This window comes from Acomys russatus, chromosome 19 (genome assembly GCF_903995435.1).
Source record: "Acomys russatus chromosome 19, mAcoRus1.1, whole genome shotgun sequence".
Lineage (NCBI taxonomy): Eukaryota > Metazoa > Chordata > Mammalia > Rodentia > Muridae > Acomys > Acomys russatus.
In genome coordinates, this window is record NC_067155.1 from 44,131,087 (window position 1) to 44,275,265 (window position 144,179).

General features: G+C 45.2%; 1 protein-coding gene and 1 long non-coding RNA gene across 5 annotated transcripts in view; one reads left to right on the forward strand and one right to left on the reverse strand.

Annotated features, from left to right (window-relative positions):
• Positions 1 to 33,633: 33,633 nt before the first annotated feature.
• On the reverse strand, positions 33,634 to 91,141 carry LOC127202663 (uncharacterized). The gene is made up of 3 exons (XR_007832352.1): positions 90,916 to 91,141; positions 90,708 to 90,811; positions 33,634 to 33,710 (listed from the first exon to the last, which is right to left on the reverse strand). It is a non-coding gene; the product is annotated as an uncharacterized LOC127202663 (long non-coding RNA).
• A 46,355-nt stretch (positions 91,142 to 137,496) lies between these two features.
• Positions 137,497 to 144,179, forward strand: part of Auts2 (activator of transcription and developmental regulator AUTS2) — a 1,105,889-nt gene continuing 1,099,206 nt past the window's right edge. For all 4 annotated transcript variants that reach the window (XM_051161360.1, XM_051161363.1, XM_051161362.1 and 1 more), the window contains exon 1: positions 137,497 to 138,416. In XM_051161360.1, coding sequence (XP_051017317.1) covers positions 138,108 to 138,416 — 309 coding nt within the window. In that variant the 5' untranslated portion in view covers positions 137,497 to 138,107. The remainder of the gene's footprint in view (positions 138,417 to 144,179) is intronic.

Genomic DNA, 144,179 nt, shown 5'->3' on the forward strand with positions numbered 1-144,179 from the left:
ATGTATGTATGTACACATATGTGTGTGTGTGTGTGTCTTTGTGTGTGTGAGACAATAGGTTGGAAAATTGTCTCAGTGTTGCCACAGAAGCATGAGGGCCTGAATTCAATGCCTAGATCCCATATTTTTAAAAAACAAGTAAATAAAGCTAAGCATGATTGTGTAAAGACAGGCAGATCTCTGAATCTTACCAGCCAGTATGTCTAACCTACTTGTTAAGTTTTAGGCAGGTGAGAGACTATGTATTTTAAGAATAAGGTGGACAACACCCCCCAAAACAACAGTAAAGTTTGTCCTCTGCACACACGGACACACACACACACACACACACACACACACACACACACACACACACAATGGGGCAGGTCATGACTTCACATCATCCTTGCACAGGGACCACTGTGCTGCTGATGTGAGAACAGTCTGCACAATATGAAAGTAAATAGCTACTTGACACAGCTGCTCTGCCTCACTAGAAATCAAAGAGGAGCGATCCAGAGAAAACACTCACAGCAGATGAAACTAAGTGCTCATGTCAATGACATATAAGCAACCAACACGCACGAATGCAAAACAAGTAAGCCTCTAATGCGTAAGCTGAGAAAGAAAAAAAAAACTAACAATTCAGAGAGAGAGAGAGAGAGAGAGAGAGAGAGAGAGAGAGAGAATATCAGTAAAATTGTTCAGTTTTAGCTGGGCACGGTGGCACACACCTGTAATCCCAAATTAAGCAGGAGGATATAGAGTTCAAGGCAATCTTTGCCTGCTACACATCAAGTTCAAAGTCAAGCTCCACTACAGAAGAGCCTGTCTCGGGGGAACGGGGGGGGGGGGGAGACAACAAGAAGTTTTTCTTGTGACCCAAGAAATGTCCATTCAAAGAGCATTGTAACTCCAGATGCCAGGAGTCTTTCACAAGGTGAAAAGTTGCTAACATATGAAGAGAAACTAGAGCATCACTAGTTGTGTTTTATCATATTTTTTCCATTTATTTCATGTCTGGGGACACATCGTGGTGCACCAGCACTGGTAGAAGTCAAATAAATACTCACGGGAAACAGTTCTCTGCTGCTGCCATGTGGGTCCCTGGGTTCAAACTCAGGGCATCAGCTTTGGCAGAAAGGCACCTTCACCAGCCAAGCCATCTTGCTGGCCCAATTACTAGTGTTTTAGAAAGTGTCTGGTATTACAACATTGTGTATTGAATGCGACTCAGACTGTCCTTGAACTTACTGTTTGCTCAGACCACACTCCAACTCTCAGTCCTCCTTCCTTTGTGCCCCAAATTCTGGCGTTGCTGGTATATAACCACACACCTGGCACCCCTAAGGAATATTTAGAGATTAAAGAAATAATAAAGCTGCAGACACTATTAATTGTGAAATTCTTCTGACAGTCTGAATAAATAAAAATACTTCAACTCCACAACAGTGGAGTTAAGGAAAGATTATAAATTACTGTTTATACTCATAATAAAAATGACATTTTATTAAGCATGCTTACATACATTACTTCCTTTTAAGCGCCATCAGTAAGATAAAATGGGCAAGAATCACTGAGCCTCAGACAAATTAAACGACTTGAAGAAAGAGCACAACCAGAGCTTCAGGCTCTTTACCTGCTAGAAGGGATGATGATGAACATCTGTTTTGAGCCTCTGTTTTCCTCATCTGCAAACTGGAGCTACTTATAGCACCCCAAGAGTGGTTTTAAAGGTCATACGAGTCTTTCAAATGCTGCTATGAAACTGGGCTGGGGAGATGGCTCAGTTGGTAATGTGCTTGTCATGCAAGCATAAGGACCTGAGTTCTATCCCAAGAGCCTACGATAAAAATGCAGGGCATCTCCAGCTATAATAGGAGAGGAGGTACCTGGTCTCACTGCAACTTGATATGCCACAGCTCGTTTATAACCATGGGAGAACTGCGTACTGAAGAGAAACACAGGAAAAGTGGATGCAGGGGTGAGGGATGAGGAGGGAGTGGAAGGAAAACTGTGGTTGGAGAAGGGGGGGAGAATATGGATGCAGGGCATGATAATGTACATTCATAATCCAAACACTTGGAAGGCAGAGGCAAGTGGGTCTCTGAGACTAGCTCAACAACCAGTCTTGCCCACTTGGCAAGGTCCAGGCATGACCATGTCTCAAAGTGCAAAGCAGACAACACCTGAGGAATAACACCTAAGGTTGACTCCTGGCCTCCATATACATGTGTGTGCGCGTGAGCGCGCGCACACACATACACACACACACACACACACACACACACACACACACACACACACGGAAAACAATAGCTATAAAACTTCTAGCAAAGGATGTGGCACAAAGCCAGCCTTGAGTAAATTGTTAAGAAGGAAAATAATACAGTCAAGCTGAACCCCAGTGCGTGCATGGCTGAGGCAGGAGTTGGAAATTTGATGCCACCTTGGGCGACATACTGAAACCTCATCTCAACCAAACAAATGACAGCACAGAAGAGCTAAGTGTAATGGTGCATGACTACAGTTCCTACACTTGGGCAAACTGAATTGGAAGGATCAGAGGTTCAAGGCCAGCTTGAGCCATATACCAAGTTTAAGAATAGCTTGAGACACATAGTGAGGCAGCATCTCAAGAAGAAGCAAGAGAAGAAGAAAGAGGAGAAGGGGGGCTGCAGAAAAGGAAGGGGGGAGGAGGACAAGGAAGATGGGAGAAAGGGGAAGGGAGAAGAGAGGAGGACTGTGTTCCCAGAGACGATTAATTAAGAACACTGGACCCATCCTGACTATGTGTCCTACCATCCAGTAAGCTGGAATCAAGATGGAAGCAAGAAGACACGAATTTACTCTCTGTGCTTCCTGGTTGCCATGAAGTGAGCAGCTTCCATTACACATTTGTACAGATTCAAGGCAAAATGGTGGCCAGATGGCCATGGATTGAGAACTCTAGAACCCTGACCCAAAATAAATCCTGCCTCTTTAAGTTGTTTTTCTCAGGTATTTTTGTCACGCTAGCAAAAGCAAACCAACACAGTCATACTTGGCATCTTCCTTCCCAAGAATCAATGGAACTTTACATTCTCCACCATGACAACGTCATAGTTGGGAAGCTACTCCATGCTCAGCCCTTGTTCTCTGAAGAATAAACGAAAGTACATATAGCCAAGAGAGAGGGAGAGATGCAGCTGATCCAAGTGGCGCGTGACACATGAGCAACCACCTACCTGACTCTCAGATAAGTGCAATAAGAGAAATAGCAAGAGATGGCACATGACCTAGCATGACTGAAGGCTGAATCACAAGCTTAGGCTCATGTGTCCAGATACGTGTTCCAGCTGAGATGTCAAAAAGACATCTCAGACGTAACGTGTCAAATACTGGGTTGGGGGGGTGGTACTTGCTCTAACTGTTCTACCTGTCTTTCCACTAAGGTAAGAGGTTGCCCATCCTTCCAAGCTGTCATAGTCCTGTCTTCCTGTCTTCTTCCTCCTCCTCTTTTATCTCATTGGCACCGTGTTCTAACGTAGAGGAACAGAACTAATAGAATAAACATACAACGAAGAAGATTTACTAGACCGGCTTACACAGTAGGGGCCAGGGGTACCCCAACAGTGGTTGTTGGCACAGTGACAGGCTGAGAACTTGATAGCTGTTCAGTCCATGAAGCTGGATGCAGCAGCAGCTCCAACCTGGTGCCGAAGGCCAGGAGGACTCCTGCAGAGCTGTTGGTCTTTGGTCTGCATTGGGAGGTCAAAGAAGCTGGGGTCCCATGTCAATGAAAGATGGTAGCAGTAGGACAGAGTCCCCAGCAGAAAGTAAAGATGAGCAGCTGAAAGCAACACTGCTTTCCCTTGGGCCTCTATAAATCTAAACCATTCCCTGAGTGGCTTCCTTATGAGCACAAGGGTGTGAGTTAAATGTTCAGAACTCACGTGAAAAAGGTCAAGGGGCCCAGGGGCGTCTGCTCAAACTATTGCACTAAACAAGGACAATACAAGTAGTAAACATCAAACCCCCTACTCTGATCTAGAAAATGGACAGGACATTCTCCACAGGTATGTGGAGAGTTAGGACTAACTCTGACATGAACTCTGGTGCCCCATATTTGACCACCTCCCTTTGGTGGGGAGGCCTGGTGGCACTCAAAAAAAGAATAATCAGGCTTCCAAGATGAGACTTGATAGCCTATGACCACATAGTGGAGGAGGCCCCCCTTGGTCATAGATATAGGGGAGGAAATTGGGTGAAAGTGGGAGGGACGGAAGAACAGGAAGATACAAGTGATGGAATAACAATTGAGTTGTAATCTGAATAAATTAATAAAAAATTAAATTAAAAGAAAAGGTCAAGGGCTATGGCTTGAGCTTGTAATACGAGTGATGGGAGACAATGACAGGTGGATCCTTGGAGTTCACTGACCAACCAGCCTAGCCTACTTGCTAAGCTCTAGACTGGTGATAGATTCTTTCTCAGAAAAAAGTAGATGGTGCCAGAGAAACAAAACCTGAGGCTGTCCTTGGACCTCCACGCACATCTGCACATGCACACATGCATCTGAATGCATACACATGCATGCACAGAGAGAGACAGAGAGGCAGAGACAGACAGACAGACAGACAGAGAGAATGACACACTCTGGTTCCTGGCCCTGCCCTCTCACTATTTCTCAGTGACACTGGTACACTCCAGGGATATTCACATATACAGACCTTCTCTGGGGACATCACACACACACACACACACACACACACACACACACACACACACACACACACACGTGTGCCCCAGAGACATCTGTGCACACTGGAGGGACATCTACACATTCAATTCCCTTCTGCCTGGGAAGCCTCCTCCCAGGTAACTTCATGGTTCACGTCCTCACCTTTTCAAGCCTCTACTAGAATGTCATCCTCTCAATGGGGACTTCCTTGATGTGGTATTTAAAACGGAGACACTGAACTTCCTACATCTCCATCCCACCTCCTTCCTTCCTCTGCGTGGCACCTGACATCATCTGATGTGCCACGTTTCACCTATAGCTCTTTTTTTTTTTCTTTTTTAACCAGAAGTCAGCTCAGAAAGATGACGGGTACTCAACTCTTTTTTTTTCCATTGATTATTTCACCACCATTTAAGAATGTCTAGCACAAGGCGGGGTCTTAATTTGTAAATATGTGTTGAATAAATGGATAAGGAAGGAAGAGGGAAGGAGGGAGAAAAGGATAAGGAAGGGGAAGAGATGGGGTGGGGGAGGAGAGAAGAAGGGAGAGACTGATTCTCTAGCTTTAATAACCAAGCATCTGGGTCTTTCTTGAAGGCACCCCCAAGTTAGTTTACACAGCCGGAACCTGGGTATTGTGTTTCATTTGAGATAGGCTCTCTCATGCTGTAGCCCAGGCTGTCCTGGAACACACAGGATCCCAAGCACTGAGATGACAGGCAGCTGCCACCATGCCTGGCTTCTCACAGCCAGACTTTGTACCAAGCTTTAAGCTGTAAAGAGTGCTTAGCACACATTTAATCCTTTACAATTTCACACCAGTGCTCCAATACAATGTCATTATAAATTCCCTTCCTCTGTACAAGTGGAGGCTCAAAGAGGTCCACTTAAGATCATGCTGGCTGCAAAATGGCAGAGACAGTGCGTAAGCCAATAATTTTCCATCAGCCACCAACTCTCACTGTGCCACCTGGGGCACCTAAATTCTCCAACTTTCATTTTTTATTTTGCTCATGACAGCATTGTCGACAGATCTGAACAGGTCAGCAGCTAACCTTCTTGCTATAAATTTCCATTTTTCACAACCAAAACTTGCCGTTTTGGAAAGCTATCTTTCTGGGGTTTTGCTTTTGGATTAGAGGGCAGAATGTTTTGCCTTTGTTTGTTTGTTTGAGACAGGTTCTCAAAGAGCTTGGTCTGGCTTTGAACTTGCTATGTAGAGGGAGATGATCTAGAAGTTGGGATCCTCCTGCTTTCCCCCTCCTAAGTGCTTGAGTTTCAAGCTCATGCCACTGTGCCCAGTTTATTTTATGCTGTCAATGAAACCCAGGACTCCCTGCATGCTAGGCAAGTACTCTACCAAACAAGCCATGCCCCCAGCCCTACCCTTCCAGCTCCTAAGTGGACATGGATGACAGTCACATCAAGGACCACGGTTCTCTCTTCTTATTCTCTCCATTTGTCCAAAAGCAAAAGGAGAGAATCCAGGAGCCCTCCTTGTGAGCACAGGCAACAGAAAGATATTAACCCAGAGCAACCATGTCAAGCGGCCCCTACACTTAGGGAGTCCGCTGTACAAAGGAAACCATGCAGCTGGAGTCACCCACGCATGGAGAGCATCACCCCCTTAGAACTGGAGGAGGCCTGGTGCCTCCAAGCACCCAGAAAAGAATACAAACAAACAGGTTTTTATGAGGACTGTAACCCAACTGACAGAGGCAAACTCTCTATGTCTGGAAACGTCCCTGCTCTGAACCAGTTGCCGTGCCAACAAGCCGCACACGTTTCCACTCCACAGAATCCAATTTCTGAGCAGCGTGGCAGCGACAGGTCCAAGAGGCACAATATGCAGCTCCAAGGTGCCTTTGAACACTTGAATGAATTGCAAAGAACAGTGTGGGTCCCTGGATGTCCTTAGCAACCTGGGGAACTGAGCCAGGCAACGCATCTGGGACGAATGTAGCCTCAATCCACCTACTTCTCGGGTACCTGAGAAATGACCACGGAAGGCCCAGCTGCATCCTTTATCACCACCTTTATCAGCTGGAGCCACAGGCATAGACTCTGTCAGGATCTCACTGTACAGTCCAGAACATCCTCAAACTCATCATATAGCTCAGGCTAGCCTCAACGCGCTCTGTAGCCCAGGATGGCCTCAAATGTACCAGATAGCTCATGTTGATCTGAAACTCGTTATGTAGACCAAATCAGCCTAGAACTCATGGTCCTCCACCCCAGTGGTTCTCAACCCTCCTAATGCTGTGACCCTTTTAATACATGCTGCAGTGACCCACAACCATAAGGTTATTTATTTACTACTTCAGAATTGGGAGTTTGCTACTGTTATGAAATGCAAATCTCTCTGTTTTTCAATGATCTTAGGCAGCCCCCACAAAGAGGTTGTGACCTACAGGTTGAGAACTGCTGCTCCAAGTACTGAGACTTATATGTTCATGCCACCACTGCAGGCTACATGGTTCTACTCTTTAAATGTGTTTTTGCTTAACTCTCACAACCTTGCCCCATTAGGTAAATGTTGTTAAGGTTCCACTTCAGGCAAGCATGGAGACACACACAGATAATCCCAGTACTTGGGGCGGAGGTGGGGGGTGGTGAAGGCAGGAGGATCAGAATTTTAAGGTCACAGCATCATGGAAAGTAGAGGCCTTCAGCTGGAGTTCCCCATCTAGCATTCTCCCCGTGGCTGAACTTCCAGCTTCTTTCTCCCACTTCAAACGCTGTTATACCATGCAGTGGGTACTACTGTGTTGGAAACAGGTCACCTTCCAGCTGTTCTTAAGGACCCAGTGTTTCACCTTTGGGCTGTTTGCCTACTCTGTTTCTTGCCTGTCACAGAGTTAGTGGGCATCCCACCCATCCCCAAACAAGGAGCTTTGTCAGGATCTGGGAAACCAAAGTACACTTGGGTTTGAAAAGGGGTTAGAGAGCAACCTCCTTTCCAGAGCCAGTTTTTTCAGTTTGCTTGAACAGTATATGACAACTTGCTGACACAGCGTACATTACAGGGTCCCTCACAGACATAGACTTAAAGAACATGATGTTTTACCCAACCTGCTTCAGCTCCTTGAATGACCACTAACATCAGCCATGTGCACCCTATAGCTTCAAGTATATTTTTCTTCTTCTTCTTACTGGGTGTATTTATACCCTTTTCATTGCTATAACAAAATTCCTGAGGCCCAGTACTTTTTCTTTTTAAAGAGGAGTCTAATGTAACTCATGGTTCTGAGTATTTAAAGATATGCTACTGTCATCAGCTCAGCTCTAATGAAGACCTCGAGGAGAATGTGACAATAGCAGGACAGTAGGGAACATATAGCAAGACACCAAGATAGTTAATCATAATGTCAGCTTGAATGGGTGAAGAGGCACCCAGAAGATCAGTAAAGCACACTTGTGGGTGTATCTGTGAAGGAGTTTCTAGAGACAATTAAATTAGGAAGGCTCTGACCTAACCAATCAATTCATCCATTGATGGATTCTAAATAGGAACAGACTATTAGGAGAAGGAGTTGAGGAAGGCCACGTCTGACTGGAGGAAGTAGGTCACTGAAGGCATGTCCTTGGAAGCTATAGCTTTCCCCGGCTCCTCACCATATTCCATATCTTGCTTGCTGTTGGCCTTTGCCAGAATGAGAATTGATCTGCTTCCCATCCACCACAATGCGGACGGATTGAACTGATCTGCCTCCTGTCTGCCATGATGTGTGCTGATCTGCAGCCCTTCCAGCGTGATGTGAGTTAATTCACTTTCCGTCTGCCACGACGTAAACTGATCTACTTCTGGCCCCACTTCCTGTCCACTGTGATATGAACTGAGATGCTTCCCATCTTCCAAGATAAAAGCCAGTCTGCTTCCTGTCCACCATGATGAGAGCTGATCTGCTTCCTGTCCACCATGATGAGAACTGATCTGCTTCCTGTCCACCACGATGAGAACTGATCTGCCTCCTGTCCACCATGATGAGTGCTGATCTGCTTCCTGTCCACCATGATGAGAGCTAATCTGCTTCCTGTCCACCATGATGAGAACTGATCTCCTTCCTGTTCACCATGTTGAGCTGATCTGTTTCCTGCCCACCATGTTGAGAACTGATCTGCTTCCTGTCCACCATGATGTGAGCTGATCTGCTTCCTGTCCACCACAATGTAAGCTGAGCAGCTTCCTGCCCACCATGATGTGAGCCTCTCCACTACAACCTTCCTACCAAGATGAACTATAACTTAAGAAGCAATGAGCGCAATAATTTCTTCTTTTTAACTTGTTTTGTTAGGCATATTTGTCACAAAGACAATAAATAATAGAGTCAGGAAGTCAAAGAGTGGGGGCAGGCCAGCCTTACTGTTTTAACAACTCACTATCAGAAAATAACTGGGGTTCCACATGAACAGCTTAATTTTTTTTCCTGTCAGTAAGTGTGTCTGGCAACAGGTGGCCTGGGCCCCACCTCCTGAGGGCTGGTCCATGTGTTGCTTGCTTCCAGATGAGAATGGGTGGACTTGAGATCAAGGGTCCCCAGGTCCTGTTTCTTGCTCAGTAGTAAATTAGAGTGCTCAGGGTGAGGCTCGCGGCCTGGGCAGCTGGCCAAGTTCCTGGTCTTACTGGGGAAGAAAATGAGTTTTCACCAGGTGTTACAGTTTAGCTCTTTTAGGATGAGATTGCTGGCATCAGAAGGTCACAGAGATTCAGGAGCTCCAGAATCCCGTGATGACACCAAAAGCGTTACAGTTCCTTGTTTGAGCTGATGTGCCAAGCACAGCAGAAGCAGGCAGATATGTGAAACCCACCGACAGGCGGGTACAGTGAGATGCAGACCCAGAGGTGCTGCACTGGGTGTCAGCACCAAGGCAGGGGTAGTGGAGCAGCTGCCAAGGCTGCCTTGACCGCCTTAATCATCAGTCAAGCCCCAGACGTTCAGTGGCAATTCTTCTACCAAATAAATGGAGTCGCAAACAGTCATGGTGGAGGAATGGTGAGCAAGACAGAGAGAGAGAGAGAGAGAGAGAGAGAGAGAGAGAGAGAGAGAGAGAGAGAGGGAGGGAGGGAGGGAGGGAGGGAGGGAGGGAGGGAGGGAGGGAGGGAGGGAGAGGGAGGGAGGGAGGGAGGGAGAACACCAGCAAGCTTTTATTTATAAACCTTAGGCAGTGGAGGCGGGGTGGGGGGGGGGGTTGAGGGTGAGTGTGCCTGATTCACTAGGGTTAAGGGTACCAGGATATTTAATCTACATACAGCAATACAGTACCTCATTTACATGCAGTAACATGGGGCCCTATGTCAAGAAGGAGAAAATTGCATTAATTATCCTATGGGTACAATTAGAGGCCAGCTGCTGGAGACTAGGATCTCCTTAGCATAGTGTGGGATGCTTCCAGGAATTCCCTGTGTTTGCTGACCAAGTTCCTTATCAGGAAAGGGTCCAGCCTGTAATCTCCCCTGAGGGTTATGTGATGTTCCTTACAAGATCTGGTGGAGTGAGAACCCCACAAAGGAAAGAGAGCTTGCCATCATAGACCGTGCACAAAAATGGCTATCTGGAGATGTTAGACTTCAACCTCATCCAGCAGAGCCCCACACTTTCCAAGGGTAGTATCCAAAATAATAGCCCAATAGCTTCCCTTCTAAGTGTTCCATGTTGCCTTCTAATACCACCACACTGAGGACAAACACATAAGCCCATGGGGAAAACACTCAAACCATACACAACCCATAGCCCTGAGAGGCAGAGCACTAGTGTGAATGGGGGTGGAGGATTCCTGTCTAAACCTTGCTTTAAGATGGATGCAGTGGCACATATCTGCAATCCCAGCACTTGGGAGGCCAAGGCAGAAGAATCCAGATTGGAACAGCCTGGGCTACGTAGTGAGACTTTGTCTAAAAAAAAAAAAAAAAAAAAAAGAAAGAAAGAAAAGAAAAAGAAACAGTCTTTTAATAGGTTGATTATATGGGATCTTGGGTCAATGAGATAAAGTCAATAGCCCATGGGTGTAATAATTTCACTGAATAAGTGCCCAGGTGTACCATCTGCCATGCTTCCCCCATGAACTGCTCAAAAAAAAAAAAAAAAAAAAAAAAATCATAGACCTGGGCAAGTACCATTAGTATGTTGTATTGCCTTAGATTCAAATTCTCAGGAAGGCAAAAATAAATAATGAATTAAACTAAACAAATAGGGAAAGAAATGGCATGACATTGCTATGCTGCTGGAGTTACCCTTGTTTATTAGGTTAGAAGATCTTTACAGTCTTATCATGTGTACATATCTCCTGAGACTCGTTTTATAGCATATATTCATTCTATACTTTACACAAAAATGGAGCCTTTCTGCACTTCCTAGGTGATTATCATAAATGTTCCAAAGGAGAGGTATTTAAAGGAACTCTTTATCAAGGTTCATTATACTTTCTCTCCCTCTGAATATGTTTGAAAATTTCCATAAGGTTAAGAAAGAGAAATGAGAAAAGAAAGGATGGAAAGAAAGGAGGAACAGGGGGCGAGAGGGAGGAAAGGGTGGGGGCATGCTGGTAGCCTCAGTAGATTCTATGGTATTCTTATATCGAGGTTTTTTTTGTTTTTGTTTTTGTTTTTGTTTTTTCACTATAAGTGTGTACAAGCAACATCCCTTTTGAATGTAAAGGGAAAAGGCAAATTTAGCTTTTGTATTCTCATTCAACAATGTGCAAACCAAAAGACTCCTGTCACTCCAAAATATTACTTATATAATTTAAAGACTTTGTTGCTAGGTATGGAGATGCACACGTATAATCACAGCATCGTAGAGAGGAACAGGAGGATCATCAGTAGTTCAAGGCCAGCCTGGTCTACATAGAACATTTCAGGACAGGCAGATCTACCTAGTGAGACCCTTTGAAAAACAGACAGCATAAGAGGGAAGAGGAGAGAAGGAGAAATGGGGGGGGAGGGGAAGGAGGAGGAGAAAGCTGCAGAGGCAATGGCAGTGGAGGAGAAAGAGACAAAGTTTGAGGAAATAATTTTGCAGGTAGACACAGCCATGTTCCATGCAACCTAGAAGCACTCCTCCAATTCCTGTCCTTTGTCTTTATTTTCCCATTGGGGAGGGGGACCTTCTGAGGCGTGCCTGAGCTGTGATCCTGCAATCCTCCTGCCTCAGCATCCCAAACGTTAGAAAGAAAGACAGACATGCACTGTGCTACTGGGCTCACCTTGCTGGCCACTGGGAGAAGTTGTAAGAAACCTGTTGCTAGATGGCCTCACTGTTGTGTAAATAGCACAGGCATACTTTAACTTAGCTGGTATAGGACAACCTTTCCAAAGCCTTTTAACCCAACTCAGCAACACAATAAATATATATTTGAAGCCACTGCCAGCATAATGTAGCACACTGCTTTACAGAAAAACCTGTTTTTATAAGTGGCAGGAAGGTAAGCGATGTAGTCAGTTGGTAGATCCCTTTCCCACCATGCAAGAATCACTGGGTTTTATCCTCCAAACAGTATAAATGAAGCATGGTGGTTGTTGGGTAGCAATTTGCTCCAAGTCAAAATATTCCATCCTGGAAGGAAGCTAGTTAAGACTGAAGGAGTTCTAAAGGTGTCTCATTAAGACTTAGAAAATAAACAACTCACAAGTCTCAGGAAGTTCCTGAAACTGACCAGAGGCCCGAGGCAGACAGTAATTCCTCCAAGGTTATATAAGAAGTAAGGTGATCAGCCAAGTTGCCTGAAAGAGATTTTTCTGGCCTGTTAAGCGTTGTGCAAGCCATGCAGACAGTTCCAATTTCCCATCATTTGTTCATTCTCGGGTGGGATTTTTCAACAATGCAGATGCCCTTCCGTCTTCTTTGCTCCTATAAGTAAACCCTCATCCGTACTTCTGTCAGTAACCTCAATAAACTCACTTCTTTACCAAACTGAGCTTTGTTGGCATCATTACTTTGATCTGGAGTTGGTTTTCTATCTAGAAGAAGTAGACATCTGTGCCCCATTTTTTCTTTTGTTTTTTGTTTTTCATTTTTCGTTTTTCTTTGCTTTTTTTCTTTTTTTTTTTTTTCCTGTTTTTCATTTTTTGAGACAGGGTTTCTCTGTGTAGCCTTGGCTGTCCTGGACTCACTTTGTAGACCAGGCTGGCCTCGAACTCTTAGCAATCCACCTGCCTCTGCCTCCTGATTGCTGGAATTAAAGGCGTGTGCCACCACGCCCAGCTCTGTGCCCTATCTTGACAGAAAAATATGCCCTACAACAGTGACTCACGCATATAATTCAAGCACTTGGAGGTAGAGGCAAGAAGACCAGAAATCAAAGTGATCCTCAGCTACATGAGACCTTGTCTCAAAAAAAAAAAAAAAATCAACTTTATTTCACATTATACATCTGCCATAGTTAAGGGAAGTTTATAGCATCAAGAACTAACACACAGGCTTGTGGGTAGGGAGTTATCATTATTCCAAACCAAAGTAGTTTGTTTAAAAAGTGACATTTGGCTTATCCAAGATCTCATAGCCTTGAGGTAGAAGAAGTAAAAATGGAAGGCCAAGTATTTAAACCCAAGACGGGCACTGACTCAGTGGCACTCCCACTGAGCCATCTTGTGGAAGCCCTTGCTTCCAAGCCTGACAATCTGAGTTTGATCCCTTGTACTCAAATGATGGAAAAAAGAACTGATTTGCTCAAGATGTCTTCTGATCTCCACATGGGCACATGAATACAATAAATGTAAACCCGAGATCCTAATAGTACTAGTTAGCTTTCCTCATCAGCCTCCCTACTAAGTGCTTTACCAGCCTATAATTGATTAGGTACTTTCTATAGTAGAGGCGCTCACACACACCCACAATATAAGGTGCATTAATTACTCTTTACATTGTTGTGAGCAAATGCTTGGTCTTGAGAAACAATCTCAAGAGATGGAGAAGAATTTATTTCAGCTCACTAACCAAAATGTTTCAAACCACAATCTTTGGCTCCGTGGTCTCTGGACCCACAGAGAGACAAAACAGTATGGCGGCGGTGGCAGCGTAGGGAAGAAAAGGCTGTTCACTTCGTGGCAGACAATAGGCAAAGAGGGAGGAAGGGATGAGAGCCAGGACCTGACCTATTCCCTGCAGCTAGGCCCCACATCACGATGTTTCCACTACCTCCCAAAATAGTACCACCATCCTGAGACCAAAGCATTCAGTACATGAGCCTGTGAGGGACATTTCACAATGAATCCACAGCACAAGCCTAATAACCCACTTCCCAGCAGCTCTATCAGCGGCATGCTTAAACTTTTGTTCTTCTGGGCTCAGGCTCCATGTTATGCCCCATCTGTTGGTAGCACTGCTCTGAGGGGCCACCAGGAATGTACGTGCTGTCTCTTAAACAACACAGTCCTTGAATCTTCAAAGACTCTATGACGTAGTCCCCAGCAAGTCCTCTCTCATCCAGGCTGAAATGTCCCCACGGTCTTCAGCCATTCCTCCTCTAAGGCTCAGTTTCAAATCCCTTTCCCAGTATGCCTTCCTTCTTGCCTCCAGGCTTAACAAGAGACATGTACTACTGATGAGCAAGGAAACGTTCACAGTGCCCCTGGAGGCTTGTGATACATGTATGCTTTCTTGGGATGACACATGTTCTGTGAGTACTAAGGCATGCTGTTAGTCTCATTGGCATTGAGGGGGACTTTGATATTTTATAATATAATCATTTTTCTTCCCATCCCTAAGGGCTGTCTGCTTGAGGAAACGATCATATCCTCCGGTCAAGGGGATGTCAAGGGTTTTGAGGTGGGTAAACATTACTCTGCAGAATCCGTTGTTTTTCTTGTTGCTGTGATGAAATGCATTAGAAAGGCAATGCAAGGAAGGTGGGCTTTAAGGTCGGAAGTCAGTTTTTGATGATGCAGCCCATCATGGCAGGAAATTTTAGGGCAGCAGGGACGTGAAACCATCACGACACTTGCACAAAGCAGAGAGGCAAGAGCCCTGGACCCCGGTCTGTGGAATGGCATCACCCACATTTAAGGGGCCTCTTCCCTCACCAGAGGCTGAACAGATGGTATTATACAATCTCAGACTTTAGCCTCCAAGTCTGTAAGCTAAAAATAAGTTGCCCCCATCCCATTTGAAACTGCTGAAGAGGGCCATTCCTTTGTATACAGAATACATATACTTTTGTTGTTGTTGTTGCTGTTGTTGTTGTTTTGAGACAGGGTTTCTCTGTGTAGCCTTGGCTGTCCTGGATTCACTCTGTAGGCCAGGCTGGTCTCGAACTCACAGAGATCCACCTGCCTCTGCTTCCCGGGAGCTGGGATTACAGCTGTATGCCACTGCACCTGGCTTAGCATACATATTTTTAATCCAGAAACAGAAAACACATGGAAAAATAATACAGTTCCCAGCCTGGGCAGGAGGGTTTGAAAAGAGAGCAGTGAACTCCCTGAAATTTTCCCAGCATCCTGCAGACTAGACCTTCCAGGGGTAGCACTTTGACTTTCTGAATCTTTCTAAAGTAAGACTCTGCCTCATTCATAAAATCCTAGAGGGATGAACTGAAAGAAAATAAACGAGTGTTTGATTAGGCCGGTATTGAGCTTTGTCATTCTCCAGTTCTGAACAGAGAGGTTGCATGTCCTGAAATAAAAGGAAGGTCTGCATGAAAGCCCTGAGTATTCTGAGGAGGGAAGCGGGTAGGGGAAAGATTATAAACTTTCCAACAAGCCTTCAGCGCTGTAACTAAACGCTAATGTTTAAAGATATCCCCGGTATTTTAGGAAGCAGTTGGTAGTGGCCTCGCTAAAGCTCATTCTACTTTTAAAGAGAAATATTTGACTTGGAGGAACAGACCCCATGCTGGCTCCAAGATAAACTCTCCTAGCTCACTCAGGCCAATTTTAATGCTAAGAGCAGCTCCGTCTAAGTGAAAGTTCATTTTCAAGAGCCAAGCTGTGAATTATGCTACAGGCTGAGCCGAGCAGTTGGTCTTTTGCTGATGAAGGGAAGACGCTTGAATGTGATACAGGAGTTGGAAGGAGGGAGCCAGGGACATCCAAGGGGGATTAGCACAGAAGGTCAGGCTAATTAAATGGCGAGAAGTCACCAGAGAGCTGGAGCTCCCACACATACCATCTTCAAATACTGGCGCATTGCAAGGAGTGATAAGAAAAATATAAACTAAAAAAAAAAATGGCTGAATCGCCACTTCCATCTGCCTGGAAGGACACCCGTCAATCAAATAACACTTCTCACTATTGGTTTAAGGCCAGATAGGGAGGGAAGAATCAAAATCGCTGCCAATTCCTGACCATTCAAGAAACCAGAGGAAGGAAGAGTGAGGAAAAGAGAAGCCCGGTTGTTTCTGGAGTTAGCCACTAAAGGCATGGCGTTGTATATCTACTATTTGCTAGACCTCGCTGGGACACCAAGGATAAAACAAACAAGATAAACCCCATGTGCTGGAGAAGACCATCGTGGATAAACACGTATGCAGAATCAGTACCTGATTATGGCCAATACGCTCACGGAGCTTTAACGACTGTAGGGAGTGGGCCCAGACCAGTGGTTCTCAACCTTCCTAATGCTGCGACCCTTTAATATAGCTCCTCACGTTGTGATGATGCAAACCATGACACTATTTCACTTCTGCCTCATAACCGTAATTTTTCTATGGCTATGAATCATAATGCAGGATATCTGATATGTGAGCCCTCCCCCACAAAAAATGATGACCCACAGGATGAGAACCACTGCTCTGAAAGGTGGAATGATCCAAAGCATATCTGAGACAGATCACTTAGCCATAGATGGAAGACAGAGTCTTTGGTTTGAAGGGTCTAACTACTGTACAGCCCCCCGCCCTGGAGTGGTAGATCCAAGCACAATCTCCCGCTGGCCTTCCGTTTCCCATTTGGTCTCAGAGTGGGGATGCTGAGGAACAAACAGTTCCTGGGGACCTACTGTGTGCACCCAGCACGTGTGCCTGCATCCAGATGCACAGAACCACAGAATAAGCCGAAGGCCATTCCCACAAGCCAGGCTTACGCATCTTACTTCAGCTTCTGTGGTGCCCCCTTGGTAGCCTGATATTAGCTACCGTGGGAGGCTTTACACCACAGAAATCTGCAAACGGTATAAGCCAGGGTGGTTCATCTTTTCTAGGAAGCCATTTATTAAACATCCTACCAGCACAGCACTTGAAAAGAGCCCACCCTAGCCCTGCATGACAGTACTTACTTAGAAAGCACATTCTGGGGCTGAGGCAGTCAGTCAGTAGGTAAAAGGTTTGCCTTGCAAGCATGAGGCCCTGTGTTTCATCCCAAAAAGCCATTTTCATAAGGTAAGTGTAGTAGTGGCCAGCTAACAAGTTGTAGGCCAATTAGAGATCCTGTCTCAAAGGAGGTGGATGGTGTCTGAGGAATGACATCTGAGGTTGTCCTTTGACTTCTACACACACACACACACAGAGAGAGAGAGAGAGAGAGAGAGAGAGAGAGAGAGAGAGAGAGAGAGAGAGACATACCACATGCATACACATATAAGTTCATGCCTGTGAAATAATGACAAAACAATGACTTTAGGACACAGCACCCACTGAAGGAGAAGCCAGAAAGCCTTGGCGGTGGCAGGAGAGGTAGCAGAGAAGCAGAAAAGCCTTGACAGTGATGGTCCAGTTTTTCCCACCCTCAGACTCAGCTGCTGTACTGTAGCTGCGGTTTCATAGTAAGTAAGGCTCCATCTAAGCTCCAGGTACCATGACCAGTGAGCAGCAGCCACACTTCTCAGTTGAGCTAGAGACCTCAAAACAAGCATGGGTGTTAGCGACCTGTAGGCATAGGAACTCAGAGAGAGAATACAAGCAGGGGATGGCAAGATGGCTTAGTGGATAAAGGTGCTTGCCACCGAGCTTGACAACCTGAGTGCTATACACAGAACCCACACAGCGGAAAGAGAACTCACTCCCAAAATTTCTCTCTCTCTCTCTGTCTCTCTCTCTCTCTGTCTCTCTCTCTCTCTCTCTCTCTCTCTCTCTCTCTCTCTCTGTCTCTCTCTGTCTCTGTCTCTGTCTCTGTCTCTCTCTGTCTCTGTCTCTCTCTGTCTCTCTCTCTTTGTCTCTCTGTCTGTCTCTGTCTCTCTCTCTGTCTCTCTCTGTCTCTGTCTCTCTCTGTCTCTGTCTCTCTCTCTCTGTGTCTCTGTCTCTCTCTCTGTCTCTCTCTCTCTGTCTCTGTCTCTCTTTCTCTCTCTCTCTCTCTCTCTCTCTCACACACACACACATACCATGAACACATACATACACATGTCCTATTTGTTATTATTATTGTTTCAAATAAACAATGCAATGTCTTAAAAGAATCCAGCCCAAATCTTTTACTCCAACACAGCCATTCATGCTCGCCCAACCAGCTGCACATAAGCCTGCCTTCCTTGTGAGTGGTCTAGGGAGGCACTAACTCCTATAGGAGGCCAAGGTTAGCTAAAGGCAGACCTCCACCTATGCAGCTTTCTGAAGGTTGCCACCATGCTGAGGTGGGACTTCTCAGTGACACTGTGGTCACTGGTACTCCTGTGAGTGACCCCTCAGCCACACTCCTGTGAGTGACCCCTCACATATGCTCCTAAAAGCAGCGCCAATGAACTCTTCAGTTCGCTAACCTGGATCCGGGTAGAATCATTTCCTCGATCTGTCATTGGTGCCCTCTCTAGGTAAACAAATGTTTGTTTAAGTCTCCCCAGGAAAAGCCTGAACTTGTTCATACCAGCAGCCTTTTCACAACCCGTGCCTATACAGTGGGGTCTCTATAGGCCTTTCAAGTCTCCTCTGAAGTATTTATCTTGATCTTATTCCCATAGGCTTAATGCTGCAATTTCAATTTTTATTTTATTTCTTTTTATTCACTCAAATGTTATTTGAGAGACATTTACTTATATATGCATTTACTTTGATTTTTGAGACCAGGTCTCAAGTATCTCAGGAAGGCCCCAAACTCCAGCCAAGGGTAACCTTGAACACCTGATCTTGTGGCCATCATCTAAGTGCTAGGATTACAGGCATGTACCACCCATGCCTGTCTTCTGGTTTTAATCATCATCAGCAGAATTCTTAGATGGGGTGAAATCCACCATCAGGCTCCCAAAATAAAACAGCGAAGAGCCAGCACTGTCAGGATGGGAAGCGCTCTCTCCCCTGCCCCCTCCCTCTCTTTCATTGTATTAACCAACACCCCCCCCACCCCCCGCGCAGTTCCCCAAAGCCCACTGGATGTCACAGGAGCTTCCCACCCATGCTTCTGTCTCCGTTATCTTTTCCTCCAGCCCAACCCACACTCTGCCAACAGTCTCATAATAACACTGCTCCAATCTTAACACCCTTGCAGCCTGTCACGCCCCCGTGCCTTCAAACCACCCAACCATTTCCTGCTGCAAGACGTGGATGAATCAATCTATCACACCCATCTATCGCACATCCAACCTGTGCACACATGGGCCTCTGTCACTTTGGCTGCTGAGAGCTCTCACAGCCACACCACACTCCTGCCCAGCACTTTACTCATAGCACTCATGAGCTTAGGACATTCTCCTGGAACCTCCTGTGTACCCCAATGCCTCCCTCCACCCCACTTTACTTGCTCTATTATGTACCCTACCTCCTACTTTTCCCCTGGGTTTGGTGGCCTGACATCACGCAGCAAATCACCTCCTCCTGTGCCTTATACTTGTAACCTGTAATCAAGCCTCGCTCCTAGGATGCGACCCTGTGAACAGATCATAAGCCCCTCCCGCTTTCCTGCCACAATCTTGGGGGGCGGGGAGAGGGGGACAAAGGGGTTGAGAGGGCTGTTTTTTGAGACAGGGTCCAACTAGTATAGCCACTCCAGGCTGTCCTAGGACTCACCCTGTAGCCAAGAGTACTGGCAAACTTCTGGTGAACCTCCTGCCCCAGTCTCCTGCGTGCTGAGATTACAAGCACGAGACACTATGCTTGGCAATCTGCCTCAAGGGTTGTTAGGGAAGCCATCAGAAGGGCCCCACTGTTGGACCAATCTACCTTGACCAGAGGGGCAGGACCAACTACCCAGAATACAAATCTTTCCTGCTGCTATCGTTGCTTAAAATCTTTCAAGAAGCTAGCTACATATCAAGACTTCCTTAGAGAAGAGGAAGAAGCGGGAATGAGAAGGAAGAAAAGAAAAATCAAGGCATACCTGTTATCCTAGCACTTGGGAGATAGAGGCAGGAAGATTGGGAGTTCAAGGTCATTCTTCTCGGACACATAGGGAGTTAAAGGCCAGCCTGGACTACACAGGAACCTCTGTCTCAGGAAAAAATATCCTCAAATAACAATCACATGTTTGCATTGAGTTCCGGTTCCTCTACTGAGGATAAAAGGCTGTTTATGCTTTGACTCTCACCTACATACTGGACATCACACACACACAGACACACATATACACATACTCACACATATGCACACATATGCATGCACACATGTGAGCACACATACATACACACATATGCAGTCACATACATATGCACATGTGCACACACATACAGACACACACATATATGTGCATGTGCACACACATACAGACACACACATATACATGCACAGCTCCCCCAAGAGCAGCCAACAGCAGTTCAGCTACCTCCAATTGACACACCTTTCTTTGACACAGCACATAGCTACTTCCTGTTGTGGCATGTGGTTCTGAGTCCTGGCAACACCTGCTGAGATCTTCAAGTTCATGTGTCATGGGACAAAGAATTAGATAGTGGTAGCAGTTTGTTAAGATAGAAGAAGTCACTCCTGAAAATGTAGGTAAGCTAGAGAGCTGGGAAAGGTCTGAACCTCAAAATCTTGGGACCCCAGGTCTGTCTGCCTCTGCTTCCTGAGTGCTAGGATTAAAGGTGTGGGCCACCAGGCCCATCCTACCTGTTCCTCTTGATGCCTAAAGCTTTCTCTGTGCTCTACACTCCACAAGAAAAGCCGCCCAGTGAGTGTGAGGTCATTTCTCAGCTCACAGCAAGGTGACATCCACTGACAACCATATGCCCTAATCAGTTGGTAAGTCGCCACCAACTGGTTCTGAGAATCTCCTCTACCCATGCTCTTTCTCCGACTTCCAGCTCCAGGAACTGTAGGGAGCCTGTCTGGCCTCGCTCGACCCCTGAGTAATTGCGTTGTTGTTCAGTATCCCACTGTACCTGTGCTCTGCTCTGACCCTCTCCCTGAATTGCCCTTCTCCCCAGCCCCTGACACTTCTGACTTCTTTCCATGGATGGCCCCAGCCCTGGAGAGCAGGGATTTCAGCTTCACTCAATAGTAGTTGCCCTGGGACCTCCTTCATGATCATCTAACTTGTCAGTTCTTTTGTTGTCATTGTTTTGTTTTTCAAGACAGGTGTGTGTGTGTGTGTGTGTGTGTGTGTGTGTGCGCGCGCGCGCGCGTGCGCACGGGCGCGCACGCACGTGCGTGTTATAGTCCTGGCTGTCCCGGAACTCCCTCTGTAGACCAGGCTGGCCTCAAATTCATAGATCCCCCTGCCTCTGCCTCCAAGGTGCTGAGACTAAAGGTGTGTGCCACCACAGCCTGGCGTATTGTGATTTCTTATCTCCTATTCAGCCAAGAGTTCCCTGGGAGCTGGAGTTCAAGGCTTCTTCACCTGGCAGATGCTCAGGTAGGGCCAGATGAACTTAATCTTTTTATCTATTTGCAAAAGTCCTCCTTAAATTACTTTAAATCCCTTATGACCTCTCTTCTCCCTTTAGCGGTTCTCATATCTCAAACCTTCACAAGGCTTGCTTTGTATAGACTGAGCATAAGATAGACACTCAGGAAATGGCCTAGCATTCTCTATGTAACCCAGGTTGGCCTTGAACTTGAATCCTCCTGATTCCACTCCAATAATTCTGGGGTTGGTTCTAATCATATACCAGTGGGCCTGGCAGTTAAAAGAAAAGAGAAAAGCAAAGCAAATGTGTATTTATTCCCTCTCCCCACAGTGGGAAGGCATAACAGCCCCTGTTAACTGAAATGCAGGGATCCAGCTGAGGCCAAATAAATCCGGAAAGAACTGCCAAACCCAGCTAAGCACATTCATCTGGCAGCCAGAGCCAAGCACCACCTCCCCATCCTGCCTTCCCCAACCCTCCCACCAGTGCTCTTCTCCTACCTGGAAATCTCAAATCAGACATCCTAGAGCCCCATAAAGGGTTAAGCAACACTCCTCCTTTAGTTGGATGATGCTATGAGTTTAGTTTTTTCTTTTCTTTTCTTTTCTTTTTTTTTTTTATGTCCAAGACAGGAGAAAACAGAATGAAAATTATGCCTTTTCTCTTACTGAGACAAATACAAGACAAAAAGGGAACTCACCGGAGCTGCCCTGTGTTCTGCAGATCTCTCCCAAGGTCCAGAGAGCTCTGGGTGAAGGTAGGGGCAGGGCCTCCACTTAAGGAGGGGAAGCCCAGCCTCTTCTACACGTCCTGGGTGTGCTGGACACAAAGGAGGGGCCGTGGGGAGGGGGCAGGAAAAAGGAGAGCGAAGGAGGGAGGGAGGAGGTAGAAGGGGAGAGAGTAGGGAGAGAACAGGAGGAAAGAGGAAATGAGAGGGAGTGAGGAGGGGAGGAAAATGGTGGAGAAGAGAAAAAAGAGGAGAAAACGAGGAGGAGCATGGGAAGAAGAGAAGGATGATGAAAAAGGGAGAACGGAAGGAGGGGAAGGGGAAGAAAGAGAAGGTAGGAGAGAGAAGGGAGAGAGGGAAAAAGAAGGGAAGAAGAAGGAGAAGGAAAGGAGAGAGAGAGGAAGGTGGGAGAGAGGAGGAGGGGGAGGGGAGGACAAAGGAAAGAGGAGGAGGAAGGAAAGGAAAGAGACAGGAAATGAGAGGAGGGAAAGAAGGTGGAGAGGGAAGAGGGAGAGGGAAGGATGGGAGGAAGAGGAAGCCAGGGCAGAAGGAGCCTGAAAAAGAGAAGTAGGCCTGTGAAGCTGTAGACAGATAGCAACAGCACGCTGCCAAGTGCTCAGTTACTGCCTGGTCCCTGGGCCTTTAGAGCTGCCCTCTGCAAGCTTGGTATTAGCTCTGTTTTAACCCAAAGGGAACAGAGGCTGGGGGAATCTTTCTATTTGCCCAAGGGCAAAGTGCTTCCAAGCAGCCTAAGTAAAATTGCAAGGCAAGACCTCTGTGGTTCCTACGGTCTGGGGCACCTACCCCTCCCTTACCCCTCCCACCACCACCATCACCACCACTCCCCTGCCGTCCTCTGGGTCTCCTCACAGCTCCAACAGGACCAAGCTGGACTTGACATCCTGTCATATCCTTTCTGCTTTCTGCTTGGCAGAGCAGGTCCACACCCTTGTGGCTTCTTGTCGAGAGTGAAATGTGCTCAACACCGGCATGCTCTGTGTGTTTTGTACAAGGTCAAAGCCAAAGAAGACTGGCATCTGGGGATTATGGGTTACAAACAGCACTGAGCCCAAGGCAAGAAGAGCATGAAACCCAGGCCTTGTTTGACCATCTGCTCAAAATGTCACCTGCCAGGATTTTCCTTGGTTCCCTATCTAGTGTTTTCCCTTACTCACCCACCATACCCTTTAATTCATTTTATTTATTATCACATTTACATCTTTATTGTTTGTATGTATGTGTGTATATGCATGTGCATGGAGATCAGAAGACAACTTTGTTTTTGAGACAAGGTATCTCTGTGTAGTCCTGGCTGTCCTGGACTCACTATGTAGACCAGGCTGGCCTTGAACTCACAGTGATCCCCCTGCCTCTGCCTCTGAGTACTGAGATTGAAGGTGTGTGCTACCATGACTGGCTCAGAAGACAGCTTTTGAAAGACAGTTCTCTCCTTCTACCATGTGGGCCCAGAGATCAAACTCAAGATGTCAGGCTTGGCAGCAGGCACCTTTACATACTAACATATCTCACAACCCCTCCTCCTTCCTTCTTCCTTCCTTCCTTTCTTCTTTTAGTTCTTTCTATTTTTCTCTTGATAGGATCCCATGAAGCCCAAACTGGCTTCAAACTCCCTAAGTAATCAAGAATACCCTTAGATTTCTTTTTTTTTTTTTTTTTTCTTTAAACCTTAGATTCTTAACACTAGGAGCATACACCATCTCCAGAGCAAATGGAATTACATACAGGCTTGCACTGCTACAACTTTAAACAACAACTGAAAGATCTCAGGCTACCCCTGTCCCCTTCTAAAAATCAGACAATTTCAGTGGGATGTGTAGAATCCCTCAAAGTTTCTTCTGTTCTTGGCACCATCATAACCTGCTTTCTGTGACTCCACTCCATACACTTATTTTCTTCAAGTTTGTGGGGCGTGGGGGGGGGGGAGGGGGCTGACTCTCAGATGTTAAGTACTCGGCACACAAGCATAGGAACCTAGATTTGGATCCCCAGCACCAGCGTAAAAGTCTCAAGTGGTGGCACACATCTGCATCTAGGGGGCATTTTCTTGATTAATGATTGATACAGGAGGACACAGGGCACTGCAGGAGGTGCCACCCTTGGGCACATAGTCCTGAGTTATATAATAAAGCAGGCTGAGCAAGCTGTGGGAGCAAGCCAGTAAACAGTGCTTCCCCCATGGTCCCCTCTTCAGGCTTTGCCTTGCAGTTCCTGTCTTGTTTGAGTTCCTTCCTTGGCATCCCTCGCTGATGTACTGTGAGCAGGACAGTAAGCCGAACCAATCCCATCCTTCCCAAGGTGCCTTTGAGTGTGATGTCCAACCGTAGCAACAGAAAACAAACAAAAACAGTGACCAGTGAAAACCAAAGTGTGATTCCACCGGAGTCTAGTTTGGTGGAATGAATGAATTTACGGGATTTTCTTACAAAGTATAAATGACGTGCGGCTTACGGGATGTAGATGACCCCCCAAAGCGGCTGCATTAAGAGAAAGCATCAGCCCAGCTTGGATGACAACTTCCCCATGGCTGCATAGATGGAGTGCCTACCCCCTCCATTTAATCTATGTGCTATAAGCTCTAGCACTTCCTGATGATACATGCAATTGGGGCAAAATTACATACAACTAGCTAGGAGGTACAGGGGTGAGTCTCTGAGATGAGGAGAAGGTCCAGTGGCCCTCCCCACCCCTTCCTGCAAGGCAATGTTTACAGTCAGCATGATTTCTAGGGTCTTTTGCATATAGTCACAGCTGCTCTGGTGAAAAGGAGGACTTTGGAGGACAGCACTGTGCAACTCATAATAGGAAAACCTCCTGTTCCCATGGCTGTTCAGGCTACAGCCAGGGTCATGAATTTGTATTTGCCAGAAGCATACACCCGAGAGCTCTAAGTAGGTGTGCAACTCCTGGTCCTCCTCTCCCTCCACTCCTGCAGTTTAATCTCTCAGGTTTGCCTATTGGTGTCGAGTTTACTTTCAGACTCGTTTTGAGTGCGCAACATCCTTCCCACTGCGACAAAGGTAAGGCCTAGCGTATAAAGTGTTTCCCCCCACTGTAACAAATTCCTGAGCGAAACAATCAAAGGAGGAGAGACTTCTTTTGGCTCACAGTTTTGTGGGTTTCCATCCATGGGCCATTGTTATTTATGGCAAGGCAGAGACTCCACAGAAGAAGGCAAAGTAGACCTTCTTACTTCCTGGTAGCCAGGAAGCAAACAACAGTAACAGGAAGGGACAAGAGACAAGATATTTTTTTTTAAAGGCACACCCTACCAACTCTCACCAGGCTCTAATGTCCTGAATCTTTCCATTCCCCAACAATCTATGCAAATTTCAAATCTATCAATGGGCCCAGGTATGTCCTATTGCCTACAGATCACATATGATCATATATAGCCAACGAGAGCTATGCATGAGGCCCAACACAAAAACTGCAAATTTACTTAAAACTTCGTGAGAAGCCAGGTGGTGGTGGCTCACACCTTTAATCCCAGCACTTGGGAGGCAGAGGCAAGCAGATCTCTGTAAGTTCGAGGTCAGCCTGGTCTACAAAGTGAGTCCAGAACAGTCAAGGCTACACAGAGAAACCCTGCCTCATAAAACAAACAAACAAAAAACTTCGTGAGAATTTTGTTGTTCTTTTAGCGAACTTTTTTGTAAGTTGACGTCACAGTTTTTGAACAGGAACTCTGGATATCAGTGGGAGTCATGCTGCATTGAACGTCTGACTGACATTCTGAGTCCTTCTGAACTCACCATGTCTGGAAAGGCTCTCACAGATGTGCAATTTGCTAATCTCCAAAGTGTCCCTCAATCCAACCAAACTGACTATCCCACCTGGCAAACTAGCCTGAGGGAGGAAACAACATGTGGAGTCAGCATTTGAAGATACCTTGGTCCCCATATAAACTACACAAAATTATGCAAATTATACAGAGATAGCTCTTTACTCTTTTTCTCTCTTCTTTGTTTTCCGCCGTGTATCATAACAGAATGCCTTCTCAGACTTGATCCGCTAGCCATTGTATGTAAAAAACAAAACAGTGGTATCCAGGTCTGTAGTGTAGTGGAACCAGTAGCGTGCACACGCACACACACACACAGAGAGAGAGAGAGAGAGAGAGAGTAAATAAAGGAAAGGATACTCAGGGGACCCTCATCAGAGTCCAGCTGTTATGTCTCAGTTCTCTCCCCATAGCTGCAAATGATCTTGGGAAATGCTGTGCTATATAGAAATTGTAAGGTTAATTGCAGTCAGGACTCCATGAGGTGGCCATCCCCAGTGAAATGGGACTTGTGGTGACACAGCTGCTATGGGGGGGGGGGAGTCACCCATGTTCCTATAAGTAAACCCTCGCTCATGCTCTGTGAGAAATCCCAATAAACTCATCGATCTGAGCAAGTTGGACTTGGGAGAGTTTGTACTTCAGACTGTTGTTGTGGAACTGTGCTGGATGAGGTTGAAGTCTGACTTCTCTGAGTATCTGTTTGTGCTCCATCTTTGAAGATGGACTCCCTTTTCTCAGTGGCGCTTTCACCTGATCTGGTAACCTCAGATCTTATCAGGAGCATCACAAAGTCCTCAGGGAAGACTGCAGACCTGTTTAGCCAAACACCTGGGGATTCCTGGAGTACCCTGGACTATGTGCTATGGAGATCCTAGCCTCAGTAAATGACCTTTAACTATACCTAGAAGTTCTTCCCCGACTCATAGGATAATTAAGCACTGTGTTTCCTTCTTGTGATAGGACCCTGTGCAACTGCATGTAAATGAGGTACCTTCCCAACTGTGTGTAGATTAAGTATCCTGGCATTCCTAGCCCCATCGAATCAGACACATTCACCCTCAAACTCCTCTCCACTGCCCAAGGTTTATAAATAAAAGTTGGCTGACTGGCTGGGGCTCTCTCGTGCTTGCCATTCCTCCACCACGACCATCTGAGAATCTATTTATTCTAAGGATGGATGCCCAGTAGTCAGGCAGCTCTGGTGGAACTGCCTAGGTAGCTATCAGTGCCACTAGCTCAGTGCTGACCACCGGTGAAGCACCTGCCTGGGCCTGTGTCTCCCCAGACCTGCTTTTTGGTTCGGGCTTCCACCTGCATCCTCTGCCATGCTCAGCACAGCACAAACTGCTGTAATGCTTTGATACCATCTCTGGCTTGTGGAGCTCCTGGGTCTCCACTGCCAACGGATACCAGCAATTTCATTCTAAAAGACCTAAACTGTAACACTGGTGGGAATTCATTTTCCACCTCCCCTGGTAAGACCAGGAACCTGGCCTAGTGCCTGGACCTTTGGGCCTCACCCTGAGCACTCTAAGGCACTCCTGAGGAAAAAAAAAACAGGACTTCAGGACCTTTGATCTCAAGGTCTGCCCTTTCTCCAGAACCAAGCAGCGACTGGACCAAACCACCAGACATGGAACCCAGGCCACTCGCCGGACACTGAACAACATGTTGTGAGTGCCCATCTGGAATGAATAGGCATTTGTTTACATCTCCCCAGGAAATGTTAATATAATACTCATCAGCTTCGTGTGTCGTCGTTTCAAGCTTGTCCTTTTCTCCTCAAGGACACAAGTTGTTTGGTTTATAAGATTGCCAGGCCAGGCAGTGTAGTGCACCTGTCATCTCTACTTTTCTGTGTTTTCACCTTTGCAGCCAAGAGCCTTACATTCCTGCTCCCCACTAAAGAACACTTTTTTGAATGTAACTTGACAGACCAATTCAGTTCAATCCACAGGCGTTACATTTCCATTCAGAAAATTTATGCCTCTCTGTCCACAATTAAGAAGGAAATATGGACCACATACCCGCTCCGTGCTACAGCAGCAAGAAGAATATTCATGGCTGGCTCAAATTAGAAAAGCTCAGCAAACTGAGACCCAACATGCGTATCGTAGGCAAAGTATTTGCTCTTCTCCTCTGGCCTGTGTGCACCTTGTAAGGTCAGAACGAGGGTACAAGGAGGATGCTTAGGCAGATTGTCCTTTTGAGTAAGATTTATTAGAAGAGTCATTAAGGTTCTAGATAGACAGCAACATGGTGGGGGGCTCTGAGGATGGTTCAGCTCAAGAGACAAAGTGAGGGGGTCACCTCTTATAGGTTACAGAGAGAGAGAGAGGGGGGAGCTTCAATGTCATGAGTTGATGAATAGCCCATACTTGTAGTTGGGTTGCCTTTGATTCCTGGGATGTGGGGACAGAGCAAGGTTTCAGCTGTTTATTAGTGTGTGTCCTTTCCTAATGGGATACAGCGCTTACAGCCTCTAATCGTGGCATTGGTTCTGAACCTTCCCAATGCTGTGACCCTTTAATACAGCTCCCCATGTTGTGGTGACACACCCCCCACCCGCAACCACAGACTTATTTTCATTGCTTCATCATAACTGCAATTTTGCTACTGTTATGAATCCTAATGCAAATATCTGCCATGCTGGATATCTGCCACGCAACCCTTGTTGGGGTCACGACCTGCAGGTTGAGAGTTGCTGGTTTGGGATCTCAGATAGTCTAGGGTTGGAAAACTTCTTTTGCGGAAGAGCGGATTGTAGATTCACAGGCAGACTCACAGTAAGATACCTGTCATTTCCCCTCACAGCCTCTCTAATGGGAGAGAGATAAAGCTGAAGCAGTTGAACTTGGGCCTGAGTGACTCCCAGCTCAAACCTAACAGGCCTTCCACCCTGCTCTTCACTTCAGACACCTCCCGGCCATCTCTCTCCCACATGAAGGGGGAAATTGAAAACCAGAAATAAGTTATCGGAGAGATTAAGCTGCCACTGTGGTCCTTAACTGTAAGACACTACCTGTTTAAACGTGCCGTTAGCAGGCTGGGATGTAGCTCAGCTGGTAGGATGCACAAAGTTCGAAGTTTCATACCCAGCACTAAATAAACCTAGCATGGTGAGATATTAATCTCAGCACTCTGGAGGTGGAGGCAGAAGGATCATGAATTCAAGGTGAGTTTGAGGCAGCCTGGGCTATATGAAAACCTGTCTAAGAAGGAAAGAAGGAAGGGAGGGAGGGAGGGAGGAAGAGAGGGAGGTGGAAGGAAGGAGGGAGGGTGGAAGGAAGGAGGGAGGTGGAGGGAGGGAAGGAGGGAGGGAGGGACATGGAGGGGAAGGAGGGAGGGAGGTGGAGAGAGGGAGGGAGGGAAGGAGGGTGAGAGGCGGAGGGAGGGAGGGAGGGAGGAAGGAAGGGAGGAAGGGAGGGAGAGGGAGGGAGGGAGGGAGGGAGGGAAGGAGGGAGGGAGGTGTCATTAGCACCTTGTGATTGTTCAGACTGTCATTGCCCTCCAAGTTCTTCTGTCCATGGTTCTGTAAACTCTAAGGTCATTACAAAAGGGAGAGACAGACAAAAACTGTGCAGACTGCCCTCTGAGCAAAACACATGGCTGGTTTGTGCTTATGAAAACCATGGGGGGACGACAGCTCCCCTAGTCAGCAGTGTGCTGAGGCCTCCTTGTCTCTTGTACCTTTTTTTCCCTTCCCCCCCCCCCTTGTCTGGGTCATGTTTCAAGTGTTCTTGGTTACTGTGGCTCCTTGCCTATGAATGTTAAATATTCAGCAATCTCTGGGCTCCTTACTGCTTTTGTGAAAATAGGTTGGCTTTGAGAAAGGAACAAGCTGATCTGAACTAAAGGGAGCGACACAGCAAGCGAGCAGAGTCAACAGTTCAGATGGAAGTTGAAAGGGAAGAAGGCTGCCTATTCAGCAAGACAGGGATGCTACAAACCAGCACAGCACGGGAGGAAGAGGTGCACCCCTGTGGAAGACAGTGCAAACGGGGGGGGGGGGGAGGGGAGATGGGGGAGGGGGGTAAGAGCTTGAGCTGGGCAAGAATCCTGCTGGGAAATGAATCCTGCAGGGCCATGGGCGAGTCAGAGCCTCTGGGGGTCTCGGTTGTCTTCCAAAGGAAAGATGTTTGGATCAACAGTACAGGGCTATTGGTGCAGATTAAATTAAATGAGGCATGTGCTTGGCTCAGTAAATGAGAGCTCTGATTAGTAACCAAAACACGCTGCTAAAGGAAGGAGGCCTGAAAATTATCCAGAGTCAGCTTTCATTGGCAGATGGAGGTATTAAAAGGGGAGTTCACAAAGGGCTGTCTAGGCATATGTTTATATGTATAGATAGAGATAGTTATAGGAGATAGATGCTATAGAGATGGGTGATATGGGTATAAATATTGAGATAGAGATACATATAGATATGGATGCTATTGTGATTTATAGATACAGAGATGGATTATATACATAGAAATAAAGAGATGGTAAGGCGGATGTTTTTCCTCCTGGCCCCAAGCACCTGGAGTAATGACTCATGAGAGTCAAAGTGTATTTACAAATACCTAGGCCACTCTCACATATATGGCCAGAACTGTTCGTCCTAGTGATTCCAAACACTGTCTAGTTGACATAAGATGAACCATCAAAGTTACTATGTATCAGATACTACATGAGGCCCTTCATCAGCACTCCTTCATTTTCAAAGCATCCTATGGGATGATGACAAGGGTCCCCATTCCACAGATGGTCATTCGAGACTCAGAAGTAACTCACATCTATTATCAGCAGAACTAGGGACTAACTCTCAGGCCCCCTGACACTCCAGGCAGGCTCTAACCACCGCACCACACAGCCTCTCTGTCTTAGGGAGCAAACGCTACAGTGTCCAAATTCTAATATCCACACAGCTGGAATATCCTGTTTCCAGAAGCCAAATAATATATGCTGCAGTGAACCTCTGTTCACAGAGATGGAGTCCTCCTTTTTGGAGCTGCTTAGCCATGAAAGAATGAAATTAAATCCTACAGAACTAGGCAAATGCCCCCATGAGACACCCTCAGCCAACTGACTAGGGCTCTCTGTTCCATGCTGTGACCTCTCACTAGAGCACAGGCACAAATAATGCACCTCAGAAGCAGGTATCCTTTCAAAGAGCAGCCTAACTAGCCTGTTGTTACCTCAGCAGCTTCTCCTAGTAATGTCCTACCCTTGCAGCCAAAAAGGCCAAGAGCCAACATCTTAGAGCTGTTTGTAATTATTTGTATAAAGTGTGTCTTGGCTCCTCAGCATCATTCCATGTGCCGACTCAGGTGAGGTCACTATAGCTGTCACAGCCGAAGTGCCTTCTAGCAAAGGGAAGGAAGTAACTGTGTCCCTGTCCATGTAGGTGGGGGGAGGGGGGAGGGGAAAAGAATAGGAGGGGACGGGAAGGAGGGGAGGGGAGGGGAGGGAAGAAGGGTGGAAAAGCATGGGAGAAAGAAAAGAAGGAAGGGGAATGGAATTGGAAAGAAGGAAGGAACAAAGGAAGGAAGGAAAGGAAACATTCCAATCCATGGGAGGAAATCTGTTTTTAGTCTGAGACACTGGCCTTCTTTCCTCTGAGCTACAGAGAGTCACTCCTGTCTGCTGGATAGTCCCACATGTAGTACGGAAGTCCTTGGCAGTAAGATATGGTTCACTGGGCCCCCCAGATTCAAATGATCCCCATACAAGACAAACTTTCTTCTCTAAATCTTTCTCTATCTCAGCACGGGAGAAAACTACAGAAACTTAAGAGCTAGAAGTTGGAGCAACGGCTCAGTCATAAAGTACTTGCCTCGCGAGCATGAGGATCTGAGTTCGGGTTCCCAGCACCTAAGAAATAAAAAAACAAAAAACCAGGAAAACAAAACAAAAAGACCAAGTAGGCGCCCTGTGCCTAGCAGGGGTGTACTAGGGAGGTAGAGATAGGAGGATCACTCAGGGTCATTGACCAGCCAGCCTAGCCTATTTGATAAATTCTGGGTTCAGTGAAAGAGGCTATCTTGAAATATGAGGTAGAGGAAGATGCTTGATGCTGACCTCTGGATCTCTGCCTCCCACAACACACACACAGACACACACAGAGAGACACACACACAGATGTGCACACACACATACACACAGCAAATGCACATGTACTCACACACGTATGCAAAGAACTAATTTGAGTGTCATCTCTGCTTTACTTCAATTTTATAAATAGTTATAACTAGTGGTTGGAGTTTAGTACAATTTTTCTGTTGCTTTTTGCTTTGCATTTCAGTTTTGGTTTTTGTTGGCGTTTTTATTTTGTTTTGTTACAAGACATGAGGGCGGGGCGGAGGGGTCTCCTTATATCATCTTTTCAGGTCTGGAACTCATTATGTAGCCCGGGATGGCCTCTAATCTGTAATCCTCTTACTCCAGACTTGTAATCCCACATGTTCCATGTCTTCTCAGAGGAGAAATTTCCTCACATCCCATCAGGCCAAGGGCAGCACCCAGCATTGAACTACATTCATCAGCCGTATTGAACTGGCGCACTTGTGTGCTGAGTCTACGCTAGAGCCTGTGACTTGGTCTGGAGTTTATTCTTGGCTGGTACTCTGGAGGTCTTCCCCCAGTGTTGGCTTTCAGAAGAGTACTGTCAGCCTGGGTCTCAAAACAAACAAACAAACCTTGGAATCAAGTTGGAATGTGCCCACACTCATCCTGGCTGAAACTATGGCATCTAAGCTTTCCCTTTGCGCTATTGATTAATATTTTAAAATTCTCCTTTGGGAGATGAGTCAACTGAGGAGTGGAGGCACAGCTCGGGAATGATCCTTGTGCTCTGCCAGAATCTCCAAGCAATATAAAGCTGCTCGCCAGCATAGATAGGAACATGGCCTCTTGGGCCATGGGCAGAGAACCTTCAGCCAGGAAAGCATCATCTGCCCTGCACTGTGGGGAATGCTATGGCTGAAGAGAAAAATGCCAATGGAGAGAGTAAGATGATTTGATAAGATATGGTCCAGATGGAGGAATCTTAAGCACAACAGGGATGTGGTCTGAACAGCCATGGGGACTCTGGCCTGCTGGGTGGATTGGAGAGGTCCAGAAGCAAAGAGAATGATGAGAGCGAACACTAGAGGGGTGAGCTCGAAGGAAACCTACTGTTGATGGAAAAAAGAGATGCTACTGAGAGTCTGCAAACAAGCTGGAGGGAAGTGACCCTGTGAAGGTGGGACATAGTGCTAAAGGTGACAGGTTTCCTTCTGTCTCAAAGGAGAACAAAGTCCTGAGAAAAACTGGAATCAGGACTCTGGGGAAAACAAAAGACTGAATGCAAGCCAAAGGCCAGCATTTCCCAGCAGCAGCAGAGAAACTCCTTGGACTCGAACTCAAGATAATAGGAAAATTGTCTGTAGCTCAACCAACTAGAGATGCAACGCCAGCCTGAAAGGTGATGCAATGAAAAGGGGATAAGTATAGCCGATATGAGCATTAAAATGAGATGCGGAAACCAACTCTTGCCATTGTTGAGAGGGAATTTAGCAGCTACAGGTATAGCTCTGCAGTAGAGTCCTTACCTTGAGTCCCCTAATGAAAGGCTGGGGCCGTGGCTCAGTGGTAGAGCACCTGTCTAGAATCCCCCAGTGAGGGGCTGGGGTGTGGCTCAGTGGTAGAGCACCTGCCTAGAATCCCTCAGTGAGGGGGTGGGGTGTGGCTCAGTGGTAGAGCACCTGCCTAGAATTCCCCCAGTGAGGGGTTGGGGGTGTGGCTCAGTGGTAGAGCACCTGCCTAGAATCCCCCAGTGAGGGGCTGGGGTGTGGCTCAGTGGTAGAGCAGCTGCCTAGAATCCCCCAGTGAGGGGCTGATGTGTGGCTCAGTGGTAGAGCACCTGCCTAGAATCCCCCAGTGAGGGGCTGATGTGTGGCTCAGTGGTAGAGCACCTGCCTAGAGTCCCCCAGTGAGGGGCTGAAAGCATGAGTCAATGGGTAGAGCAGCTACTTAGAATCTCTCAGGAAAGTATTGTAGCATTTGCCTAACATGCTAAGACCCTGAGTTTGATTCCCAGCACCAAAAAAAAAAAAAAAAAAAAAACCCAAAAACCAAAATAGATAAAAATATAATTAGCTCTGGACATGGTGACATATACCTGCTGTCTCAGCACTCAGAGGATTGCCACAGAAGCTTGAATTCAAGTTCAAAGCCAGCCTGGGCTACAAAGTGAGATTCTGACTCTAAGTAAGTAAGTAAATAAGCAAGTAAGTACGTAAATAAATAAATAAATGCTAATTCCTGGCAATTAAATAAAAACAAATGCTTTGCCGATTTAAAATTCATCTCTTTCTAATTATTTTCCTATTGTTACTATCAGTGTTTTGGAGATTATTCACACGCCTGCAGACTCTCTGTTTGCAAATGCTGCAGAACGGTGTATGCTGTTTCACATCTCAGCTACACTGAGTGAAGTCTCAGCTGCCTACTAGAGTGACATAGTCCCAGGATGGAGGGGGAGGGGGAGGGGAGGGGAAGGGAGGAAGCAAATAAAAGTTGAATTCCAGTCCCATGGGAGGGTGATGGGATGGCAGCCTCCCTTTCCAATCCCCACAAATGCCCACTTTATCCTGACCCCGTATCTTTCACCTCCACCCTGTAACAGCTGGCCAGCTCAGCTCCCTGCCTCTGGCTTAGTGCCCTGTGCCCATCTCAGCTGGCCTTGACAGCCCGGCCACCAAACTATCCTACGTGTGAACATGATCTCAGGCCGCGGCCCTGAGCCTACATTCCATGGCAGGTGGATCAGTATTACCCCAAGTTTTTCGGATCAGATCCCTGGGCCTAGCAACTGCAACAGGGCTAGGCTCAGCTGTTCGTCATCAAAAGACAAATTAATAGTGAAAAGCAGAGAAAAGGTTTAGAAGAGGAACAAATACAGAGAGCTCCAGTGACCAACCGCAGAGATTCCTCTTCCAAGTCCTCACATGGGTTGCGGGTTTAAATACGCAAGAGGCTTGCACAGCAGAGCTCAAGAGGCTGGCTCAGCAGTGAAGAGCAGCACTCTTGCGCAAACCCGGGTTTGGTTCCCAGCTCCCAGGTGTTGCGCAAAACTGCCTGCAACTCAAGTTTGAAAGAATTGAATGCTTTCCTTTGGCCTCCGTGGACACCATGCCTGCATGTGGTGCATACACATACATGCAGGGCAACACTCAAGAGGATGGCTCAGCAGTCAAGAGCATTCTTGCACAAACCCGGGTTTGGTTCGCAGCTCCCATGTGTTGCTCAAAACTTGAGTTGCAATTCAAGTTCGAAAGAATTGAATGCCTTCTTTTGGCCTCCGTGAACACCAGACCTGCATGTGGTGCATACACATACATGCAGACAAACACTCATACACACAATATAAAAACAAATTTAATGAAGAAGATATTTGCATGGCTAAGCAAACCTTTGTCAAGGTGTGGCCGTGCCCGTCGCTATCCCATCATTGTCTCACCTACAGCTTCTGTCACAATCATCTAACAAGCTAACAAAACTGTGGGAACTATCTTCCTGAGACGAGCTCTACCTCTGGTGGGTGCCAGAGCCCTCCCTAGCCCTTCCTTCCCCTAGCATAATATTTGAGGGGAAATTCTAATTCCTTGGGGTCCACCATCTCGAAAGTCTGATAGCCAAATGGAGGAGCACAAGTGTTTCTTTAAAACAGCTTCGTTTGCCCCAGCCTCACCTCAGCATCCTCCTCTGCTATTCTTGCCCTTGTCTAAACCATCATTCCCTGGTACCCAGGCCCTGCTAAAGTGTGGATGCTCTTTCCTCAAATTCTATCTCCACCCCACGACCCAAGCTGGCATTCTAGTCCATCTTTAGATCTCAATTTCAGGGGTCACCTTCTTCCCTAAGCCTAGGTTAAGGGGGGGAAGAGTCTCTTCTGCTTGCCCCCAATATCTCCCTCCTAACTGTCGAACACTAAGTACACAGAGAGGGCACATTAGCCTCTGTTGCCATGGGAGAGTCCTGTGCCCTGCAGCAAGAGCCATATCTTTTCCACAAAATGGCATTTTTAGCTTGGCCTGGCTGAATGTGAGCACTTGGCAAATATTTGACTGGAGAGAAGAGGACCTCAGAGCCTCCCTGGGCTGACACTTATCAGTATGTCTTCTCCTAGGAGAAAAGGTCAAAGGTCCAAAGCCACAGCTTGGAGGGCAGGGGGAAATGGGAGATTAAGATGCTTGCTCCAGCCATGCAGCTTTCTCACCATGTCCTCGGGCCCTCAGCAAGGTTAGTGTCTTTAACAAACCTCTGTGTATTAGCTCAGTTCTCATGATCAGTCTATGTGGGATGCATTGCTGTGGTTATCATGATGTTCTTTGAAAGTGGAAGGATTAGGGTTGGGAGATGTCTCAGTGGATAAAGTACTTGCTACAGAGCATGGGAATCTGAGCTTGGTCCCTAGAGCCCAGGTAAAAGCCAGACACAGCCGCACGTGTCTATAATCCTAGCATCCTTGGAGACAGACCAGAGGGTGCCTGGAAACTCACATGGGTACCACAGAACACCCATCTGTGGACATTGAGAGACCCTGCCTCAATCAGGATCAAAGGCAAAGACTGGCACAGGAGCTTGTTTCCTGACTCCAGATGCACACCGTGGAACACACACACACACACACACACACACACACACACACACACACACACACACACACACACACAAAACCTCATGGACACACAGGACGAATGTAGCGGCATGCGTTTGTAACCCCCTAACACTAGGGAAGCAAAGACGGGAAGACAGATCCCTGAAGCTGAATAGCAAACCTGAGTAACCCTGAGCCCCAATTTCCAGCGAGAAACACCCCCCAAAAAAAACAATGTAGACAGCAAGGGGTGACACCTAAGGATGACCTCGGGCCCCCATACACACATGCACAAACATGTTCCCATACATGTCTGAAAACACACATATAAACACACCTGCAATTACACACACACACACACACACACACACAGAGTAAACAAATAATAAAGCTGACTCCCACAAGAAGATCTTACACTACAATTCCAATTGAACATCCCTAATATAAACCTCAGAAATCTGCAATGTTACAAAAGCCAAAATTGGCGGGGGGTGCTCACATAACAGGTTTCGGGACATTTTAGAGTTTTTTCTTTCTGTCGTAAGGATATTCAACCAGAAAAGTTTATATAAACATTCTAAAACCCCAGAGAAAATGAGTGGCCCAATCCCAAATACTTCTGTCTTCAAATGTTTCAGATAAGGTCTACTTGGAGCTGCCTTGGCAGGAGAGGAGGGGTGCATCTCCCTTTGGCTGCCTGACCATTGAAACAGTGGGTTGGCAAACAATTCAAATTTCACCAGGAGTCCTATGCTGGGGAAAGGTAAAGGCTGACCGCCCAGTGCCACATGGGGACAGGGAGAAACTGGAGACAATGATGGACTGGTGATGGGCGAGACCAGACCTGGACCACAGCTAGTTAATTTTTGCAAACTTTCTGGCCTCTATTTAAACCTAAACTTTGTGTCAGGCCTCTGAAGATGGACTTGGGAAGTCACGGGAGCTCTGTCCTCCTCTTGCTGTTAGGAAACCTCTGGCTCTGCTTCTCGCTGTTACTCGGCTCTAATTGCTTTACTAAGGATGCATAGCGGAGCCCGGGCTTTTGCCCTAAAACTTTAAAGACGTGTTTATTACTCAATGTAGAAATAGCAAACAAAGTTCAAAGCCTCTCACTTAAGCCCCAGGTTTTCCCTATACATCTGAAGTTCAATTTGAGGCTAGAAACACCCCCAAATTCTGGAGACATAAATAACACCATTAGAGGAAAAATGCAAGTCAAGTTTCCCACACTATAGCACCCAGCCTGATCTTTCTCTTATTCATTCATTCATTCATTCATTCATTCACTTTACACCTGGATCATAGCCCCATGAGGCCTTCATCTCCTCCTGGACCTACCCTCCCTCCTTTCTTCCCCCTATTCCCCCTCCTTATCCCTCAGAAAAGGGGAACCCCCCCTCTACCCACCCATCAAGTGGCATCTGGACTAACCCTCTTCCCCTGTAGCCCTGTGACCTGACTAGGCAGCCCCACCAGGGGGTAGTGATCAGAAAGCCTGCAACAGAGTCCTTGTCAGAGACAGGCCTCACTCCCCTTACTAGAGGACCCACTTGATGACTGAACTACCCATTTGGCTACATCTGCATAGGGGGCCTAGGTCTAGTTCTTGCGTGGCCCATGGTTGGTGCTTCGGTCTCATAAGCCCCTCCCCCCGGGCCCTGGTTGGTTGGCTCTGTTGGTCTTCTTGTGGAGCTCCTGTCCTCTCCCTTGTATTCTTCCTTGTTCACCTCATCCACACTTCTCCCTGCGCTCTGCCCAGTATTTGGCCTCTTAATGTGGTTCGGGGCACCTCTGGTGAGGTCATTTTTTGTGTCGAAGGGACTTTATATGGGTGATCATAAAGGGGACCATAAATCATGAAGACCAGGCAAGGCAAACTTTCTCACAGCTCTAGAATTTCACTTTTCTCATCCACAAGCGAGAGTGAAGCTCAAAGCCATTGATGGCCTCCCAGCACGTTAAGTTTAAATGTGGTGAGAAATGTTAAGTGCTGTGATTGAAACCTAAGTGTCCCCAGTGAGCTCCTGTGTTTGAGCATCATCAGAGCTGATGGGTCTGTTTCTGAAGACCGGAGAGCCTTTAAGAAGCTGAGCCTCGCCACAGGAAGCATGTTACCAGGGGGCTAAGCCTTGAGGGTTAATAACTAAGTTTCATTTCCTATTGCTTCCTGCTTCCTGAGTGCAGATTCAATGTGACTAGCCACCCTCCTCCTGCTCCTGCCACTGTATCTCCCATGCCTGCTACCATGTCTTCCCCACCATGATGGAAGGACTATATCCATCTACAACTGTGAGCCAAAATAAGTCCTTTCTCCCTGAAGTTGCAATTTCTGTGAGCTAGTTCAAAAACATCTTCTCCTCCTTCTCCCCATTCTCCTTCTCATCCTCTTCCTCCTCCCCTTCCCTCTCTTCTTCTTCTTCTTCTTCTTCTTCTTCTTCTTCTTCTTCTTCTTCTTCTTCTTCTTCATTCTGCACACACTAAGAAGGGAAGCCTCCAGGCCCACTTCTGGGTACCAGTGAAACTCGGGGTAATGGGTACCTAGTCCAGTTGATAGAGTGCTTGCCTAATACCACATATGAGGACCTGGGTTCCATGCCCAGCACCACATAAACAAGGCATGTAATTTTACCACTACAGAAGAGAAGAAGGGGTTCAAGGTCATCAGACTCATTTATGGCGAGTTTAAGGCCATCCTGGGATACATGAAACCCTATTTCAAAAAAAATAATAATAATAACTCAGGATTCTACAATGGGAATTTCATTACAGTTGTTTCTGGTTTTGTTTTTAAATTCACATGATTTGCAAAAGCAGTTCTTTCCTGTAGCTATTTTGGTATTGACCCTATGAGAGAGAAAGAGAGAGAGAGAGAGAGAGAGAGAGAGAGAGAGAGAGAGAGAGAGAGAGAGAGATCCAAAGTAACTATACATACATAGTGTGTGCATATGTGTGCGCGCGCGCGCGCACACACACACACACACACACACACACACACACACACACACACACACACACACACACACCTCAAGGCATTATTTATAAATGAAAAGGAGACAGTAAGGTAGGGTATTATTATTTAGCCCAGGCTGGCCTGGAACTCAGAATTTTTCTGCCTCAGCCTCCCAACTGCTGGGATGTCAAGACTTGGCCATTGTTTCAGATACGCAAGCCTTTCTTGATGGATATCAATCCATCTTCATTCTGTAGGGTTTTATTCATTTAGGATGCAGAGTCATCCCTTGCTTGCTTTATAGAGTCTGAGTGATTGTGTTTAGAAATGCTACCACAGGGTAAAGGAGGCCTGAAGCTGGCAGGCTGATTTCACAGGCGAGCTTGCCTGTTAGCATTCATGTTGGTTTTATATACTTACGTTTCACAGAGTCTTCATCAACTGGCCTCTTACATCTGAGTAGATTACAATGTGTTTATGAGTCTGAATCCTTCCAAGGCAGTGGCTAATTGGTCTCAGCACACAACAGCAGGGGAGTCTCTTTATCCTGATTTAACAAAGGAAGGCACTTCCTACAGAGAAGTGAAGGGACTGGATCCGGGCCATAGCATTGAATCTAATCACCACTGTAACCCACACACTTACCATCACCCTTAATTTTTAACGTACTTGGAGGGCACTCAGCTATCCAAACTGGTCTTCCAGGAGCCCAAGGATTAATAGACCTTTTGTTTAACTATCTCTCAAAAGCCTAAGTAAGTTATGAAATAAATATTTATTGAATGCAATGCTGTCCACTGCTTTCTCCTTCTTCCTTGGCACCAGCCACAGAGGTGCATGGCATTAGACCTCTCATGAATCCTCAGGCTGTCAAAAGAGGCCCAGTGGTTGGAGGGATGTCTCAACAGTTAAGATCACTTGCTGCTCTGGCAGAGGAGTTGAGCTCAGTTGCCAGCATCCACATCAGATGGTGCACAACTGCCTGTAACCTTAGCTCCAGGGATGCAGTGCCCTCTTCTGGCCTCAGTTGGTTCCTGCATACATACTCGCACACACACTGATATACGCATACTCATAAATAAAAATAAAATATATCTTTTTTTTTTATAAAAAAAAAAATGAGGACCAGGAAGTGCATACCAATAATCAGACCTATGTCAGGATGAAGTGTCACAGATAGAAACCCAGCAGGGCGGATGGTGGTGTAAGGAAACGATTCAAGGGCCACCTCTTAATGCTCAGAATTGCTTACAGGGACAACAAGCCATCAAAGTACCTGCTGCCCGGTGGTTTCCGGCTCTTCCAGGTCCACATCATCAAGGAGCCAGAAATTCCTCCATCACTCACAATGTTTTCCTTCATGTAAGGTCATCGTGGAAAGAGCAGCCCAGCAGCCATTAGGGCTACCATTGCCGATGCCAGCTAGCCCAGAGAAGAAAATGAAAAGACGGCTAATGCATATGTTTTATTTATGCTTAAACTAGAGACCACAGAGCAGGAGGTGGTGGCTGGTTCACATCTATAATGCCAGCACACCAGAGGTGGGAGATTAATAGAGCTCATTGTCATCCTCAACTTGAGCTAAATGAAATTCTGAAAAACCAAAAAAAAAAAAAAACAAAAAAAAACAAAAAAAAACCCCAAAAGTTAAATAAATAAATAAATAAATAAATAAATAAATAAATAAGACCACCGCCCCTAAAAACAGAAAACCAAAACAAAACTCAACCAACCAAACAAACAAACAGACATAGAACCCATCTATGGAGCAAGGCTAGGGACGTGGCTCAGTTGGTAGAATGCTTACCTAGCATCCGGTGCTGCATAAAGTGGGTGTGGTGTTGCAAGCCTGACATCCCAGCACTCTGGAGACCGAGGCGAGAGAAATGGGATTTCAAGGTCATCATCAGCTACATAGTGAACTAAAAGTAAGTTGCATGGGACCCTCTCTTAGTCTTTTATTTTATCTCTTCTAAAAAGGGATAAGACCTGAGGCATGAGAGCATTTTTTTTTTTTTTGTAGGTTCATTCCATTCGTCCATTCATTTATTAAGAGAGGATCTCATGTAGCTCCTCGTGGGTGCAACAGGACCAGCCACTTCACGCTCTTACTGTCATTCCTTCCTTGTATGTAGAATAAAGGACAGTAGCATGGATGCAGCTCAACTGTCTGGGCTAACAGACATGGATTCTTATTCCTCCTCTTCTTCTTCTTCTTCTTCTTCTTCTTCTTTCTTCTTCTTCTTCTTCTTCTTCTTCCTTCTTCTTCCTTCTTCTTCTTCATTTTGTTTTTTGAGACAGTGTTTCTCTGTGTAGGCTTGGCTGTCCTTAAATGGCTTTTTAGAAGAGGCTGGCCTCGAACTCACAGAGATCTGCCTGCCTCTGCCTCCCGAGAGCTGGGATCAAAGGCGTGTGTTGCCACATCCAGCTGTAAGCCTCTTCTTTAAGTTGCTTCAGAGAGGCATTTTGCTGCGCCGATGAAAAAAAAGTAACCAATACACCTCCCTCCTAAGGAGGCTTTAGGGTATTACTAAATACCAGGTTTCCCAGACCTCACTCTGTAAATCCCTGGTGGGCCCAGGATCAGAGTCTATGTAAATTACTCTTCTAACTGAGGATGACTCAAGCATGGTGGCACACTCCTGTAATCTCAGCAGTCAGGAGGATGAGGCAAGAGGATCTCGAGTTTGAGGCCAGTCTGGACCACATAGTCAGAGGCTGCCGCAAAGTGAAGATAACTGAGTGACACTTAGTGGTGAATCCCAGAAATCCCAGCATTTTGGAGTTGGAGGCTGACAGAGTAAGAGTTCAAGGTCGCTCTCTGCTGCATAACAAGTTCCAGGGCTTTTTGAGACCTTGTCTCCTAATAAAATAAAATTAAATTAAATTTAAAAAAATAATAAATGAGGAATAGAAGACAGGGCAAAATTTGGGAGTGGGGTGCCTAAACATATCCAAGCTACTGCTATTGTTCAATTGAACTTCACAGAGGTTAATCCAAAAACATGGCTTATTTTTAAAAGTTTGGTCAAACCTAAGATGATGGCTTAGTTTTCTCAATAGTGTGTGGAACTGAGTTGAACTAGGAACACAAAAGGGATGGTAACGTGGCTACCTAATTAGCATCATGATTAGGTACTTTCCCCCCTGAAGCACAGTTTTATGCATGAGTAGTCAGAAAAGCTTTATTGTGGCAGGTTTTTGAATGTCAACTTAGCAGAATTTAGAATCTCCCAGAAGATACACCTCTATGCATGTCCTCAAGGGCATTTCTAGGGAAGATTGACAGAGGAAAGACCCACCCTCAAAGTGGAAGAGGACGTCCATCAGGCAATTCAGATATAAAGTGATCCCGAGGAATAAGCCAGCCGTCACCTCTTCCTCAGCAAATGTTTCTGTCACTACTGCTGCCGTCCTTGGTGAACACCAGACTCCGTTGTCTTTGGCCTTCTAATGTGCACTGAATACCATTGGTTCTCTAGGAAGCCTCCAATTTTTTCTCACCCACTTGGGACTGCCAAGGCATCAAGTTCCCATAGTCTCTAGTGTGCAGACAACCCTTGCTGGACTACCATGACCTTACTGTCAGCCCCTCTAACAGGTTCTTTTTGTAATATGTGCACACTGTATTGGCCCTGTTTCTCTACAGCAGTGGTCCTCACCCTTCCTGATCCTGCGACCCTTTAACACAGAACCTCATGCTGTGGTAACCTCGAACCATAAAATTACTTTCGTTGCTACTGCATAAGTATAATTTTGCTACCATTATGAACCTAAATGTAAATATACTTGTTTTCCGATGGCATTAGGTGACCCCTGAGAAAGGGCTGTCCGATCCTCAAAGGGGTCTCTCAAGAACCACTGTTCTCAAGAACCCTGCCTAATGCAGGCATGAAGATAAGAAGAGCATCCGAGTGTGGTGCCCCGTGCCTTCAGCAACAGCACTCAGGAGACAGAGGCAGAAAGATGGCATTTTGGAGGCCAGCCTACGCTACATAGTGAGACCCTATCTCAAAAATTCAAATAAAATGATGAGGAATGGCCCAAGCCAAACTGCTGTGGTCCAGGTGACAACGGGCAGGTAATATACCCTCAAGAGCTTCAGTTTCATTGTCTATAAAGTACAACTAATACATAATACAGATGCGTGTCCTAAACACTATCATAAGCTAAAGATGCCAGACTCTTAAGGCTGTATATTTAGGGTATAATTCTATTTATGTGAAATGTCCCGTGTGACCAAATCCATAGAGACAGGAAATAAATTAATGGTTGACAGGGACTGGGCAGAAGCGGGAAAGGGGAATAGACTACTTAATGGGTAGGAATTTCTTTTTGGGATGATGACAGTGGTCTGGTACTAGCTAGTGATGACAGCTACACAATATTATGAATATACAAAGTGTTGCTGGGTTGTATTCTTTAAGAGAGTTAAAAATGGGAGCTGGAAAGATGGCTCCACCATGAAGAGCACACACTCTTCAGGTCCCAGCTCCGATGTGAGTAGCTCGCAATTGCCTATAACTCCAGCTCCACATCTGTTGCCTTCTTCTAGCCTCTGTGGGTACCCCAGGCATAAACACATATATATAATTTAAATTAAATCTTTTTTTAAAAAAGATATTTGAAAAGAGGGTGGGGAGATGGCTCAGTTGGTAAGATACTTGCTATAAAAATCTCAACATGCACAAAGTCTCACACACACACACACACACACACACACACACGTGCAATTACGCACATACACACACAAAACAAATACACACCCTCCATGTAATTTTGCCAGGAATCATAATCATGAGATCAACCAGAACAAAGTTCAAACTGTTTCTGTATTAAGACCTTCAATGCCCGAACAACCAGAAGACTGTTCTACAGCCTTGAGCCTGTATGTACCTCTAATGGCCTACACATAAATAAGAGACATAAAAATAGCAATAATGAGCTTGGGAGGGAGGGGGAACCTAGCTAATTTACACCATAATCAAAATGCCCAGGAATCTTTAACAATTGAAGAACCGATGCCAGTCTCCACCGTAAGTACGCCCGACCGTATTATTGCACATGCGAGTGTAATTTCTAAATTGCAGTGTATAATGTGAAAGGGTGGTGTGGGATCTCTGAAAGGCAAAAAAGTATTTACGTTTCTCTGCGGCATCATTCCCTGATGAGAGAAATCAAAGGGATTATTGGAACAGTGTATTACAGAGCTCGGGAGCGGAACAGCTCAGAAAAAGACTATCATTAATCTTTACACAGCTGCAGAGAGGAAACAGGGAGTGAGTGCAGAGGTGTGGGCCCTGCTGCTCCCAGTAGCCAAGAGGCCTTCCAATGGGCATCTCAACCCCAGATAAACACCTGCCCTAAGGGTAGCCATTGACTGACTCTAGGAACAATGGGGTCAGCTGTTAAGGGTGAATGAACTACCCACTGGGCAGCTGTCCCCCCATATCTGACCAATATGTGCTCTCTGCACACACACTTCCACCATCACCTAAAGGATAGAATCTAAGTTTGTTGTGTTGTCTATTTTTCTCACTGATATGACGTCATACCCAAGAAGCAATGTAAGGAGCTGGGGACATGATTAAGTGCATGTTGTACAAGCGTGAGGACCTGAGTTCGGATCCCACTTCCATATAAAAGGTCAGGACCAGGGGTGGGATCGGATGAGGCATCTAAATCCCTAATGCTGAAGAGGCAAAGACTGGCCGATTCCTGGAGCTTGCTGGCCAGTCTAGCTAAATCCGTTAGCTCCAGGTTCGATGAGAGAACTTGTCACAAAAAAATAAGATGGATAGTGATTGAAGAAGATACGCTACATCAACCTCTGGCCTCTACATGCTTGCTCACACACATACAGACTCACTTGCATCTATATATGCACACTTACACACATACACGTACCAGACATAAAGCAACTTAAGAATTTATTTTGGCTTCATGGTGAAGAAGGCATCGCAGGTGGGTCTTCACCCATAGTGATGGGAACTTGCGCATCAAGACCTGTGATCTGTGGCGTGGATCAGGAAGCAGAGGAGAAGGGACAGGAAGCAGGGTTAGGTTGCAATCCTGAAAGCCTGCCCACCGTGTCCTCCACAGCCTCTGTCAATAGACACTAGGTCGAGACTAAATACCAAACCCCTGAACCTGGGGAGGCATTTCCCTTCAGGGCTTACCAATGGGATCTTGCAATGATAGCTCCTCCCCACCTCTGCCATCATTCCTTCTACTGTGGATGGAATTGATCCCTCAAGGATCCCATGTTGGTGGATTTGTACACAACATATTTGGGGGAGGGAGTGGTATACAGGGGGTTGCGGGAGGCCCTTAGATCATATAGAGACAGCCCCTCAAAGGGGATTGTGGTGGGGCTGAAGAGATAACTCATGTTAAAGCACATGCTGGTCCTGCAGAGGATTCAAGTTTGGTTCCCAGCAGCCACATCAGGCAACTCTCAACTATGGTAATGCCAGCTACAGGGGCTCTTATACCAAATTCTGACCTCTGCAGGCATCACACTGGCACATGTACACACAGAGACATACATGCACGCTTATATTAATCTTTTTTAAAATAAGATTTTATTTGTGGGGGGCATTGGTCTTTTTGCCTGAAGGTATGTCTATGTGAGTGTCAGATCCCCTAAAACTGGAGTTACAGTTGTAAGCATCCATCCATGTGGGTGCTGAAAATTGAACCAGGGTCCTCTGGAAGAGCAGCCAATGCTCTTCACCACTGAGTCACCAGCTCTCCAGCCCTTTTCACCTGCATGTATGTCTGTGTGAGGGTGTCAGATACCCAGAAAATGGAGTCACAGACAGGTATGAGCTCCCATGTAGGCGCTGGGAATTGAGCCAGGGTCCTCTGGAAGAGCAGCTGGTGTTTTTAACCAGTAAGACATCTCTCCAGCCCCTGTGTTAATTTTTAAAAACAAAAAGAAAGAAATTGTGGGGCCTGAATCCCATGCTTGCTTCCTTTCCACCCCCCCCCCCAAACATGCTCTCTGCACACTTGCTTCCACCGTGCATGCATTCTTTCTTGAAGCCTTCTTCAGATGTGAGCTGAGGCCATCATGGCTCCCTCAAACCCCTGGAACTGTGAGCTGAATAAATCTCTTTTATTTACAAAGTTAGTGTCTCTCGGGTATTATAGTTTAGAAAACTGAACTAATCCTGGACCCCCCTTTTTCTCCCTTACTTTGCATTTCACACAACAAAAATTTAGAAATATTTTGAGTTTTCTAAGCATACCTGAATACAGTGGTTTTGAATGGGGGCAATTTTGTCCCCTTTCTCTGTGACATAAGTAGAACTACTCAAATATTTTGGAGCCTAGAAGATCATGAGTCTCAAATGCTGAACATTGAATTATAGGGTTTTTATTTTCATTTCTTTATTTTTGGCTTTTCTTTGAGCTGATTGTATTATGCCCTTGGTATTTTTTTTTTTTCTTTTGAAATAAGAAAATGTATAACTGGTTTTTCATTTTACAAGAACTTAGAGATAAAATACTTCAGATTTTTAAAAGAAACACTGGACTTTAAAAATGTTGAATTTTTTAAAGGTTGTAGGGCCATTAAACTTGGACTGTTTTATATTATGATATTGAGATCTCGGTGACAACAAAGGGAAAGGTTATAGTTTTAAAATGTGTTTGTGTGTCAAGTTGAAAAAACATGCAGAGGGCTGGCTAATTTTTATTGCCAACTTAAGGCAACACAGAGTCACATGGGAAGAGGGAACTTCAACTGAAGAATTGGTCTGGATCAGATTGGCCCGTGGCCCTGTCTGTCAGAGACTATCGTCACTGATGATTGATAATGTCCAGGTCTACCCTGCTATGGGAGGCATCATCCCTAGGCAAGTGGTCCTGGAATGTATTTTTTAAAAAACACAACAAAACAAAACAAAGCTCAAATGAAATAATGAGTGTTTCTCTGTGGTCCCTGCTTCAGTTTCCTGCTCCAGGTTCCTGCCCTTTCCTCCCTCAGTAACAGATTGTGACCTGGAAATGTAAGATGAAATAAAACCTTTGTCCTGGAGTTCCTTTCGGTCGTGGTGTGTCCATTGGAACTGAAAACAAAGTAGGGCACTCAGGTACTACAAAAAGGACTAATACTCCACCCCTTTTATTTCCTCACTTTGTATGTCACTCCATAAACGTTCTGAAATACTTTGAAGTTTTCCAAGTATACCCCCAGTACAGTGATTTTAAATGAACAGGAGGAAGCAATTTCCCCCCTTCCCACTGTGATGATAGCGAAACTTAGAAGACTTTTTTTTTTTCTTGCCCCAACTAACATCCAGAGGCAGAGAATTCTGCTAAACACTCCATGGTGCACAGATCTTTACTTTCTCTGCCTAGAATGAACAATCCAACCCAACGTGCCAATAGTGTTGTTTGTGAGAAAACTTTCCTTGGTAAATTGTACCAACTGTACAGAATTTGTAATAGTTAGTATTGTCAAAACTGACAGAACTACCTAGGTTAATTCAATCTGGGAGCCGGGACCATCGGATGGTGACAGCCACATCAAGGAAGGTCCTCCCTTCTTGGCTTATCCTCTGAAAGCACCCTCACAGACATACTCAAAGAGGTACCAATGCTCTAGACACATATTTTGCATATGTGGGCAGTGGGAGGGGCCATATGTGTGGGCACATCTGCCTGAGTGTATTTGTGTGTGTGTGTGTGTGTGTGTGTGTGTGTGTGTGTGTGTGTGTGTGTGTGCTGTGCATGCCCTCCAAAGGACAACTTTAAGAATCACTCCTCAGGGGCTGGAGAGATGGCTCAGAGGTTGAGAGCACTGTCTACTTGTCCAAAGGTCCTAAGTTCAATTCCCAGCAACCACAGGGTGGCTCACAACCATCTATAATGAGATCTGGTGTTTTCTTCTAGTGTGCAGGTATACATGCAGGCAAAACACTGTATACATAATAAATAAATAAATCTCTCTTTAAAAGTTTCTAAAAATATCATTCCTCAGGAGCTATCCATTTTGTTTTTTGAGACAGCACCTCTTGCTTGCTACATAAGCTAATTTGTCTGGCCAGAGAGCTCCAGGGGAACATCTGCCTCTGTCCCTCCCACCACACAGCTCAAGAATTATAAGCACAGGCCATCACACCCTGCTTTTTATGTGAGTCCTAAAGATCAAAGTCAGGTCCCCATGCTTGCGAGGCAGGCATTTTATGGAACACACATCAATACCAGAGAACGGCTTGCAGGAATTGGCTCTCCTTCTATCACGTGAGTCCCAGGGATCAGGGATCGAACTCATATCTTCAGACTTGGCAGCAAAGCGTCCTAATCTGCTGAGACATCTCACCAAGCCCTCTCTGGATGCTTCTTAATCCAATCAAGTTAACAGCCAGAATTAGCCGTGGAACGCTTCCCCCATGGCATCCCTTAACCATCAGCTCTAACTAGATAGCAAGTCCCGGCTGCAAGGCCAAACAGTAAAGAGGGTAGGGATATTTATGGAATGCCAAGAAATGGACAGGAAATTGGAGAAAGGTGACTGCCAAGGGCATTTATTTATCAGCTTTGGCTCTCCCGCTGAAATGGTGCCTGGAGTGTGGCCCAAACCCTGGGACAAAAGAAGAAACTCTTGGCTCCAGCTTGCTGTCTGCCTTTCCCTGCCAATCAAAGTTGTCCTGGAAAGGAACAGCCCCTGCCGTTTTTTGTTGAGCACAATGACACCGCTTAGAGGAGAGCCTTGCCTTCAGGAAATTCCAATGAGCACATTTTATTGTTACCTCCCTACAGTAACGACTCCCATGGGGTTACACCAGGTGTAAAATAATTACTAAAACATCCCCGACACAGACAGAGGGGACCCTCCCCCGGCCCCACCGTACTGAAATAAGGCTCCTGCTTCAATCCAGGAGGGAAGGGCTTTCTTGTGGAAACAAAAAAGTGTGGCGCGGAAGCCGCACAGAGGCAAGAAGAGCAATCACGGAATGAGAGGGTGGAGGGCAGGAGGAAGGGCTCAAGCTTTTCATCCCAGCCACACATCGCATTACTTCCTGCCTCCGCAACTAGGTTGCCTCCTCCATAAAACCTGTCTTTCCTAAAGGTGGTTGTTGCCTTAGGATGCGGTCCTCTTGAGTCTAACCACGCCCAGATCGGGCCCATTAAGCTGGAGACACAGCTCGGTTCGTAAAGAGCTTGCTAAGCATGCGTGAAGTCTTGGGTTTTCCCCAGTAACTCCAGTTAAAGCCAGGTCTGGTAGTGCGCCCTTGTAATCTCAGAGCTAGGGAGGTGGACCCATGAGGAAGCTCTCACGGGATGCCTGAGCGGCCAGCCTAGCCTATTTGGCAAGCTCCAGGATAAGAAAGACTGTCTCAAAATGTCAAGGTAGAATGCACCTGGAAAAAGAACATCTGAAGTTGACCTTTGGCCTCCAGAAACATGTGTGACCACCACGAACACACACACACACACACACACACACACACACACACACACACAGAGAGAGAGAGAGGGGGGGCGGCGGGACTAGAGAAATGGCTCAGTGGCTAAGAGCTCTTACGGCTCTTCCTGAGAATCTGTCTTCAGTTCATCCACACAAGTTGGGTGGCTCATAACGGCCAGTAACCAGATTCTGGTTTCCATAGGCACCTGTATCCACAGGCACTGTGGTGGTTTGAATGAGAACACACACACACACACACACTGTTCAATAGGTTCATATATTTGACTGCCTTATCCCTAGTTGGTGAAACTGTTTGGAAAAGAATTACATTGGTTCTAAAAGCTGCAACCCTTTAACACAGTTCCTCATGTAGTGGTGACGGTCAAGCATAAAATTATTTTCATTCATAACCGTGATTTTGCTACTGTTATGAATCGTAACGTGAATATCTGGGTTTCCCGATGGTCTTAGGAGACCCTTGTGAAAGGGTCACTCGACCCCTCAAAGGGGTCACGACCCACAGGTAGAAAAGCACTGGATTAAGAGCTGTGGTCTTGTTGGAAGGGGATGTGTCACTGGTGGTGGGCTTTGACGTTTCAAACAACAATACCACTCCCAGTTAGCGTCTCTCTCTCTCTCTCTCTCTCTCTCTCTCTCTCTCTCTCTCTCTCTCTCTCTCTCTCTCTCTGTCTCTCTCTCTGCCTTGAGCTTGTAGATCACACATAAACTCTCAGCTGTTGCTCCAGCACCATGCCTATCTGCCTGCTGCCATGATCCCTGCCATGTCATCATGGGCTGTAACTCTGAACTTCAAGTTAAGTGCTTTCTTTTATAAGTTGCCTCAGTCATGACGTTTTGTCATGGCAATAGAACAGTAACTAAGATATGCACATACCCACACAAAGACACAGGCACATGCACACACAAAAAAAGGGGAAATAATATTTTAAGTATTTTCCTCCTTTGCTCTTTGTTCTCCAAACACCATATCAAGAGGAGCCAAGAGACTGTAGCCTGGATGTCATCACCCCCAAAAACGACTGTGTGTTCTCTCAGCTGACAGAACATGGGTAAGAATGTAGCATAGACCGCCACTGTGTAGGATTAAGTTGGGGCAGCATTCAGATCCTGACACGGAGATTTGGATAACCAGTTTATTGATTTGTGAGCTGTGTGCAGAACCAGTTGGATTTGCCAGAACAAAGCTGGGTGTGGGCAATGCATTTGTTTTCAGTAACATAGCACTTGGGTATCAATAGCAACTTTTCCTTAAATAGATGTATTCTTTAGAGCTGAAGAGATGGCTCAGTGATTATGAACGCATGATGCTCTTACAGAGGACCTGTGTTCCGTTCTCAAAATCCACACCAAGTAGCTCAGTCACCTGTAACTCCAGCTTCAGGGGATCTGATGTCCAGTTCTGGACTCCTTGGGCATCTGTACTCACATGTTCACATAGCTACACACACACACACACACACACACACACACACACACACACACACACTCTTAAAAAGAAATCTTGGAGCTAGAGAAATAGCTCAGTGGTTAAGAACACTGGCTCCTCTTCCAGAAGTCCTGAGCTCGACTCCCAGCAACCACATAGTGGCTCACACCATCTGTAGCGGGATCTGATTCCTTATTATGGTATGCATGAAGACTCAAATGCGTAAAATAAATAAATACATTTTAGAAAGTTAATTTATTCTTTGATGGTCCTTACACACATACACACACACATACACACACACACACACACACACACACACACACACACACTGCAATATGACCACAGTCTATCTCCCTAGCACTCTTTTATCCCCCTCCCTTTCCCACCATGTCCTACTCCCACTTTCATTTCTTTGGTTTTGGTTTATGACCCACTGTATTTAACAATGGCCATTGATGTGTAAGACAGCAAGACATGTTTGTATATGCCAAAGTGAGAATGAACCGCAATTCCTCCAAAATCCAACATGATGAACCAATGTGTTCAAAGACATGAGCTTGTGGGGGCAGTTTACATACCACATGCCCTAGTTTGTTTTTCTGTTGGTATAATACGCTGACCACAATTACAGAGAGGCAAGGGTTTGTTTGGATTACACTTAACGATCATAGTCCATCGCTGAGGGAAGTCAGGCCAGGTACCAAAGCGGGAACTTAAAGCAGAAACCACTGAGGACTGACGCTTGCTGACTTTTTTTTCCAGGCTCATACTTAGCTAGCTTTCCTGTACAGCCCAGGACCAGTGATGCTGCTGCCCATACTGAGTTGACTCTGGACTGTATCAAGCTGACAGTTAATACTAACTAGAGAGCAATGCTGTCTTACTCAGTGTTCTATTGCTGTGAAGAGACACCATGACCACGGCAACTCTTATACAAGAAAGCATCTAATTGGGGATAGCTTACAGTTTCAGAGGCTTAGTCCATTATCAGCTTGAAAGGACGTGAAGGCAGATGTGGTCACTGAGAGTTCTACATCTGGATCCAGGGGCAGCAGGAAGAGAGAGTCCATGGGTCCACCTTGAGCGTATGCAACCTCAAAGCCCACCCCCAGTGACACACTTCCACCAACAGGGCCACATCTCCTGACCTTAAGCAGTGTCTGTCACTCCTTCTTGACTAAGCATTCAAACATATAAGCCTATGAGGGCCATTCTGATACAAACAACCACACAATACTGTTACACTTTATACCCCAACTACTACAGTGAGCCCTCATTGCGAAGCTGTCTTGAGGCTCTGTGAGATTAAACTTGCATAAAACTCGGGCATAGTCCAAGATGCATGGAGAGCGATGGCATGCCAGTCAGTTGTGCATGTCCAAGTGTTTTCAAAGTTCCACAACAGGACCTCAGGCCAAACATTTTCCATTGAGCAGTACACATGAGCAGCCTTTATCAGTCTAAATGCAGCAGAGTAAAAACTCCAAGGAGTGCTTGCTCTGCCTTGGAGTCTCTTGCTCTCTGTGCCTTTTATTATGAATAGATGGTGATGGAGTTATGTTGATTTTTGAGAGACCTTGTATTATTATTTTTAACCAATCAACAAATCACGGAAATTATTTCTTATTCCGATGTCTTTATTTATATAACCAAATAACTGAGCCCAAGGATGCTGCTAACACATGCTAGGTGTAGGGATTTGACTATGTATGGCCCCCATGGTCTCATGTGTTTGAATGCTTGGTCTACAGGGAGTGGTGCTATTAGGAGGTGTGGCCTTGCAGGAGTAGGTGTGGCCTCATTGGAGGAAGTGCTTCACTATGAAGGCCGGCTTTGAGGGAATATATATGCTCAAGTTATACCCAGTGTTGAGGCAGTCTCTTCCTAGCTGCCTACAGGCCAAAAATGTAAACCTCTCAGCTTCTTCCCCAACACCACATCTGCCTGGATGCTGCCTGGATGCTTCCCACCATGATGGTATTGGACTAAACCCATGAACCTGTAAGCCAACCCCAATTGAATGTTTCCTTTCTAAGAGTTACTTTGGTCAGGGTGTCTCTTCCAGCAATAGAAACCCTAACTAAGACACTAGGCAAGCAAACTACCCCTGAGCACCCCAGATCTCTTCTTTTTATCACTTAATTTCTTCTCTTTTTTTTTTAGACAATTAAGAAAGCCACCTTATAGGGCTAGAGGTGAGTTCAGGTGGAAGAGCGCTTGTCTAAGATGCAGAGGCCCTGGGTTCCGTCCCCAACACTGCAGAAACCAGGTGTAATGGTGCACGCCTGAAATCCCAGCACCCACGAGGTAGAAGCAGAAAGATCAGAAGCTCAAAGCCATTCTTATCTACACTGTGAATTTGAGGAGAGCTGGACTACATAAGACCTTGATTCAATAAAATAAAATAAAAAAATAAAGCCTATGTTCTTCTGTAAAGATAGAATAACTACAGCTATGAGACCAACCTTCCTTTTAAAAAAAAGTTTTTAAAATGCCGGCAGCCATGTGGGGGAGAAAAGAGTTAATTCTTATTCCTTTTAAAGTCACAAACCAGTAAACAAAGTAAATTAATTCAACATTTTGGGGCTTTATTATATTTTTATGTATTTATTTTGTGTGTGCTTGAAGATGTAAGCCTGTGTGTGTAAGCATGTGTCTGTGTGTATAGGTCAAAGGACAACATGCAGGAATCAATTTTTTTTTTCTGTCACCAGTTGGCTGCTAGGGACCAAATTCAAGTCATCAGGCTTGGCTGCAAGCACCTACTGAGCCATTCTGTTGGTCCCTAATTCAATGTTTTAGTGCTCATGTACTGTAAGGTATTATACAGTGTTGGCAGTTGATGAATGACTGTAACTAAAAAGATTTCTACATTAGTTCGAGAAACTTGGTATGGTACTAAATTATGGTACAGCAGGCTGGGAACATAGCTCAATGAGAGAGTGCTTGCCTTGCATGCAGAGTTTGAGCTCCTACACTCCTAGAAAATAATATTAAGACACACATGAAAATAAATGTGCAAATACGACAGTGGCTGTATCATTATCAACAGGAATAAAACTATTTTTATAAAGGATACCCATGTCTTCCAACTGTTTACTTTTCATTATTATATTTATTTTGTTTGTTTTTAAATTTTTAATTTATCTACTTATTTGTTTATATGTGTGTGTGCTCACCCACAGGCATGTTCACACAAGCCACCACATACATGTAGAAATATGAGGACAATTTGTGGGAGCCAGTTTTCTCCTTCTTCCATGTGGGTCCGAGGGACCAAGCTCAGGTCATCAGGCTTGGTAGCAAACACCTTTAGTCACTGAAGAATCTTGCCAGTCTTACTATGAATAGAATTTACAGGAAGACTTGCAAGTGCTGGGCATTAGCTGTCATTTATCTCTCCTATAGTTATGTTGTAGGGTGACATAGCTGGGCACTTTTCCTTTCCATTGGCATACATTCATTATATGACTTAATGTGTTCCATATGCTGTTTTCATATGTGGCATCATTTTAGTTGTATTCACGTTCGACACATTTACCCACTGTTGTCCTCTGTCATCTTCCTACTGGTCCGTTCATGTCGTCTCATGTTTCCTTCTTCTGTTTTCATGCCAGTGTTTAATGCTCTCCCTCCACTTTTATTATGAACTATTTTAGCTTTTTTTTTTTTTTTTTTTTTTTTTTTTTTTTTTTTTTTTTTGTCTTTCCCCCCCTATAGACAGTGCCTTGGGACCAGGTGCTGCTCCCTATTCATTGTTCGTTCTCAAGAGCTTGGCTGACAGGGAGTGCTCATTAAAGGTTTGTGGCTTTCTGAATTGGATACATTATAGTTAATACACAGATTAACCAGCTAATTAAATTGAACAAGTATTTATTGAGCACCAGGTAAGTTCTTGTAATTTTAATAGATGCTGGCTGTGGGGAATTCAAAACGAGCATCCTGTTTAACAATATCTGAGTTAATTATGTTATTGAGACAACACTTTATGCTTGGTGGTGGCATGTGTCTAGCTAGGTCCAGGACTTTGGAGACATAAGATAAAAAGACGTAGTGGTTTGGCATTCTCTTTTCTTCTCTCTCTCTCTCTGTGGTGTGTGGTGGTGGTGGTGCTGGTGGTCATAGTGGTGTGTGTATATGTGTGTTTGAATGTACATGTCTCTATGTGTGTTTTTGTGTGTGCGCATGTATGTATTTGTGTCTGTCTTTGCCTGTCTGTCTGTGTATGTATGCATATTTGTATTGTATGATGTGCACATGGTCATGCAAATGTACACATGTGAACCCAAGGTTGTTGGCAGGAATTACCCTCCATCACTCTCCCACAGTATTCAGTGAATCAGGGTCTCTCAATCAAACCCAGAGCTCACAGATACATCTAGTCTTGGTACCCTGCTCCGTTTAGGAATTCCCTTTCTTTGCCGAGCTGGAATTATAGACCTGCTGCCATGCCCAGCCAGCAATTACTGGCTTCTGGGGGTCTAAACTCCAGGATGAGACTTCTTCCCAGGCCTAGTTTTGCATTTTGTATAAGAAAAAAAATATTCATTAATCTAGAGTTTGGATTAGAATTTAGTATTATCTGTTTTTCTCATTTCTTTCACAAAATATCTGACAAGAACAACTTACGCGGGAGACTCCAAGATGGTGGCAAGCAGCATGGACCATGTTTAGAAGCTCCAGTAAACGATTCAGGGAATTGCACAGAATTCTTAACCAGGAACATCAAGCTCCCCACCTCACACAGCGAGAGTACTCCACAAATACAGAAAATCTGCTTACTCCTGCACACGGGAGGAGTGTGGATGTCCTCGGATGTGTCGGCAGCAGCAGCAGCTGAGGTTGGCAGCTGCGAACCCTCCAGCAGAGGCAATTGCTGTGGTGACCAGTGGGAATTTCTGTGGGAGAGAGGACTCGGTGCAAGATTTGGATCCCCGAGACCCTAGCTGAGCACGGCAAACAGTTTGAGCCCCATAGCTCAGCACGCAGCTCATTCCCTGAGACCCAAGCTGGACTCAGTGTGTGGTTCATCCCCTGGGACCCTAGCTGAGCTCAGCACGCGGTTTGGGCCCCGGGACCCTGACAGAGAACCTAGCTGAGCTCGGCGCATGGTTTGGCCTCTGAGACCCTAGCTGAGCTCAGTACACGGTTTGGGCACAGAGTCCCTAGCTGAATTCAGCATGAGGTTTGGGTGCAGAGACCCTAGCTGAGCTCAGCGAGCAGTTTGGGCACAGGGTCTCTAGCTGGGTTTGGTACATGGTTTGGGCTCAGAGAACCTAGCTGAGCTTGGAGTGTGCTTTGGGCCCAGAGACCGTAGCTCAACTCGGCTTGGGGTTTGGGCCCTGGGACCCTGAGTTGGTATGCCATTTGGGCCCAGAGACCCAAACTGAACTCAGTGCACGGTTCAGCTCCTGAAACTCTAGCTGAACTTGGCACGCAGTTCAGGGCCTGAGACCCTAGGTGAGCTCAGTGAGTGGTGTGGGCCCACAATTCCTAGCCTAATTCAGCATGTGGTTTGGACCCAGAGAACCTAGCTGAACTTGGCAGGCAGTTCGGGCCTTGTGACCCTAGCTGAGCTTTGGATTGTGGTCCAGGCCCCGAGACTCCAGCTGAACTCAGCGAGCTCAGTGTGTAGTTTGGGCCCAAGACCCTGGTTGGACTCAGCACTAACTTGACTAAGCACATGAGTTTGGCCCAAGACCCATTTGGGTCCAGAGATGCAAACTGGACTCACTGCTCATGTTGGGTCCATGGATGCTAATGGGACTCAGTGTGTGTGTAGTTTGGGCCCCATGACACTAACCTGGACTCTCCAAGCAGTCTGAGTCCTGAAACACTACCAGAAACCACAGACCCAAAGGGCATCAGAGCTCCAGGACTAAGGAAATCTCAGGGAGACAGGGAGTAGAGTGGCCATCAGACCCCCCTCCACCCGACCTGCATCAGTCCCAGGAGATCCTGTACCACAAGTGGACCCAGAAAGCTGTGGACACTTTGGCCTGACTCAGTGCACATTCTGAGTCCCAGGACAATTACAAGACCCACAGTACAAGGGGGCTGTGGATCACTGGCTGTGAGAGATCCAAACTATGGGACTGGCCTCCTGCCATCCAGACCAGTGAAGCATCAAAGATTCCAGCCTAGGGAAATCATGAGAAAAGGGGTGAATCTATTCTCAGACTCCCTCCATCCAACTCCGGAAGCTACCTCCCAAAAACAGAGATGGCAAGATGACTATGTAAAATCATATGCAAAAAAAAAAAAAAATCAAAACAATATAGCATCTCCAGATCCCAGCTATCCCAAAGAAAACAACCCAGAGAACTCAAACACAGCAGAAATTCAAGAAAATTACCTCAAATCCTTAGTAATGAGGATGATAATGGAGGAAACAAATAAAATTTATAACCAAATGCAAGAAGATGTAGCCAAACAAGTAGAAGACATAAAAGAGGCCTACAGAGAGGCACTGGAAAAAATTCAGGAAAATACAAACAACCAGATGAAGGAAATCAATAAAACTGTTCAACTTCCGAAGGCCTATAAAGAGGCAATGGAAGAAACACAGGAATATACAAACAATCAGATGAAAGAAATCAATAAAACAGTTCAAGATCTGAAGATGAAAATGGATTCAATGATAAACACACAGACAGAAGAAAAATGAGAACGTGAGACCTCAGAGAGGAAGGGGAGCAACACAGGTGAGCCTGTCTAACAGAATCCAAGAGATGGAGGAACAAATCTCAGAACTAGAAGATACGATTGTAGATCTTGAAGCAACCATCAAAGAAAATGAAAACGCTAAATTTGGAAAAATCCTGACACAAAACATCCAAGAAATCAAGGACACCATGAAAAGAAGAAATCTGAACATAATAGGCATTGAGGAAAAAGAAGATGCTAGACTCCAAGGCCCAGAAAGTATTCTCAAGAAAATCATAGAAGAAAACTTCCCCAATCTAAAGAAAAAGATGCCTATAAACATACAAGAGGCCTACAGAACACCAAATAGAATACTCCAGAAAAGAAAAATGTCCTGTCACATAATAATCAAAACACAAAATATACAGAACAAAGAAAAAATATTAAAAGGCAAGGGAAAAGAACCAAATAACATTTAATGGCAAACCTATCAGAATTACACCCGACTTCTCAACAGAGACCATAAAAGCCAGAAGGACATAGACAGAGGTCCTGCAAACCCAAAGAGACCACAGATGCCAGGCCAGACTACTTTACCCAGTAAAACTATCAATAACCATTGACAGAGAAAACAAAATATCCCATGACAAAAACAAATTCAAACAGTACCTATCCACAAATCCGGCTTTTCAGAAGGTACTAGAAGGAAAACTCCACACCAAAGGGACAAGCTACAACCAGAACTACACAGGAAATAGATAACTAAACCATCGCAAAAACACAACCACACAAACTCTCTCCTGGAACCAACATCAAAATTAAGACTCTTAACAGTCACTGGTCATTAATATCTCTCAACATCAATGGTCCCAATTCTCCAATTAAAAAGACACAGACTAACTGAATGGATGCATAAACAAGATCCAACATTCTTCTGCATTCAAGAAACACATCTCACCCATAAAAATAGACATTACCTCAGGGGGAAAAGCTGGAAAAAAATATCCCAAGCAAATGGTCACAAGAGGCAAGCAGTTGTAGCCATTTTAATATCTAACAGAATAGACTTTCAACCAAAATTAATCAAAAAGGACGAGAAAAGACACTTCATACTCATCAAAGGTAAAGTCAACCAAGATAACATCACAATTCTGAATATCTATGCTCCCAAAACAAGGGCACCCACATTTCTAAAAGATCTATTAATAAAGCTTAAACATCATATTAATCCCCACACAATAATAGTGGGAGACTTCAATACCCCACTCTCACTGAAGGATAGGTCATTGAAACAGAAACTAAGCCAAGAAATAACATCATTAACCAATGCCATGAATCAAAAGGATCTAACAGATATCTACAGAACTTTCCACCCAAACAAAAAGGAATATACCTTCTTCTCTGCACCCCATGGAAACTTCTCCAAAATTGATCACATAGTAGGTCACAAAGAAAGCCTCAACAGGTACAAGAGGATTGAAATAATACCTTGTATCCTATCATATCACCATGGTCTTAGGCTGATCTTCAATAGCAGAAATAACAAAAAGCCTACACATACATGGATACTAAACAACTCTCTACTTAATGACACCTGGGTCAGGGAATAAATAAAGAAATTGAAGACTTCCTGAAATTCAATGAGAGAGAGAAAAAGAGAGAGAGAGACAGACAGACAGACAGACACAGAACAGAGAGAGACAGAGACAGAGAAACCTGAAGCTGAATCCATTTTCCTTTGACCTGGAATGTTGCTTCATACAATTCAGTGACTGTCTCACTCAAAGAGGATTTGCAGATATACTTCCTACTTCCCACAAAACCTCGGGACAATAGAGCAACAAAGAAGGTGCAGGTTTGGGGTAGGAACTAGCTTTAGGGAGGTGCTTCTGAGCCTTCTCATGGACTCTTTCTTCACAAAGACAACTGACATGACCCCCATGGGATGAAAGAAAGAGATAAAAGACCACAGGCTCCAAAGATGCCCAGACAGCCAAAAATCCTGGAGCTGCTAAGGTTAGGAAAGAGAAACAAAGACCAGGAGAAGAGGGAATGGGCCACAGGGAGCTCAGCCCACTTCTTGCCTAAAGATGGGGGAAAGGATAATATTTCACATCAGGATAATTATAATACATGAATTTCATTAAGGGGCTTTCTCGAGCCATATTTTTATCTAGTTACAAAAGTAATACATATTTATTAGATCTGTCTTGGAAAATATACACAAGTGAGAAGAGGAAAATAAGTCACTTACAGTACCTCCAACAGACACAACCTCATTTAAGCCTGATATATTAATTTCTGGGTTTTATCTAAATACACACATTTTAGGATTTTTTTAAAATGTTATTCTGCCCTTGCTTTTGAAAATTAGTGTGTGTGTGTGTGTGTGTGTGTAGTGTGTGCATGTGTGTGTATGTGTGTGTAGTGTGTGCATGTGTGTGTGTGCGTGTGTGTGTGTGTGTGTGTGTGTGTGTGTGTGTGTGAATGCAGGAGCATGTGCCATGGCACACATATGGAAATCTGAAGAAAATCTTAGCTGTTAGTTTTTCCCATCCACCTAGATTGAGAAAGGTTATTTTTTTAATTGACTTTTGTGTATATGATATGTGTACGTGTGTTAGTGTGTGTTCACGTGTGGGTGTGGGTGATTTCACATGGTGCATGTGTGGAAGTCAAAGTAAACTTCTGGGGCTGGAGAGATGGCTCAGCCATTAAAGACTAGGCTCACAACCAAAGTAAACCTCTGTGTCAGTCCACACTGTCCACCTCGTTTGAGACAGACTCTTGTTCTCTGCTGTGTGCACCAGGCTGGCTGGCCTGTGGGCTTCCAGGCACTCTCTTGTCTCCACCTCCCATCTCATCTTAGGAATGCTAGGATCACAAGGCATGGCACACTATCATGACTGGCTTTATGGGCATTCTGGGGATTCTAATTTAGACCCTCAGGCTTGCACAGTAAACAGTTTATCCGCTAAGGCATCTCCCCAGCCCTGATCTTGCTATTTTTAACCTGTTTGTTTAGATAACATTTCATCTACGTGGTCCCATAGCAGTATCTTAACCCCCTACACATAGAGTGCCCCCCCTTTGCCTTGTATTATGTCACATTCACTCTCCAGTTCTGAGATGGTAAAGCAGTTTCTGGGGTGGGTGAGATTGCTGAGGAGGGTAAAGGCACTTGCTCCCAACCCTGACGACCTGAGTTTGAACTCCAGAGCCCATGTGGTTGGAGGGAAAGAAATGACTCCCACAAGTTGTTCCTAAATACTAAATGCACATCATAGCATGTCCCCCAACACATGGGCACATGCACACACACACACACACACACACACACACACACACACACATTTAGAAGGCAGTCTCAAGCTTTTTACTACTGCAAACAATGCTTCATGAGCAAACATATTTACCCAAATCATGATTATCCTCCCAGAATCAATTCCTACAAGTAAATTACACGCTTATTTTTAAGGCTTTCAATGAATACTGCCAAAATGTCCTCCAGAAATTAAGCATGTTCTGATTTATATTCCCATGAGCAGCGTGTGAGAACACCGCCTTCCAAACAAGGCACAAAACACAGCTCAGTTATCAAATGCGAGCGGCTCTGCTAATGAGCTGAGCAGTCAAAATGTAACTGGATTAAACTATGGCAGGTTCATTCTGTCTGCTCTACAGGGTTTACATACGTCCCAGGGACACATCGTTTTTCTTCTGCTGTCATTACTTCAAGAAAATGTCCCTGACTGTGCCTCATAAATACTCCACAATTATTACCTGCCAATTAAAAATAAAAATACACACATTATTTAAGAGATAATAATCATGACCCCACCATTGCTTTAATCAAGAAGCAACAGTGCATTCTTTGTATGGCTCCCTGGATGTTGCTGTGATAATTCATTGAGTAGATTTTTATCTAACTTTAAACATTCTTATCCTTTTAAAGACATGATTGCTTTCTGGGCTGCAAGCTCAAGGGAACATTCTTTTGAAGGTAAAAGACCTATTAACATAGGAAAGTACAGTATACCTGGGCAAAGCACCCATCATTTCAAATAATCTGTCTTCCTGCTAAGTACTTAACAAAGGATTGGGGACATAGCTTAGAGAGAGAGCACCTCCAGAATCCTCCAGTGAGTAACTAGGAACATGACTCAGTAACAGAGGACTTGCCCAAAACACTGTAGTGAGGACTGGAGAAGTCTGGGTCAGTTGTAGCCGCATGTCTACAATCTACTTGGTGAGGGATTGGAGGTGACAGGTAAAGCACTTTCCTATAATCCAGTGAGGGGATGTGGCTCAGAGGTAGAGTACCTGTCTAGAGTCTCCTGATTGAAAGGCTGGGGTGTGGCTCAGTGGTAGAACACCTGCCTAGAATCCTCCAGTGAGGGACTGGAGGTGTGGCTAGAGTACTTGCCCAGCATTTGGGAGCCCCTGGTTTCTATATACCATGTGCACACATGTACACACACACACACACACACACACACACACACACACACACACACACACATGTTCACACATAAACTCCCAGCAGGGATGACTTTGTTAGGTTCCTTTATTGATTAAAAAAAAAAAAAGGCTCACTTATCCTAATTGCCTGTATAGCACAAGATCTTAGTAAGGAAAGAATGGACATGTATGGTAAAAGTTGAGGTTCAGAATCAATCCAGTTTCAATCCATTAGCCAAACACAAGTTTAATGGGCAGGGAAACCTTCCACAAAACTGTAGTTAACTTAAGAAAACATGATGGTTCTGGTGATTTATGAGTTCCCAGAGATTGGAGGCACATTCAGTGGAGCGTGACTTGTGAGGACATGGAATTCTCTTTTTACCTCCTTAGAAAGGAGGAGGAGCTGAGTGGTGGTAGTGCACGCCTTTAATCCCAGAACTCCGGAGGCAGAGGCAAGGTAATCTCTGAGTTCAAGGCCAGCCTGGTCTATAGAGTGAGTTCCAGGACATTTAGGGCTACACAGAGAAACAATGTCTGAGAGAGAGAGAGAGAGAGAGAGAGAGAGAGAGAGAGAGAGAATGAGAGAGAGAAGAAAGAGGGAGGAGGAGAAGTGGAGGACAACAATGATAATGAGGATCAGAAGGATAAGAGGATGAGGAGGACAAGGACAAAGAGGAGGTGGAGGAAGAGAAGGAAGAGGAAGAAGATGAGAGATGAGGGGAGAGAGGGAGTCAGGGTCACTAGAAATGACTTTGCAATTAGAATATGCAACTTAAGATAAGTGAAAATTATTCCCAGGTAGTTTATTGCCTAAACTACAGGAAGGCACACCCCCTACATCAGAGAACATAATGGCTCCCCTTTCATTTTTGGTTTGTGCCAAATATCTTCAGTTAGTGTTGCTTTATTGGCTTTATGCAATTTATCGCAGCACTGGAATGTGATTGTAACACAACCAGTATTTTAGCTTTATCTTCTGCCAGTGATTTTTCTTCTTTATGGTGACTGTACTGTCTACATTAATACGAGCCATAGAAATTATACAATGTGGAATCTTGTTTCATGCAGTTTCCTTCCTAACAAAGAGCGGAGCACTAAGAGCCTACTTCCATAACCCAGTGATGGCTAAATCCATTCTGGGGAGCAGGAATAACATATAAATAAAAGGATTTACAACTCAGTATACTGGTATATTTGATAAAGAGTCACTAAAAAGCCTCATTTCCCATTAACTCAAAAAGAGAAATATGTTATTTTTTTTTAAAACACTTTTTTTTTTCCATTGAGTTTATATGGGTACAGAAATATGTGCATGTGAGTGCATATACCTACACCATCCAGAAGAGGGTGTCAGATCTCCCAGAGCTAGAGTTATGGGTCATTATAATCTGTCTGACATGCTCTCTCTTTTTATTTTTTTAGATAACCAATCACCTCTACCATGCTCTGCTCTGTCCTGAGTATGAGGACATCCACTCACAGAAAACTGACACCCCCAGAAGCCATCAACTGTCCACAGCTCCTCAGTGAGGGGTAGAATCCGATGGACCTCTTTCCCACCCCATGCTAGAGTGTTGACTGATTTTATCTTGCTCAGCTCTTCTGCATGTAACCACAGCTTCAGAGAGGTCATGAGTGCAGCTGTCCTGCAATGTCCAGAGGACACTGTTTCTTTTTAGTCCTCTCCAAACTGTGGCTCTTACACTCTTCTTGCTCCCTCTTCTATAATGAGTCCTGTGCCCTGGGTCTGGGATGAGTCAGAAGACAGAGTGCTCTTGAAGATCTTCTGAGTTAAGGACTGGGGAGATAGCTCACTTAGCAAGCTGCTCATCCTGCAAGCATGGGGAACTTGAATTTGACCATCAGAACCTAGGGAGGGGGGCAAAAAAGGCCTGGTATAAGGACATGCACTTGAAATCCCAGCACAGGGGTTCCTTGGGGAATCGCTGGCCCATCAGACTGGCCAACTCAGAAAACTCCTGGCCCTAGTCTCAAGTAATAGTGGACTCATTGAGCGTCCTTGAGCACATTGAATGACACCTGAGGTGTCACCCTGCCTTCCACATGATCTCACTTCCACCCAAACTCATCGTGCCGGCTAGTCTTACATCAACTTGACACATGGACTAGAGTCATCTGAAAGGAAGGAACCTCAACTGAGAAAAAATGCCTCCATGAGATTGAGTAGGCCATTCTCTCAATTCGCGATCAACGGGTGAGGCCCAGTGCACTGTGGATTTTGCCAAACCTAAGCTGGTGGTCCTGGGTTGTTTTTTTTTTTTTTTTTTTTTTTTTTAAGAAAGCAGGCTGAGCTAGCCATATAGAGCAAGGCAGTAAGTAGCACATCTACATGGCCTCTGTATCAGTTCCTGCCCCCAGGTTCCTGCCCTGGTTGAGTTCCTGTCCTAACTTCCTCCAGTGATGAACAGTGATATGGCCATGTAACCCAAATAAACCCTTTACTCCCTTACTTACCTTTTGGTCATGGCATTTTATTGCAGCAAATAGAAACCCTGATTAAAGCACTCATACATGCATGTTCACCCACAGACATACTCCCATACGCATACACAAAGATCTTTTAAGATGATTTAAATCTTCTTCACACAAGTGCCCAGAATATCAACCACATGATAAAGATACTAGCTTTGGAAGACAAAAAAAAAAAAACAAAAAACCTCAGGTAGTTGGTGATGGTTACCTTTAATTGTCAACTTGGCAAAAGCTAAACCAGGGAAGACAGTTTCAATGAGAGAACGGTTACCTTGGGCCGAAGGGAATGTCTGTGGGGGGTTGTTTTCAAATATAGGGGAAGACCCAGCCCACTGTGGGCATGTGTATGTACATGTGAATTCAGGGCCTACAGAGGCCAGAAGAGGGGGGTTTGAGCCCCTGAGGCTGGAGTTAAAGTGAACCCCCTGCTAAGGGTCCTGTGAATCAAACTAGAGTCCTTTCAAAGAGCAGTAGGTGCTCCTAACCACTGAACTATCCCTCCCAGCCCCTTTGTTTGCATTCATTGGCCTGAACTTTTGCAACCACATTGTTGTCTGTTGGGGAGTGATTGAACTGTTTCCAATCTCCTGAGAGTTAGCTAAGTGGAGTTCCAAATATAATCTGATCCATAGTTAGCCAGATCAATAGCATATATCATTTCCTTTAGGGGACCCTTTTCTTGAAAGGCAGTGACAGCACTTCATCTTCCAAGCCTGAAAACGTCTTATTCTAGGTGCCTTTAAGGAGTAATGAAGTCAGAGTGTATTACAAGCCCGATGTGGCATTACAGGTTTATCATCCCAACACTCAGGGTTGGAGGCAGGAGGATCAGGACCCCTTGGTGTGGTGGTAAGAATGGGTATAGACCCCAACGTTTCATATATTTGACTATTTGGTCACCAGTTGGTGGAACTGTTTGGGAAAGATTAGAAGGTGTGGCCTTGTTAGAGGAGGTGTGTCACTGGGGGTGGCTTCTATGTTTCAAAAGACTCTTGCCATTCCAAGTCTCTCTTTGCCTGGTAGTTGTGCCTTAGGATGTTAAGCTCCAGCACTGTACTAGCTGTGGTTTGTTTTTTTTTTTTAATGTCAATACAAGTTAGAGTCATCACAGAGGAAGGAGCCTTAGTTGAGAAAATGCCTCCATGAGATGCAGCTGTAGGGCATTTTCTCAATTAGTGATCAATTGGGGAGGGCCCAGCTCATGGTAGGTGGTACCACTCCTGGGCTGGTGGTCCTGGGTTTTATAAGAAAGTAAGCTGAGCAAGTCACGGCAAACAAGTCAGTAAGCAGTACTCCTCCATGGCCTCTGCATCAGCTCCTGTCTCCTGGTTCCTGCCCCGTTTGAGTTCCTGTCCTGACTTCCTCCAGTGATGGACTATGATCTGGAAGTGTAAGCTGAATAAACCCTTTCCTCCCCAACTTGCTTTTTGGTCTTGGTGTTTCATCACAGCAATAGAAACCCTAAGACAAGCACCATATCTACCTACCTGCTACCATGATACTCATGAAACTTTAACCTTCTGAAACCATAAGCCCCAAGGAAACTTTCTTTTATAAGCTGCCTTGGTCACAGTAGTTTATCACAGCAGTAGAAAAGTATCTAACACACTTGTCTTTGAAGCCAGCCTGGTTACAGGAAACCGGGCCCAACCTTTCCCCCCAAAAGCAACAAAAGGAGCAGAAGGGAAAAAATCGTGCATTAAATCAGGTCATAGTATATCACATCTCACAGGACATCATATCACGATTCAAACAATAAACACCACTGAAAACCAACTGGGGCCAACATGGTTGACCAGAATGGTAGATGTCTATCCTTTGCTTTATTATAATGACACTGTTATGTCATTGGCCCTGTGGATTTGACTTCTCCCACCATGCATTTGATGCCATGATACATCCAGAAACTCCATATAAGAACAGAAAAAAAAAAACAAGTAGACCCTATTCTAAACCAAATCCAACGCATTGCTGGAATCTCTTGCCTCATTCTGCCCCTCATCCCCCCATGCTCCCCCTCTGTGCTCGTGCATAATCCACCCCTCCATTAAAATGTATCAATAAAACAATCCATGGGCTGTGGATGAGGCTCAGGGGAGAGAGCTAGCGTACACAAGCTCTTGGGTTTGATCCCAGCAGCACATAAACTGGCTATGGTAACACATGATATTAATATTCTGCCTTCAAAATATAGTCCAGGTTTTAAGTTTTCATAAGCTTCTGGGGCCCAAAGGATTAAAAACAATTCAAAGAAAATAAAATCTCAGGCATTCCAACAGTGCCAGGTGCAGCATAGCCCTATTCATCAACACACCTGAGCAGTGAACATGGCCACCTGGCCTTTTCATTTGAATACCAAGGACACGTATACAGAGAGCACCATAAGGGAACACGTGGAAAGTTACAAATGAGATGTCACAAATCAAAGATCCTCGTGAACAATTTCCTTTGGTAAATATTGTTGTCTGGCTGGCTGGCTGGCTGTGGTGAGGGGTGGTGATGTGCATGCCAGAGTGCTCATGTGGAGGCGTGAGGACAACTTGGAGTAATCTGTTCTCTCCTTCCACTGTATGGGTCCCAAGGGTTACTAGGCTTGGCAGCAAGTGCTTTTACCCACTGAGCCATCTCTCTGGCCCCCAAGTTTGACTTTTAATAGGAAAAAAAACCACACTTGGCATCAATGAGTTTAGTAATAGCTCTCTCTGCTTGTAGCATGACTTCCGTGAAGGAATTATAGAACAAGAAAGGCGACTGACAGCTCAGACAGTTATAGAGATTCCCCCCAGATCCTCTAAGGTTCAGGAAATGCCTTGCAACACACGCTATTATCAGTAAGATAGAGCCCCCGCCTTTACTAAAATGCTACACAAAGCAATTGCTCAAGCTGTGGAGACCTCAGATAGGACACAGAGTAAAACTTATTTCATCTTTAGCAGGAGATGTAACTCAACTGGAAGGGTGCTCCCTAGGGTGCAAAAAGCCTAGGGTCCTACCCCACAGCAGCATGTGGCTGGGCACTGTGGCACACATCTGTAATCTCACCACTGGGGAGGTAGAGACAGGAGGGTCATAAGCTCAAAGTCATCCTTTGCTACATAAAGAATTTGAAGCAAAGGAGACGCTGTCTCCTAAACAAGAGTGAACTTGATAGCTAGGTGTGGCTGTGCATGCTTATAATCCCAGCACTCAGCAGGCCGAGACAGGAAGGTCTTAAGTTCCAGGCCAGCCTGGGCTAAGTCAGACTCTGTACCCCAAAACACCACTACCACCAAAAGATGACCTAATAAAACAGGAACTATATTAGGGAAGGAACAGGGAGGACCAAAAGAGGGCAGAAGTAGGGCACGATTTGATAAAATATAACATATCTCATATATATATATATATATATATATATATATATATATATATATATATGTATGTATGTATCCCGCATGTAGATATTACAGTGAAACCCATTACTTTGTACATGTATGTGTCAATAATCATAATAAAATGAGAGTCTATAAATAAAGAATTTCCTGTCATTCCCTCAAAGATTATAGACTCGTTAGCATACTAGATTCGGTCTCAGAGTTACCCATTGTCCTGTTTCTTGTGGATCCAGGGCCTTGATCCTCTCACATAAGCATCCTTGCTGAAGAGCAATATGGTCTCAAGTGCCACTTGCACACAAGGCCAACCCTACACTCCACGTTGTTGGGTGTGACGCATCTCCTTCAGCAGCCACTTGCTAACAAGACTTTATATGTCTTAACAGTCCGCCATCAGCCTTTGAGTCTGTGCACCCGGACTGTCTTGCTCTTAGTCTCAGCAAAAGCCCCGGGTAATTAGATCATTTTTAAACGGAGTGAAGCAGGCTTTCTGAGACCTATTCCATCTTGACTTTTACAAGGGAGGCAAATTAATACCAATTTATTTATTTAAGATAGGGTCTCATGTAGCCCAGGCTGGCTTCAAAGTTATTATGTAACTGAGGCTGTAGTTGAACTGATTCTCCTGCCTCCGCTTCCCAAGTGCTCTGTTTACAGGTATGTACCACCATGACCACTTTATGTAGTGATGGGGATTGAACCCAGGGCCTTGTGCACACCGAGTAAGCACTGTACCAACTACGCTACATCCCTAGCCCTTAATTCCTGTTTTAGATGCATGAGGTGACTCCCTCCCACCAGCGTTAATAGAAAGATGGATGAGTTCACTGGAGGAGAAGCTTTGCAACATGAACTATCTTAAGCCCCAGTTCAACTGTTGGCTAATCACTGTCAAAAAGAGCAGCTCAAATTCAACTGTGGGAGGAGAAAAAAAAATGATAGATTTGGGCGCGGATCTGTCAGTGTTCAAGTGGACAACACTACGGCACCCCATCCATCAACATAACACACTCTTGTCTTGAGAGGGTGAATTTTTTTTTTTTTTTTTTTTTTTTTTTTTTAGCTAGCTCACCCTGGTAGGTTTATCAGGAAGCTATGTACTTCCAAAGAGGCTTCAGAAGGGGTTTTTCAGCAACTTACAGGAGACCAGCAGGGGGCCCACATGAAGTGCCTGCCTTCCAAATAGCAAGGGGAGGGTTGGTGAGACAGGTCAGTGGGTAGGAACACTGCTGCACAGGTATAAAAGGCTGAGTCTCAGATCATCAGCACCCATGTAAAGGGCTAGGGGTAGTTACACACACACCTATAATCCCACCACTATGGGGGGCCACATAGAGAGAAGGATCACTGGGCTTTGCTAGACACAAGCCTAGTTCCCAATTCGATGATAAAGTGGAAAGTGGTGGAGCAGAGCACCAGATATATTCCTCTGGCCTCCTCATGCGTACACATAGGTACACACACACACACACACCATACACCACACACAAACGCAAGCATACCACATGCACACACAAAGATAGGTAGATGGTCTGTACTATTAGGGTGATTTATAAAAAAAAAAATGTTCATAGTGAAGAATATTTAATGGGATGGAAAAATGCATGTTGCACAATATTAAGAATAAAAAGCACCACATCAAATATTGTGTGTATGTAACTTGCTTTCAAGCATTTAAAATAAACGCATTCATAAAGGACAAAAGCAAGATTTAATGTGTGTGTTCAACACCTCCCTTTCTCCACCCACTAATGGCAGGGAGGCTGGGAAAACTGGGAGGAGGATTTAAGCAAAGAAGTTAAATCTGCCAACATAACAAAGAGCTAGGTGTGAGTTGTCCACTGCAGTGGTGCACGCCTGTGATCTCAGCACTCGGCGGAGACAGAAGAATCAAGAGTTTGAGGTCAGCCTGGGCTAGACACAAAAAGAGAGGGGGGTAGAGGAGGAAAAAAAGGAAGAGAAAAAGGAGTGGTGGAGGAGGAGGAGGAGTGGCCACAGGAAAGTCGTCTAAAAGAAAGATTCATGACTGATAGGGTATTTGTCCCCTTTCCATGCAGAAAAAGTTTGCACCCTGAGATGTCAACACACATCTCTTTTCCCAGGAGGCTTGTGCTTGGGTGGCAGAGGTTCTGAAGGCATCCCAAAGTTGTGACCCCAGAGAAGCCAGGGACAGAAAGTGAAAGCGAGGAGGACAACTGAGCCAGGGGCTCTCCAGTTTCACCTGCACAGAGCTGGTTACCACAGCAACAGCCCAAGTGAAAGGAGAGAAGAGAAGATGTGAAATGGGGCACAGTGCAATCCAGGATAAAGTGGACAAGAAAAGGAGGAGGAGGAGGACGGGGAAGAAACGGGGGAGGGAGAAGAGACGAGAGGGAGAAAAGGGGTGAGGGAGTGGCACAGAAAGGAAAAAGAAAGTTCTGGTGCTTTGATGAAGCAGAGGGTCAGCTCAGCAAGCAGTTACCAAGGGTGTTGGGAACGTCGTCGCTCAGTTGGCAGAGTGCTTATTTACCATGCTCAAACCCTGGCCTCCACCCTCAGCACTACATAAACTAGGCGTGGTGGTGCATACCTCCAATCCCAGCACTAAGCAAGTGCAAGCAGGAGGAACAAGAAGTTCAATGTCACCCGAAGCTAAATAATGAGTTTGAGGCTAGCCTGGGCTAAATGAGACCCTGTCTTAAATAATGTTGTTGTTGTTGTTGTTGATGATGATTGATGATGATGATGATTATGACAACAGTGGTGGTGGTGGTGATGATGATGATGATGATGATTATGACAACAGTGGTGGTGGTGGTGGTGATGATGATGATGATGATGATTATGACAACAGTGGTGGTGGTGGTGGTGGTGATGATGATGATGATGATGATGATTATGACAACTGTGGTGGTGGTGGTGGTGGTGATGATGATGATGATGATGATGATGATGATTATGACAACAGTGGTGGTGGTGGTGGTGATGATGATGATGATGATGATTATGACAACAGTGGTGGTGGTGGTGGTGATGATGATGATGATGATGATTATGACAACAGTGGTGGTGGTGGTGATGATGATGATGATGATGATGATTATGACAACAGTGGTGGTGGTGGTGGTGATGATGATGATGATGATGATTATGACAACTGTGGTGGTGGTGATGATGATGATGATGATGATTATGACAACTGTGGTGGTGGTGATGATGATGATGATGATGATGATTATGACAACAGTGGTGGTGGTGATGATGATGATGATGATGATGATGATTATGACAACTGTGGTGGTGGTGATGATGATGATGATGATGATTATGACAACAGTGGTGGTGGTGGTGGTGATGATGATGATGATGATGATGATGATGATGATGATGGGATAAAGTAACTTTGGTCCAGCAGGACATCTCTTTTGCTGCTTGATCACATGTAAGATGATCAGTATCAGTCCAAAGCTACTCCTTCAAAGGATGTTGTCAGGCTAGTTGTCCTCCTTGCTATGACAAGTTGCACCAAACCCCTCTGTAACCAAACTCCAGATGAAAATGACCTATGTAAAGGAAGGGTCATAACTACAGAGGCCAACTCCAGATACCTAAGTGAGCCAGTTACATACATTTATTAATGAAAGACTAAGCCAGGCAAGGGTAGGTGAGATGGCTCAGCAGGTAAAGGTGCTTGCTGCCAAGACTGACTACCTGAGTTCAACCCCAGGGCCTACATGGTGGAAGGAGAGAACCAATTCCTGCACATTACCCTCTGACATGTGTGTATGTTCACACGTGTGCGCACATGTAATTTTTTAAAGACAATGAAGAGAGCTGACGAGATGGCTCAGTGGATACAGCACTGTGAGTGGAAGCCTGAGGGTCCTTTGGTCCCGAGTTTGGAACCGGAAGCACAGATGTCACAGCAAAGTGAGAAGCAGGAGCCTATGTTCATGAGCACAGCACTCCTACAGTGAGATGGGAGGCAGAGGCAGGAGGGTCCCTGGGGCAGGCAGCCTAGGCTACACAGCAATGAACCAAAGACACTGTCTCCGACAAGATGAGAGGTGAGAACTGACACTCAAGGTTGTCCTCTGACCACACATAGGCTGTCACACACAAACAGAGAGAGAGAGAGAGAGAGAGAGAGAGAGAGAGAGAGAGAGAGAGAGAGAGATTATAGCAGCATAAAGGAAGCCAGAGCAACTTAGATGTATTTATTTATAGTTTATGCACTTGCATATATATACATATACAAACATATATATATATACACATATATAAACATATACAAACATGTCTATACATATATATATGTATATTTCTGTGCCTGTGTGTGAATACATGCATGTATGTGTGCCTGGGAATAACACCCTTTGAAGTAGGGCCTTTCATTAGACTAACTAAAAACTGACCAATTAGGTTATAAACAAACACCAAGCAAGAGAAACAAAAGGAGACAGGGCCTCCTCCTCTTCCTCCTCCTCCTCCTCCTCCTCCTCCTCCTCCTCTTCCTCCTCCTCCTGTGAGACAAGAGGAAGGAGGCTGGCTCCACAGAATGACTTCGTGGAATGAAGATCTGAATGCACTCGCCAAGGAATCATGCCAAGAGCACTCCATCACAGCTTAAACTCTTCCTTGACATGTTCCCATTTTCTGTTCTGTCCCTGAAGTGCAGCTGGTATGAAAAGGAGGGAGGCTAAGAATGGGTTTCTTTGAGAATGCTGACCTGTCTATCCCAGCCTCCCCTTAAAAGAGACTCCCTTTTTTCTCCTACATCCACTTTAGAAGTGTTTCCAGAGAGGGCAAGAGCTCCTCATAAGATGTATAATCCTTATCAATGCGGCTAAGGGGCTGTCAAAGCCGAGGAGATCACATGGCTGTTAAGATAAAGGTTTGGCTGTTCCAGGGTGGGCTTATCGAGATTTAGCAGTGTGGGCCAGTTTTGTTGCTTCGACTGCATTTAAAAAGTTCATTGATTTGCAGCTAATACCAAGTTGTCATAGTTTCATGAGGAACAGCTTCTGGCGTGCAGAATCAAAGCCTTTTTCCTGAATCAATAATGGCAGATTCTCTGCGGTGGGCTGAGCCTTTGCGGAGAAGGGAGAAGCAGAGAAAGACACTCAGGTAGAGACAGGAAGTACATCTGCTGAGACTGTGAGAGGTCACGGAAGTCGGGGAGGGTGAACGGGGCTTGGCAGACAGCTAGGTTAATAGAGTGTCGGACTTGGAAGCATGGGGACCTGAGATCACTTGTCCCAAGTCATACTGATTCACATAGTGAGACCCCCAACAATGAATGAATGAATGAATGAATGAATGAAGAATGAATGAATGAATGAGAGATATCTCTGTTGGTAAAATGTTTGCCCTTTAAGAACAAGGACCTGAGTCCAGTCTCCAGGACACACATATGCCTGGTGTGGTAGTGCGCCCTGTAATCCCAGCACTGTAGAGATGGAGACAGGAGAATCCTGTAAGCCATTCAATCTGATCGCTCAGTTCTTGGTCCAACAAGAAGCCTTACCTCAAAGGATGCTGTTCTCAGACTTCTACACATGCATGTACTCACACACAGGCACAGAAACACATATATGCAAGGGCATGAAATGTAAGTAAATACATTGCAGTTTCACTCTGGCTTCCTTTATGCTACTATAAACACTCTGACCAAATGCAGCTTAGGGGAGGAAAGGATTTATTTGGTTTATATTTCCAAGTCATGGTCCATCACTGAGGGTAGTCAGGACAGGAGTTCAAGACAGGAACTTGAAGCAGAGGCTATAAAGGAAAGCTCCTTGCTGGCTGTCTCCAAGGCTCATGCGTAGCTAACTTGTTTGTACAGCCCAGTACCCTCTGCCCAGGGGATGGTGCCACCCACAGTGGACTGTGCACTCACATCAATTATTAATGAAGACCCTCCCTCGTAGACGTGCGCACAATCCCTCAACTGAGGCTTCTCCTCTTAGATGACTCTAAGTTGTGTTAAGATGAAAACTAAGGTTTACTAGAGTGAGTCTAAATTCAAATTAAAGATAAATAGAAAATACATATATTCAATTAGGTGCATGTACACACACACACACACACACACACACACACACACACACATGCACACATCCGTCGTTTTATCCACCCACAGGCCAGCAAAAAAAACCTATACCTTCATATGTTGTTAGAATTTTTTTTTAAACTATTTTCTCAGCCTACACCATTTGAGTTTCATAGTGTCCCAGTTAGTCTGACAGTTTATTTTTGTCTCCCTTTGGATAAGAAGAAAACTGTGTTTTAGAACAACTCAGAGCATTCAGTTCAATTCTCCTGGTTGTGCCCAAAGCAGACATCACTAGTTGACCAGGGTACTTTTTTCCCAAGACATTTCAGACCGAGCCTCTGAATCTTTCTCTCTGCTTACCTCCCGGCAGGCGCTACCAATTGATAAAAGATTACACGAAAAAGTCTATATCCTGGACCCAAGTGATCTTCTCAAGGTCACGAACGCCTGTAATTGATGAATGAATGCCAAATCACCTGTTTCTTGTCTCAGTGCTGTCTTTACAAAACATTTACCGTTTGAACCCGAACTTTATATCTTTATCAAGCCAAAAGCTACTGCCCCTGGGAATTTTAGCTTTCTTTCACACAACTTCCGATCTCCATTCACACTTAAAAATGATGGACGTTAATGCACCACGCGGCTTCTGGAAACTCTAAATGACTTTGTGGTTCACACTATATTTCTGTCAGACTATGTCCCTCTAGAAATGGTGGGCAGCTGTAAGAATCTTAAACCTGAGAACTAGATCCGAGGGGTTAGATACGGTGACGCACACCTATGAATGACCCCAACACTTGGGCAGTTGAGACAGGTAGATATAGAGTTTAAGGTCATTCACTCATGGGCTACCTAGTACTTTCCAGGCAACTTTGCGCTACATGGTGAAATGTAAGTAGTTATTAAACCCAATACAAATCATGAACACAATTTCAGAGAGTGTCTAGGTAAGGAGATGAAAAATGGCGATCATGTTCTGGAAGGAGACAATTTTGGTAGAGTGCTTACCTGGCATACATGAATGCCGGAATTTCAAGAGTTATAGGCAGGAGGATCAGTAATTCAAGGTCATCCTTGGCTGCATAGCAAGTTCAAGGCCAGACTAGGCTTCATGAGGTCCTGTCTCCAAAAAGAAAAAAAAAAAAAGTAGAAAAAGAAAAGACAACTCGGTAGCCTCCTATTTAAATTGCTTAGCAGGACCTTAAAATAGATCGTGGCTCAGTCTGTTCAGAAACAGAAGTGCTTGAGTATTCTCTGAGTGTACGTGAGGGGGGTGGGGTGAGCACTGGATAGTCCTCAAGATCACAGCCAGGTGAAGGGAAACATCGAATTTATTGTGCTCCCTGAAACACCTCTGCTCCTGTGCCATCCTGTTTCAGGAAGTTTCTGTTCTGTGAGAGACAATCTACTTGTATTGTTAGAAGGCTCTTATGTAAGCCCGACCCCATACTCCAGCTATCAAATTCCACCTTAATGGCTGTTTTCTCTTCGGTAAAGCGTTCAATCCCTGAGCATTTTCTCTGCATCAATGCTTATGAAGGGTGGGACAGAGTCACAGAAAACTCTAGTAACCTCTCTCTCTCTCTCTCTCTCTCTCTCTCTCTCTCTCTCTCTCTCTCTCTCTCTCTCTCTCCCCTTCCTCTCTTCCGTGTGTGTGTGTGTGTGTGTGTGTGTGTGTGTGTGTGTGTGTGTGTTTGTGTAGCAGAGTATACCTGTCTGGTGGTGCACACAAGTGTAGAAGGCAAAGGTCAACCTCAGGAAGGGCTGTTCATTTTTTTTTACTGGCTTCTGTTTGGTTTGGTTAAGTGTAAGGAGCACATATGCCACAGCACATATGAAGTCCGTTTTCTCCTTCTACCTTTACATGGGTTCAGAGGATCAAGCATCCTTACCTACTGGACCATCTTGTAGGCCCCACCTTATTTTCTGAGTCAAGATCTCGTCTTGGTCTGTGGCTCACCCATCAAGTAAGGCTGGCCAGCAATCCCAGGACTCTGCCTTTCTCTCTCTCTCTCTCCATTCCCAGCGCAGGGATTACAAACATGGTACCATCATATCTGCTGGCTTTTTAACATGGGTTCTGGGGGATGAAGTCAGCCCTCACACTTGCATTACAAGCTTTTTACTAAGTGTCACCTCCCTGGCCCTGCATCTCTTCTTCTCTCTTTGTAGAGCTTTTAGGCTTCGACAGAAATGCTTGCCAAGAGAACCTAAACCATAGGAACAGATTTTGAGGAAGAGTTTCTGGGGTTTTGTTGTTTTGGGGCGAAACCTTCCTCCCACCTCTGGAAGAAAAGGAGATTGTGTAATCGAAGAACCTAAAAAAGAGCAACTGGTTTGAGGAAAAGTGAGAAAAGGTGAGAAAAATCAAGGATGTCAGGAAGCTAAGACTAAGAAACATACCTGGAGGATGTTGGGATCAAACAAGGAAACAAACATGAAAAAGGTGGGAGAGGGCTGAAGATGGCTCAGCGATTAGAGTATTTGCTGCTCTTCTGGAGTACCCAGCACCTTCTTCAGACACCTCACAACTAACTTCCTGTAAGTCCAGCTCCATGGGGATCCAATGCCCCCTTCTGGCCTCTGTGGGCACATGCACTCACATGCACATACACACACAGAAAGACAGAGACTCCAGCACACATCTAATTAAAACTTTTAAATAGCCAGGCATGATGGTGCACACCTTTAGTCCCGATGCTCAGGAGACAGAAGCTAGTGGATCTCTGTAAGTTTGAGGCCAGCCTTGTCTGCATAGTGACTTCCAGAAGAGCCAGGGCTATGTAGGAAGATCCTGTCTTTAAAAACAAATAAATAAACACATGCACACATGCACACACACACTCAGATTAATTTTTTTAAGTAGCAGGAAGGAACCATGGAGAATCAAGAGTGATGGTGGGTTCATATCTGTTACATTGAGTCTATAGACTTTTAAAACAATCATAGGCTGATTGGTCCAGGGAGATGGTTCAGCAGGGAATACTGCTTGATATGGGTCTTAGTTTTTCATTGCTGTGAAAAGACACCATGACCAAGGCAACTCTTATAAAGAAAAACATGTATTTGGGCCCGGCTTATAGCATCAGAGGTTTAGTCCATTATCATCATGGCAGGAAGCATGGCAGCATGCAGGCAGACATAGTGCTAGAGGAACTGAGAGTTCTACATCTTGATCTGAAGGCAGCAAGGAGGAGACTAGATGTGCCTCACACTTGGCGTAGCTTGAGGATTTTAGACCTCAAAGCCTCCACTGTGACACACTTCCTCTAACAAACAATGAAGCCACAGCTCCTAATAGTGCCAGTCCCTATGGCCAAGCATTCAAACACATCCATCTGTGGGATCACACCTAATCAAACCATCCCAATGTGTAAACCTGACAACCGGAGTTTAGCCTCCATTACCCACAGAGGAAGCCAGACTCATGGCATGAATCTGTCACCCAAGGATTCCTACCGAGATACAGGGGCAGAGACAGAGAATCATCCAGAAGCTCAGGTACATAGTGCAGTGGCAGAAACAAGACAGATCCTCTGTTTCAAAGTTGTTTTTTGACTTCCACATGTATGCCTGTTCATCCTCTGTGTGCATAGGTGTGTGTGCACGCGCGCGCGCACACACACACACAAACACATTCCTAAAAAGAAATAGGCTGATAGACTTTCTTTAGTGGTGTAACCCCTGGGAAATTTCCCATGCTCCTCTAAACAACCCCTCACCTGTGCTCCTGCAAGCAACTTTAGTAGAAAATTCCCTGGGTCTCATACACACACACACACACACACACACACACACACACACACACACACACAGGAAAGCAAACACAATTAATGCACTTTAAATGTTACCATGAAAATAAAAGGGTGACTAGTTAGGAAAAGGAAGGGAATTGTCAGGAAGGGGAAGAAGGACACAAAAGGGTAATTAATGGGCATGAATACGATCCAAACACATCGTGCGGCAGGAAGGGGGAGAAGGACACAAAAGGGTAATTAATGGGCATGAATACGATCCAAACACATCGTGCGCATCTATGAAAATGTTGTAACAACACCCATTATCATGTATAATTGATATGTAATAATAAACTTTTAAAAATATAGACCGACTCTAGATGAGAGAAGCATGGGAGAATGGCAAAGTAGAAGGATCCAGAGGGTCCTAGAAACCTACAAGTAGAACATTAGGATAGGCAGATTTGGGCCCAGGGGTCCCGCTCAAACTAAGGCACCAGCCAAGGACAATACAGGCGGTAAACTTTAAACCCCTACCCAGATCTAGCCAATGGTCAGAACATTCTCCACACTTGAGTGGAGAGTGGGATATGACTTTCTCACGTACTCTGGTGCCTCACATTTGACCATGTCCCCTGGAGGGGGAGACCTGGTGACACTCAGAGGAAGGACAGCAGGTTACCGAGAAGAGACTTGATACCCTATGAGCATATACAGGGGGAGGTAATCCCCCTCAGGAACAGTCATAGGGGAGGGGAATAAGGGGAAAGGGGGAGAGAGGGAAGAATGGGAAGACACAAGGTATGGGATAACCATTGAGATGTAACAAGAATAAATTAATAATAAAAAATAAATAAATACAAAAAAAAATACAGACCAAGAGGAAAAAACTATAGAAACATTCTAAACTGTCTAAAACCCACCTGTATTTGTTACTATGCCCCACCGGGAAGCCTACAGGCTGTCAGTGGGCCTCACAAGATGGCTCCATCATGAACATAAGGACCTGAGTTCAAAACCCTGGCTCCCACATAAAGAGCTGGCGTGGCTGCCTGTGTGCCTGTAACCCCATCCCTGCGGCTTTCTGGCTGCCAGACTGTCTCAAGGGGATAAGGTGGAGAGAGAGACAGAGTACAATACCCGACATCCTCCTCTGGCCTCTGTGCATATAGTAGTGTGCACCTGCATGCTCACACGTGCATGCACCACACATGCATGCACAGACATGCACATGTACGCACATACACATGAACATTTTTTTTTAGTTGGTAGCAAAATACTCCTGCCTAAGAATGCTTACTGTGTTACAGGAGAACCCCTGACAAACAGCTTGGTGGGTTTTAGTATATTCCCACCTCTCCTCGAAAACAGAAGAGACGAGCTTTCTATAGCCCGAGCTTTCCAAAGCGTAGTAATGTGACTAGACGCAGAGGTCTGTGGTGTTTCATGGGCATGGTTTGTCTGTTTCGTTTTTTTGTGGCGTGATCTCTCTATGCAACCCAGGCTAGCTTGGAATTCGTGATCCCCTTGCTTTAACCTCTGGAGTGCTGGGTTTATCAGCCTATTCCACTACACAGGACATTTGAAAGGGTTGTTGGGGGGTTTTGTTTGTTTATTTCTTTGGTTGGTTTGGTTTTGGTTTTTGGAGATAGAGTTTCTCTGTGCAACCCTGGCTGTCCTGGAACTCGCTCTGGCTAGCCTCAAACTCAAGAGATTCGCCTGCCTCTGCCTCTGCTGGAATTAAACACATGAGCCACTATAGCCCAGTTAATGGTTTTTTTTTTTAATTGAACGTTTTAATTGCACGTGTGTTTGCATGCACGTGCTTGCTCATGTGTTTACAGAGGCCAGAAGAGAATGTTGGATCCTCTGGAAGTTAATAGTAGCTGCGAGCCACTCTAAGTGGAAACTGGAAACTGAATTCGGGTTCTCTGCAAGAGCAGTAAGTGCTCTTGACTGCTATCATCTCTCTATATGCCATGAAAGCTGTCTTGAGAGTGTATCCTTATTGGTAGCATGAGATAGAAACACTGGGGTTAGGTGAAAAATACCTGGGAGCTTGCAAAAGAGGCTTTGAGGATGCCTGGAGACAAGATGGAGTATTTTTGATGCATCCATAGAGAGAAAAAGTTAAGGTCAATGGGATAACCTGCCCTCCGGGGCGGGAGAGGAAGGAGAAACAAACCTTGTTCCACATAAGCAGGCAGAAACGATTCCCTTCTCAGCAGCTCTACATCAGGGCAAGAAGCCCATCATAAGCAGGCACCATGACATTCTGGAATGCAGCCGTAGAGTTCTTCATGGCAAACAGCATAACGAACTGTTATTAGAATCACGTCATGGTTGGAGAGATGGCTCAGAGGTTAAGAGTGCGGGCAGCTGTTTGCAGAGGGCCTGAGGACAGATGCCAGCACCCTGGCCAGCTGGCTCACACTCACCTGCAACTCAGCTCCAGAGGCTTTGACACCTCTAGTTTCAGGGTGTGAGCGCAAGCATGCACACCAGCACACACGCACAGACACACAGACACACACACACACACACACACACACACACACACACACACAAACACACACATGCTTTTAAATAAATCTTTTTTTTTTTTAAATAATGTAAAGCATTCGTGTAACTCAGGGCTCTTGTGAACCTCCCAAATCCACATATTATTCCTTCCAAGGATCCCATTGGTTTGCTTCTTTTCTTCTCTTTTCCTTGTAAATAGCAGCTGACATATAAAGGGGAGCTGGCCTGGGCTTTTGATGCCCATGCCAAAGGAACAATAGCCCTGCTTGTGGCAATTGCTCTCTTTGTACAGCCAGGAGAATGGGAAGATGGCTGCTATTGGAGGCAGGGTATGTGGGTGGCCAGAGTGAGATGCATTTGGCAGCCAGATGTAGATCCTGGGGAGGTATGTGCTGGCTGTCCACATGGCTAAGGCTTGGGACGTAGCTGGAACTTGCCTGCCCACTGCCATCAGGGAAACCAGATGGGCTCGCCTCCTTGTCCTTTGAAGATAGCGTCCTTTATTTAGCTAAAGAGAAGAGGCAGCCAGCCGTCTGACCTGAAAAGTATTGCCAGGCAGCCTGATCCAGTGAGTGTGTGTGTGTGTGTGTGTGTGTATGTGTGTGTGTGTGTGTGTGTGTGTGTGTGTGTGTGTGTGTGTGTGTGTCCCTGTCCATCCGTCTGTCTGTCCGTCCTTCTGTCTGTGTGCACATGAATGTGTAAATGTGTACCTGTGTATTGAGAGGCTAGATTGACAACCTCAGGTGTCGGGCCTTTGCCCTCTACCTTGTTCATTTGAAACAGGATCTTTTGTTTGTCACTACATACACAGGGTACCTCTTCCACAAGCCTTTGGGGACTCCTTTATCTCCCCCACATGCCATCCCCCCCCCCAGAAGACTGCCAGGATTCCAGATGCGCATCACTGCATCTGGCTTTTGCGTGAGCTCCTGGCACATGAGCTCAGGCGTTCATACCCACACAGCAAGCACTTCACCCACTCCGGCCACCTTTCTAGACTCCTGAATAAATTTTGAACACATTTATGAGGAAAGGGGAAATGCAGTGTTGAAGGGAAAAATTTTTGGAGAGCCTTTGCAGGCTTCTATGATGTACTTTGCTCATAGCTGTGAGCAGATACCAGCTGTAAACAATTTAAGGCAGAAAATATATGGGTTTTGGGATTGCGGTTTCAGAGGCATCAGTCTGTCATGGTGGGGAGGGCAAGGAAGAGCAGAGCAGCTCACATCGTAGCAGCCAGGAAGCAGAGAGATGGACTACAAAAAAGACAGAAGATAAAGACACTGTTGCAGGAACCCACCCCTGTAAACCTACTTCCTCCTATTTTGTCTTTTCCAATAATGCCATTATATTACAAATCCATCAAGGGAGTCATCTACTGATTAGGGCAGAGCCTCCATGATCTGCTTGTCCCTGAAAAGTCCCCTCACAGACAGCCCTAGGGGTGCACTTAACTAATCTTCTAGGGGGCTCTTAGCCTACTCAAGCTGATGGCCATGGTTAACCGCCACAAAGCCATGGAGGACCCTTCAAAACCACATGCAGAAATGGGCAACAGGGGACCTATTCGCCAGGGAGAATTTCCTACCCATGACGGTTAATAGTGTCAATCTGACCAGATCTAGAATCATCGAGGAAACAAACCTCCAGGCATGTCTGAGGGGGGGAGGGGTTCTAGAAAAGGCCTATTTCTGTGAGAAGACAATGCCTGAATGAGGTCTGTATCCACAGCCCTCCTTTTTTCTTTCTTTCTTTCTTTTCTTTTCTTTTTTGAGACCCGATCCCATAGTTGCCCAGTCTGACCTTGAACTAACTCTGCTCCAGACAAGTCTTGAATCTGTGATCCTCCTGTCTCTGCGGAATAGCTAGATACAGCCTGTATTACTGGACCCAGCTCCAAAACCGACATGCTTAGCCTCACTCCAACCTCAAGTGACCGTATGGATACTGTAGGATGCTGTAAGCATTTTCCCAGACTACAAGGACCAAGGGTGAGGAAAGGAAAAGCGGCTGGCTTCCCGGATAATCTTGTGGGAACGATCTGATATAGGAGAAGGATATGATAGATCACTCATGTCCTGAAAAAACCCATGCTTTGGTATTTGGATTACCCTGGCCATGAGCAGAAAAAGGTTGCTGAGACTCAGAACACATGGTAAGCACGCTCAGTGTGCTGTTTTGAACTGGACTGGAGAAGAAGCTCCTTACACAGTCTGCCCATCTCCTACCACGAATAACCCTCTAGTGTGGACACAGGGTCTATTAGAAGCCTCCCGGATTTGTGTCCCAAATTGGAACGTTACCATAGCACCTGCAGAAGAAATAAAATCTGACTGTTCATTTTCCGAAAGTGCCTGGATCCATCTTAGGACCAAACACAGAGAAAACACTGGCCCCTGCTAAAGTCTGCTGATTTAGCTATTCCTTCTCCACACCCAGACTCTGCTGGTACCTCAACCACCTAAACTGGAAGTTGAGAGTGGAAATTACTAACAGCCAGGCCCTGCCCTAATGAACTGCATGTGTGACAAGGTCACGTACCTGATAAGCTTTTAAATGAACAGGATTTAAAATGTAGAGATGAAGCTATGCATTGTTTGTTTGCTTGCTTTTGCTAAGAAAGTGGCAGAGGGGAAGGTAAGAAGGACATGATAGGATATGACTGTATCTTTTAATTATTCAGCCAAAGAGGAAGGGGCTTGTGGTGGCCTTAAAAGCTCTTCTTTGCTCTCAGTGTGCCTGCCCTTCTGAGCTGCTGCCTGAATTTCCCAAGTTGTAAAATGAACTGCCTTGCTTTGGAAATTCTGAGTCTCTACTGCTCTTATTATGAAGTGAGGAATGTACAACCTAAATAAGCCTTGGCCAGTGGCCTAGAGTGAATGGTCCTCCGTTGAGAACCTCGGTCACACATCTTAGCTGAATCTTTCTCAAACTGATGGGAATGTTTTCGGAGTTCTGCAGAAAAGTCGTAGATATGACTTGGCCTGACCACCTGTGTAGACTTAGTTTTTTTTTTCAAAAACCTACTTTATTTAGGGTTCTTAAATGCTTCTACCTCCCTTCCAACCCGTTGACCAGAGGTAGGAGAGAATAGACGTAGGGGACGTGGACCTTTTAGATGCAGTTCCTTAGGGCGATCCCACAGTTCCTTGTTAGGATACCAGCAGTCCAGTGCAATAGCAAACATCAAGCAGCAACACAAATCATCAGCAGTGGAACGATCCAGCAGGAACAGCAAGGTTCCACTGAATTGGCACAGGTCAATGGAAATGGCCTCACTCAGCCGGAGCACCATGAGAAGTTCTCCAGAACGTTTCTCTCTGCAAAGTGAAGTGCCGAAAAAAGAAGACGAGCAGACCATCGCAAGGCGTAGTGATGCAAAAGCTTTGCTTCAGAGTCCACACAAGGCAGGTTTTGCAGCTGACAAAAAAAAACAAAACAAACAAACAAAAAAACCAAAAACAGGCAACTTCCAGCAATACATCAGGTCTGTTTTCTGCTAACAAAAGTCATGAGACTGTCCTCAGAGGTGGAAAGACACTTCCACATCCCATACCTGGCACCAAAACACATTTACATGACAGAACTGAGTCTTCAAAGAAACCAGAAACTTTCACGTCACACTTCACAAGTGCTGTGACCAGTGTAACTGAGCCAAAACGCAGGACTGAGTTTGCACATTCTTATAAATGCCTCGACCAACAGCTTAGCTCTGCTTGCTTCCTTTTTGATTTTCTACCCGTTGTCAAAGGTAGGATGGTGAAATTCATCTCTAGTATTGTATTGCCTCCTGTCCCTCCCGTTAGATGGCTGAAATTTATTGTATGTATTTAGCTGCTTTGATATTAGGTACATATGTATTTACAATTATTATTGTCTTGCTGTATTGACTCCTTTATCGTTTTACAATGGTTGTATTGTTTGTTCTTTCAGGTTTTTAATCAGATAGTATATCTGATATGTTCATTATATTCATGTCCTCTCTCTCTCCCTTCCACGCCCCCAACGTGTGTGTGTGTGTGTGTGTGTGTGTGTGTGTGTGTGTGTGTGTCTGTCTGTCTGTCTGTCTGTCTGTCTGTCTGTCTGGGTGGCTGGATAGTGGTGGTGGTTGAACAGGAAGCACGCCTTACCCTATAGGCTTATGTATTTGAACACTTGAGTGTTGATGGTGTTCTTTGGGAAGCCTCTAGAGCCCTTATGAAGCCAGAACCTCACAGGAGGAAGTACACCCCTGGGAGCAGACTTTGAGATTTTTATATCCTGGCCCCACTTCCTGTTCTCTCCCCATCTCTATGACATGCCCCCTTCCTATGTGTAGAGGAAATGTGGAAATGTGATCCCTCTGCTTCCTGTTCGCCTAGCTTGCCTTGGACTCTGCTGCCACGCCTTCTGCATCATGATGGGCCAGGTCTCCTAAGCTAAAATAAACCTTATTCTCCTCTTTATTGCCTTTGGTAATGGCATTTTATCTCAACAACAGGAAAGTAATTACGACATAGAATGTATTATGTATCAGAGTGCGTAATGGCATAGAATATCTTCAAAAGGTTATAAGTGGTGCCAAGTATAAGAAACTAAGGCAGATCCTAGAAACCCATGGGTTCTTTTCCTAGTTCTAAGGGCCAGAGCTTACATGCAAGGAAGGGAGAATCAGCAGATTTCAGTCCTGCCCATATTCAGGATGGGTCTGGCCTCTTCCATTTAACCTCTCTGGAAACACTTTCACAGACTCGCAGACAAGTTCAGAGATGGATCCCTTGGGTGACTATAAATCCCATTAACTTGACAATTGAAGTTAATCATCATTAGCTGGACATGGAGGTGCACACCTGTAATCCCAGCACTCGGGGAGGCAAAGGCAGGCAGATCTCTGTGAGTTCGAGGACAGCCTGGTATACAAAGTGAATCTAGGGCAGGCGGGGCTGCACAGAGAAACCCTGTCTCAAAAACAAATAAACAAATAAAACACACACACACACACACACACACACACACACACACACACACAAAGATTTATCATCATTGGGGAGAGTGCATTTCTTTTTGTAGTCCCTAAGGCTTCCTAGTTTTTACCAATCTGAGCACAAATGATGGTACATTTGTAAGTAATACCAAATAAAGCTGGTGCTAAATCCCACCTCCGTAATGGCATTGCCTTACCTATTGTGGGAGAGTTCAGAAGGTCTTTAAAGGTAGGGCATATAGCACAGTAGTAAAGCATTTGTCTACAGTTCCCCGAATAAGAGCCTGTGACTGTGGTTTTGGGTAGAGCACCTTCCTAGAACCTCCCAGTGAAGGACTAAGAGCCTGGCTCAACAAAAGAGCACTTGCCTAGCAGGCAGAAGACACTCAGTCTGATACAGTTCAATATGAGGCACAGGAAGGGAGGAATCTACGGAGGGAGGGAGGGAAGAGGAGAAGGAGGAGAATCTCCACACTGTGACCTCAACCTTCCCCTAGGGCTAAGAGCTCTGGCAAGCTTCTAAGTATACTACCCATCCTGGGACAGCCTGTTACTTAACTCAGAGAAGCAAATAGCCCTTTGTTATTTTTCTTATTTGATCTGGTGACCGGAAGACATTAAGATATTCAGGCAAAGGAACAGCCTGGGGTTCAGAAACCAGGATGGTCAGTATGTACTACATTTTTTATAGACCCAAATAAGCAGCATGCAAACCAGCATGTCTAATAACTGCCTTTAATCAACAGTACACAGCTCTGTGGTTCCACCGTGGCTTTAAAATTAAAATACATAATATAACTCACACATGGCATTCTTTCAGTGTTTTCCCTTAGAGCTAATTGTCCCAGATTGTCAGAGATGATCATGATTATTGTTTGCTCTGGTAGTTTGGACTTGGCAGAAGACAGCAGGAGGAAACTGCTCTACAGTAACATTGGCCTTTACCCAGATTCGGCAACTGCTGCTTGTGGCCAAGGTGTGATGGGGGAGGTGTGATGGGGTAGAGGTGAAGAACAGGAAATAAAGGTGGGGCTGTGGGTGGGAAAGGGGAAAATAACTGTGGAAAGGCTGGAGCCCAGGACTTGTGCTTGCTAAGCAAGCATTCCTCCACCGAACCACGCCCTCAGTCCCTCACTGGAGGATTCTAGTCACGTGCTCTACTGCTGAGCCACACAGGTTGCTCCAAACTAGGGTACTGGAAGCTCAGTCGCTCTAGGACCAAATAATAGCCCAAACCCTAGAGAGGCTGTTTGGAAAGAAATTACATTCCTAGAATTAATTTAATCTATTCCTGTAGGTTTTTTTTATTTGAACGTATTTATTTAATTTTTTTTTTTTTTTTTTTTTTTTTTGATTTAGGATCTTATGTTGCACAGGCTGGTTTATGACTCAAGATCCCCGTGCCTTAGGCGATACGTATGTGTAGGCTGGCCCGAAATAATTTATTCGTGTGTGTGTCTCTTTTTAGTTTTTTTTTTTTTTTTTTTTTGAAATTTATTATTTTAGTAGGCAAATAAAGAAAGATAGATAGGAAGGAAGGAAGGAAGGAAGGAAGGAAGAAAGGAAGGAAGGAAAAGGTTAACATAAAGCCTGGATATGATGGCACATGGGTAAAATTTTAGCTCTTGGGAAGTTGAATGAGACTTGTGAATTATGGTTCAGTTGTGCCAACAGTAATACCCTGTCAGGGGAAAAAAAGAGAAAGAGAGAGAGAGAGAGGAAGAAAAAAATATTCCAGACACCCATGGACCAGGCACATTAATTAACAGTATCGCAGTTTATTCCCTGACCGGTGAAGTAATTTTACAGAGGCACTGCTATCCTCAGCAGAGATGGTGTGGTCTGCGGCTCCCACCCATACTTAGCACACGAAATGCCAGTGTGTCTCACTGGCTCAGTCTCAGAGCTCACGGAGGTCTAAGAGGCCATTTGACCTGTCATTCTGAAGACAGCCCCTGCCTCTTTACATATCGGCACCTAGAAGCCAAAATGTCCACAGAAGAGATATTTTAAAATATGAACTGATTTCCCCACATGACATTATAAAAATATGCCCCCAAGTACATGCCAGTATATAAATATATATATATGTATATATATATATATATATATGAAAGAAAAAAATATAACATTGAAGTGAAAATGACCTTCTGAACTCCAATCAAAAGCAAAGGGCTGCCTGAGAGGGGAGAAACCAGATTCTTAGAAGAAACAGAGTACAGAAGAAATCGTTACAGGGAAGTGGTCGTGGTGCACGAGTTGTCCTCTGGTTTCCACATATGTGCCGTGGCATGTGTGCACACATGTGTGCTCATTCATACATACAATACTTAACTGCAGTTTAAAAAAAATTAAAGAATGGCACACACCTGTAATCCCAACACTTAACAGGTTATATACCCAGTTCAAGGTCAGCCTGGGTTATATGAGAAATGCCTCAGTGGTTAAGAGCACTGGCTACTATTCCAGAAGACATGGGTTCAATTCCCAGCACCCACATGGGGGGCTGTCTGTAAGTCTTGTTCCAGAGCATCCAACACCCCACTTTTGGCCCTCCATAAGCATCTCATGCCTGTGGTGCATTTACACACATGCAGGCTAAATAGTCATACACATAAAATAAAATACAACAGTTTTTTTTTAATTCAGGCTTTATAATTGTTTCTAGGTAAGTAAATTTGTGTGTACATCTGTCTATGTGTCTATCTGTGTGTGTGTGTGTCAGTATGTGCCTATGTATGTGGATGTGTGTCTGTATGTCTCTGTGTCTCTGTGTGTATGTGTTTGTGAAGGTGTGTGTGTGTCTCTATGTGTGTGTGTGAATGTCTGTATGTGTGTTTGTGAATGTGTGTGTCTGTGTGTATGTATGTCTATGCGTATGTGTCTACACATGTGTGTGACTGACTGTCCACATGCATGCATGCGCATGCAGGGGCCATGTGTGTCTTCCTCTACCACTCTAAACTAGAAGTTTCTGGTTTCTTTGAAGACTCAGTAGTAGTGTCAAGCGGTGTTTTGCTAGGGGCTGTCTTGTGAGAGGGCACGTGATGTTTTGTTGGGAGCAGACTTGCAAGAGGGCGGGTAATGTTTGGAAGGGGTGTGAGTGGAACCCCAAGGACAGTGGGATGATGCTTTGGTGCTTCTAGGCTGTGCAACACTTCTCTGGTCTTTTCTTGGCAGAAAGAAATATCCCAGAGAACTTGTGGTACTCTGGCTGACTCTGGCCACTTCCAAGGACTCATGCTGTTTCTGCTGGACTGTGCCCCTGCTACGGATTCTTAGGGCTGTTTGGTGTTGGCTGTTGGACTGGACTGCTGGCATCCTGACGACACAGAGTGGAATGAGACCAGCGAGCTACGTCTAAACAGGTCCACAAACCCTTTTTCCTATCAGCACTTTCTTCCCTTCCTTTGTTCAGTGGGTTAGAAGTGGGGTTGAAGTGTTTAATTCCCCATCCCAGTTTTTGAGCCAAGATCTCTCACTGAGCCGGAAGCTTGCCAATTTGGCTAGGCTGCCTAGCCAGAAAACTCCTAGGATCTGCCTGTCTTTGGCCCCCAACGCTGGATTACAGACGCAAGTAGCCATGCCTAGGTTTTTTTCCATGGTACTGGGATTTGAACTCAGGCCCTCTCACTTTCGCAGCAAGTGATTTCAGCCAACTAGCCACCTTCCCAGCCCCTGAGATGAGTAATTTTTGAGACGCACTGTAGCTTGGGTAGTCAAATCTTTCACAGGCTCCCTTCTTGTGTGTCCTACCTGGACCTCCAGCATACACACACACACACACACACACACACACACGCATACTCTCGCACATATACATGAACAAGCACATGCACATGTATGGGCACATATTGCAATCATGGTCCGCCTACCCCTGCCCCTAGGCTTACATTTTTTTCCATGTCACTTAAATCGACTTTGTCCACATGAATGAAAATTGAGCCCTCTTAAAGACGCCCCTCCGTGGCTCCTCCACTTAGCAGCTTGTTAATTCTCAAGAGGGTTGCACTGAAAGCACATACTGCGTTGATCGCATTGTGATGTTATTCTTTGATTCTCAGACTGCTGCTCCAAATAATCAGTTGTGGGTTTTGTTATTCTCTCTTTTTTTTCTTTCTTTCTTTCTTTTTTTTTTTTTTTTTTTTGAAAAATAAATGGCCAACCTCTTCATCATTCTTTGGTGTAGTGGCTCCAACAAGCTGTCACAAATAGAGTTCCGTAACAAATGAGATTAGACCTCTCTTCATTGCTCAGCCTTTTCATTCGCATACAGTAACCAGCATCATCGTGGCGTCTTTCAAGGGATTGTGTCAACCAAATCCAGAGTCAGAGGACCTTGAAATTCAAAAATATGCACACGAGGTGGCACCTGCTCTTTCCTGGCTGCCGAGAATCTTGAATTTGGATATACAGCTCCTTGAGATTTTATTTGTAAAGTAAACAGAGCTTTGTTCATGATTAGAGAAGTTCAACACGTACCATAGACGGCACCATAGAAGGGAATCCCAATTTGACAAAATCCAGACCTGAGATTTTTTTCATTTTAGCCCGGAGCATTCAAAGCAATAATCTACACTGTGTCATGCCAAGTAGTGGGAGACTCTACTGGGAGGATTAAAAGATTATTTTTTAATCCACTGAAGCTCGAGCCACTGCCCCTCTAGCAGGAACATTAATAACTATAATGGACTGAGTTCCCGTACCACTTTTCTTCAAGAGTCTCAAAATGGTTCTGCCAGATGCAAATAACCAAATCAGAGATTAATCTTTAGAGCCTGGAAGAGCCATGGGGATCCACCAGACACGATTTCGTAACTGTGAAACTTAAGGGGCCAAAGAAGTTCACAGGCTTGGTATAGAGACGAACTGACAAAGCTGACTCTAACCCAGGCCTCTCTGCAGTCACCCTGGAGTGCTTTCCTAAAACACGCAGGTATGTGCTATTTGTATCCTCTCAGAAACAGTACCTGGAAATTTACTCAAATGCACTCAGATGGGAGTGCAATAGAGTGCTTGTCCAGAATACCCCAGTTAGGGACTTGGGGTGTAGCTCAGATCACCTGCCTAGGATCACCCAGTGAGGAGGCAGGAGTGTGTATCCAAGGTAGGAACTTGCCTAGGGCTTGCGGTGTGGCTCAGTGGTAGAGCACCTGCCTAGAATCCCCCAGTGAGGGGCTGGGGTGTGGCTCAGTGGTAGAGCACCTGCCTAGAATCCCCCAGTGAGGGGCTGGGGTGTGGCTCAGTGGTAGAGCACCTGCCTAGAATCCCCCAGTGAGGGGCTGGGGTGTGGCTCAGTGGTAGAGAACCTGCTTAGAATCCCCCAATGAGGGGCTGGGGTGTGGCTCAGTGGCAGAGCACCTGCCTAGAATCCCCCAGTGAGGGGCTGGGGTGTGGCTCAGTGGTAGAGCACCTGCCTAGAATCCCCCAGTGAGGGGCTGGGGTGTGGCTCAGTGGTAGAGCACCTGCCTAGAATCCCCCAGTGAGGGGCTGGGGTGTGGCTCAGTGGTAGAGCACCTGCCTAGAATCCCCCAGTGAGGGGCTGGGGTGTGGCTCAGTGGTAGAGCACCTGCCTAGAATCCCACAGTGAGGGGCTGGGGATGTGGCCTAGTGGTCAAACACCTGCCTAGAATCCCACAGTGAGGGGATGAGGCCACAGTTCAGTGACAGAGTACATGAGGTGCAGGGTTCCATCGCTTCCATCACAAAAACTTTTCAAAAAACAACAACAATAACACATAAATAAACATTGAAAACCCTACAGTAGACCCACAGAGCCAGCATCTGCACTTAAACAGAAGCCTCAGTATTCATATGTGGTCATGTCTAAGAAGCCCTGCTTTCCACCTCATCGCCTTAGTCCCATAGCTCCGGGACCTTTGTCCTTGACATTAGTTCCACTTTTTGAACATGGCCAAGTAAGTCACAGAAAATAAGTACAACCACAGCGTGGAAAGCCTTGGGGTGTTAACTCAGTAGTAACGCAAGACTATGTAGGAGGACCAGCGCTTTAACCATTCTCCCATCCCCCGCAGTCCTAAGAAATAAGCAAAAGTGGAAGAGTTAAGCTGGCCATTACACACCTGTAATCTCGGCATTGTAGAAACTGCGGCAGGTGGGTCTCAAGTTCTAGACCAGTCTAGGCTATACAGCAAGATCATGTCTTGAATGAAAAGAAATGAGGGCTTGGTTGGTAGCGTGCTCCCTCGCCTTCAGCCGCGCATGAAGCCCTGGCTTCCATCCCCGGCATTGCACAAGCTGCAACCAGAGGCACATATTTATAATTCTAGCACTCGGGAAATGGAGGCCAGAGACTGCCCATCAGTTAAGAATGCAGTTGCTCTTGCGGAGGACCTGAGTTTGGCTTCCAGCACCCATGTCAGGCAGCTCATAACTGCCGGTATGTAACTCCGGCCACAGGGAATCTGATGCTCACTTCTGACCTCCGGTGCCACATCCGCTTACATGCACTTGAGTACACACAGGTACACACACATGCGCGCGCGCGCAATCAAAAAGTTTTTTAAAAAAGAAAATAAAAAATCCAACATTATTCTCTGCCATATATCAAAATCGAGGCCAGCCTGGGATATGAGACTCTGTTTCAAAAACCAGGGGAAAATGAATGGTGACATTTCTCAAGCTGTGCTGTTGATGTTTTCAAAACAAAACAAACCTTTTTGTCAATTAAGTTCCTCCTAATACCTCCCTCGCCTGGTTTCGTTTTAATGAAAGGTCCCACTGCCCGCCCCCTCCAGTTGCTGGAGAGAGGGATCAGCCGTCTGTCTTTATTAGTACTGCACACCCTTGAAGCCTGTAGTCCTATTAGTGGCTGCTCCAATTACGGTTGCGTGACACTTTGCAGCAGGGATCCCTTCTGAGAAACCCATGCTTAGGTGCATTTGTCATCATTCAGGCATCGTGAGGCCGAGCAGGTCAGGCACTGCACTGGGCACCTTGGTGCAGTGCAGAGATACAGTAAACACCAGGTGGAGGAGGCAGCTGCCGCCCTATCGTTGCGCTGCAGTCAAGTTTGTTTTTATAAGACAGAGGATGCTCTAAAATAATGATTAAAGAACAGCGAATTGTAAAGCAGTGATGTAAGTGTTTACTCTAGTGCACGCAGACCGCAAGCCGACCATCAGCCGTCCGTGCTATGTTGTTACGAACAGGAAGAGCAACGGGCTTGCAGTGCCAACACTCGTGTGTGTTATGCGACAATGGGACGCCAGCAACAGGCTAATTGGAATCTGGAATTTCTCTCAGAGGCTCGTGTGTTGAACACTGCGTGTTATTGGGAAGTGGAACCTAGATGGGGAGAGTGGTCACCATCACCAGTTGCCCTGAGGCTTCACTTTGAAGAGGAGGTTTTGTCTCTGTACCATTCCTCCTCTCTCCTCCCCTCTGCTTTCCTCCCCACTCCCTTCCACCGCCTCCCTGCTCCTCTCCTTCCCCTACTCCTCCACCTCCTTGCTCTAGTTCCCTTTGCTTTCTCCTTTCTGCCCTCTCCCGCTCCTACCCCCTCTTCCTCGCTTCTTTTCCTCCTCCATCCTCTTCTCCCTTCTCCATCTCCTTCCTGTCTGCCATGAGTTGAACAGCCTAGCGCCACAGTTCAGCACAGCGCCCTCCCCTCCCCCCTACCCCCTACCCCGCAGTCGTAAGGCAAAATGGTCCATGGACTGAAACCACCAACCTAAATACATCTATCCTACTTTAAGTTATTTGTGCGAGGTATTTTTGCCAAATGATGGAAAGCGGATTAACACATTAGGCAATAGAAAAATTTTCAGCTCCATCACGTGAGATGGTGATGGTCCATGCTCTCAGTCACTGGCTGAGATGTTAGGCCACCTCTGACTTTACTTTTTTTGTTTGTTCTGTTTGTTTTGGTTTGGTTTTTTGAGACAGGGTTTCTCTGTGTGGCCTAGGCTGCCCTGGACTTGTTTTGTAGACCAGGCTGGCCTCTAACTCACAGCGATCTGTCTACCTCTGCCTCCCAGAGGGCTGGGATTACAGTTGTGCACCAGTTTACTGCTGAGAGTTGGAGGCCAGCCTGGTCTACAGAGTGAATCCCAGGACAGCCAAGGCTACATAGAGAAACCCTGTCGTGAAAAACCAAAAAGAATAAAAGAAAAAAATCGGTTTTGGAAGGCAGCTCAGTAGAAGACTTGCCTAAGCATGGTCCATCCCAGCACTGCAAGCAGACAAACAAAAACACCCTGAAAACAGACATGATGGCACATGCTTGCAATCCTAACACCAGGAAGGTTGGAGACAGGATGATCAGGAGTTCAAGGTCAGTCTGGGCTAAATGAGGCCCTGTGTCAAAAATAAGAAGAGCAACCTAGCTTTAAGTCTAATTCCTCCTTCTCCAGAGACAGTTTTCTCTTCTGTGGCTCTACTTTATCTGTCTGGCATGTAGAGTCCTGACAGAGCTCACAGAAAGGGACTCAGAATCCAGGAGCAGACAAACTCCTTTTCCACAAATGTGCTTCCACGCATATTATGAAACTTCAGATCACTCCGGATGTCTGCAGACACGCCTGAGACTTATATTGAGACAGATCAAAGCCACACACAGGTGCAAAGCTCCAAAGCACCAAAAAAACTGAGCCAAAAGGGCCTGAAGCCTTTCTCTCCAAAGCCTTGTTTGCTCACAAGTCTTTATCCCCCTGGTTCATTTCTTTGCATGTGATTAAATTTTTCTTCTAATTGTGCATTCATTTTTTTTTTTAAAAGCACCTTGTGGGAAACCCAACAAGCTGTTTCATAATTAAAGAGGTATCTATTCCATAAAACCTGGTGTGTGTGTGTGTGTGTGTGTGTGTGTGTGTGTGTGTGTGTGTGTTGAAGACCTGGTGTCTTAATGGAATGTGTGGCTGAAGAACCAGAGCCCTACTCAGTATCACCAGCTGAACGGATGCTCAATAGTAACCAGTCATTATCCTGGAAGCCGAGCCACACACGGCCACTATCAAGTTCACTCATTCCTTCTAGCTTTTTTTTTTTTTTTTTTTTATGTTTTCCTATCCACCAGGCTGTCACCAATATCATTAGAGTGCTGGGAACAACTTCGAACTTCCCATCCCCCAGCCTCCACCTCCTGAGTGCTGGGATTCCAGGTTAGCACCAACATACCCGTACTCGAACCCAGGGCTTTATGGAGGCTAGACAAATGCTCTACCAACTGAGCTACAGTCCCAGATTCCCATCCCTTTTAGTGGCACAGCAAGATTCTTTGGGGGAAAGGAAGGGGGAAAAAAAGGATATTTGGAGAAAAGAGAAAACAAAATTCTTAACTAGAAACATTCTGTGTCCCTGATGGTTATTCTTTTTTCTTTTTTTTTTCTTCTTCCCCCAGCTCATCTGAGAGACATTTCTCATTCCATAGCAGGTGTCTGGCTATGAATATTATAAGCTAATTAATCATATGACTGTTTATAGGTACGACTTGCAGAGCATTAGTAATAATCATCACAATTAGTGTTAACAAGAATGAATTGTCTGTGTCTGGAGCTTTATAAAGTCACAAAAACAGCTTTACTTGTTTAATTTTATTTCATATCCCCCTCCCAGCCAGCCAATGACCGTAGGAGATAGGTGAGATTGCTAGGTGGGTTTTGTTTTTTTTTTTTTTTTTTTTTTTTTTTTTTGTTTTTTTTTAAGTAAAGGAACATTTTTTAAAATAAGATATATTTTTATAGGCTGGGAGTGGTGGCAAACATCTCTGACCCCAGCACTTCAGAAACAGAGGTAGGCAAACTCTGAGTTTCAGGTCAGGCTAGCCAAAACTAAACAAGCAAAAAAGATGTTGTTACTTTGTGTTATGTGTATGGGTATGTGCACATGAGTGCAAGTACCCAAAGAGGCCAGAAGGGGGCGTCAGACCCCTCTACATCTGCCTGGAGTTAGTGGCAGTAGTAATGAAGAACTTTACAGCTTTTGTTTGCTTACAGATTGGCAGGAGAATTTGGATAACCTCAGGGTTTAGGTCTTATCTACAGATAGTGTGTTTGGGGGGAGTGTTTGTTTGCTTATTTTTAAGCTCTTAAAATATCTACTCTTGAGTGTTGTGTAGTCAGGTGAATTATCTCAAGGCCCTATTGCTCCATGTCTTGTGTGCCAAAGCAGCCAGGAAACTGTCCATCACATAAGCTACCCAAACTGTCTGAACTCAACCATCATCACCTTGACACAAGCTGTCTGGCAAAATTCATGTTCTGCATTTCATCTTTTTTGGTTTGGCCTGGTTTGCAATGTTGGAAATAAAACGCATGGTCTTGCCCATAAGTGCTCTAACCAATGAGCTCTAACACTCTCAGTCCTTCATTGAGGGAGTCAGGCAGTCTACTGCTGAGCCACACACATGGTTCCTCACTGGAGGAATCCCAGTGAGGGGCTCAACCACTGAGCCACACCCAGCCCCTCACTGAGGGATTCTAGACAAGTGTTAAACCTACTCTGTTACACTTACAACCCTTGCCTTTCTCCCTCCCCCTGTCTCTGTCTCTCTGTCTTTGTCCCTCTGTCTCTCTGTCTCTCTGTCTCTGTCTCTCTGTCTCTCTCTGTTCCCCACCCCCCTCTCGCTTTCTCTCCTCTCAGGTTAGGTTTTAGGGTGGCCTTGAATTTACCATGTAGCTCTAGCTGCCCTCTAACTTGCAGTCTCCTGTCGGTCCCTTTAATAACTGAACCCCTCTGGAAGTTCTAGACGTTTTTATGTTTGGGTGTTTTGCCCGCATATATGTCTGTGCACCGTGCATATGCCTAGTACCTGAGGAGGCCAGAAGAGGTGGTTGGAAGATGTCTCCTTTGAATACACCAACGTGTGTAAAGTTCATTAAGGCTGAAAGTTGTCAGCCCTTAAGCCATGATACCAGTGTTGTGGTTTGCTTCCTTATATAGGTAATGCCATAAAATGGTCAGGATGCGTTCCTTCCACAGTAATGTGGGCGGCACATCTCTTTCATTAGTGCAGTTGTTAGCCGTTCGGTTAACCCTTAGGTAGCACCTTAGTTTGTGTAAGCATAGTCATCTATAGATATATCTGTGTAGTAAAGAAATGGTTGAGAGCAGGCAAGATGACTCAGCGGGTAAAAGCGCTGGCTGTCAAGCCTGTCAACCTGAGGTTGATCCCAGGACCCCATGTAGTGGAAGGAGAGAAAACTGACGCCTGTAAGTTGTTCTCTGACCTCCACACGTGCACTGTGTGTCTGTGCGTGTGTGTGCGCGCGCGCACACACACGCACAGACACAAATAGACAAAGGAAAAGGAAAAAGGGGAAAGAAGGAAGGAAGGAAAGAAAGAAAGATAGTTGAGACACTCTGATCAGATGTCAGGCTTGAGCCAGGTGTAGTGTAACAAGCGTATCATCCCAAGAATCTAAACACTGAGGCAGGAGGATAGGAGAGCTTGGCCTACAGAGTAACACACTGCCTCACAAAATCAACTCTCTGTCTGTCTGTCTGTCTGTCTGTCTGTCTCTGTCTCTCTCTCTCTCTCTCTCACACACACACACACACATACACAGAGAGAGAGAGAGAGAGAGAGAGAGAGAGAGAGAGAGACAGACAGACAGACAGACAGAGACAGAAACAGAGACAGAGAGACAGAGAGAGAGAGAGAGAGAGAGAAAGAGAGAGAGAGAGAGACTGAGACTTAGCTTCCTCCTCTTTCGGTCCTTTCTTTCACTGCACTTGGCTTCTGAAAGCACTTTTCTGTTTGCACTCCACTTTTTGAAGCCACCCTCAGGAAGTCGCTTCAAGCAGTGGGGAGGGGGAATGTGCTGCTCCCAGGGACAGCTATGACATTCTCCCGGCACACTACTGCTCATTAAGAACAATCATCTGGTTGCTAGGAAGGGAGTTCAGTCAGTACGATTCCTGTCTAGCGGGCAGGAAGCCCTGGGTTTCATCCCTAGCACCACATAAATGAAGTGCGGTAGTGGAAGCCTAGAATCCCAGTATTCAGGAGAAGAAGGCAGGAGGATCAGAAATTCAAGGCCTTCCTCAGCCACAAGTTCAAGGCCAACCTGAGTCACCATCTGGAAAAGGATGAATGGTTTATTACAGGTTAGCAGCTTTGTGTCAGAGTTCCAATTCTGGGATAATTGTTCTAGGAAGTTAGGAAGTTAAGTGAGATCGGGGGAGGAGAGGTCCTGTTTTTAGTCAGCTCTCCAAAAGCTGACTAGTGCTGCAACATTCTTTTCCATTCACTTTTCCCCTCATTCTGAAATGACAAACGTCCAACTTCATCTTCTATAACTAATTCTGCATTCATACACACACACACACACACACACACACACACACCTAGTGCTCCATGCTTCATTAGCAAGGACAAGATGTTTCGTCATCACATCCTTAAAGCGGCCATGTGGTGGCCACTGTTCCCTGCCTGAAACAAATATCTGCATTCTGTACCTTTCCTGCCTCCATCCATGGCCTCTGTCTTCACTCAGTGAACCTGGAAAAGGCCTTCTGATGTCCTGCCAGCAGCCTCTTCTGTGTTCATTAATACTTCCATCTTCCTCAGAGCTACACCATCCTCAGCTGAGATTTGCCTCTTCCATTATTTCCTGATCATCCAAAAGAGCCAGAGCTATGCAGCTCGATGGCTCTATGAGCCCAGGGCCTGCACCAAACCCAAGATGATAAAGGAAGGTAACAGTGAATGAAAGACTCGCAGGTGAACATGACCTTGCATCCCTAAGGACCTTGCTTACTGACATCTTTCTTAAACATAGAACCCAAAACTGACATTTCAAATGGAACCTGAATCGTGCAATGTTTAAACACAGCAGTGATTTTGTTTGTTTGTTTAAAGATGGATACTGCCTATACTGGGAAACTGAGGCTCAGTATAGAAATGGCTTGCCCAAAGAAACAAAGTATATGTGTATATGGGGGCGTGGGCGGGGGTGAACACCCAACTAGATGATGTTTGTATCACCATCTGAGGGAACGGGACCTAGGTCCAGTCGGTGAGCTCTTTTCACCCTGCTAACATGAAAGGTAAGCTCAAGCCGCACTGGTCCAGTATGGCCAAAGGGCAACTTTTGGGAGAGAAGAAGAGTTTACTTTGGCTCATGGTTCCAGAACTACAAGAGCCCATTATGGTAGAGAGACGTGGAAGCAAGTGGCAGACATGGCAGCCTGATCAGGGAGCTGAGAGCTCTCATCATCTTCACACTCCAAAGTGATTCAGAAGAGGGCTCGGGGCTTTAAAGTCTCGAAGCTGACCTCTGGTGAGTGATGTATTTCCTCCAGCAAGGTGGCAACTTCCACGGAACAGTACCACCCGTGGGTGGGGGTGCGGCAAGTGTTCAAGTCTCCAAAGCCATGGGCGGGGTGGGGCAGTGGCGGGGGGGGGGGAGCGTTTCTCATTCACAGCACCATATGCAAGAAAGCCAAGTGGAGTGGCTCATGCCTGTAACCCTGTAATCCCAGGACTTGGTGGGCAGAGGCAGGACCACCAGGAGTCAGACTCAGCTCCATAGCAAGTTTAAGGCTAGCCTAGGCTGTATTAGATCTTGTCTCAGGGATGAAAAAGGTGGGGCAAGGGGCGGGGGTCAACAAAAAGCAGATGGAAATGAGGAGGCGTGGTACTTGGAAACCAGTCTTAGAGTGGCTGGGAAAGCACATTGTATTCATAGGGAAGCTGCTGGCGCTAGGGGACTGGGTCGGGGGGGGGGGGGGGGGCGTTGGTAATAGGACAAGATGACATTTAAATGTACAATCTCCTTTGGGCAGCAGGATGCTGTTTTAATTGTATGAGATAGGGCTTTTCAATGTAGTCCAGGCTGGTCTCCAACTCACAATATAGCCCAGGTTGGCCTTACACCTGCTATGTTATTGTTTTTACCTCTTGAGCTATAGAATTACATGTCCAGCTGGAGAGATACTTCTCCTCCTCCTCCTCCTCCTCCTCTTCTTTCTTTACTTGAGACAAAGTGTCCTGTAGTAGGCTATGTAGCCAAGGATAGCCTTGAACTCCTGATCCTTGGCTCTATTCTACCTCCCAAGTCTTTGGACTACAGACACACCCCATCACCCCTTGTTTATTTTCCTAAGAAGTATTTCTTTGGGGAATTTATTTCTCTATGAAGTAAAGATAACTGTGAAGTTGGAATGAAAGTCCAGCAAGCAGGTCCTGGCTAGCACTCTCTCTCTCTCTCTCTCTCTCTCCTCTCTCCTCTCTCTCTCTCTCTCTCTCTCTCTCCTGTTTTTTTTTCAAGACAAGGTTTCCCTTGGCTGTCCTGGACTGGACTCACTTTATGGACCAGGCTGGCCTGGAACTCACAGCGATCTGCCTGCCTCTGCCTCCCTGAGTGCTGGGATTAAAGGCGTGGGCCAGCGCACCCAGATGTCACTGTCTTTTTTTTTTTTTTTTTTTTTTTTTTTTTAACTGTGCTATCTAGAAACAAGACTAGCACTGTGGAGATGTGAACACTGCCCGGAAACAGAGTGGAATGGCCCCCTCCCAAGAAAACCAGATTCCCTAGTTAAAAGTAGCACATACAAGGAGCCTGGGGCGTTGTCATCTTAATAACTAATTAACACCTTGGTACGCATTCCTACCACAGAGTTCCTTGCCTGAAAGTATATGAGTATAAAAAGAATGGTCCTGGGTTAAGGGCCCACCGTGCCTACTCCCCATATAACTTCCCACAGACCGCAGATTTCATGGCCATGGGAAACAACACATTCCTTTACTTTCCTATGCTCAGCAAAGACAATGGGTCCTCTTGTTAATGGGGAGGGGGGGGGCGAATCCTATGAAAAGAACCATGCATCGGGGAGCTCAGCCACACAATGAGTGTTATTCACATACTTTCAAGTCAGCACACGTGGATGGATGCCTACATCATGCCTGGCACTGTGCAAAACACTTGGCCACACAATGACTAAGGCACCGCAGCTCTGCCACCAAGGAAGGCACAAGGGAGCAGGGAAGACAGATGCTCACCCAGCAGACCCTAAGGAAATGAGCTTGTAAACGTCATCCTTTGAATTCACGGGACAAGAATCCGAAAGCCACTGGCTCTGAGGATGGATGTCAAGATTCCAGTATCAGTGGGGATGTGTAAGGAAGGGAGGGAGATTTAATTCCCTCGAGTAATCTCCATGTTTGCACACCAGTGTGTAATGATATTATCCACACCCCCATGCAAACTACCAGCAGGAACAGTTCGCAGACCTGCTGGGAATTTGCACCTGGCTGCTTAGGGTTTTTTTTTTTTTTTTTTTTTTTTTTTTTTTTTTTTTTTTTTTTTCTCTCTCCACTGACGACCCAAGTGAAAAAAAAAAAAAAAGAAAGAAAGAAAGAAAGAAAGAAAAAGAAACCAAACCTAGCTACAGTTTGAGAGATGCTGCTGTGGCCTGGGGCACTTACCAATGAGAAGGAAGAGTTCTAGAAGATCCAGAAAATCAGAGCAAGAGTGACATAACCACATCCAATGGGAAGGAGATTGCTCCTTTCCTCTCTAGCCACCAAAGCACCTCATCAGTCCGTTTACCTGGTAGCAGGGTGGGGAACAGGGTGCACAGGCATTTCATAGCACAGGAGTGAGGTCAAAGGACAACCCAGAGGGGTCAGTTCTCTCCTACCATGTGGGTCCCAGAGACCCTCGGCAGCGAGTGTCCTTACCCAGTAAGTCATCTTCCAAGCTCACCGATAGACATTAGGAGCCGCATTTTATAATCTGTATCATTATAGGAGAGAGAAAACTGACACGAAGAAGAGAGAAAGTAAGCATCTTTTCCCCTCCCCCACCCCTTTAAGAATCCTGTTCAGGGCCTGGGGAGACGGTTCAGACAATAAAGGGCTTGCTGTGCAAGCCTGAGAACCTGAGTTTGCATCCTCAGTGCATAAACGGCCAGGAGCTGTGGCACGCCACCAGGCAGGAGCCTCCCCAGAGCTCAGCCAGTTGAGCCCAGTCAAGTCAATGGAGCTCTAGGCTCAGTGAGAGGCCCAGTCTCATAAGTACATTGCAAAGAAGCAATTCAGGAAGGACAGGAGACATTGACCTTCGGTCTCCTCACACCTGCGCATACACATGCAAGCGCACATACACACCACATACACGTACCCTGATTATTAAGAATCTGAAATGAGAAGCTGTTCTGCATCCCCAAATAACTGTCCACATTAAAACAATGAACCCCACTTACTGCTGTTTATAAGGACAATGTGAGATATTTTTCTCAGTCTTGATTAAAGTGTTTCTTAAGTTTTGATTAAAGTGTTTTTTAAAACATTAAAAATAACAATATATCTCGGAAAATAATGAGTTTCCTCCTGTTAGCTGTTGAATTGTTTACTCCCATAACTGAATAATAACAGCACATCAAAGCCAGCGGTGGTAATTAAATGATTTGTGAACATAGGTTAACAAATTAGTGCGTCATGATGTATAATTGTCTAATTAAGATAAAAAATGCTAGTCCCTGCCTAAAAGACTGACAAGATAGCTAAATAAGGAGAAATAGGTATAAATAAATAAAGCACCATGTAATGAATTAGAATGTATAGTAAGTGCCATTTTTCTGCTTATTACTGTGGGGAGGTTACAAATACCTTGTAGACCTGATCTGTCCAAGTCATATGCTTAGGTTCAAGTATATCCAGTTAAGGAAAGAACAACCAAGTAAGTGTGGGTTGGTTACATCCTGAGGCTGGGCTGGGAGATGTCTACCTGACCTCAGGTAATCAGTTGTTGGGCCTGTGAGATGGCTCAGTGGGGAAAGGTACTTGCTGCCAAGCCTAAAGATCTGAGTTCAATCCCCTTTGACCTACATGGTTCCGACAAGTTGTCTTCTGACCCCCTAACATGTACACAAAGGCACGTGTGCCCACACACACACGAGCATACCCACAAGTACACAATGAAGAAACAAGTGTAGTTTTTGAGCAGTTTAAACAGTAACTGTTTGCAGTTTTTACATGATAACTACTAACTCCAGGTCCATGAGAAAACAGAGGGAATAGCCCTTTAAATTTCGCATTTGATTTGTAGAAACTAGATTTTTAAATATGGCTGCAAGGCTTGGAAAGATGGTTCAATATTCAAGAGTACTTGTTCCTCTTATGAAGAGCCAGAGTTCAATTACCAGCACCCACTTAGGGTGACTCACAAGTTGCCTGTGACCCCAGCTCCAGCGGATCCAATGCCTATGGCCTCTATGGGCACGGCACTGATACTCATATACCCCCCTACACATACACACACACAAGCTCACACACACACACACACACACACACACACCTACTTTAAAAGCTAATAAAAGTGTGTCTTTTTTACATTGAAAACAACATTTCTGGGTGTAGTGACAAGGCCTATAATCCTAGCAACTCATCAGCCTGAAGCAGAGAGATTCCTGCCTGAGCCTCAGAAAGAGTTCAAGGCCAGCCTGAACAACTTTACGAGACTTCGTATCAGAATAAAGAGTAAAAAAGGCCAAGGCTGTAGTTCAGGAGTTGTCTAGCATGTGTGAGACCTTGGATTCAATCCCAGTGTCATTGTTGTCATCCTCACCCCATGCCACCCCAAAAATCCAAACCCTCTGGAAATACAGAGTATTTATCTATAGTTATGTGTAATCAGCATACTTAATGCATATTTACTAAGCACTTCCTGTGTACCATGTAAAAAAAATTAAAGTACTACACTTTTCAAAAGACATGTCCAAACCTACATATTTAGCGCTTCTCTCTCTCTCTCTCTCTCTCTCTCTCTCTCTCTCTCTCTCTCTCTCTCTCTCTCATACAAATATACCTGTTTAGATCTTCTCTTCCTTCCTTCAGGGTCCCACATAGCCCAGCCCCACTGTGTAGTCAAGGACTCCTACCTCTCCAGTGTAAGGAGTCAGGTGCACACAACCATGCCTGGTTTATGCTGCACTAGACACTGAACACTGCTAGACAAATGACCTATACACCCAGCCCCTAGATTGTTTGTTTGTTTGTTTGTTTGAGACAGGGTCTTTTTATGTAGTCCTGGCTGTCCTGGAATTCGCAGAGATCCACCTGCCTCTGCCTCCCCAATACTGAGATCAAAGGTGTAAGCCACCACATCCAGCTCCTGGATCTCCTTTTAAAGAGTTTTCTTCTTAATCAAAGAAACATGGGCATAAATGGCTTTAAACATAAAGTAGTGTCAAGAGAGGGATGGCTAAAGCAGGCCTGTAATCCCAGGACTTTGGAATCTGTAGCAGGAGGAATTGGGACTTTCAAGGCCAGCCTTAGTTTACTAGTGCAACTCTGTGTCAAAAAAAGAGAAAGAGACAGAGGCAGATAACTTTTTTTTTTCTGAGACTGGGTTTCTCTGTGTAGCCTTGGCTGTCCTGGACACTCACTCTGTAGACCAGGCTGGCCTCAAACTCACAGAGATCCGGCTGCCTCTGGCTCCCAGAGTGCTGGGATTGCTTACAGGCATGGGCCACTGTGAAATTGGGGTATAACGTGTCTATAAAGTCAAGAGTTCAGTCTTGGCTGGTAGGCTAAAATAGGGTCCAGCCTCGGAGGCAGAAGAAACAGCATGCACAAAGGCACATGCTGGTTAATCCTCACTTTCACCACCAGTTGTAAAGTTTTAACTCGAATTAGATCCTAGAAACGAGCAGTTCTGTGCTTCTCTCCCGTTGGCAATGGAAGCCATCAAGCAGCTTAAAAACTGCTCTCTCAATAGTCAGCAGACTAGGGATGTGGCTCAGTTGAGAGGGAGCTTGCCTAGTGGGTTGGTTCATTTGTAAACTTGACACAGGCTAGGAGCACACTGGGAGAGGGAACCTCGGTTGTGAGAATGCCTGCATCACACTTAGCCTGTAAACAAGCCTGTGAGGGCATTCTCTTGTGTGATGGTTGGTGATTTATGTGGGTGGTGTCACCCTTTGGCAGATGATCCTGGGTTGTATAAGGCAACAGGCTCACCAAGCCAGTAGGCCACATTTCTCAGTTGTTTCTGCTTCGGTGGACTCTGACCTGGAATACATAAGCCTAATAGCTCCTTCCCTCCCCCAAGTTGCTTTTGGTGGTGGTCTTTATCACAGAAAAGGTAAACTGAGGCATTCAGGAAACCCCATGTTAAATCCTCAACATCACATAAACCAGGCATGGACACGTACACCTATAAGACCAGCACTCAGGAGGTCATCAGCTTGGACTATAAGAAACCCCAATTCAATAAGAAGACAACTCTGAGGATTTGCCTGAGTGAGAATCTAGACTTCACAACACTTTACATAATATAGATGCTCATTAAAAAAATGCTTGCCTTTGGTACCTTCAATTTCAACAGAGTTCACGTGTGGAAGTGGTTATTGGTTTGTCACTGGTTTGGGGAGTTAGGTTCTGTGATTTTGCCATTTTAAAGATTTCTCTTCCATCCAGATCATTTTTCCAGCTTTTGCTAGAACAAAACTTCTTTGAAAAGAAAATCCAAGAGCACTCTGCAAGTCTCAGAATATGGTAGAACACTGTAATGGCTAGAGGTTGGTCTGTTTTGAACAGTCTCGTGTTGTCCAGGCTAGCCTGGAGCTCACTATGTAACTGAGGATGCCTCGGAACTCATGATCTTCCCACTTCCGTGTCTCAAGTACTGGAGCTGTGAGCTTGAACCACTTCACTGGATTTGCCCTTGACCTCACAATCCTCTCGCCCCAACTTCCAGAATGTTGGGACTACAGGTATGTACCACCACACCTGGTGGGACCAGAGGCTTCCTATAGTGAAGGAGAATGCTCCGTGGGAGAAAGGCTCCCATCAGCAGGGCTCTCTCAGCAGGTGCCATCTCTGTAGCCCTAGCCTTCATAGGATGCTGACCCGATCAGCACCTAAAAACGTCTAGCCCAGTCCTTAGCCCTTTCGTGCTAGCATCTTCCTTTCAAAAGCCACCACCGTCCTGACTGCCCAATATGTGCCGCTCTCAAATTGCTTTCCTGATGCTTGATGCAGAGTGAAGCCAAGTTGTAATTGTACCAAAGCAATTTTTAAAGCTTCTGCAAAAAAAAAAAAAAAAAAAAGCTGTAATAATACACCTCAGATCTTTGAAAAGAACATATTGCTCCATAGCCAGCGCATGGCAAAAGAGGAACACATTGGCACATGTAGGCACTGTACTAAATAAATAAAAACAGCACAGTGGAGGAATGCTTGCCTAACATTACAACGCTCTAGGTTTAATGCCAGGACACCCCACCCCACTGAAAAGCTCAGTGGAAAGAAAGCCCACTCATCCAGTAAACCTCATAAGCATTGCTATCTATCATGCATTATTCAACACATAACTTTTTAAAATTAAAATTGTGTATTTATTTTTATGTTGTGTGCTTTGCCTGCATGTATGTGTGTGTGCCGTGCATGTGCTTGGTGCCTGCCGACGTCAGAAGGGGACATCACATCCCCTGGAAATGGAGTTATGGATGATTGTGTACCACCATCTCAGTGCTGGGAATCAAAGCCAGGTCTTCTGCAAGTGTGACAAGTGCTCTTAGCTGCTGAGTCAATCTCTCTAGTCCCCTTAAATTTTAACTTATTTTGTGTGTGTATATATGTGTGTGGAGGTCAGAGGGAATCAGTTCACTCTTTCCATCATGTGGTTCCCAGGGATTGTGGTCAGGTCATCAGGTTTGGCAACAAGTACCTTTACCTGAAGAGCCATCTTGCTGTCCCTTCTGTGACCCATACATCATAAGCACTTTGTATATATATACATGTGTGTGTGTGTGTGTGTGTGTGTGTCTGTCTGTCTGTCTATCTATCTATCTATCTATCTATGTCAAGACATTTAATTTTTCGAAGGGAATGAAGACACCAGAAACTTAAGTCATGTCTTGTTTGTACTGGCTAGTTTTATGTCAACTTGTCAGAGAGGAGGGAACCTCAACTGAGAAAATGTCATTACAAGATCTGGATGTAGGCAAGCCTGTGTGGGGAGGAGCCTCTTAATTAGTAGGGGAGGGCCCAGCCCACTGTGTGTGGTGCCATCTCCATGCTGGTGGTCCTGGCCTCTATAAGAAAGTAGGCTGAGCAAGCCATGGGAAGCAAGCCCCTTTTGTAAGCAGTATCCCTCCATGGCCTCTGCATCAGCTCCTGCATCCAGGTTCCTTCCCTGCGTGAGTTCTGACCCTCACAGCTTTTGATGATAAACTGTTATATGGAACTGTGAGCAAAATAAACTCTTTCCTTCCCAACTCGTTTTTTGTTTTTGTTTTTGTTTTTGTTTTTGTTGTTTTTCAAGACAGGGTTTCTGTGTGCCCTTCACTGTCCTGGACTCACTTTGTAAACTAGGCTGGCCTCTAACTCACAGAGATCCACCTGCCTCTGCCTCCCAAGTGTGAGGATTAAAGGGGTGCACCACTACACCCAGCCCCAACTTGTTTTTTGGTCACGGTGTTTCCGCACAGCAATAGAAATCGTAAGACAAGAGTTTTTGTTTGTTTGTTTTGACAGTCTCATGTATCCTAAGGTGGCCTTGAACTCACTATGCAGCCAGAGATAACTTTGAATTTCTGATCTTCCTGTACCCTCCCCTGGAATGCTGAGATTAAAGGCAGGTGGCACTACATCTAGTTTAAGCACTTCACCTCCTAAGCCAAGTCCCAGCCCATGAGTTTTCTTTTAAAATAAAGCATAAAAATCAGTTAATAGCATCAAGTAGTAGAGACATAATGTTATCAAGAGAGAAAAAATATAAAACAGAACATAATAATTCAGATCTGTTTTCTGCCTGGGAGAGAGGCTAGCCTAGTTACCTAGAAAGTTCTAGGCCAACCTGGAATATATAACTAGACCCTGTCTCAGTCTTAGATCTCTAATCTAAGTATCCAAGGGTGCTGAGTCAGAAAGGAATGAGACTTTGAGGTCAAGCCTGAGCTAGCTAGACAGTTCCAGGACAGCCCTAGGGCACATAGTCAAATTTCGTCATTTCTGTCTTACTGTTTTAAAATCAGTAAAAGAAAGCCTGGGGGTGGACAATCAGGGAGGGAAAAGAGGAATGAAGGAAGGAAGGAAGGAAGGAAGGAAGGAAGGAAGGAAGGAAGGACATAGAGAAGGGAAGAGAGGGGAACAAGTGAGGGTAGTGGCACATGACTATTTTCCCAGCATTCAACAGGCTAAGTTAAGAGACTTGTTATTTCTTTGAGGCTAGCCTGGGGTACAGGGGAAAAAAAGATTATACTCCCAAACAACAACTAATAACAGCATCAACAAAGTCTGAAAACAAATGATTTCTACAACTGCCAGTTATATCCTAGAAAAGCCTACAAATCAGAATATTTGTCCTTAACCTTGTATTAATCTATCAGTTTATTCCTGTAAATGAACCAAAGCAAAGCAAAACCCACAACCAGGAGCACGGGCCTGGAGCCCAGGGGAGAGTGTGTGGTTACCGTGGGTAAGATCCTGAAACTCTCAGGATGAAAGCAAAAGTACCATCAGATACCATCACACATCAACAGGAACCACACTACAACTAAAACGACAGTAAAGCTAGAAATAGTAGTACACACCAATAACTCCAGAAGTTAAGGCAGGAGGATTGAAAGGGGAAGACTTGATTGAGGCTGCTAGAGAGTCTGAGGCCAGCATGGACAATTTAGGGACACTGCGTCTCAAACTTTTTCTTTTAAGTCTGGGATCTAGGAATGTAGATAAGAACCTGCCTGGGGGGGGGGGGGAAAGGGCGAGGGGCTGGAGAGATGGCTCAGAGGTTAAGAGCACTGGCTGGCTGCTCTTCCAAAGGTCCTGAGTTCAATTCCCAGCAACCACATGGTGGCTTACAACCATCTATAATGAGATATGGTGCCCTCTTCTGGTGTTCAAGTGTATATGCAGACCAGAACATTGTATACATAATAAATGAATCTTTAAAAAAAGAAAAAAATAGCTGGGCACGATAGCAATAACCTTTAATTCCAGCACTTGAGAGGCAGAGGCGGTCAGATTGCTGTGAATTCGAAGCCAGCCTGGTCTACAAAACGAGTGCAGGACAGCCAAGGCTAACACAGAGAGACCCTGTCTCAAAAAAAAAAAAAGAAAAAAAAAAAAGAAAAGAAAAAATATATGTATGTATGTATGTATATATATGTGTGCATGTGTATATGGCGTGTGTGTTTGTGTTTATATATACTGCAAAGTGTTGTTAAGGGTGTGAAGAAATTTTAAGTATTGCCTCCTGTTAGTGAACATGTAAAATGATGCATGCACCCACTTACAAAAACAAAATAGAACGGTTTCTTAAGAGGTTAACAGTGGAGGTTCTATAGAAGCCAGCGATTCTATTCCTAGGCATTCCACTCTAGGAAATAGAAACAAGGCTAGGGCTGGTTGTGCGTATTCGTATCCCAGTACTGGAGGCTACGACAGGAGGATCAATGCAAGTTCAACTCCAGCTTGGGCTATACAGCAAGACTCTGTCTCGAAAACAGCAAGAGAGCAAGCAAGAGAGAAAGAAAGAAAGAGGAAGAGAAGGATGAAGGAAGCAAAGAAAGAGAAGGAAAGAAGGAAAGGGAAAACATTTGTCTCCAGAGACGCTTCACATGGTTGTTTTTAACAGCCTCATTCATAATAGATGAGGAGTAGAAATCTCTTAATTGACCATTGCTTGATGAATGGATAAATAAAACAGGGAATCTCTATAACAGACCATTATTTGGTGATTTTTTTAAATGTATTACTGTTCAAGTCTCACTTTCATTGCTGGGATAAAAACAGGCTGAAAAGAAACACTTAGGGAGGGGAGCCAGGGTTCATTTCAGTTCACACTTCCACGTTACTAACGCCCATCACCAATGGTAAAGTCAAGACAGGAACTTGAGGCAACTAGTCCCAGTACATGTGTTGTCAAGAGCAGAGAGAAGCGAACGCAATGCGTGCTTCTTGCCCGGCTGTCTTTTCCTACTCTTGTACAGTCCAGGGCCCCAAACCAGAGGCAGATGGTACTCACAGGGTGCTGGGCCTTCCCATATCAACGAAGGAGTTCAAGACAATCCAACCTGATCCTGGACAATCCCTCGTTCAGAATCTCTTCCCAGGCAATTCTGTGTTATATCAAGTGGACCTTCAAGACTGACCGTCAAAAGTACCGATCCATGCTACAACATAAATAAGCCCTGAAAACACGCTTCATCGAAGAAGGCAGTCACTGGGCCACACATACTGTTTGATTCCTTCCACATGAAAGATTTAGAACAGGTAGCTCTCTAGAGTGAGAAAAATACACGAGTGTTTGCTTGGACCAAGAAGTGGGTTTGGGGTGGTGATAGCTGTGGGGTGTAGAGTTCCTTTTTTTGGGGGGGGTAATGGGAATATTCTGGAATCAGTTATACTGATGCCTTCATAATTCCCTGAGTCTACTAAAAGCCACTGAATCTCACATCTTAAGTGACAGAATTGTATGGTGTATGAATTATATCTCAATAAAGGTATTTTTAAAGAAATGTGCCAGGCAATTTGCTAGTCACTCTTTATATAATGAATGAGAACTGCATAAGCTGTGTGCTTAATAGATACAATGCAAACACACAATGCCTCATTTACTTTAAATAAAAGGGGAAAATAACTTTAAAAAGGAATACAAGTGGATGTGAAGTAGAGAAGGCTAAATTAATGCGCTAATTAGGAATAAAATAACCATAACTAAGGCACATCAGTGTGCAGTATTATACCAGGGTATCATTAAACTATACTTGAGTGTACAGTAAGGCAATGCCTTTAGTGGCAATAATCTTTGATAAGATGCTATTGACTCGTGGTGTTATTTAAACAGAAAGCAAAGGCCATTATAAACTATACCTGAGAACCAAAGACAAATGGCAGCTTATTGCCAGAGAATAGACCCAAAGAGGAAAGTATGCCTCTATTTTTTTTTTTTTTATCCAATTTCACTAGTATGATGGCTAATGAGTCCCACATTTTCCCACCTCAGCCGACAGACTCGATACAAGAAAATAGAACTGCTTTTCTCTACTCTGGAAAAAAAATTAAAGCATTTTATACATGCTGGGCATGGTGGGGTACACCTTTAGGGCCAGCACTCGGAAAGCAGAATTCAAAGCCAACCTGGGCTACATAGTGAGTTTCACAACTGCCAAGCCTATGTAGAGAGACCTTGTCTCAGAAAACCACACATACACACACACACACACACACACACACACACACAAAGGCATTTTGTACTTTCTTAGACCTTGGCGTTTCCTATTCTTTGGTCAGCCATAGGAGGATTTCATTTCACACCACCTTCAGAATGGTTGGTGGGTTTGAGTTCCATGGGAAAAGTCACCTTCAGAACACTGCTCAAATACTGAGTGAACCATCTGGGCATCTGGGGACAGAAGCTGACACCAACCCCAGGTTTCTGTAGCCCAAGAGTATAGCATCCCCATCCAAGCTTGGTGTTATGGGTAAATGGAAGCATCCTGGGGAGCTCACAAACATAAGTAAAGATGGCGTCCTGGAATCTTCCAGGTGGCAGCCAGCTCTTTGGAAGTGGTAGCTTTTGGCAAAAGAACTGATCTTGTCCTCACGCCACAAAGGGACAAAAACTCTTAATAGAGAACATGGTTGGCAACATGAAAAGTCTACCTAGAGATGATAAAATGAAACTGCTTATGTGCAGAAACTCCAAACTGGTCAATGTGCATGGGACAGGTGCCACGGAATGCTCAGCTGAAGATGAGACATTGTAGACAATGTCCTGAGTGAATACATGGGCACAACCATGTCAAGGACCCCAGTGCCTCAGACCCAGAGGGATGGCAAAGCCTTCCTCTGGCCCACGCATGAATGTCACCAACCACTGGCTGGCGTAAGTAAGAACCATCCACCAGGGCAGCTCCTCCAGAATGACTGGAACCTGAAACTGCTCCCTACAGAGACCTCCTACTGAGATCAGCTAAGCCTTCCTCTTTGTTCAGCTCCTTACAACAGGACTCCTTGATTCAGGTGTCCAATACACATGTAGTGAGCTTCCCAGTTGCTGCTGGTGCCTCTCTACCAGGGCGCATGGCCCACCAGATCCCAGCTTTTCTGTATGTGTGCCTGTCCTTTCCTCATTCCCAGTCACCCTAATTAGGCCAATCCCTAAACCATGCAGTCAAGGTGATGATAGGACATCTTTGGCATTGTCCCCCCCTGACCCCCCACCCCACCCCCCATCAAGGCTCAAGCACCATCCCTGAAATGAAGACAAAAAGGTCATAAAAGCCAATGGTGAGGGAAGACCCAGATGAAATAGTGTGTTCTGGACAGAAATAAACCAAATGTTCTCATGAACTCACAAAAGCTGTAGCTGCCTCTACAAGTTCAGTACAAGATCAAACCAGTCAACAAGCCAACACAGAGGGGAGGGGATCACCAGCCCCTACCGCCTACCCCCACCCCCACCCCCAGCTACTGGCAGTGATGGCTGCCTGGCTGCCAGGAAAGGGAGAGTACGTGTGTTGTTACTGGGAGGTTGACCATGCTCCAGTGGACAGCTCCTCTCCCACGAGTGTGTGGGCAGCACAAAATTAGAATCAGCAGGCCATGAGAGAGAAAGAGAGAGAGAGAGAGAGAGAGACAGACAGACAGACAGAGATGGACAGAGAGACAGAGAGACAGACAGAGAGAGGGAAGACAGAGAGAGGGGGAGACAGAGAGAAGGAGGGAGGGAAGAGAGGGAGGGAGAGAGAGAACACAAAGTTGGGAGAGTTGAGAAGGAAGGAGTGGGTCTCGTAGGAGTGAAGAATCTGATCAAAATACATTCTATGCACATATGAAATTCTACAAGAATTAATAAAATAAAACATCTTCAAATAAAGGAAGCTCATTGTAGTTCCACACATCTGCAATCTTAATACTCAGGAGGCAGAAGCAAGGGGATCATCAGTTGGATTTGAGTTTGGGTTACATAGCAGGTTCGAGGTCAACCTGAGCCAGATAGTGTGACCACGTTTCAAAGACAAAATTAAAATGATAAGAATGGGTTGGAGCCTTGAGTCTGTAGAAGGGTATGTGGTTAGAATCAACCAGTGAGGAGCATGGTTCAGCAGCTGGTTGCCACCTAGCAGAAGCAAGAGGCTTTGGGTTCCATAAAAAGCACTACCCTCACCTCTGGCCCATACACACAATTTGTTTTTATATGTTTATATGCTTTATGCATATACATGTCCGTGTTCAACATGTATGATGTATATCTGGTGCCCATAGAGGTCAGGAAATGACATCATATCCTCTGGATGGATGGAGCTAAAATTATAGATGGTTATAAAGCCACCACGTGGCTGCTGGGAATTGAACCTGGGTCCTCTGGAATAGCAGATAGGGGAGTTGAAAATGGAGCCATCTATCCAGCCTGAACCCTAAAAAATAATCATAATAAAAACTGAGTGGAGGGGTGGCTCAGTGGGAGAAGGCCTGACAACCTGAATTCAATCTCTAGGGCCCACATAAAGGTGGAAGGAAGGAACTGCCTCCCCAAAGTTATCCTCTGACCTCCACATGCATACCGTTTTTGCATGTGTATCCATGTATATTCACATCATGTATACATAATAGTAACAAGTAAAAAAATGAAAGTCATTAAAAGAGAGAGGATCCACCATGCAGAGAAACAGCATAAGAACATGAATAAACTCAAAGTTAAAGATGAGAAGACAAGGGAGAAACAAATGGTATCACAACAGAATCTGCCCGTGCACTAGAAAAATCTACCAGAAAGGAAGCCGTTAACTCTAAAAAGAGAGACAGAGGGGAAAAAAGACTCATTTTGGGTAGATTCCTCTTGCAAAGTGACATGGTAGCAAGAGAAACTGAAATATATTAAAGATTAATATATGTTAAGAAGGGAAAAAAATAAGGCGGTTAGCAGAGGACAGAGATGACACTTCAAAGCACTAAAGAGATAATGAGTGGACATCAAATTATTCATATTGATATGACAAGGGGATTGGAAGTGTGCACCCAGGAGAAGGCCATGACAAGGACTGATGTGTAGCAAGTGGGGACAGGGAGAGAGGGCAAAAAGAGAACACGGTAATAAAATCTAAGGCTAACTGAGGAGGTTTGTCCATGCCTTAATCTCAGCATTCTTGAGGCAGAGGGGATCCTGACTTCTCTGTCTCAGGAAAAGAGATGGGGGGGGGGGAGGGAGAGAGAGAGAGAGAGAGAGGCTGGGAGTGTGGCTCTCTGATAGAGTATTTACCTATTTGGGTAGATTCCTCGGTGAGGGGTTGGGGTATGGCTCAGTGAGACAGGTCTGTCCTAGGATCTCCTAATAAGAGATCGAAGAGGTAGCTTGATGGTAGAACGCCTGCCTAGAATCCCCCAGTAAGGGACTAAGGTTCTGTCTCTCAGTGGTAGAGCACTTTCCTAAAATTCCCTGGTCAGGTCCTAGGAGCATGGCTCAGTGGTAAAACATTTTTCCACTATGTACAAGGCCATGGGTTCAATTCCCAGGAGGGTGGTGTGGGATGGGACGGGCAGGTGGGGTACACAAAGCAAGAACAAAAATTAGTTATAAAATTAACTATCTATGAACTGTGCTGAAGAGCAATTCAAGAAGATGAAGTAAACAATTCAACGGCAGGGTAAGAAGAAAAGCAGCAACCTGTGTTGTGTCCCCAGATATAGACAGATACAAATGAAATTCCAAAGCATTTCCTGAGAGGCTTACTCGAATGTGAAGAAATGTGTAGCATAAATATTTAGCTGGATAGGGCAAGGGCATGGAAATAGAATGCAAATTCTAACCCCAGTGAACAAAGAAAACAAGTGAGTTTACAATTTACAATCAAGCTGTGTTTTCTTCTTTTTATTCCATAATTGTTTGGGGAATAGTTTTGCTTTGAAGATAGGGTGTGCTGCCCCTTAAAAACAATGGGATAGCCAGGTGTGGTGGCGCATACCTTTAATCCCAGCATTCAGGAAGCAGAGGCAGATGGATCGCTGTGATTTCGAGGCCAGTCTGGTCTACAAAGCGAGTCCAGGACAGCCAAGGCTACGGAGAGAAACCCTGTCTTGAAAAAAACCAAAACAAACAAACAAATAAAAAACAATGGGATAAGGACTGGTTAAGTTCCCGTGTAGACCCACAAAAGGCAAATGAAAAAGAAAAGCCTACTTTTTGCTTTTTGAAGACAGGGTGTCATATAGCAGATAGGTCTCACGTAACATAGGTCTCAAACGTTCTACATTGCCAAAGATGACTTTGAACTTCAGATCCTCCTAACTCCCATTTTCAGGGGCCTGGGATTAGAAGTGAGTGTTACCACGCCCAGCCTAAAGAAATTCTACCTTCACAAGAACGTTACAAATATCAGCACAGTGTTCTGAGTCTTAGGCACAAGGAATAGTTTGCTCAGCTTTCTGTTACTGTAATACTCACCTGGGAGATATCAGCTTGTAAGAACAAGGTGTTATTTCAGGCCACAGTTGTGGAATTTACAGCTCCCCATCAGCAAGACCCATTGCTTTAGGGACCAGCATACCATGATGAGATGGCACGGTGGAGCAGCACTGCTCACTTCTTGGCCAAGTTGCGAGAGAGATGAAGAGTAGGGAGGTATGGTGGAGCGTGCCTATAATTCCACCACGTAGGAGAGAGTTCAGGAAGAGTTCAAGTCCAGCTTTTTGTTAGACTTTAAAACTGTATCATCATCATCATCATCACCACCACCACCACCACCATCATTACATTTATCTTGTGTGTATGTGCTTGGGGTATACACCTACCACTGTCAGAGGACCACCTATGGGAGTTGATTTTGCTGTTTGTACATGTGTGTGGGTACTTGTGCCAAGGTGTGTGTGTGTGTGTGTGTGTGTGTAGGTTAGATCATAGAACAACTTGTGGGAAGTGGGTCTCCATTTCGCCATATGGCTCTCAGAGTTCTAACTTGTGTCGTCGGGCTTAGGGGTAAGCGTCTTTATTCCATGAGCCATCTCACTGGCCCACTTTCTCCTTTTCATTTGGTCACAAGACCCCAGGCCACAGAATGATGCTGTGGGTCTGTCTGCCTCAGCTAATACAATTTAGAATCCCACAGTAGACATGGCCAGAGGTGTGTCTTCTAGGTCATTCTAAATATCTTGCAGTTAACAATCAAAATTAATAACTACAGATATGAAAAGATAAATGACTCTAGCAACTGAAAATCATAAAAAGAAAAATGGTCAGGATTAAATATGACATTTATACAAGAAAAAAAGATTAGCCAAAGTATGAAGAAACATAATATATGTGAATATATGTATATATGCTTAGTCTACATAAGCTATTATAAGCCCCTTCTCTTGATGGTTTTATAATATGTGATAATTTTTCACTAAATTTGAGAGGCTAAAATATCCAAAATTTACAGAAGTATTTTAGGTAAGAAAGAATAAATGAGCTATAAGGTCAAAAGAAGTATTTCTGCCAGTGCAGAAAGAAAGATCTTTCGATATTATTTCAAACTTTAAAAAATTCACATAAACAGTACAGAATTATTGTAAGTTTGTGTTATAGAGTTAATACTATATTAACAGCAGCTAATTAATATTTAATTTTAATTACTTTTGTGTACGTGTATAAGAATGCATGAGGGCCTGTGTGGAGGCCAAGAGGGACAACTTGTCGGAGTTTTACCACCTAGGTCTTGGCGATGGAACTGAGGACACCAAGGTTGGAGCAGGCACCTTCACGGGCGGAACAATCTCACCAGCCCTAACTATAATTTTAAACAACCACTTCTTATTCATCTGGACAAAATCCACGTGTGTCAAACATGACGCAATCTTCACCATGACATAAGATTTATAGTCCTGCTGTAGTTTAATGCACAGAGCCCTGAGGCTTAGAGATACTAAGGGAGTTATTCATGGGGACACAGGTTGCGTGCAGAAGAGCCTGCAGACTTTTATCTTCCCAAATGGGATACTATTGCACAGCTTCTTCTGGCATTTATTCTTTTAACTTTGACCTGTACTGTCTCTGTTGACTTTAAACACGTCATTTAGAAAGGATTACGGCATAGTCCTGTATGTAGGCATGCAATATAATTTACGAAAGCATTCCTTCCTTGGAGCAGGGAGACAGCTCACCGGGTAAAACCGGTGCCTGCACAACACCGATGACCCACATTTCACCCCCACAACTCACAAACACAGACTCAGCGGTTCCCATCTGTAATCTCCTGCAGCGAGATGAGAGGCGGAGACCAGGGAACCCACAGGACAGCAGGAACAGTACGAGGGCGTCTGCCTCAAAAAGGGTGAAGGAGAAAACCAATCCTCAAAGTTGCCCTCTGACCTTCACACTTGGGCCATGACACTCATGCCCATGAAAAACAAACAAACAAAACCCACCAACAACAACAACAACCCTTCCCTCCTCGCTGGACATTTACAGCATAATCATTTTGCCTTACCTTGTACAAATCTGTACAAAGTTAGTATTTAAAGCTTTACACCTAGAGTATTTTTGTGCATTTTGTGCGTCCAGGCATAGTGGCACATTCTTTAATGCCAGCACTCAGGTGGCAAAGGCAGGCAGATCTCTGTAAATTTGCTACCAGCCTGATCTACATAACCAATTCCAGGCCAGCCCCAGCACCATAGTGAGGCAGTGTCTTGGGAGGTGAGGCGAAGAACAAGTTCTGCAGACACATAAATTGAGGACTCAAAAACTTTTAAACACTGTATAGTATCAACTTTAAACTTAATCCTCTAAAATGTCTTCAGTCTCTTGAAGTCATCCAAAAACCATTGCTAATTAAACGCTACCAGTTCTATTTGTGGTTCCTAGCCTGCCACTTAAGAGCGAGGAAGGAAAAAGTACTTCAGTAGCTCCCAACAAATAAAAGGACAGAAAAAAATTTTTTTCCTCCATCATTTGGGGAAAATTACAAAAATTCGCAGAGGAAGTGCCAGGAACAAAATTATTCACTCCATGGGTGCATGGCTGGAAATCAACAGAAGTGGAAAGAAATATTAATCCCAAGTATTTTGACCATCCCTAAAAAAAAAAAAAGGTGGCTCTCTATGTGTTGGTGGCACACAGTGCACACCTTTGATCCCAGTACCCAGGAGGCAGAGGCAGGTGGATCTTTGTGAGTGAGTTCCAGGATAGCCATGACTACACAGGGCTACACATGTCTATACAGGGCTACACACACACACACACACACACACACACACACATACACACACACACACACCAAAAATGAAAAAAAAAGAAAAAGACTTTCTTTTTTTTTTTAATTAAAAAAAATATTTAAAATAAAATTTAAAAAATTTTTTTAAAGTTTAAAAAAGCTGGAGAATGACTAAAGTTGATCTCTGACCTCCACATCTAAGTGCATGTGTGCACTTACATTCACATACTCCTGCACAGGTGAACAGAGAGAGAGAGAGAGAGACAGACAGACAGACAGACAGACAGACAGACACAGAGACAGACAGAGAAAGACAGATAGACAGAGACAGATAGAGAGAGATAGACAGACAGACAGGCAGACAGACAGACACAGACAGACACAGACAGACAGACAAAGTGTTTCAAATATAAATAGGTGGTAGAGTACTTGTCCTGTCCAGCATGCACAGGGGCCTGAATTCAATACTCACTTTTAAAAACAAAAATAGCAACAAAATCCTCTAAAAGAAAATGAATGTTACTTATTGTGTACACAAATTTCCAGCACAAAAAGTCAGATAATGGCAAGCTGATAGGCGTCTCTTCTCTTTTTCCAAGTATTTGTTTGGCTAAATCCCATTTCATATTCAAACAGTCCCTGACTGTTTGATGTCTCAGTAGTCTCCAACGGTTCACTGTAGTCCAAACCTTCATACACAACTTTGTGTGTATCTATTTTAATTATCTACATTTTGCGCATTTATTTATTCAGTGTGTGTGTGTGTGTGTGTGTGTGTGTGTGTGTGTGCGCATGTGGGTGTGTGTTTAGCATTTGTGTGTGTATGAGTGCACATGTAAAGACCATATGACAATTGTTGGAACTCAGTTCTCTCCTTTCACCAAGTTGGTCCCAGGGACTAAACTCAGGCCATTAGGCTTGGCCACAAGCACCTTTATCCACTGAACTTTTGTCCTCAGCTCTGAATCTTTAATTATTCGCTGGAAGTGAATTCCCAGGAAGTGTCTTTCAGTGATCTGAAGAGAAAACAACATACAAACTGCTTGACAACCTTTATGCAGAAGCTAAATAGAATAAGTAGCATGTGTCTCAAAAGAGTAAGATTTAATCAACACTGCCTAGACCCTTGGACCACCTTAGAAATAAATGGCTGAAAAGACAAAATGCACTCCTCCTTTAAAAAATGACATTTGGCATAGCCCCAGAGTTAATAGTGAGCATTGAGGTAGCTTTTTTTTTTCCTGAGCACAACCAAGTCAAATGTTTCTATTTAGACTCTCAGTCTCGGTCTTGAAATTTTGAAGGATAAAATCCTTCAAAGACTTGGGGACTTTTCCAGAGACCTCAGATACTTTGGAAAATGCCAATGTAACTTTTGGTAAAATTAGTATTTTATTGTAAGCTATGTTATGATACAGAAATGCAGAGCCAAACTATTGGTTTTGTCTGTTTTTGTCTTGTTTGGTTGTGCTGTGGATCAATCACAGAATCTTGAGCATGCTAAGCAAGCGCTCTGCCACTAAGTCACATATGCAGCCCCTCCCTGGGGGATTCTAGGCAGGTGCTCTACCACTGAGCCACACCCCAGCCCCTCACTGGGGGATTCTAGGCAGGTGCTCTACCACTGAGCCACACCCCAGCCCCTCACTGGGGGATTCTAGGCAGGTGCTCTACCACTGAGCCACACCTCAGTCCCTCACTGGGGGATTCTAGGCAGGTGCTCTACCACTGAGTCACACCCCAGCCCCTCACTGGGGGATTCAGGTCAGGGGTTCTACCACTGAGCCACACCCCAGCCCCTCCCTGAATCTAAGCAGATGTTCTACTATAGAGCTATAACCCCAGCCCTCATGTTTTTCTAAGATATGGTCATACTACACTGTTTAATAAGGCCTTAAAGTATTGCTGTAGTTCATGCAGTCCTTAACTTGAGCTCTACCTGTCTCAATTTCCTGAGTAGCTGGGAGCCAGACTCAGCTCTATACTCTTTTATTATAGTTTTTATTTCACAGGCAATATTTAAAATTTATTATTATTGTTCTTATTATTATTTTGGTTTGGTTTGGTCTGGTTTTATGACAGGGTTGCTCTGTGTAGCTCTGGCTGGCCTGGATTCGCTTTGTAGACCAGGCTGGCCTCCACTCCTGAGTGCTGGGATTAAAGGCATGCACCACCATGCCCAGCTACCTGCAATATTTTTACCCTGACAAAAAGCTATTTAGGTTCAGTAGTGTCTAACATTAGACAGACCTGTTTTCCTTCTTCCCCACAAGCACCCATTTGCTTTGTTTTCCAGAAGCATCTACCTTGGCTGGCAGCAGCAGAGAGAACGTTGGTCTTCCCCTTGCACTTCCCAGGCTCTTAGTGTAACGGTGCAGACGTTTGTTTGTGAACACAATATTGTAAGATACTCGAGAAATTTTGGTTGGGATCCAGTTCATCTGTTACAATTTAGTGATGTGCTGAGCATCTTTTCCATCTCTTAGACCCTAAAATGACTTCATGTCTTGGCAAAGCTTTACAGTTTCAGTATCTACAGACAGTTCCAGACTTTCTTATTCACCCCGCCATGTTAGAGACTGTCACCAGCAATTCTGGGGCAAGGGAAAAGCTTCCAAATTGGCAAACTTCAACAAAAGCAGTACTCGCCCCCCCCCACCCCACACTAGACATATTTTGCCTCCTCGCAACAAAAGGCCAACCTGTTCTCTGTTGGGGAAAAAGATGTGATGGAGTTATTTTCGCTTCTGAAATTTTCCATTCTGAGCAAGAATATATATTAGAATGGGACGGCGGGTAGGAAGACTCCCATTGGCTCTATTTAACTTAGTAATTGTAAGTGCTCGGAGTATGACAGCATTGATTCGTGCTTGCCTTGAGAGGGGCTTCCTGGGTGATGGTCTAAACCACCATCAGCCTAGCCCCAAAGCGTTCTTTCTGAGTCGGGGGACCAAGGTTCTGTGGGTAAGATCACTTGCCTAGGCTCAGGGGCATGGGGGCTCCTCCTACCCCTGAGCACAGATGTTGACAGCATGTGGAGAAATGTGCAGCTTCCTCCTCCCCTATGGCTACACCCTGAGACTTCTCCACTAAAGAGACTTTCTTACATACATTAGCTAACCCATCTTCTTCCTGTTTGTGCTGTAAATAATAAGCTTTGTGGGTTTCTGGACTGCTGCCGGTACATTTCCATCAGAGTGCACGGCCCACCCCCATCTCAGCTTGTGTGTGTGTGTGTGTGTGTGTGTGTGTGTGTGTGTGTGTGTGTCTGAAGTTTCCTCATTCCCCATCGTGCCAGTCAGGTCAGTTCTCTAGAGCTGTGTCCATCAAGGCAAGGAACTGTGTTTTGCAACCATGTGACAAGTTGGGCATGGCTATTTGCATCCTTGTAACAACCGTGCCCTGCTGGGGTCGGGAGAAGAGGGTATTTGGGGCTTGCTAGCAAGCCAACCTAGCTCTAGGTTCAGTGATGGACCCTATTTCAAGGGAATGTGGCAGAGAGTGATAGAGCAGGACAGCAAATGTCCTCCTCTGGCCTTTGTGTGCACACACATGAGTGTGGGACACCTGCATGCATGTAGGTGTATACACACACACACACACACACACACACACACACACATACACAGAGGCACAAAGATCTGCAGATCATAACATTATGTTTCCTTCTCTTGTTTAAAAAAAAAATCCTTTGAAAATTCCATACAATGTATTATGGTCATACTCATATGCAGTTCTTCCTCTTAATTCCTTCCATATCTGCCCCACCACTCTAGCTAGCCCTTACCCAGTTCCACGTCTGCTTTTGTTTAATAGCCCAGGGATTCTGATCTGTGCTGCCTATACCTACCAGGAACCACATCCCCTTGAATAAAACGAATTCTTTCGTCCCAGAAGCCACCAACTATCCAGAGCCTCTCAGTGAGGGCTGGGGAGCTCATGAACCTCTTCCTACTCCAGCATAGAGTTTTGACTGGCTTGATCTCGTGCGGGTCTTGTGAAGGCAACCACAAATGCTATGGCGTCATGAGTGCAGTGGTCCTATTGCATCCAGAAGACAGTTTTTCTTTCTAGTCCTCTCTAACCTCTGGGTCTTAAAATTCCCTCTGTCCCCTCTTACGTGATGGTACCTGACTTGACACTATGGAATGGGGTGTAATAATATTGATATCCCTCTCTTTAGATGTAAAGTTCTATCATTTCATTTAGAAACTTTTCAGTTAAACCAAGATAATATGTAAGAAAAAACAAAATCTCAAGAAATACATATATGGTTCACACTGCATCAGAGCAATTAGCTATAACATCTCAAGGGGGGAAATAAAAAAAAAAAGGAAACATATTTGTCAAGTGTAAGAAAAGATAGCCAGGAGAGAGAGAGAGAGAGAGAGAGAGAGAGAGAGAGAGAGAGAGAGAGAGAGAGAGAGAGAGTTTAGGCAGTAAGGTGCTTGCCTTGCAATCATGAGGACCTGCGTTTGAGTCCCGAGCCCATATTTTTGTTAAAAGTTGGGTGTTTCCATGTGCTTGTAATCAACCATGCAGAGAGGGCCATCAGGCTTTCTTACTTGGCCATTCTAGGCCAGTAAGAGAACTTCCCTCAGAAAATAAAATAAAACAAAAACTACTTGCCTGGGCCAGCCAAAAGGCTCAATGAGTGAAAATGCCTGCAGTAGAATTTGTTTCCTGAGTTTGCTCCCCTGGACTTCCATGGTAGAAGGAGAGAACCAGCGCCTCCAAGTCATCTCTTCACTTACATTCCCTACATTTGTGAATCTCCTTAAATGACAAATATCCATACGTCAGGAATTTCCCTAAGTGTATTTATTTATTTGGTTGGATTTTCTTCTATGTCTTTTCTTTTCTTCTTCTTCTTTTTTTTTTTTTTTTTTTTTTTTTTTTTTTGGTTTTTCAAGACAGGGTTTCTCTGTGTAACAGCCCTGGTTGTCCTAGACTCGCTTTGTAGACCAGGCTGGCCTCGGACTCACAGCAATCTGCCTGCCTCTGCCTCCCGAGTGCTGGGATTAAAGGCGTGCGCCACCATGCCTGGCTCTTCAATGTCTTTTAAAATAAATATTTGCACAGACACTGTGTGCTCTGCTCTGTGTGCCTCTGTGTGTGCGCGCGCGGGTGTGAGTGTGTAGGTCAAAGGACGGCTTCAGGTGTCACTTCTTGCCTTCTGTCTTAAGCTTGAGATTGGATCCCTTGAGGTTGGATCACTACTGTATACACCAGGGTGGCCAGCCCGTGAGCTTCCAGGGCTTCTGGCGTCTCCACCTCCCATCTTGCCAGAGGAGTGCTGGGATTACAATGCAAGCTACCCCAAGCTACTCCGTTTGACTTTTACATGGGTTCCTGGAGCTCCGAACTAAACTTAGGTTCTCACGTTTGCACAGCAAGTGCTTTCTTTCTTTATTGCACCTTCTCCCCAGCCCAGTTTTGATTATTTTGAGAAATGTTCTTCCTGGGTAGCCCAGATTAGCCTTGAGCTCACTATGGGCCCCAGGCTTACACGGAAGTCTTCATACTTCGTGCCTCAGCACCAAGCACTGAGATTCCAGACATGTGTCCCCTGTGCTTGGCTTGTGACTAGGGTGACAGTAGAGCAAGAAGGTTGCATAGATTCAGCAACAACAGCAACAGCAACAGCGTCAGGGTGGAGATACACCTTTGAGTGTTGTCAGGGTGGAGATACACCTTTGAGTGTTGTTTTCCGTCAAATCAGAAAGTGGGGGTAGAGGGACTGGGAAGATGGCCCAAGAAATAAAATACTTGAGTTTGATCCTTAACAGCCACCTGAAAAAGCTGGACCAGGATCCAATAATGCCAACACTGGAGATGTGGGGACAGGGACAGTCCTGTGGCTAACTGGTGTCCACACATTCAGGCACTGATGGCACAAGTACACAGAGAGAGGGGGAGAGCGAGAGGGAGGGAGGGGGAGGGGGATTGCAGTACGGTATGGATGGGAAGTAGAATTAGAAGTACTCAAAAAATTGTCTCCCACCTCAAGAATGGTTGCAGTATTTGAATTAGTTACTGGGCATGTAGCTCAGTGTCTAGAAAGTGCTAAAGGGCCTAGGTTCAACACAGCACAAGAGAAAGAAAAAAATCATATATTAAACAGAGTTGCAGGGGAAAGCTTTTAAGCCAGAATTTAACTAATTTTCTGATAATTTGAAATTCCATTATATAATAAATCACATCTCGAAAATTGTAATTAACAACATTCATTCGCTTCCAAGTGGAGAATCATTTCTCTGCGGTTGATATGGGTTAATCTGTATTTCTGTCCTGTCATCTCTGTGAAAGGATATCCATGGCCTCGTGCTTTGCTTTCCGTCTGTGCTAATTTCCTATTACAGGTTTGTCTTTAATTCCCCAAATCTTACACGCTGCAGGGTTTGCTCTGTAGTCTCATTTCCCGGGAGACCAGTGGAACAAGACAGAGGTACTGGTCAAACTCTCATTCATGAAAAAGCTCCAAAGTGTACATGGCTGATACAATTCAGGAAATTCCAAGATGACTGTTGGTCTTTCATGGAAATAGCTTCAAGTGAAGGACCCTTAAAATATTAAGCAAAGGGCCGGAGAGACGGCTCAGTGGTAAAGAGCACTCACTCACTGGCTGCTCCTCCAGACGACCTGGGTTCAGTTCACAAGTGTCTTGTGACTCTTGGTCCCTGGCGATCAAGATACCTTCTTCTGGCCTCTGAGAACAATTCACATATATGTTGCAAAGACATTCATGCAGGGAAAACACCCATATACATAAATTAAAAAAAAAAACAACCTAGGCTTGGTGGTATAAGACCTTTCTTTTCTTTTCTTTCTTTTTTCTTTCTTTCTTTCTTTTTTTTTTTTTTTTTTTTTTTTTTTTTGGTTTTTCGAGACAGAGTTTCTCTGTGTAGCCTTGACTTGACTGTCCTGGATTCACTTTGTAGACCAGGCTGGCCTCGAACTCATAGCGATCCACCTGCCTCTGCCTCCTGAGTGCTGGGATTAAAGGTGTGCGCCACCACGCCCGGCTATAAGGCCTTTCTTTGTTCTACATGTTCTAGACTAGTGATTCTCAACCTGTGGGGCTTGACGGCTTTGGCGATCAAATGACCCTTCCACAGGGGTCGCCTGATATCACCAGAGAACACAGAGGTTTACCTTACGATTCATAATAGTAGCAAAATTGCAGTTATGAAGTAGCAATGAGAATAGTTTTATGGTTGGGAGTCACTGCTATATGAGGAACTATATTAAAAGGTTGCAGCATTAGAGAGGTTGAGAACCATTATTCTGGGTGCTTGTATTTTGTTTGTTAGACCCCACAGCTCAGCATACGGATTTTACTGTTGTACATAATTAAATGCAGGACTTCTTAAGAAATGTAGATCTTTGCTCAGTAGCCCTCCTACCCTGCCTCTTACTTTGTAGCGTTCAAACCTTCAGAAAAGTTGCGGATTTATTACAGCCCAACCTCTCACACCCTTGTCTTAGACTCACCAACTGCTGATATTCCCCTACATTTGCCTCAGGTCTATTTGTCTTCCCTTCCTTTGATATATAGGCATTGTTAAACCATTTAAGAATTTACTGCAGATGTGCTGACACTCCATCCCTAAGGACTGCGGCATCTATCTCTTAAGGAAAAGAATATTCTTCTACATGGCCATAATGCAACTAGATGGGATACTTAACACTGATTTAATACCATTACTTAAAAATATGCTCTATATTCAAATGGTCCTAATGGTCCCAATAAAGTCCAGTGTAGATTTATTTTATTTTTATTTCAAGATTTAATCAAAGGTTTTTTGTTGCACTCAGTTTCCTGCGTTCTTTTTTAATTTAAATTAATTTTATATTTCGTGTGTGTGTATGTGTATTCTTATGACAATTATATAACAATTTGTGGGATCCTGGGGATTGAACAGAAGTCATCAAACTTGGCAGCAAACACCTTTATCCATTAAGCCACATTGCCAACTCTGGTTCTTTCTTTGATCTTTTATTTCTTTTCTATTGTTTGAGAAATTTGAGAAACATTCCCCCTTTTTTTTTCCCTTTCAAATCATAAGTTTTATCTTTTCATTTTTCTTTCTTCTTCTTTCTTCTGTTGTACTTTTGGCTACGGTTCCACTATATTTCTATTAGATAAAATTCGGGTGCTATTGATAGGAAATGACTGATCAATAATGTGGGAGAAGCAAAATGTACAATGGATTTTACAGATACTGATGATGTAGATAATAAGAGTGAACAGCAAATGGCCTAGGCGTGCTTCTGTCTTCTTCCTGAATCAATATACAACATGTTTGTGTTTGTTTGCTTTGTGTTTCTATGAGTTGTCAGAGATCGTTTATAATGAAAACAGAATTATATGCCAAAATATGGGACTAGTTATTTGTGTATGTATGTGTGGGATAAATGTGAGCGTGTGGAGGCCAGAGGTTGGCTTCTAGTGTCTTCCACTATTGTTCTCCATATTTTCTCTTGAGACAGTATCTCTCAGTGCACCCAGAGCTCACCAAGTGGCTAGAATGGTTACCTAATGACCTCGGAGAATTCATATCCCCACTGCTAGGGTTACAAATATGCAAGATCGCGCCGGAATTTGTGTGTGCTTATTGAGGATCTAGACTCAAGTCCTCATTTGGCACTTTACTGAATGGGTCATCTTCTAAGTCTCTGTAACTAGTTCTTAAATAAGGGGGGGACCCCCAAATACTGCAATAAGGAGAGAACATTATGCACAGAAGAGGCAACAGCAACAGCAATAGCAGTAGCCATAGCTATGGTGAGAGAGAATGCCAGCCAGTGCTTTTTGGTGAAGGAATTGGAAAACAATGGCATTCTAATAACAGCACAGTCCCTGGAACAGAGTGTGTGGAAGGTGAACTGTGCAAGGGTTACACTTTCAATGGCAAGAATGGTGTAGTATGGTTGGTGAGATGGCTCAGCTGCTAAAGTGCTTGACTTGGGCTCAATCCCTAGAACCCACATTTACAAAAAAAACAGGGCATGGTGGTGTACGCTTCTGAGCTCAGTGCTAGGCGAATGGAGACAGGCAGAGAACTCCAGTGCTCACGTACCAGGCGGGATAGCCTACCTGTGAGCTCCAACTCAGTCAGTAATGCTGTCTGAAACAAAGGGCATGGGCTGGGGTGGGACACACTTAAAGCATGGACTCAGGTTGGTTTTTTGTTTGTTTGTTTGTTTGTTGTTTTCGTTTTGCTTCCACATGCATGTGCACACAAGTGCACTCAAATATACATGTTTACACACACACACACACACACACAGAGAGAGAGAGAGAGAGAGAGAAGAATGAGAGAATGAAAATGAGGGAGTGAGACCAAGAAACGATAGATTGTATATAATTTCAAACAACTGATATGTGTCTTTTGATTTTTTTTTTTCCTTTTGGTATTTTAAGACAAGGTGTTACTACGTAGTCTACGTTTGCCTTAAGCTTGTATTAGTCCTTCTGCCTCATTTCCTGAGAGCTAGAATAATGGGCAAATGCTACATCTGACTAGCCCTGCTCCCTTGCACCCCTCCATCCCCTCCCACATCATTTGCAGAACTGTACTAGTATATGTCTCTTTTTAAATGTCAGTTTTATTTTTAATTATATGTGTATGGAGGGACTTGGGGTAGGTGCATGTGAATGCAAATGCCTGTGGAAGCCAGAGGTGCTGGAGCTGCAGTTCCGTGTAATTATGAGCTTGGGTGCTGGGAACTAAACTTGGGTCCTCTTCACAAGCAGAAAATGCAAGCCAGCAGGTGGTGGCGCTCGACCTTAATCCTAGCATCAGAAGACAGAGGCAGGCAGATCTCAGAGTCAGAGGCCAGCCTGCTCTACAGAGTAAGTTCCAGGACAGCCAGGGCGACACAGGGGAACCCGAAAAGCAGGAAACGCTTTTAACCAATGAGCCGCCATCCCTCCAGCCCCAGTATTGACACATTTCTTTCTTTCTTTCTTTTTTTTTTTTTTTTTTTTTTTTTTTTTTTTTTGCTGCTTTCATGTTTTCCTAATTTAATCAGACGATTTGAACTCAAGGCAGGGAGAACAAAATTTGATGTCAGCATCTTAGGAAAAAGAGTCAAGAGTCACAGAAGCGGTTTGCAAAGACAGAAGTGTCCTTAAAGCTACCATTGTTTCCAGGCTGGCAATACGAATGTCAGTTGCAAAGACAGAAGTAGTTGTGGGCAGAATTTTTCTTAGGCATGCTGTGGCACTAAGTTGTGCATAATAGACAGTAAAAGAACAATCAACAAAAATGTAGGATATTATAAAGACTGAACTTTAAACTGCAATACAGTCAAAACACGCTTGAGAACCCAGAATTGTCTCATGAATGAATAATGAAATAGCCATGTTTTATTAGCTTTATTTCAAAGTACGCACAAACTGAACAACCTTTGGAGCCCTTAGAAAAAAATACACACACACACACACACACACTTGCAATTTGCTGGAGCAATGGTTTCTTTTCTCCTTTTCTTTGAGCTACAGTGGCTAATCTGATTTTGGTATTTCAGTAATTATGTCAATTAATGTGTGCCGAGAGTAATTTCATTTGTAGAAATGGATACCAGGTGAATATGTAATTAGTAGAAGGTTGTCTCTTTAAGACCTTGAAGGCAGTTTTCTTAGAGTACAAATGAGAAGAGTTTTAAATATAAATACTTACAGTTAAAACCGAACAGGTATCTAACTTATTTCTTGAGAGAGAGAGAGAGAGAGAGAGAGAGAGAGAGAGAGAGAGAGAGAGAGAGAGAGAGAGAGAGAGAGAGAGAGAGAGAGAGAGATGAGGCAGGGCCTCACTCCATAGTCTCGGGTGGTCTGGAACTTTCTAGGTTCTACATGGTGTCTTGGAATTTGAGATCCTCTTGCTTCGGTGTTCTAGGTTATGGGATGACGGGCATATTTCACCACAGCAGGACTTAATTTATTCCTCGGTGCCAACGTGCCTGGGTCTTCTGTCACAAGTTCTCAGTGCTGGGATTGCAAATGCCAGACAGACGATGCCTGCCTTTTTATATAGGCTGTCGGTCTCTGACTCCGGTCCTTCAACTTTCACTGTATGCTTTACCAACAGAACTATTCCTCCAACTCTTAGCAACTCACTTCAAGGACAGGCACCTTGGTAAGAAACACTCCTTGTCCCCCCTTTTCTGAGACAGGGTGTCATTGTAGTCCATGCCAGCCTTGAACTTACTATGTAGTCTGGCCTGTGATCCTACATCCCCCTGTTTCTGTCAGCAGACTGCTAGGACAACAGCTGTGCACTGCCATGTTCAGCTGGAGCCTTCTTTTATTGTTCTCAGGTTTGTTTGTTTGTTTGTTTGTTTGTTTTTAAATTGTTGTTGCTTTGAGACAAGGTCTCACTGTGCAGTCTAGCCTGGCTTAAAATATATAATCCTCCTGCTTTAACTATCCCAGTGCTGGGATTAAAGGCATATGCCACTATGTCTGGTTCTATGTTAATTCTAAGTCTGTGTCCCTTCAGGGTTTCTTTTAGGTGTTTGGGACTGAGTCTGACCAGCAGAGTCAGGCAACCTGGATTTGATCCTTGGGACCTACACCACGGTTGGAGGAGTGAACTGGATTGATTTATGCAAGCTGTCCTCTGACCTTCATGTATGTGCTGTGGCTTTGTGTATGTCAGCACAAATAGAAACTACAAATGAATCCTAACATTTGTAAAATAGAACCTTGCATCAGCCTCTGGACTCTATGATGTTATTAATAGTAGTGTAATTTTTAATTACATTAAGTATTCCATGCCAGAGCACAGGGGTGGGCACCATAGGACAACCGGTGGGAGTTGGTTCTTACTTTCTACTGTGTGTGTCCCAGGAATGAGCTTACTTGGTCATCAGGCTTGACAGCAAGTCCTGTAATCAGATGAGCCATCTTACTGTTATATTTTATTATTATTATTATTATTATTATTATTATTATTATTATTATTATTATTATTATTATTATTATTATTTGGAGCTGATGTACCAACCCAGGGTCTTGTGTGTAACCAGACATGTACTCTACCATTGCGTTACATCTGGAGCATCCTATTCTATGCATTAAATAGTTCCAAAGTGTACATACTTCCTTCACTTGAGACGTTGTCCGATCTGAGCATAGGTTAGAGCTGAACTTCTCTTCAAATAAAAATACAAATCACAGGGATGGAGAGATGACGGCTCTGTGGTTCAGAGCACTTGCTGTTCTTGCAGAGGAACCATGTTAAGTTTCAAGCAACCACATTGAGTAGTAAACAACTTCCTGTAAGGCCAGCTGTGGGATATCTGAAGCCTTCTTCTGGCCTCCGTGAGCGCCTTCACTCACCTGCTTTTACACACTCAGGCACACACACATACGCATAATTAAACTAAAACAAAAACACAGTTTATCACAAGTCTTTGAATCCGATAGAATATTAACTCTCAGGCTCCTGATCACACATAACTACGGATCTCTGTCATTGGTAGCTTCGAGGAACCATCACCATAATTTTTGAGGACTGTCCATCAATTTTCCCACCTACGCATGTCAGGTAAGACTTGGAATATAAATAATGCCTTGAGAAGGGTTAGAAATACTGGCTAGGAATGTTTTTTGTTTGTTTGTTTGTTTGTTTGTTTGGTGTGTGTGTGTGTGTGTGTGTGTGTGTGTGTGACTGCTATAGTGCGTGTGTGTGTGTGTGTGACTGCTATAGTGCGTGCGTGTGTGTGTGTGTGTGTGTGTGTAAAGCTTAAGGCGGTGGCAACCATCTTATTAAAAGAGCATCATTTGGTCAGCAGCAAGTCTGTCTCCTTGGCTCCCTGTGGCAGAGTCTGAGGACAATGGGTTGATCGATGTGTCACTCACTAGACACCCCTGCAGAGATGATGAAAGTTTGTCTTACAATATTATGGAAATAGAAAAAAAAGCTTAACAAATTGAACTATACATCCTTTTTTTTTTTTTTCTTTTTACATTAAAATGGCAGTTTGAAAAACAACTTCCAAATGTGTAGGGGGGAGGGTAACCAAACCAGCAGGTGATAATTAGGGCAAACTTACAACAATGTTATTGCTGGTGGTCTACCTGTCAGTTAAGACAAGTTATCATTTCTCCCCAGGAAGAGCTATTATTAAAAACAACTTAGGAGGGTTAAAGAAGGGAAGCTAACTGTGTTAGTTTCTTTATTTTCTCATTTGGAGACGGCATAGGGATAGATCATTAAACATCTCTGTTGTGTGTCTGGTCTCTGTGCGGACATGCACACAAAGTAACCGAGAGTTATAAACGACCAAAACATAAACCTTAGCTGCCTTGAGTTAAAAATCAATTCTCCTAATAAATTAGATTCAAATATTATATACTGGGATGTAACATCAAGAATGATGTGCTAATAATTGCCATGTTGGCAGAGTACAGAGTGCAAGGCAGAGGAGTATAAAAATTTAGTCAGATAGAAAACCTGGTCCCAAGCGTAGTATTCGTGAGTGAGAAGACTCGGAGGAGATTAGGTACAAAGCTCAGTGGATAGAGTGCTTGCCTGGCATGCTCTAAGCACTGGGTTCCATGCCCAGCAATGCATAAAAATACAGTCTAATTGTCGGGCATGGGGACACATTCCTTCAATCCTAGCACTTGGGAGGCAGAGGCAGGCAGATCACTGGGAGTCCGACAAAGCAAGTCTAGGACAGGCAAGGCTACACATAAAAATCCTGTCTTGGAAAACAAACAAACAACCTAGTCTAGTCCCAGCACTTAAGAGGCATAGGATCAGAGAGAGTCAAGGTTGTCCTCAGCTATGAGGAAAGTTTGGGGACTAGACTGGGCTTTATGAGACCCTGTCTCAAAACACTAACCAAAACAGAATCCTTGTTCTTTCTTAAAAATTTACTTATGTGGTTTATTATATGCCTACACATATGCAGCGTGTATGTGTACCATGCGTGTGCCTGTTGGCAGAGAAGGCTACAATAGGGCATTGACTCTCCCAGAACTGGAGTTACAAATGTTTGTGAGCTACTGTGTGGGTGCTTGGAATCAACTCCAAGTCTCCTGTAAGAGCAAAGTACTTTAAACAGCTGAACCATCTCTCCAACCCCAGGAATTTTCATTGAAACTCAGACTCCTTGGGTTGGACCAGAGAAGCATGTAATTCATGGAGATTTTCTCTGTTAAATACCATTCTCCTTCATGATCTTTCCATTTATGCTTTTTTTTTCCCCCGTCAACTTGACACGTGCTAAAGTGTCCTTTGGAAGAAGGAACCTCAATTGAGAAAAATTAGCCCCACAAGATTGGTCTATGGCGAGCCTGTGATGGTGTTTCCTGGGTTAATTATTGATGTGGGAGGGCCCAGTTCAGCATAGTCGGTCTCTGGGCTGCTGATCCTGGCTGAGGAAGCCACAAGGAGCAAAGCAATAAGCAGCACTCCTTCATGGCCTCGGCCTTGGCATCGCTTCACCGCTCTGACGTCCCTGGATGACGGACTACAAGCTGTAGATGAAATAAACCCTTGCCTTCCCAAGTTGCTTGTGGTCAAGGTGATTATCACAGCAATAGAAACCCTAACTAAAATACCACTCAAAATTCTTTCAACATCTACACAAAGGGTGGGAAGAGTGTACTAGTATCAATGAATGCCAATTATATTGTTTACACTACTCCCTGAGCACAGCCTAACAGAATCTCTTTACGCTTTCTATTCTGTTCCATAACAGGCTTTAGAGTGAATAAGATGTTGAACAAGAAGCCTCAGTTTACTTTATGCAAAATAAATACTGTATAGTGAAATCTTTCTTTCTTTTTTTGTTTTTTTGTTTTTTTTTCCAGACAGAGTTTCTGTGTGTATCCCTGACTGTCCTGAAACTTGCTTAGCAAAGGTAGGCAGATCTCTGAGTTCAAGATGAGTGACCACTGCCTTTCTTAAACTTAATGCAAATTGGGCTGGAGAGAGGGCTCAGCTATTAAGGGCACTCACTATGCAAACGTGAGGACCCAAAAATCTCAAGCATCTATGGAAAAAAGCTAACTGTGGTTGTGTCCACAGTTTAATCTCAACCCTGTTGAGGACAGAGAAAGGAGGGCTGCTGGGGCTTGCTGGCTATCAGACTGACTTCAAGTTCAGTGAGAGATTCTGTCTCAAAGGAAGAAAAAAAAAAAAAATCAGACTGTGAGTGCCAGAGCAGGACACCTGACATTCCCCTCTGACCTTTCCATGCATTCAGAAGAGTGCATACCAGCATGTACATGTATGCACAACCTCCCCACATCGTATATAAACACACACACACACACACACACACACACACACACACACACACAAATAAAACTTATGAGAATTAATTGAGATACTGTCTTGACACCCTTGGAACAGTGCCCCGTGAACTAATTGCATAGCTTATTATGCAGTATTATTAATCGTTCATTAGTGATCAAAACAGAGGAGATGGAGATTTAGAGACAAATCAGAGCAATATAACCCGTAAATAATTTTAATACTCTGACAGAAGAATATGACGAAATTCTGACCCCCCAAAGCCATTACCAATTCTAGAGAGCACTGCACTTGTACCCTGGAAAAAAATCATTTAAACATTATCCCAAAATGCATTTGCAAATTACTCTTGCCAGAGGCAAGGTTCATGGACACAGTATATTATGATCCACTCCCCTCCCCCCCCAACTTAGACATCACTCTTTAAAGATGTAACTGCCAAGGGCTACTCTGAAAAGTCACTAATACGATGCCTTTTATTATATTTGACAATTTCACACTTTTCTTAACCCAATCTCCAAAGTTTGGGGAAAGTGACTCTATTTGTAATCTTAGTTCCTGGTTTCCTAGAGTCTTGTCAGCATCGAAGACAGTTTTTACATCTGTCCTAGTCAGCTTCAGCTGTCAACTTGACACAGCCCAGTCATCTGAGGGAGGTGTGGTAGGGGTGTCTCAATTTGGGGACTGCCCAGATCTGACTGGTGTTTTTTTTGCCAAGTCTGTGGAGGAACTGGCTTATTTGGCTGACATGGGAGGGCTAGCCCTCTGTGGGTGGTGTCATTCCAGGGTAGGTGATCCCCACAGCTAGAAGAAAGAGAGTGGGCCAGAGACTCAGCCAGTAAGCTACATTCCTCCATGGTCTCTGTGATAGGTTCCTGGTCATCCCCCCCCCCCCCCCGACTTCCCTCAGTGCTAGAATGTGACCTGGAAGAGGTAACCTAATAAACCCTTTGCTCCTCAAATTGTTTTTCATTTAGCGGTTTTTGTTTGTTTGTTTGCTTGTTTGTTTGCTTTCATCACAGCAACAGAAAGAAAATTAGAACATCCTAAAAAAAGAAAAAAACCTGAACCCTGAAAATGAGCTCAGGTCCAAGGCACTTGCCTCTATTTTGAGGAATTTGCTTGGTATCCTCAGCTTGCGTTACAGCCGCTGCAGGGAACAGCACCCTAGAAGCTAGCACAGGGACATTCAGTACAGACATCTGGACTAATGTGACTGCTCCAGGGGTAGCAATAGTCTGCCTAGGGAGGTAGTTGTGGAAGGTGGCAATCTGTTCCCAATAAACCCAGATATCACATATCACTATTCTCAAGAAAAAAAAGAAAGAAAGAAAGAAAGAAAAAGCATAGGATCTATTTTTAAAGATGCCATGTTTTTGGTAAGGCCTTGGGAGACTTGGAAGGGAACCTTTTGAACATTTCATTGAACTCCTTTGATTTACAAGATGAAAAAAATTAGTCATTTGAAAGCCTTGCCTAAGGTTAAATGGTTTGTTCCCCTGGACAGAGATAAATAAAGCCTGTCTTATTTACACTCCACTTGATCTCTCCTTCTGTCCCCTTGTCTCTCACTATCCATATCTACTACTCATAGGCCGGGGTTGGGTTCCTGAAACAGAGAAGTCAAAGTGTGACTCAAAAACAACGTAATGAGAAACCAGGCAACGGAATCTGTAAAGACAAAGAAAATTCAAGCACTTGTCTGTTTGGGGTGCTACAGTGTTCCCTGAACCAACGGCTGTGAAGCCCTAATCTCTGTTGAATGGGAGAAAAAAAAAATCCATCCATCCCGAGAAACATTTAGTTTTTGTCTTCCACCTCTTCTGACCTTCCGGTGCTGTTACGTGCAGACTGGGATTCTAAACATGCAGAAATCGTGTACAAAGCATTGTAACACGGTGCCTGGCTCATTGCGAGCAATTAATGTCAGTTTGTTTTCTTTTCCTTCATGCCAAGTGTGGGCTGCTAGGGGTGAGGGGTGATGCACCATGGTGTTTATGTGCTTGGACAGAAAGCGAAGCGACTAAGAGGTTGCTGGAGAGAAGACTGTCGGTGAGTACAGATCAATTCCAAGTGCCCCGGAAAAACGCACAGCTATTTTATCCAGAAAGGCTGGTCGCTTTGGTTGATCGATTCTGGGCTGTAGTCAGCTCTTTAATACAACTTTTTATAAGCATCAGTTACACTGCGCTGGAAAACGCAGGGAAGCCACGTCTGCTCCACCCCCCTGCAGCTAAACAGTAAGAGAAGTCTGCGGCGACTGGGGATTGGGGTTTGGTGTCTAAAGGGTCTTCAGACTCGGGCGCCCCGAGCTACTCAGTCCCCTGCTCCAGGTTCAAGTTCGCGGTCTCTGGTTGCTCCAAAGTGAGATGAAAGATGCAGGCCGGGGCGGGGGGTGGGGGTGGTCACCTGGGTTTAGGGACTCTCGAGCAGGCAGTGTTCGATCAAGCAGGCGGTGGCGGGGTGTGTGTGTGTGTGTGTGTGTGAGAGAGAGAGAGAGGAGAGAGAGAGAGAGAGAGAGAGAGAGAGAGAGAGAGAGAGGATGAGAGAGCGAGAGAGAGAGAGGGGAGGGGGGGGGGAGGATGGAGGGGGAGGGGGAGGGGGGGGAGGGGAGAGAGAGAGAGAGATGAGAGAGAGAGAGAGGAGAGAGAGAGAGAGAGAGAGAGATGGAGAGATGAGAGAGAGAGAGCGAGAGAGAGGAGACAAGAGTTCGTTTCCAACTCTTGCTTGTTGGCTGTCTTGGTGCACCTGGACACAGCACTAAGGCACCCCTTTTGCACCCCGGTCCTTCGTCCACTAAAGTGCACCCTCTCTGAGTCTATGCTCTGCACCCCATCGCACCGCACGCACTTTTTGCACTCTGCGCAAGCGCGTGCGCGAAGGGAAAAAACACCTAGAGGTACTTCAGAGTAGTTAAACCAGCAAGAGCTTCAGGAGTGGAGGAGATTAGGGACTCCAGGAGCAAGTGTCCGGAGAAAGGTGCCCGGCACGCGTGCGCGCGCGAGTCCTCCGTGCATTTGGCGGGATGTCCCGGCAGCTTCCATGTCCTCGAGCTTCCCACTCCACGCGGGGCCGTGACCGACCCCTCCACACATACCCCACAGCCTCTGGAGACCCCTTCCGCCCCCAAGTGCGCAGGCCCGGCCGCCCCAGCGCGCATGCCCTGGGCTCGTGGAGCGGTGGCCAGCCCCTCAGCCTTTTTGCTTTCTACACACTCTACAACTAGGGGAGGGGGGCAGGTCACGTGACGGAGCCGGGCCCGAGGCGCGCGGGAGGCGGGGGGTGGGGGACGGGAACGCGCCTGGGAGACAGAGAGCGAGGCGCGAGGGGAGGGGCGTTTCTCGGGAGCGCGCGTCTAGTGGTGCAAGAGTGGAAGGGGCGTTTCTCGGGAGCGCGCCCTCGGCGTTGGGTGGGTAGGTGGGGGGACTGATGGTGGCGGTGAGGCGTGAGAGATTCTCGGGAGCTCGCGAAGGGGGAAGGGGCGACCCCCGGGAGCGCGCCGAGTGAGGCGTAAGGGGGGGGGGGTCTGGCTCTCGGGAGCGCGTGGAGAGCCGGGAGGGCGGTCCTCGGGAGCGCGCGCAGAGCGAGGCGCGAAGAGGGCGGTCTTCCAGAGCGCTCGCCGGCGAGGGAGCAAGAGCGCGCGTGCTGGAGAGAGAGAGACGGCAAGCGGGCGGGCGCGGGGCTGGGCCGAGGCGGGCGGCGGCGGTGGGCCGGCCGGAGGGGGAGGAGCGGGCGCTGTGTGAGCAAGGCGGGCGGAGGATGAGGCAGTGCCCGGGCTCTGGCTGCAGCCGCCCGGGGACACGCCGTGCACCCTGGGGCTCCGGGCTCTGGCGGCGGCGGCTGTGGCAGCGTTAGCTGGGAGCGAGCGAGCGAGCGAGCGACATCTCCTAGCGCTTCTTCTTCAGGCGGGGCGACGAGAAGAAGAAGAGGCGGCGGCGGCACCACACCGGTGTATCTCGGGTTGGAGACTGCTCTTTGCTTTTCTCATTGACTGACTCACCCTTCTCCTTTATAATTTTTTTAAGAGGTAGGGTGACCTCTGGAACTGGAGATTTTGGAGGGGGGGCACCTACAATTTGTGTGTGTGCGTGCGTGCATGTGTATGTGAGGAGGGGGTCGGTGGCACGCGCCAGGCTTTGCAATTCTTCTCTTCTTTCATCTTTTTCTCCTCCCCCCCCAAGACCGAAAAAAAAAAAAAAAAGAAAGAAAAAAAAATCCCACAACTGCTCCAGCGTCCTCCTCCTTCTCCTTCCTCCTTTCCTCCGGCAACCTCTGTCTTCGCTCCTGATTGCGTGGTTATGCTCCCCTCTCTGGGGGGTCTCGCCCCTCTCGGCTCGCTTGCCAGCCCTGGCTTCCCTTGGATACATTTCTTAAAAAAAAAAAAAATTGGGAGCCCGGGAGTGAGTTTTTAAGCGAGGCTAGTGTTTGAGAGAGGAGGAGGTGTGGGGTGTTTTCCTGCACGAGGGGGCGGGTGAAGTTCATTGCCACCCACCCCTCACTTCACCGTGACCTTTTCGGACCTCGGGTTTCCTTTTTCTTTTTTTTCTTTTCTTTTCTTTCTTTTTTTTTTTTTTTTTTAAATAATTTTGGAGGGTCTCTAGAGAAAGCGAGAAGCAAGGCGATTTCGGTGGTGGGGAGAGAGCATGGCCGCGGGGAGGGCTTCCCCAGTCTCTTGATCAAAGCATTCCGCTGTTCTGATTTATTGCCTGCTTGGTGAGTTATTTTTCCCCCTTTCCTCTGTAAAGGAGACCTGTGTGTTCAGCCATTACTTTGCTCGGCGCTGTTCGCAGGCATCTCCGACCCTCGGTGCAGAGGGGAGCCCCTCACTTCGCCCTCTCGCTTCCCTGTCCCTCCCTCCCCGTCTCCCCGCCCCTTCCCCCCTTTTTTTCTTTCTTTTTTTCCCCCTGCCCTCCCTTCTTGTTCTTCTTCTGGTTCTTTTTTTTTTTTTTTCCCCTCCCAGCCGCCTTCTCCCCGGCGCCCTTCCTCGCGGCTGGAGGGAAAGCCCGTACAGGAGGAGGGAGGGCTCGGTGTCAATTTTTTCTTCGTGTGTGTGTGTGTGTGTGTGTGTGTGTGTGTGTGTGTGTGTGTGTGTGTGGCCGCGGCCCGAGCTTGTGGCGCGCGGGTAGGCGAACGGGGAAGGTCCCCGGCGCGGTTAAAAGAACCATGGATGGCCCGACGCGGGGACATGGACTCCGGAAAAAGCGGAGGTCGCGATCACAGCGAGACCGGGAGAGACGCTCCCGGGCCGGGTTAGGAACCGGTGCAGCGGGGGGTGGAGGAACCGGCCGGACTCGGGCTCCTTCGCTGGCTTCATCGTCGGGCTCCGACAAGGAAGACAATGGAAAGCCCCCATCCTCCGCCCCGTCCCGGCCCAGACCCCCGCGGAGGAAGCGCAGAGAGTCCACCTCAGCCGAAGAGGACATCATTGATGGATTTGCCATGACCAGCTTTGTTACTTTTGAAGCGCTGGAGGTAAGGGGGGGCGACCCTCTTTCCCGTTCCCCCCATGGTTTTCCTTTTATGCATGACACCCCCACTCGGCTGCACCCCGGTTTTCTTGCCTCCCTCGTCGCGCTCGAAGCTGTCTGTCTTGGCAGAGGTCTTATTGTTGGGTGTGGGGTTGTGTGTGTGTGCGCGCGCGTGCGGTGGGGGGGGGGGGCGCTTGGGGCAGATAGACAGCAAGGAGGGAATCGCCAAGCGGTGTGCCTGGTCTGGTCTTCTACTGGTTTCGTTCTTGTCCAGCTTGCCTTTCCCTTGCGCCCCCTTCCTGCACCCGCACCTCCCCCCACAGCAGATGGGTGGAAAGAAAGGGGTTCAGGCATCACAACAATGCGCCCCCCTTTCTCCACGGATGGCTCTGCCCCCACTCCTTTCCTCCTCTTCTCCCTCCCCAATCATGGCTTCTTGGCTGGTGGAAGTCGGCTTGGGTTTGGGGCGCCTGTGGACGGATCTCTGTGTGCTTTCTACAGAGCCATATGTTCCCATGCGTGTGTGTGTGTGTCTGTGTGTCTGTGTGTCTGTCTGTCTAGTATATACCCTTTCTGGATGCCCTGAGGACCAGAGGCTGATTGGGTTTTGTGGCTTTTTAGCACCCCCTCCCCTTTTTTGGTGAAGCTGGGGAAGGGGGCGTTTTCTCCTTGTTGGGAGAAAGGAGGGAGGGAAAAGAGGAAAGGGTGAAATAGCCTTCTGTATCTTGCACGGGGGCTGTATTGCAGAAAGGGTTAATGACAATATCCACACACACATACATTTGCATGGTGTGTGTGTGTGTGTGTGTGTGTGTGTGTGTGTGTGTGTGTACATGAGCAATTTAGTTGAAGGACAGAAGAAGGTACACCAGGGAGGGCTGGTAGTAGGCAAGAATAAAAAAACCTAGCTGGCTACTGAAGGGCTTGTCACCAATTGTCCCTCGCCTTTCCTTTTTGTATCCCCCCCCCACCCCAATGATTGGCTTTGTGTGTGTGTGTATGTTTGTGTGTGTGTATTTGTGTGTGTGTCTGTGTGACTTTTTGTATTCCTAAGGCACCTGCAGGCACATTTTCAAATGCACATTTTCCTGCCTGCTAAGAGGCTCCTGGTGTGTGTGTGTGTGTGTGTGTGTGTGTGTGTGTGTGTGTGTGTGTGTGTGTGTGTGTATAGTTGTTGGTTGGAAGGAGCTGGAGGTCCAGGGGTCACAGAAAACTATCTTTGCCTGGGCAGATCTGATTTGGTGCTAGGAGATTGCCCATTGGTTTCTAGAAATGTAACTGCTTTTTTTTCCCCTCTATGTCCCTTTCCCCACCCTCAACACACACACAACCACACACAGGAGGTTTTGAGGTTCTCCTGGGTTGGCCCAACACAAAACCAAGACAGGACTTGGTTTGTAGCCTTGCACTGCACCTGACATAATGGTTTGAGGAAACTTTTCATCCTTCCTTTATTTACTTATTTATTTCCGTTTGCTGTTACTGTGATATTGTTTCAGAGGTGACAAAGCAACCTCTATTTAATGAGAGCTCAAGCCTCACATGCACTTGACTGTGCAGGTTTGCGGTGTTGATTCGAGACGTGTTTGGAGTTCAAGTTTGAGTGTTTTTTTTTTTTTTAAGGCAGCTTTCCTTGTCAGAGTGTGGTTCATTTCCGTAAAGTGCTTTTGATGGGGTTGACAGTGGTGGGTAGTGGCCAGTGGTTGAGGAGGAGTGTATGTAGGGGGGGGAGTGCGGGGGAGTGGATGATGATAGTGCTATTGGTGATGACCAGAGATTTTAATGCTGGTACTTGGGTTGATCATTGGTTTTAGAATTGGTGGTCTCTGGGCTCTTAAGTGTTGATTTCACTATTTAGGATGACTGTAACTGCGGTTTCTAACTTTGTGAAGGGGTGGGTACTTCAGTGTGACCTCCTTTTTGCTTTAAACTGGGAGTTGAAATGGCATCATGTATCCTGCGAGCATGGCTGCCTGTGGTTGGTGAAGGAAAGAACTTGTAGAAGCTGCTTACAAGTGGCGAGAGAGCTCTGCTGGATGGCCCCTGTTGTGCTCTGCTGGATGGCCCCTGTTGTGCTCTGCTGGATGGCCCCTCTTAGCAAGGGAGGGCACAGCACTCTGTTTTTCTGTCGTTATTTCATTATTGAAGGCTGAGTGGAGATGGAAGTAAGTTGTACACTTGTTTTGTATTTTGTCTAAGTTTGACTTTTATCTTTTGGTAGAAAATATGCCTGTTCCATTTTTTTTTTTTTAAGCTTTTAGTTTTGGGGTGTGTTTTTAAAAAAAATCTTTAAAGAAGACCAAGTTCAAAATGTACCTTGAATACCATATTTCTTTCTGCAGTGCAGTTTACTTCTCAGCTACTTTTCTAGATTTAAAACCAAGATTAATTTGCTTAGCTAAATGCTATGATACTTTCATGTCTACCATAATATCTCATACGTAGTGGTGCATTGGTATAAAGGGTCTAAAATTTTTAAAAAGTGCTTAAAATTTTGTGTGATAAAGCAGACAGTAGAATAAACTCCAGCGCACCCAACACACCCAGGCTTGACAACTAACAATTGACATCTTGCTTCTTCTGTAGTTCATGGAGCTCCCTCTCACCTTTTCGACCTGTTGTGATGGCATCTGTAAACACTTCTGTATAAGCCTCTGACGTATATATAAACTACTCAGATGGCTTTAGAAATCCCCACTGTACCATTATCTCTCCAGTGTAAATTAACAGTTCTGTAGGATTAAACATTCTGTCTGGTCACATTCTCAGAGGCACAAAAATCTCAGAAAACCTGTTAATAAACCTGTTAAAACCATGCGTTGGGAGATTAAAAAAAAAAAAAAAAACTGTCATATTTACCTTCTTTGCTGTGGGGTGGTGGTGAGCAGAACATAGATATATTGGCTTGTTAGCACACCGTGTCCGTGTTGGTCAGAATCTAGTGACTGTTAGAGTTTCTAGCTTTCCACTGCACTCAATTTGAAAGATGTACTGAACTGTCACTAAGAAATGTAAAGGCTTATGAGGAAGCGGGCAGTTAAACTACAGACTTGGATACAAACGTGTGTCAAGAGCACACATGTAAGTGTTAAGAATTGCCACCAATGCCAAGAGTTAACCTAAATACATACTTGTGTTTGTAAATGAAAAATAACTTTTTACGGGAATCACCGTGGAAACCATAGATACGGCTGGGGTGGCTAGGCTTACAACTCACACCAGGTTAGAGCCATCCTGGCAGACTGGGATCATACACTTAGATTGTGTATCAACACACCAACTCTAAGCTTTTGCCCTCAGTGTCTTCTTGGTGGCTGGGATTTCCCTCCCTCCCTCCCTCCCTCCATTCCTTCCTTCTTTCTTGCCCCTAAGAGGCTCCTAAATGACAGTGGAATATTTTGATGTAAATACTTCCATGCCAGCTATGGTTTTGCAGATACTAGACTAAAAGTAATAAGCCTAATGCAGCCTGCAATTTTATGCTTATTCTTTACAATCGTTGAATTTCTTTTTTTTTTTTTTTTTTTTTTTTTTTTTTTTTTTTTTTTAATTTAAAAAGATGGGAAGCTCAGAGGGCAGTTTGGCATCTTCCGCGAGTTATAAGCAGTGAAACTGGCTGAGGTAGTTGCATATTCTGCAGGGACACTTGTCTTGAGTAATTGTGCCCTGAAGTTCAAGTGTGTGATTACGAAGAGTCTCATGATAGAAGATAAGAGGGTAGGCGAGGAGGCTAAAGTTGAACGGTGAGTTCTCATTACACAGTTGAGAAGCACAAGTACCATTTAGAAACAGTATTGTGTGTTTGGGTGTTCTTTGGATGTTAGGATGAGGGCGGATAACTCTAAATGTGTTGTTTGTTTTAGGTTTTTGGGGCGGGGGAATGGGCAGGGTCTTGTTACGTAGCACAGGCTAGCCTTACATATTCAATAAGTCCTCCCGTTCCAGCCTCCAGTGTGCTGGCTTTACTGGCTACCCCACTTGGCAGTCCTTTTTTTTCCAAACACAAAACAAGGACAAACCCAAAACAAAGTGGCGTCTAGCAATCAAGTATAAACGGGAAACGCCGTTACCCTGGTGTGCCAGCACGCACTGGTATACCAGCTATGGTGCTTTCCAAAATTCTGTATGTTTCTATTAGAAAAGCCGTGAGTATCGAGCCTGAAAAATTGACTTTGCAAACCAGTTTTTTTCTGCCCCCACCCCATTCCTCTTTTGTAACTTGGGAGTTCCTTTTTGTACAGTTGACCAAAGGGAAAGAAAGGTGACACTGGTAGACTTAGCAGACAAGGGCACTCTTGGTGTTGTGGTGTCCTGAAAGAATAGGGAAGACTCATTCCTGCAGAGGATCAGATACAGGCTTTCCTGTCGCTTCCTGCTTCTGCCTCAAGGCTCACCCACATATCGGTGCTCTTTTAAGTCTGTTATGTGCAATTTGATACATTTGCCTGTTAGGCCTAGTAGTTAGGCACCCGCAATTTAGTTTTGCAGTTTCACTTATTATGTTTATCACGTCCCTTGTGCCGCTCAGCTGGCATTTATGGAGTGCTCAGTATGTGCACGGCAGTAAGAGATGAGAAGCCGGAAACTGTTTACAGTGTCTTGAAAACAGGTGTCTACCCGACCCCCTTATTTTAGCTCTGCAGGGGATTGAACCCCAGGGCTTTGCGTATACTGACAACACAGGTTCACATCCCTAGCTTTTTGAGAAGTCTTCCTGGAAAAGATGGGTCCTAGAAGGGTGTAGTGGTTGGTAGGTGGTGAAGGTTGGGAGAACTTTGTGAAGAAATACTGAAGGCAACACAGGAGGAAGGGCACTAAGAAGACATTGGGTGGTTAAGACCAAATAGGCCAGGGGAAAGGATGGAAGGATGGGTACAGTAGTAGCAAAGACATTCTTGTTAGGAAACCAGGAGACTGGTATGAGCCTCCTTGGCACCTCACCTTCTTAAAGCATCCTTTTCCTCCGATCTCTGTTAATGAAAAGATGGAGATTAGGTTATAGTGAGTGTGTGCAGGCTGGAAGGGAACATAGGTGTTTTTTGTTTTTTGGGTTTTTTGCGGTTTTCTCATAGATGATGTTTTCTACCGAAGCAGAACGGTCAGCTCTTAAATACGTCTTAGGACGACTTGTTCTGCCAGAATTTAAAAAAAAAAAAAAAAAAAGAAAAGAAAAGAAAAGAAAAGTCTTTATTATATGAATGTGAATTTTGATTATCAGAGGAGGAGTGTGCCTTATCTCCTAAATCGCTCTGGCCACATGGCATTTTGTGGCTCAGCATTGTATCCGCCAGTCAAGATGGGGCATGGGTCAAGGTTTCAAAGAACCCATGTCAGATCTTGGAGGCTGGTGATCTCTGAACGGCGGGTGATTGGGCTGATGGTAGAAGGTGTAGAAAGTCAGTCCCAGAGGCTGTTGTATGGGAGGCTGAAGCAAGAATGGCAGGTGAGGTTTACATTATTAGTGTGGAGATGTCCACTTCTTTTTCTGTTCCCCTTTTGGCCTCGGGTCAACTGTCTTCCCGATTTTTCCTAACCCCACCAAGAGGTAAGTATTGGGGATTGGTTCTCACTAATAGCTCTTTCCTAGTGTGACAGCTGCCTGGTTCTGATGACCAGCCAGTGTGTTGTTTTATTTTCTCTTAGTCCCTTCTAGTTTCATGTACTGCTTCTTCTTCTTCTTCTTTTTCTTTTTCTTTTTTTCTTTTTTTAAGCAACCTGGAAAAGGAGGTTGGGATGACTCAGGAAATTTGATATAGGTGTTAAAACA